We start from the raw sequence: 144,179 nt of genomic DNA on the forward strand, positions 1-144,179 counted from the left end.
GACCCCAAAGGTTAGCGTTTTGAAACTGCAATGCACACTACCTGTCTCCAAAGCTGGAAAGACCTCAGGCTTCCACAGAAGTTCTAATTATGTGCCAGTTTCTTACAAGTCAAGGATTCAAGAGTTTTAGCCTATATATTCCAATAGCAAAAATTTTCTTAGAAGATTTTATTTTATTTTTTTAATTTGAGAGAGAGAAAGAGAGAGAGAGAGAGGGAGAGAATATTAAGCAGGCTCCACTCAGTATAAAGCCTAACATGGGGCTCAATCCCACGACCCTGGGATCAGGACCTGAGCCAAAATCGAGTCAGGTGTGCAACCCACTGAGCCATCCAGGTGTCGCTAAAAAACTTTATTTTTAAGTAATCTCTACACCCAATGTGGGGCTTGAACTCACAACCCCACGATCAAGAGTTGCATGGTCTACCAACTGAGCCAGCTAGGCACCCCCCAATAGCAAATTTAAGTCAAATAAGAAGGAATAGATTTTAAAACAAACCTATGAAATGACTTTGCTTCAAAAAAGACAACCTACAACCTCCCAGTCATCTGGAGCCAGGGAGATCTCAAGAAGTAGCCTCCATCAAATTCTTTGTCCTAACTCCGGAATGGAAGTCACTGTTAGATGGGAACAGCTAATATTTATTTGATTTGGACACCTGGTTATCAATTGAGTGATTGCAATGTTGTGGTTACATAAATAACTTTCACTTTTCTGAAATAGCTTTGAAAAAAAAAAGTTTATTTGTTTTTTGAGAGAAAGGAAGAGAGAGAGCATGCGCACGTGCACGCCTGTGCTTGTGGAGGAGGGGAGTGGGCAGAGAGAAAGGGAGACAGAGACTCCAAAGCAGGCTCTAGGCTTCGAACTGTCAGTGCAGAGCCCGACTTAGGGTTCAGACTCTTGAACCGTGAGTTCGTGACCTGAGCTGAAATCAAGAGTCCATTGCTTAACTGACCGAGCCATCCAGGAGTCCCGAAATAGCTTTTCTCAATATCGTTTCATTCGTAGGAGATTATACAACCTAACTTTTAGGTTCATTTTTGCTGACTTAGACTGGAAAAAAAAAAAAAAAAAAGGAAGTTCTAAGAGCTGCTTATGGTTATTTAACGAAATACTCCACCTATCATTTTACCTTAGAAAACACTGGACTAATACTTTCGCCCTCTTTGTGGGTGCATTTAAAAATAATAGAATGTTGGGGCGCCTGGGTGGCGCAGTCGGTTAAGCGTCCGACTTCAGCCAGGTCACGATCTCGCGGTCCGTGAGTTCGAGCCCCGCGTCGGGCTCTGGGCTGATGGCTCGGAGCCTGGAGCCTGTTTCCGATTCTGTGTCTCCCTCTCTCTCTGCCCCTCCCCCGCTCATGCTCTGTCTCTCTCTGTCCCAAAAATAAAAAAAAAAAAAAAAAAAAAAAAAAATAATAGAATGTTTGGGGATTACCAGAGATGAGAGGATACGAATGTAAAAAAAATTGGATCTCATTTTATTGTCTATCACTATCCTCTTCTCGCTGGGCTATCTTTCTGTTAGTGACCTCCAGGTCTTTGACTTCTTGCACATTTTTCTTTTCACCTTTTGTTCCCTCCCTAAAGAAAGAAAGGCATGTTATAATAGAAATGAATAATCTAATGGTATCCTGCTGTGGCTCCCTACTGTTTCTTGTCTCTCCTTCTTGCATATATGTGTTGTCACACGAGTATAATGTATACAGATCAGACATCTTACCAGACGCCTCCACCCAGGCTTCCCCTAATGTAGTTGCCTCACCCCCAGCCACCAGAGAACAGATTGCCCGTTACATCACTCAAGTGTATTGTTCTCATTTCTCCCTATGGCATATGTTCCTTCTAGATGCTTTTTAGCTCATGGTTAAGGAGAGGCAAAACATATTCTGCATTTTAAGATTAATATTATATATACTTGACTTTTACAAGGCTAGACACCCTGGGGACTGACGTTTAACAGATGTTAATGGAATTTAATTTTTACGCACCCTGTGCGAGAACATTTATCTTTGGGATAAAATGCTGTGAAACCTATGTGGCACCAAGAAAATTTCATAATAAATGATTTTTCACTCTATATCCTTAAATCAAGTTACAGAGTCTGAGCAAAGTGGAAAAGCTGTTTCCTGATATTTAGAATTTAAAACCTGAATATGATTATCATTAATTTATTACACTGAGAGTATCAATAGGCATTTTGCCAGAGTTATCACTAGTGCAAAACAATTCTAAAGTGGTGCCTATAAAGAAACTTTTTTCACAACCTATTTTTCCATTGATTTTCATTAGGTAAGAAGTTCTTTCTGAAAAAAAAAATATCTGGCCCCAAACATATTAAATAATAAACAGCATGATAAGTGTTCTGAAAATTTTCATGTAAAAAAAAAACTCTAATAAAGCAATACCACTCAGAAGTACTTGTAAAATTATAGGCACTTGACAATGTATGTTGAGTAAATTAATTTGCTCTTCTAAGGCTATGCCTAGGAACATAATAGCCACTTGTTTGTTTGTTTTTTTTTTAAGTACATTTTTGTGTGGATGTGAACTACAGTTTAATTTCAGATTTTGGCTAATGTTAAGATTCATAGAATTTGGATTATCAATTCAAGCTTTTAGAAAATAGAACTTTTGTAATCTTCCTAATTAATGAACTAATATATATTAAAAGAAACTTTCCATTTATTCTATACGTGTTAAAAATTCTGAGAGCTCTCCAGTTCCATTTAATGAAGAAAACTCTTCTCTTTTTAGTTCAGTGACTGGCACTGGGATGTCTACTTAATACACATTTGATGAGTAAATGAATGATTGCGACAGGAGCCAGGCACTTACAGAAAAATGAGGTCATGTGGCAATTGTGATGAGCTTTCGAGGAAACCAAGATGGTTGCTGCTCTGATCCTATCCTGAGCTAGCTGTGTGATCTCAGGTAAGTCCATTGTCCTTCCTGAGCCTTGACTTCCTCCATGCAAACGCGGATGTTTCAGACAATCTCAAATGGCCTCCTACCTCCCAAACCCTAGTTCTAAATCTTAATATTAACCAGTCATTCTTTCCAGTTTTGCTTTGGACGGTAGCCATGGGTAGAGACCCATTTAGGCTATAAACCCTCTGCCTTTGAAATTACATGTAGTGGCCTCTAGAACTAAATCTCTTTAGGCTTGTATGCTAAGGCAAGCAGTAGAAAGATAGAAGCCTTGAGGGTTCACACATAAAAGAGGTAAGCCAGTGGAGGAGACCAGAGAAGGAGAAGGATATCTAGAAAAAGCGCCCCTGTAGTTCAGTAGTCTCCAGACAGCAGGTTTTCTCTAGAGGTAACAGTAAGTTTTATTTATGACTGATTAACAACTGATTAATTTATAAAAGGCTTCCCTTCCAAAGGGAGCACCAGGATACTTTATTTCCTAATTGGATGGTGACTTTGCACATAAATAAAGGAGAATCACTGCTGCCTGTTGGGGTGACAGTTTGACAAGGCAGGTTTATTCTTGTCTCCCTCCTGATTTACTATATGACCTTGGGCCAGTCATTTATCTTCCCCCAAACCAGTTTCGCTAATTATAAAATGGAAATAAAAATACTTGCTGCCTTCACAGAGGATTAATGAGATAAGGTGAATGTCTTTAAGCTCCCGGAGGGGAAAAGGCTGTATACAAGTAAGCAAAGAACTAGTCAGAAGCTGCTGGACTTTTCGCACGACTTGGGAAAGAAAGCCCTAATGATAGAACCCCAGAGGTTTAAGTTTTCTAGTCCAAAAGAAAGGGGGGTGGTGTGGACTCCTATCTTACAACCAGCCCAAGTTTTCCTCCAGCATACATTGGAGACTGGAATGCATAGCAGCTGGCAGGCAAGCCTGAATTTATTCCTCCAGGGTTCTAGCTCTTTCTCCGTCTTGAACGGCGACATCTTGGGGAGGGTCAAATTAGTGTTCTGCTTCCTCAATTTCTTCTTCTGTAAGATGCTGAATGTAATACTACTTAGATACGTGGAGATACATGTATAGATTCCTGACATATAGTGAATTCCAAGTAAGTATCTTCTGTAAACTTATGTCTTTAGCAGCAAAATTCAAACTGCTGGAATGTTTTCCTCCTAAAGATCAAAGGTCCTTAGGAAAGAGCGTTTGGGGTACAATGGTAAACGTGATGTAAAAATTCTTCATTTAAAAGGTGGGGCAGGGAACTAATACAAAGATCGATTCGGCTCACTCTCTTACACTGAATAAAGCGTGTTTGGACAACGCCTTAAAATTCGCCTGCGCGACCGCAAGGGGGCACTGTGAGTCTGCTTTGGCGCGGGAGAGGCGACAGCAGCACGGGGCCGCGAGGACTGGATCCCAGCGTCCGGGAGAAACGCCCCGCCCCAGCTCGGGCAACGGAAGGAGTGGCCTTGATGACAGCAGGAGCGAGGGGCTACAGGTAGCCCGACAGTTCTTCGAGCTCGTTCTCCTCCCACCCTGCAACAGGTCCCTTCCTGGCAGGTTCTTCCTGGCGGCTCTTCATAACTTGGGATCCGCTCGCTAGTGCCTGAGCTCAGAAACCCGGACACCCTAGCCCCGGAACCCCACCCCCCCCCCCCGAACTGTAGGGAACATTTTGGGTGCGCCTGGGTGGGGTGCTTTTCCGGGCAAAAGGGTCAAAGCTGCCGTTTGCTTCTTTAAGGGGTCTGTGTCCCTTAAGGGGTTAAGCTTTTCTGATTTAGGGAAAGAGGACTCTCCCCTCCCCCACCCCCCAAAGCCAAATGCGCAATTCTGGAAACGACTCTGAAATCATCAGTAGTCTGTCTCCAAGGTCCAGGTTAGCGGATGGCACTCCCCACCGGGACTCCTCCGGGAACAGCGCCCAGTTTCGGTCCTCAAATATCTCAGGCGCGAAGTTGAATCGCCCTTCTGCGAAAAGAGAGGAGACCTGCCCCATCGAGTACCTCGACCAAAATTCTCTTAGCCCCAAGAAGAGGTCAGATAATTCAGGAAATGTAGTCGAGGCACTCGCTCTGTTCCACCTGCCGCTCGGGTCCCCACCTCCAGGCGTTTGCCCAGGCATTTGGGAAAAAGGGGGAAACTCGGCTGATTCTCTTCCCTGGAGAGAAAGTGCGGCGCGCCAAGGTGTCCCAGCGTCTCCTCTAAAGCCGGCTGGGTGGCGGTGTATCCGTGTCTTCGCGATCCCGGGCGGGAGGTGTGAGCTCTGCTCCCTGGGCTCCAGGACAGGTCGCCGGAAGCGTCCCTGGGGACAGAGCCACCCAGGAGATTCGGGCGGAATGCATGGTGGGCGGACCGGACTGAAAGCACACTGGAGACGAGGATGAAAGAACCTGGCAGAAAGTAGGGGGGGGGGGCGGGTGGAACGCGCCGGCCCAGGGGAAAGGTCCGACCCATCCCAAACTTTCGCAGACTCGGGGGCTTCGGAGGGGAGAGCCAGGCAGGAGCGCCAGCTTTTTCCGCCGCCCCGCGCGCCCCGCCGCAGCGAGGAGGGGCGGCACGCAGCGCCGGCTGGACTCGGGCGGTCCCCTCGTCGCGCCCACCCGCCGGGCTAAAGCGCCGCGGCTCGGGGCTCTGGGCGGGCGTCCACGGAAGAAGCCAGACCGCCTGGCTCCGGCCTGCGCGCCGGCTCCGAGGAAGGGGAGCTAACTCGGATTGGGCAAGGAGGAGGGCAACTTGGCCTCGCGGCCTCGCCCGGCCGGGTCAGGCAGCCGGACGTGCCCTTGGGCTGCCCGCGGGCGCGCCGGCCGAAGTCGGGGCGGCTCGCGACCAAGTGAGATTTCCACGAGCTAGAGAAATCGGATTAAAAAGAAATGCACAGAGCGATCCCAGGCAGCCACGGGAGCCGGGCAGCCTAGAAGCCGCCCCCTGCGCGCCGGGAGGACGGCGGTGACCCGCACTCGCGAAGACGAGGCGCTCCAGGGCGGCCGCGGGGCTGCGCGGAGGAGCCGCCTCCCCAGCGTGGGGCGCGCGTTCAGACGCCGCCACCGGCCGCCGGAAGGCGAGATGCGGCGCGCGGCTCCCGGCCGGTCCCGGCGGAGCAAACTCCGGGGCGGCACCGCGCGCCGCTGACCCGGCGCGAGTCCGAGGGCTGTGCCGGCCCCGCCCGCCTCCGCCCCCTCCCGCGCCCGCCGCGCGCCCCTCCCCGCGGCGGCGGCGCATCCAGGGGCGGCGCGGAGCCGAGCGGAGAGGCTCGCACAGCCGCCAGTGCCTGCGAGCTCCAGGCTGCTTGGGGAATTCACTTTGCCGCTTTTACGCTTCTCCCTCTTCGTGATTCTTCTGCTGGCTTTCTGGCTCCGGCCCTCTCCTTTCCTTTACACGGAGAACTTCGCGGCGGTTTCTCTTTCCCCTTGGTGGAGAGGATTAAAAGTTCCAAGAACTGGTGCCGCCCGTGCCGCTCGGGCGCTGGGACGGTGCTTGCCGGCGGGGTTCCAGTCCCACCATGTGCACCAACATAGTTTACGAGTGGCTGAAAGCGCTGCAGCTCCCGCAGTACGCGGAGTCCTTCGTGGATAACGGCTACGATGACCTGGAGGTGTGCAAACAGATCGGGGACCCGGACCTGGACGCCATCGGGGTGCTGGCGCCCGCGCACCGCCGCCGCATCCTGGAGGCCGTGCGCCGGCTGCGGGAGCAGGATGCCGCCGCCGCCGGCCTCTACTTCACGCTGGAGCCGCAGCCGCCGCCCGTGCCGCCCGCGGTGACCGTCCCCACCGGCCGCCGGGGGGAGCCGTGTGGCGGCCCGGCCTCGGGCACTCGCGGGGACCCCCGCAGCCAGACGACCGCCCCCCGCAGCAGGGAGCTGGTGAGCTACCCCAAGCTGAAGCTGAAGATCATGATCAGGGATAAGCTCGTCCGCGACGGCATCCACCTGAGCAAGCCCCCGTACTCCCGCAAGGTAAGGAGGCGCCGCCCGGACCGCGCGGGGCGCGCGGCGGGAGGGGACACGGCCCAGCGGCGGCAGCGCATGCCAGGTGACGACGGGGAGGCCAAGGATGCTTTGGGTAGTTGGGATGCTCTCGTCTGTTCTTTCCGTATTCGCTCTTGGGTCCTTCCTTCCCGGTGTCACCAGCGGTTGGTAAGGCAAGATCCCGCACCCAGGTGTCAGTTCTAAACGAGGACCAAGTCTCCGCTTAGTGTCTGGGGCTCACCTGCCAGGAACCGGAATGAGCGGCGCTTCTCCAGGAGCGAAGGGCAATTCCAGATACCCTCTGTGGTAGTGTTTAAGTCTGGCAGGTACCGGAACAGTGGCTAATACCTACCTTGGTGTCGATCTTTTTTTTTCTCATCCTTTTCCTTATCTTTTTGAGAAATTTCCAGAGGGAAATTGACGAACTCTTTAAAGGGTGGGAAGTCCAGCCCTGTGATTCCCAATTCCATAAAGTCAAATCTAAGCAGTGCTGCACGTTTGTAAAGTGAACCACTGACACGGACCGGGGGGGGGGGGGTGCGGGTAAAACAAATGTGTGGCCACTTGGGATGAGTTCCCTCACCTGGAGTACAGGGAGGTCATCTGTGCTAAAGACACTGAAGATAATGGGGCCGCGGAGGGTGTGCTGCCGGGGGTCTGTGCTGGGTCACCGATTTGGTTTACTGTTAATCCAGATGCCACAAAGTAGGAACCACTGTGAGTTCTAGAAAGTGTTGAGTGGACTCGCGGTTGGGAGGGGAGAGCACAGTCCAAGGAAGTGAGATTTTTCAGTGGCCAGTGAGGAATTCTGGGCCGGGGAGAGGGGTGGGGAAGGAACTGGGAGGTTATGGAAACTGCCCTGTGAGGAAGGCTCAAATACAGGTTTGGGCCTTGAATAATGAACAGGAAGTCTTATTTTCACACAGGAGCTCTCCCTCCAGCCGAGTCTGTTCCGTTTAGGTTCCTGAAGCCTTCCAAGTTGAGGGTCTTTGCCTTGAAAGGGAGAAGTAGACAGCACAGGTGATCCTCAAACTTGCTTGGATTTACCCAGGAAAGGGAGGAGTTCAGCTGGAAATCCTATAGAGAAGCTCAGGGGGGGAATGGTGGTAAAGGAGCTGCACCTGGGGGGTGAGGGGGGGTGGGGGGAACGTCTGTAAACACAGCACCCTAACAGGGGAACACGGATTATCTACATGTTCTGTGCTCATCTTGGTCACTTGCGTTGCATTATGTTCTTAAGTGAAGGTCATAACGTCCAGCCTTCAGGAAGGGCAAGTGAAAACTTGGTAAAAAGTGGATAGGGTAGATGGGAATAAAGCGTTTGATATTATCCACATGTTATCTTGCAAGAAAGGCAGTTTGGATAACTTGCTTGAGAGTAGACATTTGACTTATAAAAATATAGAGAGGGCAGGTCCGGAGGACAGTTTGCCTCAAATTAAACCTGTATTCCAGTCACCCACCCTGTGTTACCGATATAACCGATGTAGGCCCCAAACCAGGGAATAGAGAGGAAAGCACGCTTTTCCCAGGCAGGTAGAGTTAGTCCTGTCTGGTGTGGATAGAGGGACAGGACCATTAGTCTAAAAGGCTGGTTCCCGGAGACAGCAGATCAAAGGAGTTCAAGGTGTCAGACTCTTGTGATTTACATCCCAGGAAGTGAAGTGGGTGTGGGCTGAGAATATGTGAGCAGGTGGGCACATGGTGAGGACATAGGTCAAGGCCTGGCCAGAATGGGATACAGAGAATAAGGTGTATCACTGTGCCACTAGCTTATTCTTCGGGAACAGAGCTGAGTACGGGCAAGAGGGCAGAGGAGAGCGTGCGCTGGAGAGAGTGATGTGCAGGAAGTGTCCCATTTGGTCCTGAGACTTAAACATACAGGCATAGATATCAAACTTAGAAGTTGAGAAGGATTTTTGTTCCATTTAGAAGCGGTCGAGAATTCTATGGATGTGAAATGTCTGGGTGCAGACTTTGGACTGAATCCTGCCTAGATCATGGTGTCCATATGGTAGTTCATTTGAGCAAGTGCGATTTAGAGAAGAAGATTTCACCTCGTGTTGTAATACTATTTACTTTCCGTGTAAATGATGATTTTAGTCAACTTCCATATAAATCTGGTAACAATCCTTGATAAAAAAGATAACACCCTATTCACTTTCCATACACACTTAATTCTGGTTCTTAAACTGATGAAGGAATCAAATGGGGGCAGAAGTGTTTTTGGACCTCCACGGATGCTCCGACTGGGGACCAGAAACATAGAGATGACAAATTGAATTATAAAAAAAGTTCTGTTGCTGTAGTTTTATACATCTGTTATAAGAAAAACACATAATAGGAACTAAGGTGTAATTAACGTTGCATTGAACATACAAGTGAGCCACAGTGCCAAATCATGTTGCTTGTTCTGAATGTGTCACTTATGTGTACATTGCCTCTAAAGTTTTGGGTTTTAAATGATTTAAGAATTGTTTTCTGGGGCGCCTGGGTGGCTCAGTCGGTTAAGCGTCTGACTTTGGCTCAGGTCACGATCTCACGGTCCGTGAGTTCGAGCCCCGCGTCGGGCTCTGGGCTGATGGCTCAGAGCCTGGAGCCTGCTTCCAATTCTGTGTCTCCCTCTCTCTCTGCCCCTCCCCCGTTCATGCTCTGTCTCTCTCTGTCTCAAAAATAAATAAAACGTTAAAAAAAAAATTAAAAAAAAAAAAGAATTGTTTTCTGGCACAGCTTGTGTGTGGGCAGATAGTGCTAGGACTTTTCCTTCAGAATGTGAGCCACATTATAATAGCTCCAAGTTCCTTGGCTCGGTCATGGTCAGAACGTGTAGGTGGTTCATTATGTGCATTTGGGATTCTGCTTATTCAAGCAGGCCTTACATTTCCTTTATAGTCATTTGCATCGTTGATCCCTGTGATTATTTTTTTGCATTTTGGTAAGAATATTAGGTGGCTGGAAAGTGGGTCATACCATGAATGATCAAGGCAGGGATAGCAAATCTTTAGAGAGGAAAGTAAATTGAGGAGTTTTCCCAAGAATCACTTGAGAGGACGTTAGGATTGTAGGATTTGCCTCAGGAAACAGTTAATGTTGGGGTTAATGTTGGGGGTGCCGTGCATCTCACCAACTGTCGCCACTTTCCCCTCTTCGGTGAGTTAAAATGTAAGTAAAAAGTTAAGTTCCTCTTTGTTTTCCAAAGGCTGTAATTAAAATACAAGTTCAAAGTAAGTTTCCCTTTGGTTTTCCAAAGAAAGTAATTAAAATGTAAGTTCAAAGTAAGTTCCCCTTTGGTTCCCAAAGCAAGTCTGCAGCTTTGGAAAACCAGGAGCTTGCAAAGAACGAATGCTGCTTGAAATAAAAAAGCACTGGATGGGTCCCTTTTCTGTCCTGTACTTGGCTTCTGTGACTGCTGTGATTCCTGCCTCAGTGGAATGGGGTTATGTTTTCACAGGGTAAATATTAGGTCAAGCTTTACACATATTATCTCCATACTCACCAAGCTCCGAGCCCTGTGCCAAGCCTCTAGGCTCCCGGTCCCTGTGCTTGGCAGGATGCAGAAGCCTGCCCTCGAGGAGCTTGGTCTAGCAGGGAAGACATCAAATGGAATGAACAGTGATGCTAAAGGCACGATTGCTTTGGTGGGTAGCACATGATGCCATGGACAGGTGCGTCCGACTTCATTTGCAGGGAGGTGGGTCTGGGCAGGCTTTCCAGAACTGACATTGGGTCAGAGAGCTGAAGGTTGGGAAGGGTTTGGCCTGAAGGTTTGCTATGAGCAAGGATCCTAAGGGAACAGTGTTCTAGAGAGGGAGAACAGTATGTGCAAAGGCCAGAAAGGGAGGAGGTTGGGGTATGCAACCTGGCAACAGGAACTTAAGGGAATTCAGTCTGGACAGAGCCCAGAATGCATGGAGGAAACGGCAAGATACAAGAGACAGACAGTGGCTGGTCCTGGATGACCTCGAACTCATCTTTAGGAGTTCAGAGTATCTTAAGAGGGGAGCTCTCGATGGATCCTGCCCAGAAGGAGGGTAAACAGTTTAGGTTGTTGTAGGGTCAGGAGAGATTTGCTGGTGGCCTGGACTGGGTAGTGACAGTGGGGGAGGAGCAGTGGAGGGAATTGTGAGGTGGAATGGACGGAACACGGTGACCGTTTGGCTGACAGGGATGAGAGGGCTCTGAGAGGTTGGGAGGACCTGCGGATTTCAGGATTCGGATTCTGATGCTGTTCCCTGATGAGGTAGAGGACCTGACAGAAGAGCAAGTTTGGGAAGGAAGAGGCTGCCTTCAGGTGTAAACATACAGAGTGTCTCCAGTGTCTTCACTACCCTAAAAATCCTCTTGAGTTCCAACTCTTCCTCCTCCCTAAAACCCTGGCAACCCCTGATCTTTTTACTCTTTCCATAGTTTTGTCTTTTCTAGAACATTCCAGAACATTCTAGAACTGTGTGTTGAAAGCACACAGTATGTAGTTCTTTCAGATTAGCTTCTTTCACTTAGTAATGTGTGTTTAAGGCCCCTCCATGTCTCCTCATGGCCTGACAGCTCATTTCTCTTTAGCGCTGAACCATATTCCGTTGAACAGATGTAACACCGACATGATGAAGTTTGGCAGAGAAGACAGAACCAAGGCTACTGCTAGGGAAGAAGGTAGACTCCGTCATGGGAAGCATTTTGCGGGGTTGCGTTTTTGTTTGTTTGTTTAATTATTTTTAAGGATGAGAAGAACTCAAACCTGTCGAAGTGTTGGTGGTAGGGAGCCAGAGAAAGGGAGACACCCAGGAGGTCAAAGTCTTGGAGGAGGTGGGAGGGAATCGTGCCCAAAGCGTTGGAAGGAAAAGGTGGATTTGCTTCTAGTAGGAGAGGAGTTCCTCCTCCATAGTGGGAGGGAGCACAGGAAGGATGGGCAAGGAGACTGAGAACGTTGAGGGGGTGACATTGAGAAGTCCTCATTTCTCTGACCACCTGATGCCAGTGAGGGGGAAGTGGAGGGATTAGAGGTTTAGGGGAGAAGGTTGTGGTCATATACAAGTATTGGGTATTATGATCTGGTGCTATGGCTATACCTGAACATGACACAGTATTTATAGGATGTGCGTAACCACACGTGTATAGAAGGCACCCTCATCGTGCATATGTGTGGGGTGCAAATTGCAGGCTGTGCGTAAGTTTTATCGAGTTCTGTGGAGTTTGGCAGTGCTCTGGACTGTGGTGTGGTAGAGGGGAATGCTATGGGGCTATAAAGGTATCCTGTTTCCTAGCAGACTTGGAAAAGCAGAAAGCAGGATAGATAGCAGACGGGGTAGGCTTCTTGACTTTTTCATTTGAAAAACATCTCCTTTCCAGTTAAAGCTGTGAGTTAGGGGCCCCTGGGTGGCTCATATGGTTAAGTGTCTGACTCTTAGTTTCAGCTCAGGTCATGATCTCACAGTTTGTGGGTTCAAGCCCCACATTGGGCTGTGCACTGACAGTGTGGAGCCTGCTTGGGATTCTCTCTCTGCCCCTCCCCCGGTTGTGTGTGCTCGCTCTCTCTCTCTCTCAAAATAAATAAATAAACTTTAAGAAAATCCTGTGAGTTAGTATAACCTTATTTAATAATGCTGTCAGAGTGTTAGGTTTCTTTAATACCTCAGCGTGAATTTAATTATGTAACAAGACGCCTGTGGTAATAGACCTGTTAATGGATGTTTGGGAGAGATGGCCTGGGATGAAGGACAGGCGGCACGAGGGCTTCTGTGTCTGTGCCAGGGTGAGGATACGGAAGAAATAGTCAGAAAGGAAAGACAGAAGTTGGTGAAAATAACTTTAGAGTTCTGCCCTGGGTCCTGGCAGAGCTGAACTGACCATAAATATTCCTCCCGAAGAATCCTTCCACCTTCGTGAAGTTATCAGGGACAGATTGGAAGCTGGCAAAGTTCAGTTTTCCCAGCTCAAGTGGATGTCCTCAAGTATCTGCAGCCTCTGTGAATGAAGATCCATCTAGAAAGAAGGGGCTGGGAGTGAGACGACTTTCCTCATGCTCTTTATAGTTTACTTTCCGGAGAGTTTCCACGAACATGGACTCCTAGCCGGCCAGCCAGCTGTCTAGCTGTCCATCTGTCCATCCATCTACTTAAACATCCCCTCCAGAGTTCCTCAGGTGAAATTTGAAACTGGCCCCTGTCCACGGAGCGCAGAGAGAGACCAGAGAGAGAGGCAGACCAGTCCAGGTTGGTAGGTGGTAGGTCTGAAATAAGCAAGGGAACTGACAAGTGAGGCTTGTCTTGGGTGCTGTGTGGTGAGTAGCTCTCTGCACCCGCCTGCCAGAATCTTAAAAGTTTGTACAGAGGTCGTAATGGGGCATGGTCATACATATCATCCAGATGCTCTCAACAGCACATTACTATCTAAAGGCTGTGTTCTTGAAGTGGTTCCTGGTATGGGAACGTACCAGTGGGTATTCATTCCAAAGACAGGGGTGAGTCTGAGGAGCTTCCGCTTGCTGGGGTCCAGCTCTCAGGTCCACTGGTGGTCACCTTCTCTCGATGACCACCATCCAGTGGCCAGGCCCTAGGATTCTCGCAGTGAACCGGAAAGATATGGCTCCTGCTTACGATTGATGGATGTGTATGTTGGAGGGCCTTGCCCAGCGTCTGACATGCAAAAATGACACCTTGTAAAAGTTGAATGTAGGATGCGAAGGCTATCTGGCTGTGACATCTGTCACCCTGTTGATAGCCAGGGTTGATGGGGCTGATCTGGCTGGCTAGGCAGGTGTCCCCTTCCTCCCTCACCGCTCCATGTGCTTTCCTCCTCAAGGCGACACTGAGTCTAAGAGGATGACCTTCCCAGATAGGGGAGGGCTGCTCCTGGGTCAAGGGTCTATGAATAGCTGCACTGCCCTCCTAGAACCTCCAAACAAGCTCTCAAGGTCCATTTGTGGAACGTCGGGCAGTCAGGCTTCCAAGACTCTAGACACATCCCAGTGAGTCTCTGTGCATGGGGCAGTCTGCCTTTCCAAACAGACAAACAAAACAGTTCAACGTTGTCTCCACAAATGCCAAGAGTTGGTGAATTCTGCACTTAGGTTGGTTTCAAATGTTAAAAAAAAAAAAAAAAAAAAAAAGATCAACTTTGGTCAAAACTTGAATGCAGATTGTCAGTGAAGAAATTTAAAATCCAAGTATGCTTATTCGTTAAGTATCATCAAAGAAGAGCTGGGAATTAAAATGGCTGGTTGGACAGGTCATTTAAAAAACAGACCTCTGGGGTGCCTGGGTGGCTCAGTCAGTTCAGCACTGACGTTGGCTTAGGTCATGATCTCACGGTTCGTGGGTTCGAGCCCCGCGTCGGGCTCTATGCTGACGGCTTGGAGCCTGGAGCCTGCTTCGGATTCTGTGTCTCTCTCTCTCTCTCTCTCTGCCCTTCCCCTGCTTGTGCTTTGTCTCTCTCTCTTTCTCTCTCTCAAAAATAAATAAACATTCCAAAAAAAGTAAGAAGAATTTATAAAAAGCAGACCTGCAAAGCAGGGTCAGGACCAGGGTACAAAATTTAAGAAGGTGCTCATCCTTGAGGATGTGCACTCTAGGCCCTGACAGCGGGCTGGCCGCCATTAACGGGGGAGGTCAGTCGTCATGGAAGATCAGGTATCAATGGGCATGTTGGCCGCCCTCCAGTCACCTGCAAAGCCGTCACTTGCTCTTCCCATGCTTCAAACCTGTCCCGAGCGCCCACCCTGGACTGGCCTGCGTTCTGTGCGCGATGGCAGCTGGTGGAGCTCATCCAGATGGGAGAGAGCTCTGCGCATCCTCATTGGTCCTCGCTGCTCACACCGGGCTGCGGTGGGTGAGACCACCGGCTCAGAACCAGACCGTCCAGTCCAGACCCCAGCTGTGCTCCGTGCGGGGTCACCTCGGCCCCCCTGCGAAAAGTGGACAACACCAGTGATTAGGTCACAAGGTTCTTATGGAGGTGAGATACGCTAAGAACTTAGGAGGCTATAATTTGTATCCGTTTCCTGGGGCTGCCGTCGTAAAGTACCACAGACGGTGTCCATAAAACAACAGACATTTATTCTCTCATGGTTCTGGGGGCTGCAGGTCCCAGTTTAACGTGTCTGTGGGGTCTTGCTCGAAAATCCTAAGGGTCTGCACTATGGTTTACCTACAGGGGCCGCCCAAGCCTCCGGAGGGCATCCCTGTATGTGTCACCTGTCACGTCGGGCGCCGTTGGGTCTGCTGGAGCGCGTGGCCCGGGTGGCAGTGCCGCCCATGCAGAACCTTCTCTTGCTCTGGGCCGAACTCAGAACGAGCAGCTTGGTGAAAGGGCTGGGGCGGCATTTCCCAGTGAGGGAGAGGTTGCCTCTGAAGCCCCAAGGGGCCCATTTAGGCGCCGTGCCTCCCTTCTGGTTTTAGGAGGGGCCCGATGGCACAACTTCTCCTCCCTTATGAAAAGATGTCTCAAGATGCCCCGTACTCCAGGGCCCCTGAACAGCGGGCTGGCCGCCATTAACGGGGGAGGTCAGTCGTCATGGAAGATCAGGTATCAATGGGCATGTCGGCCGCCCTCAGTGTGTGTCAGATTTCTCACCTTCTGACGTGCAAATTTCGTACCACGAAGTCTAGGGGAGTTGCGACTCCTTGTCCGCTAGGTCCAGGCAGCACGGCATCACCGGCGGGAGGGACGTGTGATCGAGAACCCTGTGAACTAAATGATGACAGAGGTACTGGAGAGTTGCTATGGCCCCTGGGGGGTAGGTCACTGAAGATCTACTGCTGGCCTTGCCTGGTGGATTTTCTGGGCATTGAGAAAATTGCATTTGCCAGATGAGGAACCTTTGTTCAGGTTAAGTGTCCCCGTATTGCAGTCCCTGTTCCGCCACACATACCTCATCTTGCTCAGATGCTGCAGCCTCCGTCATAGTGGCCATCTGTCAGCTTTGTACAGAAAATCCCCTTGGCTCAGGTCCCCTTCCTGATTATCGGGGTGTTTGGTAATTAATGAGTGGCAGATTATTACTACAACCTATGTCCATTCATTTCTTGCCTGAAGATACAATAATGAAAATGATTTTTAGAAACATCAACATTTCAGGGGTGCTTGGGTGGCTCAGTTGGTTAAGCGTCCCACTCTTGATTTCGGCTTGGGTCATGATCGCATAGTTCGTAAGGTTGAGCCCCACGTCGAGCTCTGTGCTGCCAGTGCGGAGCCTGCCTGGGATTCTCTCTGCCTCTCTTGGAGCGCCCCCCGCCCCCCGCAGTAAATACACATTAAAAAAATAAAAATGTAAACATTTCAGCATTTAGACATTCAAAATTAGATCGTAATCTTTAAAACAGTCGCTTGATCCATCACAGCGTTTCCATTACTCAAAACATTTCTGAAGGTCTGGCATCTGCTGTACACTCTAGAACATCTTCAGTGGTGACAAGCCTTCGTTCTTCTAAGGTGGATCCGGTTTGGGGTAAATACCTAGAGTGATTTGGAATCAAATCTGACAATTATGAGTAATGACATTCGATACAAATAGGAAATGGAAGTCTGGCATCTGCAGAACACTCTAGAACATCTTCAGTGGTGACAAGCCTTCGTTCTTCTAAGGTGGATCCGGTTTGGGGTAAATACCTAGAGTGATTTGGAATCAAATCTGACAATTATGAGTAATGACATTCGATACAAATAGGAAATGGAAGACGGCATCTGACAACAGATGGAGTATTTTTTTTTTTCTTGGTATGACTTGTAAAGTAGTTTTACATTTTACGATATAATCCTTTTCCTACTTTTGCATCCTTAAAAATATGCTTTTATGGTGTACCCACGTTCTAAGGATGGAAACTCTTCAACAAAGCTGTGTAAAATACCAATGTCCATTCCCTGCGTATCTGCGAAGAGTAAGGCACTAGTCATGGGCTCTGCGAGGAGATAATTAGTGCCCGGGTGCTTGTGGCCCTAAAGGGGAGGAGTTTGGTAACTACGTAGATATTAGTAAGCCGCAGCACTCTATGGGCTAATCGGGGTGTGGGTAGTCTCCTGGGGGTGTGTGTGGCTTTTCCTTTGCCCATCCTGCTGTTCTTAGAAAGCTCTGCTCTCTGGCTGCTTTCACCAGGGTTACGGAAGTCAGAGTTCTCATTTTTCCCTCTCACTGTTGAGTGCAGAAAAGATGCTAAGGGCAGGCACGCCAGTGTTAAGAATGCCTTTGTGAACCTGGTGTGCTCTTAGGTAGTTGTCTGACGTTTACGGTGACAGATAAGAAAGAGACAACAGGTTTTGATATAAATGCAGTTATTTTTAGATTATGTCATTGCTCTGATCTCAGCTCACTGGAAGTATGTTCTGAAATGAATGTTCTTAAAAAGGAAGGTGGGTCAGATGCCACGGGCTTGACCAGGGCTGGTCCTCGAAACATACAAGGGTGCCCTGAGATATTTGGAGAAACAGTGCCCAGAGCGAGGGAAAGTTCGCCAGGAACCAAGATGGTCATGGCCTCTCAACGTCACAGCCTGTGCAGAGCTGGAAATGGCGTGGAGTCCTTGGCTTATTCTCGCTGCCACCCAAGCTTGAGTTGATAGGTTTTTAACAGCTATATTCTAAGTTTTATGAAAAAATGTTATTTCAGATCAGCTGCTGATTCGGACTTGAGAGGCCTGGGAGGGATCGGAAGGGAATTCTCGTTTTCAGTCAATATAAAAACTATTAAGGGTAAATAACTGTGGATCGTGCCAAGAGACATTAAGGATACAATCTGTCTTACATAGAGATTAAGTGACATCTAATAGTTTAAAGAGATTTCATTACTGCTTCTAATCGAAATAAATGGTCTGATGAGCTCTAAAAACCTTACTCTTAGGTTTCCATAAGGTTATAAATACAAACAGAATAAGACCTACTTTATTTGGAACACGTTCAAAACATAAGGAAAAGAATTGGTATGTATTTTTTGTTTACCCAAATCAGAAGGAACAGCTGTTCCAAATTTTAAGGCGTTTTCCCTAGAATCTGTCATAACTTTTATAATAAGACTAGAGGTATGTCTACTGTATTTAACCCCCAGGGTGTATAATTTTTTAACACCCCACTTCTGTTTGACAAAATTATCTTAAGTAATAGTCATGGGATAGTATATAGTAATGATTTTCTGGATTTCTTCTTTAGTTTTAAAGCAATTAACAATTAAAATAAGGAACACATTTTAATTTTAAAATATTCAAACTTGGGGTGCCCAGGTGGCTCAGTCGGTATAGCATCCAACTCTTGATTTTGACTCAGGTATTCATCTCACGTTTCGTGAGTTTAAATAAACTGAAAAAAAAAACCCACAAAGTATTCAAACTTAACAAACATTTTATCTATGAAATAAAACTTGCACTTAACCAGACTGAAGTGTTATGCTTTGCAATTTGTGCTGTCTCACTGTTTTGAATTTTCTTTTTAAAAAACAATTTTTTTAAATGTTGGTTTATTTCTGAGACGGAGATAGAGCATGAGTGGGGGAGGGGCAGAGAGAGAGAGGGAGACACAGAAGCTGAAGCAGGCTCCGGGCTCTGAGCTGTCAGCACGGAGTCCGATGTGGGGCTCGAACTCACAAGCCGTGAGATCATGACTTAACGCCAAAGTCAATCGCCCAACCGACTGAGCCACCCAGGCGCCCCTGTTTTGAATTTTCAACACAAGAACTCTAAGTGGTCACATAAGACAAATAGAATTGAAACAATTCAAGTTGTTTTTTTTATTTTTTATTTTGTTTTTATAAATCATGGTTCCTATCACTGTTTATTTCAAATATCCTGTTTAATTTAGGAATATATAATAGCATAAGAGACACGTGTCACCAACCCACAGACTTGTACTTATTCTAGAAAAGGACTCTTGTGAACCAAGTCTGTGGGTTGGTGCCAGCTGTATCACCGGGAGTTTTCAGAGTTAACTGTCATGTAGAACACGGTGCTCATTTAAAGGACAGGTCATAAAAAGATGCTAATTGGAAGTGAATACACATACCATTAAAACTGAACAGTAAGTAATTTAGACCAAAGACTTTTTCAGGGAGAAGTGTTAGACCACTAACATTGTTTAGAATTGTCTGTAGGGCATGTTTATAATTAAAAGGTTTATTTTGTTTTTAGGTACCTTTCTGTTGCCTACAACTGAGGTGAACCCTTTCCTCTGCCCTGCCTGGGAGACATTAAGCAATGTGATCATTTTAGTTTAAGAGAAGCTGTTTCTTCTGTAAAGTCGTGCTGGCACCTCTCACTGGGTTATAGTGTGAATGAAATGGGATAATATTTATGAAGTTGTTTTTTAAGTTCTAGGAGGACTTTACAGACTTAAGGTGTGTTTATTGGTAGTGGATAAGTCATTATGTTTTTCATAACATTTTGAAAGCATTTCTGATTGAAAATTAATCATCCTGAACCGAGAAAATTTGGAGAACACTGAAGCAGATCAGGAAGAAATTTAAAACAGTCTACATTGCAATTTCTAATGATACAGTGTATCTCTTTAAAAGTCATTTATATATAAGAATATTTGTTTTGTACATGTGCACAAATTTCATGTTACACTGTTAATGGATCAGGGTCAGGCTGTTCCTGTATCTCAGATATCATTTGAAAAATGATTTTTACACTAAGTAGTCTCTCTGAGTTTAATACCATAATTTATAATCATTTCTTATTGGGTTGAAACCTTACCCATATTATTATTGATTGTTACAACTTTTTGTCATTTGAAGATGGCATGTTTGAGAAAGAGTATTTCGTTGTTCTTTGAATTAGATTTCTTAGATTACCAGTTTACATAATTTTGTATTTATGGCTTTTAATATTTATAATTATGTACTGCCGGTTCATGGTGCTTGCCTGTTTTTCTCTTCCCCTGTGGTCTCAGACTACTCCCAGTTGCTTTGCAAGAACTTTTTATATATAAAGGAAAACAATCATATTGCATAGTGGTTTATAGAGCTATTTCCCAGAATGGTGGTTTACCTTAGAATTTTATGTTGTTTTTTTTTTTTTTCCGTATGCCACCAAAATTAAAACTCTTATGTATTCTAATTTGCCAATAATTTTAGTATTTGTTTTTCAGACTGGTGGAATATAGAAGGTACAAACTCAGATATAATTGAATTTGAATTATTTTTTTTTTACCATTTACTTCGACAAGTCATTTAATCTTTCTAAATCTGAGTTGTCTCATCTATAAAATAGGTATAATATTATCTACTTCTTAACCTTATGATTATGAAGCTATTCTCTGTATGAAGACCTTAAATAGTTCACATCCTTACCATTCTATTGAAACTAAGTATTCTTTTCATAATTTCAAAAAGCTCTTTAAATCATAGCAACATGTATAATATTTTTGCCTGCTATAACCATTGAGAATATTTTGCTGAATTGATCATTTGCTTTTTAGGTTTTCCTTTTTTTTTTTTTTTTTTAGGTAGAGAATATATATAGTTAATCTCTATCTTTGTGATCACTTTTACCCTTATAAACCCCTTCTCAAGTCCAAAATAAGTTCATATTTACTTACATCTCCCATTATTCCTTTTGTTTGTTCATTTAATTTCTACATTTCACTCTCTCATCCATCTGAAGTTTATTTTGGTGCATGATATAAAGTATAAATATGATAAGGTAAAGCTCTGATGTTATATGTAATCATACATACGTGACAATTTTATCGTGCACCTTATAGGAATTCTAGCTTTCATTTCTGTGTTCTTGTCTTGTTCCAAATTTTAATTGAAATGCTGCAGACATTTTGCAATTATTCTGCCACTGGTTCTCATTGTAAGATTCTCCTCATAATGTTAAAAATTATTTTCATTTTTCTAATTTGTGGGAATTTTTATTGGCAATGGATATTTGATTCTATTAAATATATTTTCAACAATTTAAAAATAATCGACAGTGCTTTTCTTACTGGGCTTAATGTTGTGATGTAGTATTACGTTAATAGATTTTTTCAATATTAAACCATGCTTACATCATTGAGGTGAAGTCAATAATGAAGCAATGTCTTCTGAAGCAACCTGAGCTTGGGAGGAGGAATTATGTTCTTACTCCCAGTTTGTGATGATATTTTTTTACATTGCATATCTTTTCTCTCATGAATAATGCTTGACATTTACCTTCAGTTTGCTAACCCCTTCGACAGTTACCGTCATGACATTATTACAGTTGACTTTGTGCCAATGGCTTTGTGGAAGTCACAGTGGTGAGACATGGGGCTAGGCCTGCAGCCTGTGGCTCAGAAGGCAACAGGTGCATAGTTGTGGGTAACTACTTATTTTTCTGGTTTGTGCAGACATTTTGTGTTTGAACCACAGAGCAGAAACTCTGAGGAGGGTAGGGAGTCGGGGTGAACTTGAATCCCTGTTGATTTTACTGTTTTCCGAGAATTCTCCCTCTTGTCCACCCACTGCACCCCCAACCCTCACAGGGCACCTGCTCTCTTCCTGCCCCACCCCCCCCAGGCCTTTTGGTGGAAAATACAAGGGGCTGCTTGCCAGATGCCGTGTTAAATTGAAAACCCTTATAAAGGAAATTGATGTGGCATTCGTTTTAATTTGGGTCTTTGATTTTGCATAGAAACAACAGCCCAATGTGTAACAAAGATACAACTGGAAGACGCAGTAAGAATAAGAAATATTGTACCGAGTCCTTGATTTACATCTCAACATTTCTTGACTGGTCAAATAGAGTGACTTCCTTAAAAGTTCGTTGAGGCAAGAATTAACAATGGAGTACACAAATGTTATGTTTCTGGAGAAAATACCTCTATCAGGTGCTGAATCCGGCGGGGTTTGCAGAAATCAGCTGGGTTTGCAGAGAAGGACGCACCCAGCTCTTCCCAAGCTAGCCATCAATCAGGCAATAAAGATATAACCACTTTCAAGTAACCATGTATCAACACAGAATGGAACGCTGCTGTGTTATGAAATGCTCCTCTGGGAAATTCTTGATTGACAAAAGTGGTGCTGCATTAAGCAGGGGCAATATTTTCATGGCCAGAAAGTAATAAAGCTCTAGATAATCTTTATGAAGAGAAAATATTTTACATAAGGAACCGCCACCCAGCCAGAAGACTTGCTTCCTACGGTAGATCCCGTTAAGGTGAAAAGGAGCTCTACCTAAATGTGAAAGAAAAAAACCTGGTAATTTGATAAGTTGTTAATTGCATCCAACATTGGTGCTCTAGTCACTGTCATTCATAAGTCATCTGAAGAAAAGGTGGTATATTAGTTGCTATCTGGGATCACCCAGATCCACCGTGTCTCTGGCTTCATTAGGTTTATACAGTAGGAGAAAATTCAAGATAGGCACATTGCATCCATTAGAGATTAAAGTTGTGCCAGAGGGTATGCAAAGTAATTTTACTCCTTTGAGATGTACTTCATTACCGAGAGGTGGTGGGGAGTTGGAGTTAGGTTGGTGGCATTAACTTTGAGTTTTATTGCGGTGTCATTTTTTAAATCAGAGTTTTTCCTGCCACGTCTTGGCACAGCAATTTGGGCCAGTGTATTTATCTCTGTTAACATGACCCCTTATATGGATATACTTACCTTGAAAATGGTGGCGAACTGAATCCTCTGATCGTTTTCTGATCGCTTATTAAAGCAGTGGGACAGTAATATGCTTCAACTGTTGAGCCATATCAATCTCGCTCTCTGACAGGAAGTATGACATTCTGTGTCACCCCCAATATTGCTATTTGGGGATGAACGTGCTCAATTATATTAAATGCGATTTGTGGGGAAAGAGGGAGAGTGATGTTGTTCTTCTGAAAGCAGGCAAATTGAAAAAGCAAGAGCCCCTAGGGTAGTGAACTCAACCCATATTCTAAAAACCTTTCCCCTGTGCTTTGATTTCATTAATTGTGAAAATTCGATTTATTCTTAATCCAACCATATGGCCATTAGTTACGGATATTTTGACTTTACTCTTCACATCTGGAGGGGACTTCTCTTCTTACTTGAACCTCCTCCCTTTTTCTCCCCGTGGAGTTTAGAAAGCTAAAATATCATTTTCCGTCCTACCTAGAGTTACTGTTTCAGTTAGACTCGCACAAATTAGGATAAGCTTCTTGCTCTTGGTAACTTTTTCAGATAGAACATAAGGAACCAGTTTTGACGTATGCAGAATAATAATAATATCTGATAATGGTCAATATATATTGTTTGTTGAGTGCTTTCCCATATTGTTTCATTCAATCCTCATAACAAGCCTCTGTGGTAATGTTTTTGTCATCTCTGTTTTATAGATGAAGGAAATGAGGCTCAAAGGGTTTACATAACTTGTCCAAAGTCACCCAGTTAGCAGATCTTCTTTGGAAACCAGGTGTACTCACCCCAGAGCCCATGATCATCTTTGCTGTGAAGTTCTGCCTCAAACTCTGCTTTTGGGATTTGTCAGCTGCCTTTCAGTTGGTGAAAAGCAGGTGTGAGGTAGGGACTGGGAATGTCTTGAGATTTTCACGTTTACTTAAAAAAATATAGGGCGCCTGGGTGGCTCAGTCGGGTTAAGCATCCGACTTCAGCTCAGGTCACGATCTCGCGGTCCGTGAGTTCAAGCCCCGCGTCGGGCTCTGGGCTGATGGCTCAGAGCCTGGAGCCTGCTTCCGATTCTGTGTCTCCCTCTCTCTCTGCTCCTCCCCTGTTCATGCTCTGTCTCTCTCTGTCTCAAAAATAAATGAACTTAAAAGAAAAAAAAATTTAAAAAAATGTTTTTAAAAATATAATAACGTGCTAATTAGTGTAGATTTCAAGGACGTTAATGGTAGAATGAGTCCATAATTTGTATTTGATTTAAGTCAAAGAGAATTCCTTCATTCTTTGAACATGTATTACAAATACTCATCAACAGAAGGAGACAAGAAAGTAAGTCATACGTAAATTAAATCGCACCAATTTGGTGGAAAAAAAAAAAATAGCTCCTGTTCAACTTGAGGATCTAATGTCTTGTCCCATAGTCTATCGTCTGACAAAGTGATTAGCAAACATTAACTGTGTTTGAATCCCAACTGTGTCCCAAAGTGCAAACAAATATTGGTTCTCTTTGGTTTAGCCCTTTAGGAACTTTCACCATGACAATGTCTTTGCTAGATCCATACCTTGCAATTTAGTTTATGGTATCTTCTTAAGATCAGAGGCATTCCTTCTTTTAGATAGAGGGGAGAATAATATGGGAACTGGGTGTTTATTTTATTGTACTTTATTTTATTTTTAAATACTTAAAGACTTTTTAAAAAATGTTCTTAATTTATTTTTAGAGAGAGGGAGAGAGGGAGAAGGAACGTGAGTGGAAGAGGGGCAGAGAGAGGGAGAGAGAGAGAACCTCAAGAAGGCTCCACACTGTCAGTGCAGAGCCCGACGTGGGGCTCAAACTCACGAACCGTTGAGATCATGACCTGAGCTGAAATCAAGAGTTAGATGCTTAACCGACTGAGCCGCCCAGACACCCCTGGGAACCAGACATTTAAGCAAATGATTCTTTCTTAGAATCCTTCTAGAAGTTAATTGGAGTTGCTTTTGTAGCCTCCAGCAGCTTTTAAATATCCGTAATGGCATTTTTGGTGTTTGAGGTAAGATTTGGTAACAGTTGAAAGTCATTTTGGTAAATGAGTTAGGTAGTATGTAGTCCTATTTTTAGTACCACATCCCAATCAAATAAAAAAAGAAAAGAAAAATGTGATTACAAAGCGATAAGGCTAGTTTTCTCAGAAATGGACACTTCCAAGGGGAAATGGTTCATTAATATCTTGATCATGTATGTGGTTCTGCTGTTATAATAATAATAATAATAATAATAATAGTCTCCTAACAAAAATTACTCTTTAAAAAATTTTTTTTAATGTTTATTTATTTTTGAGAGAGTGTGAGTGGGGAGGGATAGAGAGATGGAGACACAGAATCCAAAACAGGCTCCAGGCTCTGGGCTGTTAGCGCAGAGCCTGACATGGGGCTCGAGCCCATGAACTATGAGATCATGACCTGAGCCAAAGTTGGACGCTTAACCCACTGAGCCACCCAGGCGCCCCCCAACGAAAAGCGCTTTTAAAGATACTTTTTTAGCATTCAAGTTTTGATTTGTTTGCTTGAAAGATCTACTTACCCCTTTGTAATAAGTATCCCCTTTGAATGGTCTTATTTTGCTATCAAAATTAAGAATAAATATTAGAAATTCAGTGACTAACAAATATAAATCTGAGGAAACAGGCTCTCTCCCTAGACCTTAGTTGGGAAAGGGGAGTGAACCTGCTCTGAAGAATTAGTTGCCATACTGTAGAGTTCCAATAAGACTGAGACCCATGCTACATCGATGAACATCATGTGTGTTTAATGGAAATATGTCTAGGATATTTTCAGATCATCTGAGTGTGGACAAAAGAGTCACATCCTGATTAGTGACTTCATTGCATAGGAAGAGAGGAAAGGGGAGTTTCAAAATAACAAGAAAGTGTTTGGTTATACTATAATTTTCTATGGAACCAACACTTCCTGTAGGATTATCGTTTTACATGATATGGAACTCTATAAATCTCCTTTCACATAGGGTGTAGAAAGCCATAAGAAGACATTGCTCTTTAACTTTGAGAAAAGGATGAATAACCTGCAACATTATGCGCTTTTTCACTCCATCGGAGACCTGAGGTCTAAAGGCAACCACGTGATCTAAAGGAGAGAAGGGACAGAGCCTTCTGTCTTTGGCAGAGCCCAAGTGAGGGAGGGTTGGCAACCCTTAAAGAAAATATGAGGAAAACAACTAAAATTTTTGTGAATTTTTAAAGGCCAAGTGTGGGCTGGCATGACAATTTCAAATATTCAGGGACCCCAGACGCACAGAAGATCTGTATCCACTTGTCGGCTCTTTGCCCACAGGCCTCCATTAGATGCTCACGAGAAACATTAGAAACATTAGAACTGGAGCAGGAAGCCAGAGAGAGCCCCTCAGCGGCACAGGCTGGCGGAGAATGATCAGCTACCTTTGGGAGGTAGGCACAGAATCCACTAGTGTCCCAGGACTTCTATCAGAGGACATAGAGGCTGTCATAGAGGGAGGGCCGGAAACCTGCCCAAACACCTGGATCTGGGCAAAGATGGACAGTTGTTGGGATAGGAATAGAAAACATGCTCTTGCCCTCTGCGAGAGCTAGACACTGCAGTGACACTAGATAAATGTTATCTGTGCCAGGGGAGGGGTGGGAAATCCCTTGTGCCAGAACTGATACTACACAATGGTCCACCATAACTGGGTAGACCCAACAGCCACCAACGGTACCAGGTTGAGTTTGACTGTTATTCATGCTTGAAAGAAGTAGGAATGCTGAGAAAGCCATACAGCTAAAGCTTAGGTACACAAGGTCTATCAAAGACAGAGGCTGCAGCAGGAGATTAAAGAAAACTCCTTTTTTTTTTTTTTTTTAAATTTTTTTTTTTTCCAACGTTTTATTTATTTTTGGGACAGAGAGAGACAGAGCATGAATAGGGGAGGGGCAGAGAGAGAGGGAGACACAGAAGCGGAAACAGGCTCCAGGCTCCGAGCCATCGGCTCAGAGCCTGACGCGGGGCTCGAACTCACGGGCCGCGAGATCGTGACCTGGCTGAAGTCGGACGCTTAACCGACTGCGCCACCCAGGCGCCCCTAAAGAAAACTCCTTTGACTCCACTATGAGACTTCCGTGGAATAGCAAGTCTAAAGCTGGGGAAGGACGTGGGCACAGAGAGGCCCCCTCTGTGATGTAAGTGTGGAGGAGGAACGCTGGGAAAAATCCTCTGTCACTCCAGGCTTCACCCGAAATGCAAGGTGGCTGGAACACACTACTAGAGGAATTCACGGCCTTTGCTGAACTGAAGAGTACTATAGCAACCACCAAATACAAAGCTACCTCAACTACTCTTATTTTGACTTACCCGCTTCCGGAAATAGCTTCACAGCAGAAGAGATATGCCCATTCTAGAAGTAAACTCAGTTTCCTTCAGTCTTGGCTGTTCATTTACATACAATGTTATGCATTTAATAAAAAAAAAAAAAAAATTACAAGACCTGCAAATGAAAAAGGAAAAAAAAAAAAAAAATTGACCTACCGAGAGAAAAAGCAGTCAATAGAACTAGACCCAGAAATGGCTCGGATGTTGAAACTGCCAGGTAGAAACTTAAACGATGGCTCTGAATTATTAAAAATCTATCATACTAATGTAAGATGTCAATAATAAGGGAAGTTGAGGGAAGGATTATCAGGGAATCCTCTGTACTGTCTTCTCAGCTAACTCCAAAACTGTTTTTGAAAAATAAAGTTTATTAAAAATTACACTGTCAAGGGATACATTTAAAATGTATTGTTAAGGGAAGAAAAGGTCAAGACAATGACTGGGAGAAAGAATTTGCAAAGCACAAAACTGGTAAAGAACTGCAAACTAAAATCTATAAAGAACTCTTACAATTTACTAATAAGAAGAAAGCCAATTCACCAGGAAAATGGACATTTGGACCTTCATCAAAGAAGATCTATGGATTTTAGTTGTGCATATGACACTCAGCGTCATTAGTCATTAGAGAAAAGTAAATTAAAACCACAATAAGACATCATTAGAATGGATATTAGAATTAAAAAGCCTGTTAAAACCAAATATATAACAAAGACTTGCTGTGTAGATACGTAGCAGCTTTACTTAAAACAGCCCCAAACTGGAAACTACTCAAACCTCTTTACTTGTGAATGGAAAAAGATAGTCAAATATCCATACTATGAAATCCTATTGAACAAAAAAGGAACCAATCACTGATACTTACCTAATGTGGATAAACCTCAAAAGCATTATGCAAAAGGGAAGAAGCCAGACACAAAAGAATACATTGAGTTTGTCTCCACTTATATGATATTCTAGAAAAGACAAAACTATGGTGACCGTCGCAGACGATCAGTGATTGCTATGGATTAGGCTAGAGAGGGGACTGACTACAGACTGCCTATACAATCTTGATTATGGTTATGGTTATGTGACTATACATTTGCCAACTCTTTGAGCTGAATAGATAAAAATGGCAAATTGTGTTCAAATTATATCAACAAACCCATCCAAAAAAATGCTGTGAAATTCCAGAAGGCCATGTGGTAGGTTCTCAGAAAATGATTTAAAATGGGATTTTAAAAATGTGGGCAATGTCTGATAACGATGTGCTCTCTGAGTGGCCTTGAGTTAAGTACCTTCTTAATACCTAATTTTCCTTGTCTATGAAATGAGATACCAGTCCTACAGATCTTGGTTGATTTTTGTGTGTGTGTGTGTGTGTGAGCATTCATTAGATAGTACACATAAAGGGCTTAGAAAAATTCCCAGAACATAGTAAGTCCTCAAATAATGCTCTCCGTGAGGATGTTGAGGCTGCTTTAGCTTCTTTTTATTTATTTATTTATTTCAATTTTTAAATTTTATTTTATTTTATTTTATTTTTATTTTATTTTTTATTTTTTAAAATTTACATCCAAATTAGTTAGCATATAGTGCAACAATGATTTCAGGAGTATATTCCTTAATGCCCCTTACCCATTTAGCCCATCCCCCCTCCCACAACGCCTCCAGCAACCCTCTGTTTGTTCTCCATATTTATGAGTCTCTTCTGTTTTGTCCCCCTCCCTGTTTTTATATTATTTTTGTCTGCCTTCCCTTATGTTCCTCTGTTTTGTCTCTTAAAGTCCTCATATGAGTGAAGCCATATGATTTTTGTCTTTCTCTGACTAATTTCACTTAGCATAATACCCTCCGGTTCCATCCACGTGGTTGCAAATGGCAAGATTTCATTCTTTTTGATTTCCAAGTAATACTCCCGTGTGTGTGTGTGTGTGTGTGTGTGTACACACCACATTTTCTTTTTCCATTCATCCATCGATGGACATTTGGGCTCTTTCCATACTTTGGCTGGATGGTTATTGTGGATGGTGCTGCTATAAACATGGGGGTGCATGAGTCCCTTCGAAACAGCACACCTGTATCCCGTGAGTAAATGCCTAGTAGTGCAATTGCTGGGCTGTAGGGTAGTTCTGTTTTGAGTTTTTTTGAGGAACCTGCATACTGTTTTCCAGAGTAGCTGCACCAGCGTGCGTTCCCAAAGGCTCTTTTAGCTTCTATATGTGAAAGTGGTCGGAGCTCCACTTGTTGTTGACGGCCTGATCTAAGAACTTAGATGAATGTTGCTGTTTTACCATTGTATGGGATCATTTTTGTGTTCCTTCAGAGTTTTGTTTTGTTTTGTTTTGTTTTGTTGAGTACTTTCTGTATGTCAGACATTGGGTTGAGTGGTAGAATTATCTCGAAGAGTAAGGCTTGGTCTGTGCCCTCCAGGAACTTACTGTGAAAACAGACCAATCAGTAGGGGATTACAGTGCATTGACTGTGGTAAGTAGCATGAGTAGGCGTGGGAGCCTGTTATGGGAGTCTGTGGAATAGGTATCTAATCTGGAGGGGAGAAAGATTTTATGGGGGAGGTGATGATATGGCTGAACCCTAAGGAGTATGCGTTGGAGGCAAATTGGCCATCAGTTTGGCCTATTTGGGAGCGGGAGTACATTTTTTAAAGTCCCTGGAACACTAAAACAAAACAAAAAAGGCCCTCTAAATCTGTGTAAATAGTATTTGATCTTTCAATCAACTGATACACAAAGTACAGGTAGCTAGAGGTTCTAAGGAATAGGATTCCAACTTTTTCCCATTTGTGACTTAGCATTGTCGTTAGTCACAGTGGAAAGGTCAAACTTAAAACAAGGCCATCAACCTCCTAAAGACAGCCCTTAAGATTTTAATTGAGGTGTGAACCATGGTGGTTGGTTCTTATGAGGCAGAATCAGCCAATGCCTGTCTGTGTCACAGTCTGAGGAAGAGAGAAACGTCTGCCAGCCTAGGTTCGAGGGAAGCACTGGGAACCGTCAATGTCCCTGAATGTGCTACACAAATTCTGCTGCTTGGCAGAATCTGTCTGTTGATATGCTTGTCTACAGGTAGAAAAACACAACCCAGAAAGCCAGGGTGCCTTCTGGAAAGCTAGATGGTTTCATGATGACGATAAGACATCAGTCTCTAAACCAATATAAGTTCCCAACAAGCAGATACAGGTCCAACCTTCTGGCTGTTATCCTTGGATATACCACAGAGACTGCACCTGGCCACTTTTTGACATTTTCATTCATGTCACCTCGACACCACACTTTTCAAATGACCTGCTAGAAATGAATTCCTGGGGCAGAGTTCAAGCGTGATGATGCAGACTTGTTGCAATTCATCTGAAAAGCACGAACAGTTGTAGGGGGAATGAGGAGCAGTGTTTTGCAGAGAAAGCATTGGAAACCTAGAAATGTTTCGGCTTGGATTTGGTGAGTTTCATATTTTTGTTTAGTTCTGTGCCTTAGCAAATTACTGATTATTCTTCATTAATATTATTAATTACCTTCAGCATATATTTATTGGGCACAGAGGGTAGGTGTCATGTGGGGAATTCAGAGATAACTCAAGTATAATTATGTCCTTGTGGAATTTATAATCTGGAGGGAGATCTGTGTCAGTGTCAGTATCTGTTCTAGTCACGTGCACACACACGCACACACACACGCACACACGTATATATTCACAAATCCATACATAATAAATATATAATTAAGCACGTATATATAACATTTCAATATAATGTGAATGCCAGAGTGAAATATAAATAGAATTCTCTAGGAGCACCAAAGTGAGAACTGCTCCTATTGTTTGGGGGTTTGGAGGAACTTTGGAGAACAGCCGGGGTGGGAAGGATAGGTAGGATTTCACAAGGCAGAGCCAAGAGGTAGACTAGGAACCGGAAGTGGAGGGAACAAGATTGTTCTACAAGGATCTTACCTATCTTTATAAACTTTGGTATATTCAGCACCTGTTGCAAGTATTTGTTGAATGAACACAGGAGATGGCGTAAGCAAAGTCTCAGAGTAGAGAAAGTATATGATATGGATTGGTGAGTGGTCCGTCGTCGGTGCTGGCAGGTCGGGGGCCGGTTATATGGTGCCAGGTGAAGCATAGGGTTGGGCTGAGTTGTTGAGACACTCTTCTGTCATGCCAGGGGATTAGGATTTATTCCACTGACTGGAACCCGTCGGATATATTTGACCTGGAGAGTTACTTAAGCCTATTTATTTTACAAATCTCCTTTTGACTTAAACATCCCTTGATTTCTTCCCCATTCTCTCCTCAGGAGTTCTCAATCTCTTTCACAGACACCCCATTTATTGTGTCCCACTCTGCCCTCCATCTTCTGGCTTTGGCTTAAAAATCTTTGGTACAAAGGGGCACCTGGGTGGCTCAGTCGGTTGAGCGTCCGACTTCAGCTCAGGTCACGATCTCGCGGTCCGTGAGTTCGAGCCCCGCGTCAGGCTCTGGGCTGATGGCTCAGAGCCTGGAGCCTGCTTCCGATTCTGTGTCTTCCTCTCTCTCTGCCCCTCCCCCGTTCATGCTCTGTCTCACTCTGTCTCAAAAATAAAATAAAAAAAAATTAAAAAAAAAATCTTTGGTACAAGTGGCTCCAATGGCAGTTGAATTTCCTGCTCATATTGGTCAAAAGCATGTAACTCAGGAACAGGGACTCCCTGCAAGGGTTGGATGTGGATTTGATTGCTGACCGTATTAATTTGCTAGGGCTGCCATAACAAAATACCATAGCCTGGGTGGCTTAAGCAATAGAAATTTATTTTCTCACAGTTCTGGAGGCAGGAAATCTGAGATCAACGTGTCAGCAGACTTGGTTTCTTGACATTTCCCTCCTCAGTTATGGACGAGCATTTTCTCGCCGCGTGCTCACATGGGGGCCCCTTAGTCTGTGCAGTCTGTGTTCTAATCTCATTTCTTCTTCTAAGGATTCTGGATGTAGTGTATTAAGACCCACTCCTATGACCTCGTTTTACCCTAAGTATCTATTTAGAGACCGTATCTCCAATACAGCTTTAAACTGGGTGTTTAAAATAATCAAGTTAGGGGCACCTGTGTGGCTCAGTCAAGGTTAGGTGTCTGACTGTTGATTTCCGTTCAGGTCATGATCTCGCAGTTCATGAGATCGAGCCCCCCACCCCCACCCCCCACCCCCCGTCAGGCTCTATGCTGACAGCACAGAACCCGAGCAGGATTTTCTCTCCCTCTCTCTGTCTCTGCCCCTCCCCCTCGCATGCTTGTGCATGTATGCTCTCTCTCTCTCTCTCTCTCTCTCAAAATAAAAAAATAAACTTAAAAAATATAAAAGAATCAAGTTAGTAAGAAAATTTTATTAGAGATGGGTTGAGAGGACATTAAAAAATATATACAGTTGGGATATTTCAGTATTTTTTCTTCTTGTGGTTTTTCTTTTTTTCTTTAAAGTGGATTGGTCTTTACATATACGGGGAAGATATTTTTCTGATATTGAGGTTCTGTTAAAAAAAAAAACTGCAAACAGAACTGTCAAACGTAAGTTTTGCTGCAGGAAGGGAAATATTTGTTGTTTGTGTTTGAGAGTTCTCTTTAGTAAGAACCATAGAGTTTTAATTCTACGTAGCGGTGATATGGATAGGAACCACATTGATATTAGCGGAGGCATGTTTTTTGGCAACACAGTGACTTCCTCCCCTGCTGTGTGCACATGCACACGCATGCTCACATGCACACGCACACACACACACACACAATTGACTTGTTGGCCTTTCCCTGGGAGCAGAGCCTACACGCAGTGTGCGGGAGGCAGGTGCAGACAGCTTTCTGTAAGTCATAGGGCATGTCAAGGCTCAGTTCCTTTGCAGAGAAGTACAAAGCGAAGCCACCCACGGTGCCCTCTGGGGCCAACCGACTCCTTCCTTAGCTGACATCTTACCTGCCATATAGCTCCGGCCCCTGCCTCCTCAGCCACCACTGGCTTGTGGTTTTGTTTTTAAATCTTTCTGGTGGTTATTGAGGATTGTGTAATTAATTTAATAAAGCAGAACAACCAGTGAGATGCAAACCTTGCAGACAAAGGACTTGCTGTAAGTGCAGAGGATGACCAAGTGGGAGGGAGAGAGTAGGCGTGCAAAGTGTTTGGGTGGAGGTGAGGTCTTAGGGAGAATCAGGCCCGGTCAGTGGTTCCCAAACTCTGGGAGCAGCGTCGCGTTCTGGGTTCTGAGCCCTGGGCGTTTTGCCTAATCAGCCTTCTTTGCAATTTCTGCTGTTTGATGTCTTAATCTGTTATTCGGAGAACTACAAAGTCATGGTGCACAGATCCAAGTTAATCCAAGTTAACCTCCGAACTTGGCCTACTTTCATTTGGAATTAGTTTTATTTAAAATTGTAAACTGTCTTGACTACAGCACGTTAAATAGTGCTCTGTTTATAAAACATAGGCCTTTTTCTTTTCCTACTGTAGATCCTTTTTGGCTTGAGAAGTCTATACAAGAAAACCAGAATATATAGTTCAATTATCCCAGACATTTAAACTTTCAGGGATTTAAAAATAATAGTTTACTTTCTTTGTTTCTTTCCCTCCTTTTCTCTTTCTCTCTCTCTCTCTGTCTCTCTTTTCAATTTTAGAGATCAAAGAGATTCTTCAGAGTCTAAAATGCTCAATTCATTTTGTTCCATTGTCTTAGAAAAATACTTTAATCTTGTTTATGTGGATAAAGTTGAGTCCACATGCAAAAGCTACACCAAAGTCATAATAGTCGGTTACGCTTATGTAAATTGTAGATGTGAATTTGGCCAAACATTTAAAATATTTTGTCTGGGGGTGCCTGGGTGGCTCAGTCGGTTCAGCGGCCGACTTCGGCTCAGGTCATGATCTCGCGGTCCGTGAGTTCGAGCCCCGCGTCGGGCTCTGTGCTGACCGCTCAGAGCCTGGAGCCTGTTTCAGATTCTGTGTCTCCTTCTCTCTGACCCTCCCCCGTTCATGCTCTGTCTCTCTCTGTCTCAAAAATAAATGTTAAAAAATAAATAAATAAATAAATAAATAAACGTTAAAAAAATTTAAATAAAATATTTTGCCTGAAATTGCAGTAGGTGATTGTAATTTTAGATTATTGGCAAGATAATTGCTGTTTTAAGTCTCGTTAGTTCCTTAAGACGCGAAGACGGGCCCATGTCTCACTCATCCGTTTAGCCCCAAGGCCAGAGGATACCATGCCTGGTGCCTGGCAGGCTCCCAGTGAGTGTCACACTGAATGGAATGTGTACTAATAGGGCACTTTCCTTCATTTTCATCTTGCTCGTTAGCGTGAGCAAACATATCAACCAACATTCACGTCACAGATATACTCATTATTATCATATATGTTGGCTCCTAATGTAAGAGTTCAGCCCAGGGGCGCCTGGGTGGCTCAGTCGGTTAAGCCTCTGACTTTGGCTTAGGTCTGATCTCATGGCTCAGCTCAAGCGTTCAAGTCCCACATCGGGCTCTGTGTCGACAGCTCAGAGCCTGGAGCCTGCTTTGGACTCTGTGTCTCCCTCTCTCTCTCTGCTCCTGCCCCATTCACGCTCATACGTGTGGTGTCTCTCTCTCTCTCTCTCTCTCTCTCTCAAAAAAGAAAAAACAAAACAAAAAAAACATTAAGAAAAAATTATGAGTTCAGCCCAAACCATCAAAAGTATTCTGTGGGAATCAGGTGGAGATATAGAATTCACAATAAGGGGTATTATAAACTTTATTGTGCAATATACATCCTTTACATCAGTAAAATAATAAATGTATAAACATGTATATGTGCATATATCCCCCCCACCCCCTGCCCTCGGTCTCCCAGAAAGCCAGTTTCCAAATATTTAGCAGTGCCCCACTGAGGAGGCCTTATTATAGTTACATCTAAGACTTGGGATAGTAAACGTTAACTTCAGTTAATTATTAACTCCTGAACTGAGATTTGAAGGCACGGTCTTATTTTATTCTCCATGCTCAATGCACCTACAGTAAGAGTCTGCCCCCCCCCTCCATCCCCCCCGGAATGGTCAGGCCCTGGGCAGAGGAGGAGTCTAGCAGTGCTTCCAGAAGGTTGTGACATTCATAGCTCAGACTCCAATGTAGGAGCCCAGATCAGTCCACTGGAGCTGGGTTGTATGGAGGTGAAGCTTAGAAAATTGAGGGCATATGCAGTTAGGTAAAAGTCCTGGGAAAAGCCCCAGTAAGAAGCCCTGAGGCTTCCTGCCTTTGCTCAAGCAAACAAAGCATTTAAGAGATCAGGCAAGCTCTCAGATTGAGATGGGAAGATAGCAGGATTCTCAAGAACATCAGTGGTGGCAACAGCCTGTGAGGGAGTCACTGTGAATCCAGCAGAAGGAAGAGCCCTGTATTACAGAAACAGAAGCAACCGAGTGGGGGTGGGGTACGTGGAGAAAGAAAGAAAGAAAGAAAGAAAGAAAGAAAGAAAGAAAGAAAGAAAGAAAGAAAGAAAACAAGGAAAGAAAGAAAGAAAAGAAAGAAAGAAAGAAAGAAAGAAAGAAAGAAAGAAAGAAAGAAAGAAAGAAAGAAAGAAACAGAGGGATTGATTGATTTTAAGAAATTGGCTCCCACAGCTGTGGGGCTGGCAAGTCTGAAATCTGCAGAGCAGGCCAGCAGGCTGGAGGCCCAGGGAGGAGGTGATATTGTCGGTTTGACTGGGACTGGTGCCCAGAGGGACAATTCCTTCCTTCTTCCTTCTTTGCTCTTTAGCTCTTCAACTGATTAGATAAGGCCCACCCATATTGTGCAGGATAATCTGCTTTATTCACAATGTACTAATTTAAATGTCTAAAAAATATCTTCACGGCATCCTCGAGATTGTGTTTTCGTGTGTTTGTTTGTTTATGTTTGAGAGAGAGAGAGAGAGAGAAAGAGTGAGTGGGGTAAGGGCAGAGAGAAAGAGGGAGACCCGGAATCCAAAACAGGCTCCAGAATCTGAGCTGTCAGCACAGACCCTGACGTGGGGCTCAAACTCACGAACCTGAGCCGAAGTCGGATGCTTAACCGACTGAGCCACCCAGGTACGCCACCTCTAGATTGTGTTTGACCGAAGACTTGGGCACCATAGTCGAGGCAGGTTGACACATAGAATTACTCATCACAAGCCCCAGTGCAGCTTCTCTTGTGGCCTGGACCACGACAGAGGGCGAGGAGGGCAGCTCGCCTCCTCCCACACTGTGGAGACGGCCTTCTGCACCCAGAATGGAGGAGCAGAACCACAGGTGAAACGTGGCAGGGAGACCCCCGCTCGGCCACTGGCTGCTTTCATTTTCGGTCCTGCGGGAGAGGAGCCCTTTTACCTTTCCAGCCTGAGTTTTCTGCTCTATAAAATGGGAGTGTCTGCAGAGACGTGCATGTCAGAGGCGAAAAGACTGGAGGTTTCTGTCTTTTGTTTCCTGTAGAAACTTTTTTTGAGGCAGAATCTCTCAAGGAGTCTCAAACTTGAAAACAGAGCTAGAAGGAGTTTGAATGACGGGGCAGGACGAGGAACGGGACCCAGCCTCCCCGCCGCAGCGGGGGCCAGAATCACTAATCACTGCCGTTCTCACCGTACTCTCTAATCCCGGTTTTTTAAACCAATGAACCAGCGTCCCAAGATCACAGAAGGACAAGAGCAGATTTGAGGTTACATCCCCTCTGTCCGCAAAATCCTTTCTCTCCACCGAAAGGTGTAGCTTACTCTTGTTTGTGAGTTCAGGCCCCGGCATTGGCCTCTGTGCTGACAGCTCGGAGCCTGCAGCCTGCTTTGGATTCTGTGTCTCCCTTTCTCTCTGCTCCTTGCCCGTTCACACTCTGTCTCTGTCTCTCTCTCTCTCTCAAAAATAAACATTAAAAAAAAAAAAAAGAATCATGAACAGTTTTTTTGGATGCTTCAGCTCTAAGATAGGGTCTCTGTTGATGAACTTCGAGTTGATGAGAAAAACAAATTTGTGGACTATTAAATGCGTAAGTTCAAAGAGAGCTTAAGGCAGCAAAGATAGGAAATCAGGATGGTTGTTAAACGAAGACAGAATTTAGAATAAGGAGAGTGGGGGCACCTGGCTGGCTCAGTTCGTAGAGCATGTGACTCTTGATCTCGGGATCGTGAGTTTGAGCCCCCTTAAAAATAATCTTTAGAATGAGGAGGATGAATTCTTTCAGATGGGGTGCTCTGGGTATTTCCAACAGAAAGGATGGGACTTGAGTCGGATGCAGATATGGGGAGGAAGGAGCAGCCAAGGCAGTCCTGGAGAGCGTAAGATAGCAGGGTGATACAGAGTGGGATTGGAGTGTTCAAAGGAACGAAGTCCTCTCTTTTTTTTTTTTCTTTTTTTTAACGTTTATTTATTTTTGAGATAGAGAGAGACAGAGCATGAACAGGGGAGGGGCAAAGAGAGAGGGAGACACAGAATCGGAAGCAGGCTCCAGGCTCTGAGCCGTCAGCCCAGAGCCCGACGCGGGGCTCGAACTCACAGACCGCGAGATCGTGACCTGAGCCGAAGTCAGACGCTCAACCCACTGAGCCACCCAGGCGCCCCGAAGTCCTCTCTTTTTAAAGGTAGAAAAGGGATGTTTAAAATACAGATCCTTCAGGGAGATTACGGCCCTTAAGATGCCAGCGTACTGTGAATAGAAAATTAGGAGACATATAATTTATGAAAAGGCTCCCTATGGTGGCACAACCTGATTATAAGAAAATTGTTGGTTTTCCAGGGCGGTACCCTCCTTTGTGGACATCAGGCAAATTAGTAAAAGTCAACGGATAGAGAATTTGATTTTAATAGGATGATCCCACTACATGCTCAGCCACATGATGTAAAATAGTAAACATTCTGTTTACATACATACATTCATATGAAGGCCAGTATTTATGGAATACGTATGAGGCCGTTATTAAATCATTAGCCAATAAATTTACACAGGAAGTTATGTGCATAGTATTTTCACCGCTGCCCCCCCCCCCCCAACAGCTCGTGGTCCATCCTGTGATCATTTCTTATTATGCACACAAATAATGTTGCCATTATTACCCTTTTATGAATTTAGTGGCATCTCTTTATCATTTTTAGTAAGGAGGTTTTTTGCTGTTTGTTTTTTTAATGTTTATTTATTTATTTTTGAGAGAGAGAGATAGAGAGTGACCAGGGGAGGGACACAGAGAGAGGGAGACAGAGTCCCAAGCAGGCTCTGCACGGGCAGCGTGGAGCCTGGCACGGGGCTCGAACTCATGAACTGTATGATCGTGACCTGAGCTGAAACCGAGAGTCACATGCGTAACTGACTGAGCCACCCAGGCGCCTCTCATTTTTAGTAAGGAGATTAATGCTGATGCTGTGGAGGCTCACCCCTGTTGTACAGTGGGTGAGAGCTTCCTTAGGCATGGCAGTGATTCTGGAAGGGATGCACCAATTAATATTCTTTTTGTGGATGGTATATTCTATTTTATTTTTCTCTTCTTCTTTTTTTTTTTTTTTTTTTTTTTTTTTTTTTGCATATTCTGGCTTGCTTGAGAAAGGTGAAGTCCTGAATGAATAAGAAACCATCCACATAGTTTTGCTTTAGATCTGACTCTCCAAATTTGGCGGTATAAAATCTTCTTACTTATGGCTCCAGACAAAGCAAACGCTTTCAAAATTAATTCTGAATAGCTGAAATTCTTTGGCAACAAAATAATTCTGAATACTAGTAGGAAATTTATGGATTTCAATTAGAGTTTGTAGGGTATCATAATTCCAGTTTTATATTCCATGCAGTTCAGTGTTTTGGATTTTTAATGGGGCCAGTGCAGTAATAATAAAAGTGATTCAAAATGCACCCAGTAATTACCGAGATTTGCTGTTGCCTTTGCATTAAAAATGACGATGATTTATGCTCAGTGAAATTGCAGTCTGTGGTTCTATTTAGGGCATTCTTGCTATTAAGTTGCTTATTAGTTATGGTCAGTGATTTAAAGCTTAAGACCTATATTAGAGGGCTGTAAAATTATTTATTCTTTAATAGATAATAGTAAATTTGAAACAGACGTTAGGTTAATTATCATCTTGTACATTAAAGAATATGTATTAGCCCTTTGTCACTTCCTAGGCCCTTTGAAATTCATTTCAAGTAAGTGGGGTAATGGGTGATGGGGTTGGAAGAGACGGGTGCCTTCACTTCTGCTTCCTGGTTTATAAATGGTTAACACCTTTTCTGAGTGTTTGGGAAAGTGATTTTGACTTCTCATTGCCAGTCCTTCTCCCTGTTAAACAAATGCTAGTTTTTTTGTTTTAAACTTATTCTTGTTCTAGGTTGACATTGCTTAGATTGGTCTGGAAAGGATCAGAGAGGTAGGCCCTTCTCTTGATTTGGGGGTGGGGTTGTGGGAGACTGAGCGGTAGTTAAGGATGAGCACACTTTCTTTTTAAATTTTTTTTAATGTTTATTTGCTTTTGAGAGAGAGAGAGAGTGTGTGTGTTGGGGAGGGGCAGAGAGAGAGAGGGAGACACAGAATCCAAAGCAGGCTCCAGGCTGTGAGCTGTCAGCATAGATCCTGACGCAGGGCTCCAACTCACAAACTGTGAGATCATGACCTGAGCCAAAGTCGTCGCTTAACCGACTGAGCCACCCAGGTGCCCCTGGCTGAGCACACTTTCATTTGGCATCTCAAGGAGTTTGTCATGGTTTCTATTGTTATTCCATCATTCCTGTTATTAATAACTATTGTATATGTGTAAATGTACGTGTGTGTATACATATAGTATATTTACACATGTACACAAAAGATCAGGATTTATATGCTCCTCATTGTGGTTTTATGTAAGACAGAACTCACCCAGCGTAAATATCAGATGTGTCAGAATATGAATTTCTTGTTACAGTAATTAAATTTGATATTCAAATGCCTGTGCTAATGTTCTTGTGTAAATGCTTGGTTGTTGTACCAAATCAAGAAAAAGTCGAAGACAAAGAGACTCTGTCTAAACCTGTTAAATCGAATCCAATGAGAAAACGTGTGTGATTTATTCAGGGTGGGTTAAGACAGTAGTCTTCCCCTTAGCTGTGGTTTTGCCGTCTGCGGTTTGCATCACCTACGGTTAATCAGGGTCCGGAAGCGGGCGATCCTCTTTCTGAGGTAGCTTCACAAGGTCAGTAGCAACCTCGTGCTAGGTCACAGTGCCTACGTCGCTCACCTCGCTTCACCTCGTCACATAGGCAATTTATCATCTCACATCATCACAAGAAGAAGGGGGAGCTCGGTGGAATAAGGTGGTAAGAGAGAGGGAGCCCACATTCGTATCACAGATGGAGGGACTCCTGCATTAGGAAGCTATGCTGTAATAAGAAAATACCCCTCCCCCCCAACTCTCAAAACCTTAATGTAACAAATACTTGTTTCTGGCTCCTGCAAAGTCCAGTGTGTGTTGGTGGAGACTTTCTTCCATCTAGTGACTCAGAGACCCAGGCTCCCTCCATCCAGTGACCTATCATCTCAACACATGGCCTCTTCAGGGACAAGAGAACTAGATATGGACTCATGATATTTTTTAAAAAGCATGGCCTGGGAATGACTTCGGTTATTTCTGCTTCCATCCCGTTAGCCAGGATGCCATCAGATGTCTCCCACCTATTTGTAGAGGAGCCTGAGAACTGTAGCCTTCCTTTGTGCCAAGAAAAAGGGGGGAGAGGGGGGTACCAGGTGAATAAGCAGTGTCTCTGCTGCATTCTGTAAATGCTTTTGAACTCTTTGCATGCAAGCATGTGAATTTATAATTGGAGAAATGCCATAAAGGCATGACAAGGATAGCATGATCAACATGACATGACAACATCCTTCTCACTCCCACCCCATGTAGTAAGAATAGGAAAGAAAATCAGTTGGTTGTCTCCAAATCCCCATCACTTGTGGCTTGGAGCATTTCAGTTTATCGCAGTCCATCTATCTCTTTCCTTCCTTGAGAGTAGTTGGTGGTCCAGCCCAAGTGTAACATTGCAACTGGGCAGGTAAATGATACCGTGTTTCCCATTGGTCTGTCCCACCTTGGGTCCTGGTTTTCCATCACTGACCATCCTCCCCTTTCCCCCCAGAGAATTCCCTTCCTTTCATTAGAATTAGTGGTGCACATTTTGAAGGCGGGGAAGAGTCATTCAGCTGTTTAACAGAACACTTCCGTTGATAAATCTGGCTACATCTATTAGTTTTCTATTGCTGCATGACAAATTATCACAAGCTTAATGGCTAAAGATAACCCTCGTTTAGTATCTCAGAGTTCCGTAGGTCAACATTCTGGGCAAGCTGGACCGGGTCAGGGTCTTACAAGGCCAGTCAAGGGAGCAGCCAGCCTGAGCTCTTATCTGGAGGATTTGGGGGAGAATCTGTATCTAAGCTTAATTAAATTATTGAGAGAATCCAGTTCCTTGCAGCTGTACGTCCAGGGTCCCCAGGTTTTTGCTGTTAGACCGGGCCACTCTGCATTGAGATGCTAACTGCATTTCTTCTCAAGTATCCTCTCCATCTTCAAGCCAGTGGTGGCGGGTTGGGTCAGTCTCTCTGACTTCCTGTCTTCTAGTCAGAAAAACGGCATACTTTTAAAACACGAGGGTTAGATTAGGCACTGGAAGACACTGCAAGAATCTGCCTTTTGTCTGATAATGTAACCTAATCATAGGAACCTCTCACGCATTCACAGGTCCACCCATACTTGGAAGGGAGGGCGTTGGACAAAGGCATGGGTGTTGCCCAAGATAGTTTAGAAAGGAAGTTTTCATTTTTGCCCCAGACTACGGTTTTGAAAGGTAAGAGATCTTTCTACAACAAGAATTAGATGCCTGTAGGTTGGCTAGCGTTTGTGAGGAGAAAGGATGAATTTTCTTTCAAAGGCTTTGTGATATACAGAAAATACTTAAAAAGCAACTGAATTCAGGTAAGGGGCATATAAAAAGCTTCCTTGCTTGATTTTTAAATTAAGAACCATAATCACAAAACTGCATTTAATACATACAGCCAGAAGAACTATAGTAATGGCCAATTAAGGGAGAGATTTAGTGGGGAACGGGAGGTAGAGAGCACAGAAGGTAAAACTCATCCCAAGATCTTTAATAGAGGAACAAGAGCCCTTATGGGATAATGCTGCTAACTGCTGCTGAAAACCATGTCGTGATTTTATCAAAGCGGTTTTGTAATTTTCTTACCTATTGCCTGTTCAGGGAGAACATCACGTACGGCTTGGCACCCCACCTCTCACTTCCATGTCACTGTTTTTGCTAGATTTACAGACAGGTTGTAATTTGAAATGATCTTGGTTATCTGCACGTCTAATTGTTTCTCTTCTGCATTCTGTACCCCTTCCCTAAAGCGTGCACCCCACGATGGCGGGGACCTCGGCTGCCTCAGATTTTCACTGTAAGCCCTGTGGCTCGAACTGCCCTGTGCACGTGGTAGGGGCTCAGTGAATATTGATTGAATCAATAACCGAATGAAATGATTTGCCAGCCTTTCCCCAGTGGTCTGTGAAGCAGATGAAGTGAAGGAAGGGCCTGGAGGTTACGCTTGCTTTCCTCTAGAGGGAGGCCCCTCTGGCCTTTTCCCTCTTGGTCCTTTCGTCCGACAGAATTCTGATGCTAAAAGCTGTTTATACAAAGCACTTGACGTCTCTGGTCACGAGGCTGGTAGATAAGTGCCTTGACCGTAAAATGCTCACTCACAGGAATACCTACTAATCAATTAGGTTGGACTTTATCTTGTCAGTGTAGGGCTAACCTAGCTATTTAAAATTGTTTTATTGTTAGGCGAGGTTGTTAAATCTGAAAAGAATATATTTTCTGGAAAATATAGATACCTTTCAGGTAACTTGAATATAAAGTTATAAACCGCAATGTTTCCTTCAACTTTGCCCTGGAATGGGAATACAGAGAATTGGCTGACGCCTGGTCCCAGCTCTGTCACGAACTTGTGCACAAGTCACTTCATTTGTGATTTCTGAGAACTGACCCATCTCAACATCTATAAAATGAAGAAATTTATGGCATAAGAAGTAGATGATTTCTAATGCTTCCCCCTGAGGAATCACCCACCACCTTTTTTTTTTTTTTTTTCCTCTCTCATTGGGAAAAGATCTGCTTTCTTTGAATGGGACTCAATACTTCTTGTTTTTTTTTGTTTTTATTTTTAAAGCTTCTATTCTTTTTTTAAATGTTCTTTCACTTATTTTTAAGAGAGAGAGAGAGAACGGGAGGGCAGGGGAAGGGGAGAGAGGGAGACTCCCAAGCTCCATGCTGTATCAGCACAGAGCCTGACGCGGGGCTCAATCTCATGAACCATGAGATCGTGACCCGAGCTGAAATCATGAGTCAGATGCTTAACCGACTGAGCCACCCAAGTGCCCTGGGTCTTCACATTTCTAAATATTGGCTGGCCATGTGCCCACGGAAAAGCTGGTGCTATAAAAGAATTTCCACAGGATTCCCGGAAGTGATTTGTTCCTCCTACCCTTGGCTTTTCTTCCATGAAAGTGAAGGCATAGTGTGCTAGATTGTATTAATTACTCTACTCCACATCATCCTTCCTGTGTTGCCCGCCCCCATCACCCCACCGCCCCCCTCCCCCCCACCGCCCCCCTCCCCCGCCAGAGTATCATACATTCCAGCCCTGAACCGAGAATAGGTGTATGGCCTGTTTTGGTCAATGAAAGGTGAGTAGAAGGCGAATTTCTTGTAGGCAAAAGCTTGACAAAACTATGCATGGTTCATAAATTTAACCTTTTCTCTCAAGTCATATTGACTGGCAATGTTCCTGATGGAGACCATTTTGTCCCCTTTGGTCCTGGAGTGAAGAAAATGGCACAGAACCATAGCAGCCCCACCATGGACTTACAGCGTGACTGAAAAACAAACCTTTGTTGTTGTAAGCCATTGACACTGTGGGGGCATTTGTTCCTGCAGCGTAACTGGCCCATCCTGACTGCTGCACATGCCTTGATGCTTGTGTATGCCAGTTCAAATCATCTTGGCCTTGGTTCATATTCCAGGCACTGCTAAACAAGCGCCTGTACACAGGCCTTAGCTAGCAGCACATAGGTGCAGGCTGACAGCTCATTGGCATAAGCCCGTGCTTCTTGCTTCACGTCCAGGGGCTTCTCTGGCTTTGTCATGCATTCCTGTGGGAGCTAAGAACTCACATGTATAAACAGGAAGTGCAGGGAAATGAACACCCACGAGGCAAAACCTTGACAAATGGGCAAGAAACTTGGAGGGATAAATGTTTCCCTCTTTCTTCTCTTACCTGCACGGTTCTGAGATGCATTTCCCAAGGCTCCTCAGAAGGTCCTGCAGGATTGAACGAACACATCAAGTGGCCAACCCATCATGCATCCTCCTTTTGGCTTTCCTTCCTTTATTTCACTTTCCCTGGCCCTTACTTCTACTCTCCGGGATCGCGTTCCCAAATAAACTACACACACGCAAGCCTGTGTCTTAGGCTTTGTTTGGTGGGGGAGCAAGACTCCTCACCAGTCAGACCTTCATTTAGTGGAACCAGTCAGAACACTGGCTACCAGCAGGGTGAATTATTTAAGTAATTCAGCAGTGTAAAGGATTATACTGTGCATTGATACAAACTTGCAAAGCATGAACACTCTGTTACTCAGCCTGGAAGTTATTGTTAGATTTGCTGATCCAAAAACCAGACCATCACCACCCCCCACACCCCACCCCTCACCCCCCCCCCCCACCCCGATTAGTCCTCTTACTGTTATTAGTTCTCCTTCCGTCCTGGTGCCTTAACTCCCAGGGCCATGATTTTTGAGAGTCAGTGATTTGTTGAATAGCATATTGTGAGGCAAATGTTCAAATATTAAAGCAAAATTGAGGTTTTGGGGTCTCCGTTGTTCTATGATGCCTTGTTACCCATCAGCCCGGTTGCCAGTCCCCCGACAGTGAGGTGTGGGACATTTGTCTGGCATCATGGGAAACATCACCTTGTTTAGGAATTGAATTGGCCAGGTTCCCATAGCATCTTGGCTCTGTTTCCTCTTCGCCTCCTCATTAGTCTGTTCCTTAGAAATCTTAAAATCGCAGCATGATAGAACCAGAGGGTATCTTAAAATCACCTAACCAAATGCCTTATTTCATAGGTCAGAAAACAAGTCCACAGAGGTTAAAGATAATGATCCATTTGGGGGGGTTGGGGAGAAGTTGAGGGGGATGCAATCCTGCCTGTTAAGAAGATACCATTCTTTTTTTTTTTTTTTTTTTTGACATAATTAAATTCTTGATTGTGAAGCTCTTAAATGAACCATGAAAATCTAAGCACTTACAATGCAAGTGTGATTTTTAACTAAGGCTTTTCCTCCCCCCAATCTGAATGTTAAGGTGGTGGATGCATAACTAATCTTAGCTGAATCTATATTAGGAAATCAGCAAGGTGTCTGTATTTAACTTTCATGATCTGTGAATATAATGTAGTGTTAAGTGGCATGATTTTGCACATTATATCCTAAAATAAAAACAACTCCTTTAAAGTGGTAGTAAAATACAGCAATGTGAAAGGTTATTTTACATTTGGTTTCAAAGGGAATGAGAAACAGACAAGAAGTCATTCTTAAACATGATTTCAGCCGATGGATATATCTATTTTAAATACTATTTTACCGGGTGGACAAAAGTCAGTTCTTGGAATCGTGTTCCGGGTCACATAGGAGAGAAATTCCTATCAACGGAAGGGGTGGGGGAGTTCTAAAATCCCTTGTTATCCTGGTTTTGAATTTTCTGGAAAATATCCAATGCATTGAGCTTCTGTGTTTTTTGCTTGGGGAGGTTTCCATGGATCTGTATTAGTTCCATGAAATTTGGATCCATTCTATTATCTCTGGAAACAGGCTTGGTTCCTGCAGAAACTACGTGGGATTATCTGTTTCTCTGTTTAACGTCTTTGCTACGGTGGTTTGGATTCCTGAAGGAGTGAACAATGAAAAATTGTAAGGCCCAACTGTGGAAGATTGTAAGGCCCAACTGTGTGAAGAGCAAAGCAGGCTATTCTGAGTTAAGACATAAAAAATGTTGGCCTTTGGCTTCTTGAAATACTGCTCTAAAAAGTCTTGCCTGGCAAATGCTAACCAATGCAAGAATGTAGGGGCCACAAGGGTGACCCTGAGGTTGGGATTCTGGGGTTTGACTTTCATTTGGTTAACCCATCTTCATTTTAATACATTTGAATGTTCCCAAGAATGTGATTTTAGCTTCTGAGGATTCTGTCCCTCTGGCAAAGTTGCTCCTAATCCAAAGAAGACGGACCCTTGGGGAATAAGAGTCATAGAATCTGTTTGGGTACCAAACATTCTCAGTTGGATATCCACGTAAATAACCTGCTTTGCATACATTTATTTGAAGGGGTTCTTGGTCACTTTTAAAGCAGTATTTTTTTTTCTCAATCAAAGGGCAGGAGGAAAGTAAAAAAAGTATATATAACAGTAAAATTACTTTTTTATTCACATGCCCTGTGTGGGGGGGGGGGGCTGTGGTTCTATGTTGTACTATGTTTTTAAAATAATTAAAGAGGTCTTTGTGCTTGAACAAGCTGAGAACTATACTCCTATGGTAGTTATGTTCTATAGGGCATGCTTCACAAAGCTAAATGAAATATTTAAAAGTTAATGGCTAGATAGTGCTTAAAGCATACACATTACTCATGATTTATTCTAATAACATTTGTGGATGACTAACTTAATGCTGCCGCACATCCATTCTGTTTTTTTCCTGAAGATGTGCCTAAGTATCTGTGCCTCCTAAGGGGGGGGGGGGTTTATATCACTCAGTGACTGAACGAAGAAATAGAGTTCCGTGCCTTTTATGGGATAAGTGTTAGAAAAAAAACACCCAGACACTTATATGGGCTTACATTGTGCCCGATACTGTTCTAAATAGTCTAGAAATATTAGCCAGCTCGTTTAATGCTCCTAATAACACTCTGAGATGTAGGTACTACTGTTGTTCCCATTTTATAGATGAGAAACTGAGGCACAGAATGGTTAGATTAAGTGATTGCCCATGGCCACCCATCAGGAAGCAGTAAACCTAGGGTTTCATTTCAGATTGTGAGCCTGGATCTCTGGTCCTGCACTGCTTTCTGACCCCCCCCCCCCCCCCCCCCACCAACCCACAGAGGATTTCACTTCTTTCCTGGCAGAAAGGGATAGATGGCTCTTGAGGACTACCTGGAGGGTAGGCTGGTTTGATTTCAGGTAGTGTACCCCTATGTGTTCTCCATTCCCTATCCCTAACCCTCAACACCACACACACGCACACACACGCGCGCGCGCACACACACACACACACACACAGAGTCACCTGGGCTTACTCTGGACACAATGACATTAAGCTACCTTGTACTATAACTGTGGAGTCCTTTGATCTGGGCTCTGTTCCCAGACCTTCTGGAACTGTCACTTCCTAGCAGCAAGTATGTGTGGCAGAGGCGTCCGGTGTGTGATGCAACTCAGTCCTAGTCACATATTTTGCAGCTTCCGGTGACCCATTCACGTGTCTTCAGAGTTCATTTGGCCAAGGCCAGAATCTTGAGGATTCTTCGGATGCCTTTATAAACACTCTTCTTTTAAGACAATGAGCTAGGGGCGCCTGGGTGGCGCAGTCGGTTGGGCGTCCGACTTCAGCCAGGTCACGATCTCGCGGTCCGTGAGTTCGAGCCCCGCGTCAGGCTCTGGGCTGATGGCTCAGAGCCTGGAGCCTGTTTCCGATTCTGTGTCTCCCTCTCTCTCTGCCCCTCCCCCGTTCATGCTCTGTCTCTCTCTGTCCCAAAAATAAATAAACGTTGAAAAAAAAAAAAAATTAAAAAAAAAAAAAAAAAAAAAGACAATGAGCCAGTGGCCTCTGAGACTCTGAGTGACGGCATCAGAGAGTGTGGCCTTTGTGAGCCACTTGAAATTGTCCCTCTTTTCCCCTGCCAACACCAGAGAAGAGGTAGAGAGATAGCAAACCGCACAGATGCCCTGGACAGTCCTTCATTCTGGCTGCCACTAAACATGCAAATATGCTTTGCAAGGAATTGCTAAAGAGGATTATGACAGTTGCCTTGCTTCCCTGCCCATTCCAATTTGGCAGGTGAGGTCAAGGCCCCGTGGAGGCCACGCTTCAGTGTTCGGGAAGCCGGGATGGGATGCCAAGAGACCACGGTTATTTTGATGCGGCAGGCTGGCTGTGTTCAGAATTGCCCAAGTGACTTCAAAAGCTCCTGTTGTGAAAGCTGGCAGGCACAGTGCCTTAGAGACGCCCCCGACCCCCTCAGACCAGCTATCGCTGCGGTCTTTCTCACCAGACAGGAGAAGAAAGTCAACTGGCTTTCATGGCAGGAAGGCTCCAGACTTTCTAGTTTCTTGGGGCTGAGGCAAATAGGGAGCCAGGAGGGTAAACGCAGAGCAATTATTAGCAAGGAGCTTCTATTTCAAAGGGCAGAATTCTATTCCAGACTGAGGAGTTGGTCAGAGATTGGTGCTGATTTTGCGATATCAACTTGACCCTTGCGTCTAGAAGTGGTATAGAGCGGTGGTTCGCAAAGTGTGAGCCACAGACCTCAGGGGGTCTCTGAGACCCTTCTAGGTTCTGCAAGGTAAGAGTTACTTTATAGCAACCCTGTGACATTGTTCACCTTTTCGCCCCGTGGACATTTGCACCGGTGGCACAAAAGCAACAGGGAGCAAAAACGCAGGCATGTTGGTGCCGATCAAGGCAGTGACACCAGCTGTATTAGGGTTTATTGTATTCCTCACCTTTACATGCCCCAGAAAGTCATCTGCCTTAAAATGTCTTTGGTGAGTAGTGGAGATACGTATGGTTATTAAATCACAATCTCTGCGTACATTTCAAAAAAAAAAAACAAACAAAAAACACTCTATCTGACCAAGAGAAAACTGTTTCATGGGGGTTAGGGGCCGGGTTCCCCCAAATAATACCACTTTGGCATATTGATTACTTTGAATTAAAGTTCCATGAGAAACAGCTGATGCAGGAAGGATGCTCTGACTGTCCTTTGTCTCTCTGAGAGCAGAAAATAAATCTCCATGTGAATGGTGGCCCCTGCTCCAGGGGAAAGGAGTCATCCTTACCATCAGAGCTAGGGAGTTCAAGGCCAAGAGCCTTTGTAAACAAACCTTGATATTTCTTTACTAAGTTACTACCCTAAGCCTCAACTTCTTTGCCTTGTCAATTCTTTACACATTTATTGTTTCTTTGCTGAAAAGGTATAATAGCTGCCTGTTTTTGTCACTTCTTTGGGTCTCATATCTTTGGGGCCTTCATGCACACACTATTATTTTTATTTATTTTTTAATGTAACTTATTGTCAAATTGGCTCCTGTACGATATTAAATTTGTTTTTCTCTTTTTAGTCTCTCTTTTATTATGGGGTGGGGGGGTGAGTTCAGCCAAGAACCTAGAGGGTAGGGAGAAATTTATTTTCTTTCTCCTACGTACCCATAAAGACTTCCTTTGCAAATGGAAGTGTGTGTGAACCTTGACTCTGCAAACCAAGTCTCTTCTTGTTTGAGTTACCCGCTGAATTGGCTGCTTTATTCATGGAACATCACTTTCAGTTGAAAGAGTGACTGAGAAACAAACTGTGGTTATTTAGACTTGGGTGTTTAGCAGATAACTCTTTGGGTTTTTTTTGTTTTTTGTTTTTTGGTTTTTTTTTAGCAGATAACTTTTTGAACGTGAGTGACGGATATTTATGGTTAATGCTAAAATCTGAATATTCAAATAAAAGTACATTTTGGAAAACTTACATCTGTCACAGTGAGATTGACAATTTTCCCATGTCGAAGGCTTTTTTGATGAAATGGGCAGTGACATTGACAAATACATTACTTTTTTGATAGCGAATAATGATGTGTATTGTTTGGAAGAGCTGCATAACCCATGAATCCACCAGTTTCCAAATGACCAATGCATGATGTTACCAAGTCATATATGGAAAGAGGTCCATTAGTAGAAAACAGACCAGGGGTGTCTGGGTGGCTCAATCGGTTAAGCGTCCTACGTCAGCTCAGGTCATGATCTCACAGCCTGTGGGTTCGAGCCTCGCTTCAGGCTCTGTGCTGACTGCTCAGAGCCTGGAGCCTGCTTCAGATTGTGTCTTTCTCTCTCTCTGCCTCTCCCCTGCTCGCACTCTGTCTCTCTCTCTCAAAAGTAAATAAACATTAAATTTTTTGAAAATAAAAAATAAAACTATGAAAATAATTTTCCTTTTTATTTGTTTTTTTTTAGTCTTTTTCTAATGACGTATCTGTGTGAGGCTAGATTTTGTTTAGATACTTCACCTAAAATAACATATTGTCACAGATCAAATGTGGATGAGGTGAGAATCCAGTAGTCTGTCGAACCAGCCATTAAATAAATATCCAAAAATGAAAATTAATGCCATGCTTCTTAATTTGGGGGGAAAATGTATTTTTTCATAAAAATCTTACTTAGGTTAACATGTAATGCATTTACTATTTTTATTTTTAAATGAATTAAATATTTCAAACATTGCTCAGTTGTGATTTCAAATAGTGTAAATATATCAATAGTTATAACCCACATAAACAAAAGCTCTTTGGAATCCTCAATGTTTGGTTTTTTTTTTTGTTTTTTGTTTTTGTTTTTGTTTTTTTTAAATACAAATGGATCCTGGAACCAAATGTTTGGTGACTGCTAATAGAGAATTGCAGTGTTTTCCAGCTGGAGCCTTCTGAGCTGTCAGAGAAATCAAAAAAAGTTTTCCAGGTTGGGAATAGTGACTGTTTCATTATAGACCTTTAAATGTATTTTGTAATGAAAATACTGAAAATTATTTAAATATTGTCCTCTTTAAAATGAAAACCTCATAGAGCTCAAATATGCTTACCTTGCACATTAAACTCTCATTCATCAATAACTGATATTAAAACAGAAAACTATGGGCAATTATGTGCAATTTTAACTCATTGGAAATGAAAGTATCCACATACATCGTTTGTTATCTGTAGAGAAATGCTTGCAAATAGCCACTGAACCCTTCTCTTGTCCTGCAATTTAAAGCAAATCATAAATATCCAAACAAATAATAAACCAGTGGACATTAAGCAAAAGAAAAGCAGTAATTTCAAATTCTGATTATTTTCTATTTTTGATGCTGTAGCAAGTGGTTAAATCTCAGTCGGCTTTTTAATATACACGGAGTTCATGTATAAACACAGTGTATCGTCTTTAATGTATTTTTCATAAGTCGTATTTTTCTTATATAATTAATTTAAATAGTTTGCATCATTTATTTAATGTGAAGAAGCAAAATTTCCCTTATATATTATGAATGACATTGCATATAATATCTAAGTAAGCATGATGCTCAGCATTTAATATTCTGAATAAAAACACCTTTTGCCTAAAATCACATTTGCATGTACTTCCTAAAACAATGAAGTGATTAAAAATATTCCTAAGAGCATTTGAGAAATTATATCTTTCTGTAAGAGGGGTCTGTATTAGTTTCCGAGGCCTTCTGTGACAACGTGCCAAAACCTGAGTGGCTTAAACCAACGGAAATTTATTCTCTCATGGTTCTGGAATCCAGAAGTCCAACATCAGGTCTTGGGGGAGAGGGCGTGCTCCCCCCAAAGCCTCCAGGAGAGAATCCTTCCGCACTCCTTCCGGCGTCAGGCGACTCCTGGCATCACTTGGCTTATGGCTGCCTCTCTCTCTGTTCTCTGCCTCTGTCTTCACATGGGCTTCTCCTCTGTGTATGTCTCTCTGTGGACTGTTCTCCTCTTACAAGCACACCAGTGACTGGATTTAGGATTAGGGTGGGCCCTAAATCCAGGATGATTTTATCTTGAGATCCTGAACCTTCTGCAAAGGCCGTATTTCTAAGTTCACATTCTAAGTGATAGGCACTTTGGGGAACACCATTTATTATACATTCCCAATCACAAACGGTGGGGTGCAGACCTACTTAGGGCACCTGGGTGGCTCAGTCAGTTGAGCATCTGACTTTGGCTCAGGTCATGATTCTATGGTTCATGGCTTCGAGCCCTCCATCGGGCTCTGTGCTGACAGCTCAGAGCCTGGAGCCTGCTTTGGATTCTATGTCACCCTCTGTCTCTGCCTTTCCCCTGCTCACACCCTGTCTCTCTCCGTCTCACAAAAAATGAATAAAAATGTTAAAAAATTCAAAAAAATGATAGGGTGCTGACGTCCTTTTATAAGAGGAGGCTCTGCTGTTGGACAGACCCCCTCTGCCACTGATTAATACTTTAACCCAGCCAGGTTACCTACACTTCAAAGCCTCAGATTCCTCATCTATAAAACTGGGTCTGTGATAGGCATCACATTGGCTTCTGGTGACAAGTGATGGAGATTTCGCGTAAATACACGATGTTCTCAGCACAGTGCCTGGCACAGAGGAAGGTCACTTAATAAAGATTAGCAGTTGTTTACTGTTGCTAGGATAGGCAGGTAATAATAATTACAGTATTCTCTGTAAACATACCGTTAAGGGCAATCATATCGATGATAATCATAGTAAGAGTTAGCAGATTACTGCTAATGGTGTCTTCAGAGACCATTAGTACATAATAATGGATGATTTTACAGTGACTAGGTAGATGAGAGAGAGAGAGAGAGAGAGAGAGAGAGAGAGAGAGAGAGAGAGAGAGGGGAGAACCCTTCAGTGGGCAGCCTTGAGTCTGGTTAGAGACAAATATTCCTGCAGACTGAGTCTGTGTTCTCCAAGATTCGTAGGTTGAAACCTAATGCCTAGAATGGTATTTGGAGGTGGGGCCTTTGGGAGGTGATTGGGTCATGAGGATGAGGCACGGATGACGGGGTCAGCGCCTTTATAAAACGTCCCCCAGAAAGCTCCCTCACTCCTTCAGCGAGAAGATGGTGTCTGTGAACCAAGAAGAGAGCCTTCACCACCGAATCTGTAGGCACCTTGAGGTTGGCCTTCTCAGCCTTTGTTGTTTATAAACCACCCAGTCTCTGGTATTCTGTTGTATCAGAATATTTATTTTTGAGACAGAGAGAGACAGAGTCTGAGCAGGGGAGGGGCAGAGAGAGAGAGAGGGAGACACAGAATCCGAAGGAGGCTCCAGGCTCTGAGCTGTCAGCACAGAGCCCAATGTGGGGCTCAAACCCATGGATTGTGAGATGATGACCTGAGCCGAAGTCGGACGCCCAACTGACTGAGCCACCCAGGAGCCCCATTGGGTGTTTGTGTTTAAAGTCAAAAAAAGAAAATATACATAGGTCACTCCGAAGTCAGTTATTTTTTTTTTTAGTCTGTAGAATTCCCTGGGAAATCTAGCAGCGAAAGGACATGTATGCCAGCTAATTATGTGACCTTAAGTAGGCATCCTCCAGCTTCCTGGGGTCTGGGAGGCAGCCTTGGCCTTTCCTAGTGCAGCAGCCGAGGGGACCCAGGCCTTTCGAGGAGCGGAAAGGTGACCATCACGATATATACTGGTGGAGTGGACATATACTGAAAATGTTTTCTCTGTTGGAAATAGATACTCTCAGCTGACTGCCAGACTGATATTTTCCAGTAGGAACTTAGCTTACTGAGGAATGATACGTAAACGTTACCCTGTGGGGGATCCCATCGGTCAGCGATAGTCGTGTGTGTGACGTTATATGTATGTTTCCACTGGAGACATAAAGAGAATGAAATGTGGTTTCTGCCCTTGGAGAAGTTCACAATTGAAACGAAGCTGAAGGGGCTCCTGGGTGGCTCCGTCGGTTAAGCGTCTGACTTCGGTTCAGGTCTTGATCTCATGGTTCATGAGTTCGAGCCCCACATCGGGATCTCTGCTGACAGCTCGGAGCCCGGAGTCTGCTTTGGATTCCGTGTCTCCCTCTCTCTGTGCCCCTCCCCGCTCATATTCCCTCTTTCTCTCTCTCAAAACTAAATAAACATTAAAAAAAAATAATAAAAAAAGAAAAACAAGCTGTATTTAAGCCCCGTCTCTCTAAGCAAATTCCAACCATCCTCCGTTCCATAACGATAGGCATTGTGATGTGACTGAATGTTGGTAAACTTAGCTTGAGAAAGTCATGAGGTAAAAAAAGCTTTTATCTTGTCACCAGACCACCAGACCACATTCAGCTCTGTGCCCCTTGTGTCATCCAGAAGGAGAGAACGTGGCATTTGTACCATCAATCTTAACTTTTTCCTGAGAGTGTTTTCCCCACCCCCATTGTAAGGAAACTGCATGGGCTATTAATATTCACTCGCCAGTTTTATGTCTTTATCCCAGCACCCAAATGTGGATATTTTCTGCCTGTTGGCTCTATATCTGCAGTGGAGTTATAGCCTCTAGAATAATAACACAACAGAGAAATAACTTCTAAATCGGGCACCCTCCGTGTAACTCTGATTGCCTTTAATTAGGGGGGTAAATCACAAGCTAAAAAGAGTAACAGACTTGAAATCACTTAAAAATCAGAATAATCAACCGAGAAAAAATGTAGTCTCATAAATCTAATTTTTAACTACAGCACAATAGTTTCTTTATTCATTAAATAACTTTCGCCGCCCCTCCCTGTTTCTCGGATTGGAACTCTAACGTCGATTAGGAGAATTGCCAAATATCTGTGAAGTGAAAGACTTTCCCTCCGCCCCTCCCACTCCCCATAATAGCCTAGAACATATAAAACTGAAAAGTCACCGTTCAGCCCAAGAATTAGGTTTGTGTGGCCATAACTATTATTGAGAGTGGTTTCAAAGGCAGGTTAGGGGAGAATTAGGCCAGCTGGGGAAGAACCCTTTTTTTCTTTTCTTTTCTTTTCTTTTTTCTTTTCTTTTCTTTTCTTTTCTTTTCTCTTCTCTTCTCTTCTCTTCTCTTCTCTTCTCTTCTCTTCTCTTCTTTTCTAGCAGTGTTTCCCTAGAAATAGAGAGATATAATTTGGCACATTACAAACTACTGCATTCATTTTTCATAAACTCCACCTTTAAAAATAACAACACTTCAGGAGCATTGATAGCACCAAAAATATAGCCTGCTATTTATTGTTCCAAGGCTTGGCTTTTCATGGTTTTTGAGAAAGGACCAGATTTGAAGCAATGCCATGCATGATTTTTTTTGTCAACCTAATATCCAAAGAAGCCTATAAATACATATAAACAGATTATTATTTCTCTGGAGTGAAGAAAGAGCTTCTTTCTTGGTAGGCATCTGCCAGATAATTTAGGGGGGAAAGGAAATATGAAAAACGTGTGGCGGGGAGAGCAGCCGTGCGAAATAAGGCTGGACTGGCAGTGCCCAGAAGACTCCTTTCCAGCAGGTATCCCCTGCAAGCCGGGCAGAATTTTCAAAATCTGTTCGCTCCTATTCCATACGAAGAGTGGGCTCTATCAGGAGCCGGATCAGGGACGTCACGGTGCATGTCAGCTGCCAGAGCGTGAAGCCGCGTTTGTAACAGAGAAATTAGTGACGTTTCCTTGCAATCATGAACCAACATGTGCTGGGCTCATTACAGCTCTCTGGGACTGCTCACATCTTGAAACTCTCCATTGACCCAACTGCGGAAATCCTGTTTGTCTGCCTCCTGCTTTCTCCCCCAAAGAACAATAAATAAACAAGCAAGTAAGTAAGTAAATAAATAAATAAATAAAACAAAGCAAAATGGAAGGCTGGGCTTGTTTAATGAATGTGATTTGTTTTTGTTGAAGCAAAGGCACACACGAGGTTTCAGAGGCTGTCAGCTCGGTGCTGGGTTTGTGAATGATTTCACACCCCACGTCTTTAAGGGGTTTAATAATATGGAAGGTGTCTGCATTTGCTGGTGATAACCTGTCCAAAGGCATTTTCCTTACTTTCGTAGGTTCCTAGAATAAAAATGACCTTTCAAGGTAGGTGAGGCCATCTTTCTGACTTCAGATGGAACTATATCTAGCTTGGGCAGACATCAGAGACTCTTTCGTTGTAGGAAGAATGTCCTCACCATGGGCGTTGCCTTATCCCTCCCTTTGTGACTCTGCCCTGATCCTAGCTGGGGTCTTCCTGCCATCTGAGAAATGCCTGACGCCTAAAGCTGTAACCTGAAGCTCTTTCTTTTGCCTTTTCTGTTTGAAATGCAGTCTCTTGCACTGTATAGGCAAGATAGTTTTTGGTGGAATGCCTTTCCATTCATTCACCTATGACAACGTTACACCAAACAGTCTTGCCGTCTTTATATTAGGGTGACTTCCCTCCTCTACGGAACTTCCCCTCGTCCCCCCCCCCCCCCCACCGCCCTGCAAAAATAGTTTGTCAAGATAGCTTGAACATGATTTTTCCACAGTTCATAGCAGGAAGTGATCTTGATAGAGGCGTTGGCTTAGATGTGAATTTATTGGAGTGACTATTTGAATATGTAAATTAGTAGTATGATATTATTACTTAGTAATATAGAAAAAAAAAAGGGCCTGGAAAGAGCTTGATTCCCCGGAGAAAGAAACTTTCTGAGCATGGATAGTAATACTTTCTCTCCATTTAGATGCAGTTGGTGGATGATATTACCCACACTAATTAATAATGACATATTAGTTAACATATTGCCATCAGCAGGTGGCTATTTGAGCAGGGGTGAAAATGGCACATGCTAAAACAAATTGTTGTACCCTAGAGAAATGTGCAGAATTATTCTTTAAAAGAGTCTTTTAGTGATGTCTAGAATACTTTTTTTTTTGTTTTTTTTTGTTTTTTTTGGCACTTAACACAGCTCTTTTAAGAGCTAAAACGAGGGGTGAGGCTGGAGAGGTGGAGATAGAAAGGCAAAACAAAAGACAGCACAACTGATTCAACCTTTTTCAAAAGCTGTTCCAATTAGAAAACAAAATGAAACAAGTTAACAGTTGAATCCAAGCGGCACGGTCTGCCTGTCACATCAGACATCGCGTTGGAAGACTCACGTGTCCTCATTCTTCCCCTCTGCACTCTCTTTCTTCCTCCCCTGCATGTATTCTAGATCCATCAGGGGATTTGGGGCATGCAGCGACATATGGGCAGGAAGCCATAATCTGTTGCTGGCTTTCGGCTTCTGAGGACTCTCTGTGACAAAGAAGGGGTTAAAACTGTCAACGCCTATCACAGCTCGGTGATAATTAGTGTAATAGCAATCCCAGAACGTCGGCACAGATGACCGCAGGACAGCAGGCAATTTCTACGAGAGGGGGCTGCTTCCTAAGAAATCCTTCTCGATCTCTTTCCAGCTCGTGTACGACTACGCTTTTGAAATGCCTACGTGAAAAAGTGACTGTGTGTGCCTACAAACGATTCTAAGGATGACTGTGAATCTTTTTTCTATTTCAGAAGGTGCATTTTGAGTTAGCAGTTGCAGATACAAGTTGAATAGATATGTACCCTCTGAGCCCGAGATAGGTGGCCTTTAGAATGTCTCCAAGTGTGCTGTTACTTCTGCTACTGAGGACGCTCCCGCGTAGTAGGGAGCGAGGTGACGTCAGGAGACAAACTGTTGCAAGATATACTTTCATTTATTTTTTTTTTTTTTGCTTTACTTGCCTGTTCTTACAAGAAACATAAAAGGGGGGGAAAAAAAAGAACAACGTTTTTAAACAAGACAAATAAGACTTGGGCCTGAAAAAAATTACATTTTTCATTCAGTAGCTTCAAGGAGAAAATTGATAGGTAAAAAAAAAAAAAACAGAGACTTAAAACTGTTTTTTCAGGGGCACCTGGGTGGCTCAGTAAGTTAAGCGTCCAACTTCAGCTCAGGTCATGATCTCATGGTTCATGAGTTCGAGCCCTGCATCGGGCTTTGTGCTGACAGCTCAGAGCCTGGAGTCAGCTTCAGATTCTGTGTCTCCCTCTGTCTGCCCCTCCCCCACTTTCTCTCTCTCTCTCTCTCTCTCTCTCTCTCTCTCTCAAAAAGTAAACATTAAAAAAAAAAACAACTATTGTTTTAAAAGTCCATTTGATAACCAGAAAGGACAATTGTGACTTAAACATAGGAGCAGCAGTCGGTACAGCATGTGACTCTTGAGCTCAGGGTCGTGAGTTCGAGTCCCACACTGGGTGTGGAGTTTACTTAAAAGAAAACTAGGAGCAGAAATCCATGATGGACTAGGGGAAGAATGGGTAAAGGAGAACCTAAATAACCCCGATATGTTCAAATCCACAGGTCCCCATGGCCGGCATCCTAGAGTACTTAATGAATTGGCCGAAGTCATCACAGAACCGCTAGATATCATTTTTGAGAACTCGTGGAGGACTGATGAGGTGCCTGAAGACTGGAAAAGGGCATATTTAGAACCTTCTTTCAAAAAGGGACATGGATGATGACCCTGGAAATACTCATCAGCTTAACTTTTTGCTTGGAAAAATTCTGGAATAATCAACTTAGTATCCTGGGTAACTAACTTACAACAGCTAGAAGTGAGGCAGTGAAACATCACATAAAGAAGAACTGAGTTCAGTTTTGAGATAAGGTCTTGTGCATACTTTGGGAACTCTCCTGTCCATTCTCCGAATTCTTGGGGGGAAATAAATGAGGTTGGCTGAGGCATTTGGGTGATAACTGATTGTAAGTGTAATATAAGACACAGAGCAGGTTTCTGGCATTAGCTTGCCATTACATCGTTTCCACATTAGCCTTTAATTTTTTTTTTTTTTTTTTTCAACTTTTTAATTTATTTTTGGGACAGAGAGAGACATAGCATGAACGGGGAAGGGTCAGAGAGAGAGGGAGACACAGAATCGGAAACAGGCTCCAGGCTCCGAGCCATCAGCCCAGAGCCTGACGCGGGGCTCGAACTCACGGACCGCGAGATCGTGACCTGGCTGAAGTCGGACGCTTAACCGACTGCGCCACCCAGGCGCCCCCACATTAGCCTTTAACTTGAGAGTTAGGAGCTTTCATTTTATATTTTAACATACATCTTCTTCTCGCTTCATATAGGACCATGTTTTCGTGGGTTGAGATTTTTTTTTATAGAATTCAATATAGAATAGTTTGGTGATGGAATTCTTATTTTAAGGTGCTTTTTATAGTCATTTCATATATAGGTAGAATCATAAAGCTGATGAATTAAGGAACATCACCCAGGGAAGACCACTTTTTCTAACTTCTCGTTTTAAATTTAACCTGGCTGAAGTTTAGTGTTAGGACCAGTAACAGTGTCTTGCTCTCCCAGCAGCCCGGCTAGAGCCAGCTCTGTAACTTGATAGCTAGTTTCCCTCACTCCCTGGGGGCTGCCAAGGCCAGTGTTGTGTCCAATCCCACCTCACTCCCCAAGTTTCTGATGTCAGGCGTGTGGGGGGCAGGGTGGTAGACCTAACCACTGGTCGCATAACCACAGCCAGAAAGGAGAGTAGAAGGAAGTAGGGGAAGGAAATGAAGACAAATCTGGAATATTCCTGATTCTTACTTTTCTTGCCTTTGGATGTCAGTAGTTTTATTTTCTGCTTAGAAAACACAGCCATGTTGATGGGATCAAAAATAATTGAAAGGAAGTTATCAAAGAAGACACAGATACACAGCAGGCTCCCAGGGTAGGCAGCTTCTGAGAGCCCCTGAGCAGTCCTGCATTACAGAATCTTTCCCACACTACTTGGAAATAGACACGATATGTAAGTTTACATCAGCATTGTGATTCTTAAGAGTAGGAGGCTCTCAAAGGAAAAGCAATTAACATGCATTTTCTTCCTGGTGCATACTGGTCCCTAGGTGAGCAGTTAAGGTCTCCAAGGGCATTTTTATCACAGTACTGCTTTAAAAATCTAAGGTTTACATAGTTTATCTACTTCTAGAGATTAATTTAGACACTGTAAAATCAGTCTCAAATGCAACGCAAGGAGATCAAGCTCAAAAGCATGTATAAATTGTCCTTTAAACTCTATGTTGCTTGCAGATAAGTAAGGATCATACTCCAGTCAACCTTTTCGTCATTTTTTTCAAAGGGAACCAGAGTCTTTAAAATTTCCAAGCTAGATTTTGTTTTGTTTTGGTTTTTTAAGGAGTGGGAGGTCTGTATAGATTACAGATATAATTTATTGTGATAACAAATGGCTTCCTCTTCACGACCTCATCTCCAGGTGCAGCATTGGTGGTAGGTTTATTTCACAGATGTACATTTACATGCATTTTTTGAACTGTTGCTAGAAGGGACCCGATTTCTGAAAACTCTGCTCACCATGGGCATTATGATACAATCTATGGCAACCGGAAAAAAAAAAAAAAGGTGGGGGGGACTCTGGTCATTTAAAGTTTTATTTTCTATTTGTGTTATGTCTAACTTCAGTTATCTTGCTACATTGAAATCTCTTTGTGTCTGCTGTTGGAATCTGAAAGTAATGATTCTCTACCTAAATTAAGAGTCACAATCTAGAATGGTTAACTAGCCAATGGACTTGTAAGACTTCTTACCTAAAGCCAGAGGAAGAAAACTTTAAGTAGGGAAGTATTAAAGGCAGCTCATTAATTCTTTTGCATTAAATGAAGATCAGGTAAGAAATATAAGAGAAAAATATAAGAGAAAGGAAGGAGTCTTACCATGAATTATACCTGGAGATAATTACTCTTAAGGATGAGTAATTATTTCGTAGCATTTTCTCTTTTATCTAACATTTATGATATCTTTAATATTTTAAGATAAGGTAAGGGACAGATATGTTAACAGAACTAGAGGAGTACCTGGATTTGTATTTCCTAGAACATCAAAAGATATTAGTTAGAGACTTTTCTTTCATAATATTGAGGATATTATGAATTTGGAGGATTATAGCAAAATTCCTGTTCAGTTCATCTTACAACACAATTTTGTGGGGTGAGGAATCAGCCTTTTCTTGACTTAGGTAATGCATAATGTGAAGGGCTTCCTCCCACTACAGGAATTTAAGCAAATTAGAACAGCTGTATTCAAGCAGTTTCTTAGTCCAGAGAAGTTTACAGCATCTTGTGTTGTGAAATCAACAACAAAAACAGTAAGCCTTGAGTTTTTACTTTGGAGCTCCTTGGCTCTTAGTTCAAATTTTGGAATCATGCCGATTGCCTTTTCAGGTGGTGAATCAATTTAGAACATAAAGTATAGTGTAGCATGGGGAATGGTCTTGAACGATTATTGAACTAATCAACAGTTTTTTATCCTTGTCCATAAAATAGGAAAAATAAATACCTTCCATAATTCCTAAGAGGCTTATTAGCATTCTGCACCAAACATCCACAGAGTTCCTGGCCCAGTGCTTGACAAATAGGTACTGAGTGCCTTCCTCTCTTCCATTTTTTACTCTGTTATTTCCTCTTATATGAAAGAAATTACCTTAAAACTGACTAGAAAACTCCAGCATAAATTGACATGTCCTTATTACTGCCTTAGACCCACTGAACAAGGCCCCTTTGCTTTCTTTTAGAAAGGATAGAAAGGTTACAGTGGCCACTCACAGTAGGAATTCAGTAAATGTTTATTGATTGAATGAAAAGAATGTGATTTTTTATCCAACGTTTTTTTTTTTTTTTTTTTTTTTTTTTTTTTTTTTTTTTTTTTTATTTATTTTTGGGACAGAGAGAGACAGAGCATGAACGGGGGAGGGGCAGAGAGAGAGGGAGACACAGAATCGGAAACAGGCTCCAGGCTCCGAGCCATCAGCCCAGAGCCCGACGCGGGGCTCGAACTCACGGACCGCGAGATCGTGACCTGGCTGAAGTCGGACGCTTAACCGACTGCGCCACCCAGGCGCCCCAAGAATGTGATTTTTTAAAAACAGGGAGCAAATGTGTAAGGCCAGCACTTTTCAAGGCTGAGGAAATAGTCCCATAGACACATAGGAAGGTATTTCTCCAACTTTCTTCTTTTTTTACAGCTTTAGATTTATAAATTTGGTGTATAGGTTAGTGAGTAGTGTATCTGATTTTGTGACTGTGATTTACAAATTAGGAGTGCAAATGGGCATTTCCCCGTCGATTCTTCCGGGATAAATCCAGCAAGGTACCAGGCAGATGATGGCAGATCAACAAACTTTTCTATGTGAAGAGAAACCAGATGTACCAGTGACTAGGAAGCACCCGCCAGAAAACTGAGCTGAGCCTATCTGGATTATTCTCTGGAAAGAGTCTGACTGCTGTAAACAGGTTCCTTGCCTGGGCATTGAAGAATAACAAAAAGAGAGGTTAAAGAAAATTACATTTTTAGACAAAATATTTGGTTTATATAAGTTCTTACATGAAATATTAAATTAGGTATCAAAACATCAGGTTCAGGCAGGTAGAAGGTTTCTGAATTTCAAAGTAAAATAGGGAATAAACAATAGAATATTATATCCAGAGACATATACAGGAAATGAGCAAGAACCTGACCTTAAATTGCCAGTTCTCTGTTCAGACCAGGGGCCAAGTAATAGGCAATGCTTAGAAGTCAGTTGACAACTTGTGCTTTGACCAAAGCATCTTTAATAACAGATGCTGTATTAAACACAGTAAGTAGTACAACACAGAGCCAATCAAATCAGCTAGGTTTTCTCTTTCTGAAGTTTCTAGATTCTTCGCAATCTCAGTGGTCATCGGTTAGATATTCCTACATCAGATGTTTTACACTATCAGATTCTTTGATTAGAAAATTGTTGTTAACATCATATTATTAACCTCTAAGGATATAAAATCACATTTCTATTCCATGATCACTGTGACAGATATTTCCATGAAAGGTACACATAAAAAAACAAAACAAAACAAAATGGTAGTAGTCAGAAAAATGAATAATATAAATTTTTATTTTTAATTATCAACTTTGATGTTTTTCTTTCGATTTTTTAAATTCCTGGAAATGAAGTTTTTTTATTGTTGTTGTTAAAAGATAACTTTTAGACGAAGATGGGAGGTTAAATTCCACATTAGGAGCTGGTGGGGTTTTTTTTTTTTTTTTTTTTTTGACAGTTTGACCAAAATTTCTTTCACTGATACAAAAGGAAGGACATCAACTTGTCAACATTAAGATGAGAAGTGTCTTCTATAGATGTATTCTGTATCATGCCCTTTGTCAGATGAATTTCTCTTTATTATTCCAACAATAAAATGCTGACTTGAACATCTTCAGGGCAAAGTGGTGTATTAATTGGGGCAAATGGTAGAAATTCTATTGCAGTTGTTGCCCTGGTCTCTAAGACTGACAATATTCTGAGATACTTTTTGGGTTACTACAACCATTATTCATTGAGAAGTTCTGCCCATCCAGAAATGCGTGCATAGGTCCAAATAATCAACATGTGTACGTCTACATAGCTGAGCACAGATTCATTCTAAATAAAAGCTGCAGTTTGGTTTTTGCAAATGTAACTGCAACTGACACCTTCTTTCCCCTTTCATTAATTGTCTTTAAAACGGATTATATGAGAAGGCTCTATTAAAAGCTTAATTGGAACAGCATCATGAACCGTGGATTGTGTGCCCGTGCAGCGCTGTGATTTGCAAACATATGTCCGCTCTTCAATAAATGTTATGGCTTTCACAGCGGTTCCGCCTTGGCCTCTTTTGTAATCGTTTACATTTCGGTGAATGGCGTAGAGTATGTGTGTTGTTTAAATTGACGATATATAAATGTTTACAGTAATGTAGCATTATGGGTAGCATGGGAAATCAGAGTTCCAACTTGAAAGACAGGAGAAAGCCAGGCTCCCCACACACCATGCAAAATGCAAATAAATCGTTAACGATGTGTGCTTGGATGCATTTGTGTGATTGTTATAGACGTGTATGTCGTGCCTTTCTCCTCCCCCTCCTCCCCACTTCCAACTAAAAAAGTACTCCCGAGGGTGATAGCATGCGATTTTGTGCCAGTAATTGTGCTTCACCAGAGTAGGAGGTGGGGTGGTGGGATCTATTAGGTGGCAGGCTCCCACAGCCTTGAATATCCATCACCCACAGGTTGTGATGCATCCACAGACAAGCAGCATCTCAGGGATCATTAGATCTAGAGTCTACCAGACTCAGATCCTGGCCTCACTGCTTTCTGGCTTCAGGATCTTGAGCAAATGGAATAAATAAATATAGACCTTAGCACGATAATTAGCACATGATAAGCAGGCCCAAAACATCAATTACACACACACACACACACACACACACACACACACACACATATATATATATATATATATATATATATATATATATATATATAAGTCAGTAGTAGCATTGTGGGTTCTGTATAAATGGCACCACGTGTGATATGTTTGGTGATGATGAAGGACTGTTTTTATTCCCACTGAATTCAAGGTGAGCAGAATATAAATTTAAAGCAAGATGTAGGGTAACTATTAGGAAGAAATATGTAACAATTAGAATGTGAGAAGTGAAAAGCATCCTAGGATAACATAATCTGGTTCAGACACTGGCGAGCCCAGGGTTTGTGGCCTGACGTTTGTTCTCCCAGACCCTCTAAATCCTGGCTTTTTGTCTCAGAGTCTGGAAAGTCTACCTAAAGGGATCCGTGGCATCTTCAAAAGAGACCCATCTCTCTAGACTGGCCTTAATTTCAACTTAGCTCCATAGTTTTTGAGACCTAGCCTCAGAACACTTTTACTCATATCCTAAAAGTCCAAGCAGCCCCAGGGCTCTGCAGGGGCCAGCATCACATTATGAAAGCCTCATCGTTCAGCTCTAAAATCTTAGGCTTCAAGTCTTCCTTGGTCTATCAAGCATATTTAGAAAAGTCAATGATATTGGCAGCCAGCACTAGAATGTATTTTTTTTTAATGGGGAGTTGCATGCATGAAATAGAAATCCCAAGTAAGGAGTGTTTGGTAAAAAAACATGGGATGGTTTATATCATTAATAAAATCGCTTCACATAAGGCAGCTTTTAAACGTCTTTCATCTGAAACTGGAAAATGAATACCTTCTAGTCTCATTCCCGGCCATATGCTGCTCCACTGAGGATTTTTTAATTTAAAAGAGTACTCTTGAACAATTTTAAATGAAAAAGTTACCTTTTTTCCCCTCCTAGAGTTACCCCGAGGACAGAGTGTATTCGTGTAATTACGGACACTTTTTTGGCCAACTTCCTCCACTTTCAAATCTCTCCATGTACCAGTAACAGGATGTCTGTGGAATCTCATCTGTTTCTTGGTTGAATAATGAGCACCGATGGTGAACTGTAGATCTTCAGCATGCATTCTTTTACATCCGTTGAGCTCGATCAATTTAACGTCCACTTCATTTTGGAAATTAGTCTACGTAACCACATTTACAAAAATAGCCATTTCGGGTGAAGAATATACGTTTCATTTTTTCTAAATCCTGACCTATACATCGGAAGCCCTCAATGCAGCTTTGGTTTTCCTGGTGAGTAGCTGTCTAGTCCCGTGCTTTTTATATCTTCGCTGCTCTCTGGTCTGTAAATGTGTCCAGGGCCCGGCATCACGTAGACACAGCCACGGAGGGCTTAGGCGACAGTATCTGTACAACTTTACGTTCTTCAGCAGAAAAGTCACGGAGTGACACGGTCTGGTTTTTACCGTGGCTTGCACGAGGCTCTGCGCTCATTTGATTTGTCCCCACTAGTGTTCCCCATACTTCCGTAGTTCCTGTGTATTTTGGGGGACACTGCAGGTGCTCAGTGACATTGACATATGAGTGAAGGACTAAAGCCTAAGGAGACCGATCCCTGAAGTTGTGCCGGTTGGCTCTAGCAGGGCGTTTCCTGGTTTCTGAGAACAGGGAGGAAACCTGTGGCCTTTGTGTTTAGAGGAAAGCTTGCCTTTCACCTCAGAACCCTGGAAACCAAGCTTCTCTTTATCAGAAGTTCAGCTTGGGGTGGGATTTTGTTGTTCTTCAGGGCCTCTGACTTTCCTGTTGTCTTTTGGATAAAGCTATAAATGCAAATAATTTATAAAATAAAATTGTACAAGGGCACCTGGGTGGCTCAGTCGGTTGAGTGTCCGACTTCGGCTCAGGTCATGATCTCACTGCTTGTGGGTTCGAGCCCCGCATCGGGCTTTGTGTGTTCCTGGCTCGGAGCCAGGAGCCTGCTTCAGATTCTGTCTCCATCGCTCTCTGCCCCTCCCCTGCTCGTGTTCTTTCTCTCTCTCTCTAATATAAAATAAAACATTAAAAATAAAATTTTACATACTCATTTAGGTTTTCTTGTGCCAGCAGGTATTAAATATGGCAATTTGTGAAGGCACATGAAAATACTAAAATGACACGCTTATTTGAATTACAATTTTCTTTTGGCCCTATTTTTGTTTTAATCTGAATTGTGAGAGGGGTATCATCTATTCCTGCCATTAAAGCTAATAAAATAGCAATCAATTCCTGCGATTAAAAATAATCAAACTATGTTTAATGTATTCATGGCATCCATGCGAGCGTATGGTATGCTGCTAGACAAAATGCGTACATATCCTGATACCTTCCCTACATAAACATTAACTTCTCTCTTAGATTGCATTTTGGACACGCTCCCCTTCTAGATATATTTAACGTAAATATGTGAACGCATGATTCTGTCCCTGGAGATAGTTATTTCTTCTTAAAGGTTACTTCTCCTTTCTAACCCATACGAAGGCCAAAAAAAAAAAAAAAAAAAAAAAAGGTGAAGAAATTAAGAAGTGTCGGTCCAGGATGTTCGGATCTGGGTTTGAATCCCACAGAGCTGCTGAGTATTGTCATGACTGCTTACCATGTAAGCAGAAACCGGCAGGTATACAGCGGTCACATGCCTGTCTTTCTTTGGTCCCGTGGATGTGCATGCATCAGGTGGCAGGCTGGGAAGAGCATGAATGTTCTGGACTCACGAGACCCGGGATGCAAATCGCAACCCCTGGCACGTGGCTCAGTGACCTTAGGTTACTGAGTCCTTGCCAGTCCGTTGCACCACCAGAAAAGTGAGGTTGATAACACCCCCTCAAAGAGGTCCTGTGGAAGGTGAACACACGAACGAGGAAGAGAACCCACAGAGGGTCTGGTGTTGGAGAAGTAGGAGTCCTCCCCACAGTCAGCGAGGCAGTGTCTTTGGCAGGTGGGAAGGGGAGGCCTGGGCCAGAGGGGAGAGGTTCCCGACCCATGAGCTTGAATTGTTTTCAAGATAAGTCAGAAAAAGAGCTCGCATTCCAGAATTGATGACAAAACAACCACATTAAACAATACAATGGCGGGGACACCCGGGTGGCTCAGTGGGTTAAGCGTCCAGCTTCGGCTCAGGTCACAGGCTCATGGTTCTCGAGTTTGAGCTCTGCCTGGGGGGTCTCTGCTGTGAGCACGGAGCCCCCTGCGAATTCTCTGCCCCTTTCCCACTTGAATACGCGTGCACGCTCTCTTTCTCTCTCTCTCTCAAAAAAAAGTAGAACTGCCAACACTTAAAAGGACATTTAACGTGTGCCCAGGACAGTTCAAGGCACTTTACATGTATTTTCTCCTTTAACCTTTACAGTCACCCTGTGAGGTAGATGCCATCATTATTCCCATTCTACAGATAGGGGGGCTGAGGTAAAGACGGGTTCTGTTAATTAATGGCCACACAGCCATTAATTGGGAACACTGGAATTTGAATCTCAACAGTGTAAGTTTAAGCCTGTCCTCTTAACCTGTATTTATGTTTTATGGGGCCAAATTTAACATGAGACAAAACGTGAGGATGACGAATTAAGAAGTAGGAGAGGGCAGATTGACAAGAGCAGGGTTTGTCCTACAAGAGGGTGTTTGGGAGGTCAGCAGACTAGGTGAAGAAGGTAGGAAATACGTTGCATTTCGTCAAGTCTGAGAGACCCAAGAGGGCAAGACCACCAGCCACCAGCGTGTGCCCTTGAGGAAGAGGAAGTCCTCCAGCCCAGCTCTTACACAGCGTGGTTTTCAATTAGGATTTTGTTCTTCTTTCTTTTAAAAAATGTTTATTTATTTATTTTGAGAGGCAGACAGAGAGAGAGAGAGATCGCGAGCAGGGGAGGGGTAGAGAGAAAGGGAGAGCATCCCAAGCAGGATGCAGGCTGTCAGCGCACAGCCTGACTCAGGCTCCATCCCAAGAATCGTGAGGTCATGACCTGAGCTGAAGTCAAGAGTCGGACGGTCAACCGACTGAGCCACCCAGACGCCCCTCAATTAGGATTTTTGTTTTCAACTTCTCGAAAGAACTAGCTTAGATATATTTACACACAGATGTTTATGATTTATCACTCAGACATACATAAACATAAAAGATCACTAAGTAAATGTGAGGTAATCCTATGAGGTTTTTTTAAGACAATCTTCTGAATCACTTTCGACTCAGGTCCCTCCAGTCCCTGCTCCTGTTGTCCCCATGGTGTCACCATCTGGCCAGCAGGAGCCCTGTCGATGTAGCTGCCCCGAGCGCCTTGTCACTTCTGGATCTCATCCAAATCAGTCTATGAGTTTGGATGCGGGCACTTTTGTTGATCTTACCAGAAGTTGTCTGCAGGTTTTCAGACAGGAACTGATTCTTTCCTCAAATGGTTATGAAATGGTTCGTCAGCCGAAATGTTGTGGGCTTGTGGCTTGGCAGTCACGTCCCCAGGAATGGCAGCCACATTTGCACACGTGCATACATGGCCACGACCTCACTCGCTGCTGGTCAAAATCGACTGTAGTTCTCCACGTATTGTTCTCCACCCTGCTTTCATACGTGTTTGGGAAAACGTGTGCATTCAAGTCCATGAAATACGCTTGTCTCTCAAGTTACAAAGGGATTTTGCCCGCCCATCTCATTTTACCTTCTGCCCTCTTACTTTGTTGATAATTACGTAGCAGTAATTTTGTCTCAAACAAAATTTGAATGACTTGGACCCAGAATAAGAACGTCTTTTGTTTCTTTTTGTAGTCGAGCCCATGCTAGCGTCGTTCTCCAGTGCGTCTCTGACGTGCTTTATCCCACAGACACATATTACATATTGGTAATACTTGGCTTACTGAAGTCTGTGTTACACGGACATCGCTGGCTTGTGGGAAGTCTTTAAATAACGATTTAACAATTATTTCATAGAATTTAGCACCTTGCCCCAGGAAATGATAATAATTTATTTGGGTGTCTTAATTTAAAAAAAAAGTGTTATCTTTGAGTATAGTTGACCCATGATGTTACTATAGTTTCAGGGGGTTCAACGTAGTGATTCAGTTTCTCTTATGTGTGCCGCACTGGCCACCGAGTGTAGCTACTATCTGTCACCATACAATGGTATTATGGTATCATTGACTATATTCTTTTTTTTTTTTTTTTTTTTTGGGACAGAGAGAGACAGAGCATGAACGGGGGAGGGGCAGAGAGAGAGGGAGACACAGAATTGGAAACAGGCTCCAGGCTCCAAGCCATCAGCCCAGAGCCTGACGCGGGGCTCGAACTCACGGACCGCGAGATCGTGACCTGGCTGAAGTCGGACGCTTAACCGACTGCGCCACCCAGGCGCCCCTCATTGACTATATTCTTCATGCTGTGCCTTTATTCCTGTGACTTATTTGTTCCATCATTGGGAGCCTGTATCTCCCACTCTCCTCCAGCCATTTTGCCCATCCCTGTACCCCCTTCCCTCCGGCAATCATCGGTTTGTTCTCTGTATTTATAGGTCCGAGTCTGCCTTTTATCTGCTATTCATTTGTTTTGTTTTTTTAGATGCTACCTATGAGTGACATCATATGGTATTTGTCTTTCTCGGGATGACTTATTTCCTTTAGGATAACACCCTCTAGGTCTATCCCTATTGTGGCAAATGGCAAGATATCCTTTTTTCTGGCTGTGTAATATTCCGTGTGTGTGTGTGTGTGTGTGTGTGTGTGTGTGTGTGTGTGTGTTGGGTATTTCAATTTTTAATAATGATGGCTGATAATAGAGCACCAGTATACGTGCCTACTGCTGGAAGTAGGGCTTTGTTCTCACTCATGCTTTAGGGTAAGAGGAACTCTCTACTGTAATTAGAATTCCACGTGACAGCTAAAACTTTATTATTTGGCCTTTAAATATTGGAATCCTGTGAAAGTGTTTGGAGTTTCTAAATGTCTCCGGGAGTTTGGGCTCCCGTTTTTGTGCTCAGCATATGTGCGGTGTAGTGGAAAGAGGGCGGGGCCTTGAGACCAGGAGGAAAGAAACTCTAAACTCCCTACTAGGTGACCTTATGAAAACAACAAAACCAAACACCGACACACACAAACAAAAAAACCCACAAGTACACTCACAAGGCAGATCAAGTTCTCTACAAATTCCGTTGAAGCCTCATAATAACCCAATAAAGTCGTTACTGTTCCTGGTCCATTCTACAGGCCAGGAACTAAGGCTCAGAGCTAAATACCTTAGGAAGCTCACTTCACCTCTACTATCCTAGATGTCCTTAGAATTTGTGAGAGGAAGACTTCCAGTGGGCACCAGTCATATTCTGGATACAGCATATTGCATATTATCAGGTGCTTGAAATGGAAACTAATTTTTATCACACTCATTTAAATGGCCTTTTCTTCTCCCATTCCCTAAAGAGTGTGAAATTGCCGTTTGAAATCGCCTTATGGATTCTGAGAGGGAAATGAGATTTTGGAATTTTTAAAGTCCCCACCCCCCCACCTCCAATCCATTTCGGTTACACAGATTGATTCTCCCTGTTTTGTCTTAAGTGACAATGTTTAAAAGTTGTTGGGTTGTTTGTTGGTGGTGGTGTTGGTTTTTTTGTTTTTTTTTTTTTTTTTTTTGGCTTGTTTTTAATTAGAAAAATGAGTAAGCAGCTTTATACCAATGCTCGGTACTTTCTACTCCCTGGAAATATTCTCCATGATGACTAAACTGAAGGAATTTATTGGCCAGATATTTTTTTTAGTGGGCCTCTGGGTGAGACTACATAATATCTTCTGTATTTTAAAGAATCATAACTATCCAGTTGGATACATAACAAACCATAACTTCCAATAGTCTTAGCTGAATAAAATTCCAGTGTCTGCATGAGAAATACTCCCGTTGGAAAATTATTTCATTGCCTCCACCGAATACAAAATAGGGTAATATTTATATACATGTTAAGACAAGTTTCTGTAATAATTTGATGGATGTAATTGATTAAGGTATAGTTTTGAGAAACATTAGAATTGCTGCCTCAAATTATGGAACTCTTCCTTCCTTCCTTCCTTCCTTCCTTCCTTCCTTCCTTCCTTCCTTCCTTCCTTCCCCCCTCTTTCCTTCCCTCCCTCCTTCTTTTCTTTCTTCCTTTCTTCCTCCCTCCCTCTCTTCCTTCCCTCCTTTCTTCCTTCCATCCCTACTTCCCTACTACTGTCCCTCCCTCCCTCCCTCCCTCCTTCCTATTTTTCCTCTCTTTCTTGAACTTGACAACAAAATGAACTAAATATATCTCTTTTAGCCCACAAATCCTATTTATCTGCTTTTATTTTTCCATACTTTAATCTCCTTCCAAGTACATTCCAAGAATGAGTAAATATATTTTCTGAAAATCTTGGCAGTTTCCTACATTTGGGAGGTGTGAGGAAAGAATTGGCACAAAAGTGATTTTTGAATGAAAAATTAAATCTGTACTTACGCTTAAAATCCCCAGAGACAACATTGATATAAACCAAAGTAGCCATTTTCAGTAAAGAAAATAGCCAAGCTGTATGTAATTTTGATGAATGAGTTAACAAAACAAGCATGTAACGACCGAATATACATGTGTATATGTAAATCTCGTGTGTAGTGTTTTTGTATCATAAACTCTAGTGTAATTTCAACTGATAATTAGAAAAAAATAAGCCAATGAGGGATGTATCCTGGCATCGAGTGCCCTATTACAAAGGTCCAATCTACAAAGATAATAGGTCTGTTGAATGCAGTGTCAGGAAGGAGGCAGAGCCTCTGACTGTGTCTTACCACCGGGAGAAGTTGAAACACTTGTACAAAGCCTGCTTCGTGGAGTGAATTCATACACAACTGAGAGAGTAAGAAAGGCCAAGAAAGAACCACACATTTAGTTTATTGCCTGTCAGATGTTTATAACCCCACTGTTTTATAATTTTTTAAGAAGATTTTTTGTGGCGCCTGAGTGGCCCAGTTGGCTAAGCATCTGTCTTCAGCTCAGGTCATGAGATCATGGTGTGTGAGTTCGAGCCCCGCGTCGAGCTCTGTGCTATCGGTGCAGAGCCTGCTTCAGATCCTCTGTCTCCCTCTCTCTACCCCACGCCCCCTCATGCTTCTTTCTCTCCCTCTCTCTCTCATTCTCTCTCAAAAATAAATAAACGTTAAAAATTTATTAATTTAATTTAATTTAATTTAATTATATATCTATTTTTGAGAGAGCGAGCGCAAGCAGGGGAGGGGAGGAGAGAGACTGAGACACAGAATCCGAACCAGGCTCCAGTCTCAGAGTCTGATGCAGGCTGAAACCCACAAACGGTGAGATCATGACCTGAGCTGAAGTCGGACACTTAGCCGACCGAGCCACCCAGGCGCCCCTCCCCCAATTGTTTTATTTTTAAGTAATCTTTACACCCAACATGAAGCTCGAACTTAAAACCCCAAGATCGAGGGTCTCATGCTCTACTGACTGAGTCAGCCAGGAGCCCCAAGTTTTTTTAATCTTTCCTTTGGATCTTTTGACTCGAATTAATAGTTAGGTTCAATTATTAGGTTTAATTATTTTGATACTATGCTACTTAGTTGTGTTTTTAGTAGACTATTCTGTGTCTATTTATAATTTATGTGGCTTCGTAAATAGGAAATAATACTGAGCAACAAATGTAGTGTGTCCATTTCCACCTTGTTTCCCAAAGAATGCTCTTTAAGTTAGGAGGGTAACTTGCTCTGGGCAATTGGAGATCCTGAGGAAGCTTTGAAATCATATCAGTTCTAAAAATTTATATGAGAATAAATATATCTGTACAATAACGGGTGAGTTTATTCTTTGCAGAACCAGCAGCCATTCTTCTGAGTGCCTGACCCCAGCAGTGACACCCATTGTTCGGGCCTTGGGGGAGGGCAGTGAAGTTGAGGACGAACCAGTCGGTGGTAATATCCGGACTAGTCTCATTCAAGCTTTTCTGAACGCTGTCATTCTGTGCATCCATGGGCATTCCTTCCCTGGGCATCCCCCAAGACCTCCTCCTTGTGGTGAGCGCCTCTCCTGAGACCATAGAGGCCAAGGGTGCGGCTGTTTGCGAATCCACCACTGGCCTTCTCTTCTCATTATATCCTACCCCCCTTTACTTTAGGTAACATTCTTTATTTTTTCAAATTTTTTTTAATGTTGATTCATTTTTTGAGAGACAGAGACAGAGCGTGAATGGGGGAGGGGAAGAGAGAGGGGGAGACCCAGAATCGGAAGCAGGCTCCAGTCTCTGGACTGATAGCAGCACAGAGCCCGACGCGGGGCTCGAACCTCACGGACTGTGAGATCGTGACCTGAGCTGAAGTCGGACGCTTAACCGACTGAGCCACCCAGGCGCCCCTATGTAGCATTCTTATTTCTCTAATTATATTAGTCTAGACCAGTACCATCATGTAGCACTGTCTGCAGTGGTGGAAATGTTTTATTCTGCACTGCCCAATATAGTAGCCATTAGATATGTGACAACTGAGCATTTGGGATGTGGCTTGTGCAACTGAGGGATGCAATTTTATTTTATTAAAAATTTTTTTAATGTTTATTTTTTAGAGAGAAAGACAGACAGACAGAGTGTGAGTGAGGGAAGGGCAGAGAGTGAGGGAGACAGAATTCAAAGCAGACTCCAGGCTCTGTCAGAATAGAACCCGACGTGGGGCTCAAACCCACGAAGCATGAGATCATGACCTGAGCCGAAGTTGTATGCTTAACCAACCGAGTCCCCCAGGCACCCCAAGAAATGAATAAATCACATTTAATTAAATTAATTTTGATTTAAATAGATTGTTGTAGCTAGTGGTAATATATTAGTATAGGTCTGGATGTTCATAAAATTATCTAATTTTGTATTCTTTTTCTTTGACAATCATATATTGGGCAAATTCTTGCATTTTCTCTACCTTTTAAAGTACCTGGAATTATTTTTTTGCAGCAAACCTATGATTTTTTTTTCTTTTTTTAATACTCACCTAGATCTAGGAGCAGGAAAATGGCATACTGATCATGCCTGGTCTGCATATGGCTTTGTAGTCATAGGACAGGCAAGAAAGAGATGCCACCTCAGGGGTAAAGCTCCACTGTGGCTTTTTATTTTCATCTACCTCGTGCCATTCTCTAGTCAAGGAAAAGACCAGTTTCTTTTCCCTCTCTCTCCAAACAGGCTGCCTGAGGATAAGAATTGCAAGAGACAAGAAGTAGCTCTGTTTAGACAAAAGCGTACCCTGAAACATAATATGGGTCCCTGTCATGGACTCATTAATGGATGTGGGGGTGAAGGAGAGGGAGGGACCATGTATGACTTTGCAGACACCTCTACGAATGGTGCATTCATTCATGAACGGGACACCAGAGATGGAATCTGTTTGCAGGGCCAGAAAGGGGATGAACTCCATTTTGGACGCATTGAGTCTGAGGTCATTATGGTGAGATGGGTGGTTGGAAGTGGGCCATAAGTCTGCACCTTTGGTGAATGATGTGTTCTGGAGATAAATAGTTGGGGATAATTGTCATGTACTAACTAAAGCCACAGGGATGGATAAGATGGTCCAGGGATAGTGTGCAGAGGGAAAAGAGGAAAGGTTGAGTGACAGAACATAGCCGTTGCATCAACATTTGTGCAATGAGTGAGGAACGGGAGCTTGGAACCAGGTAAGAGGAAAAATCCAAGAGAAAACATTCACGAAAACCAAAAGAAGAGAAAATTCTATGAAAAAGAATATTCGACAGTGTCACACACTGCAGAAGGGTCAAGGTAAGAATGAAGAGTGTCCATTAGATTAAGCCTCATGACGTGGAAAGCACAGACTCTGGGAAGGAGAAGTGACATGGCTTTGAGGGCTGGGTGGGAGGTGAGGATAAGCGACAGCAAGTGTAGCCAACCTCTTGGAAAATGATGGCTGTGGAAGGGGGGAAGCGGGGGTGGCTAGAGCTAGAGAAGGTGAAGTGGAGAGGTTTGTGGATTTTATTTTGAAAGTAGGTCAGACTTTGTCTTAAAAACTTATTTATTGGGGCGCCTGGGTGGCTCAGTCGGTTAAGCGGCTGACTTCAACTCAGGTCACGATCTCGCGGTCCGTGAGTTCGAGCCCCGCGTCGGTCTCTGGGCTGATGGCTCAGAGCCTGGAGCCTGCTTCCGATTCTGTGTCTCCCTGTCTCTCTGCCCCTCCCCCGTTCATGCTCTGTCTCACTCTGTCTCAAAAATAAATTTAAAAAAAACGTTAAAAAAAATTAAAAAAAAACTTATTTATTTATTTTTGAGAGAGAGAGTGCAAGCAGAGGAGGGGCGTGGAGTCTGATATGGGGCTCGAACCCATGAACTGTGAGATCATGACCTGGGCCAAAATCGAGAGTCAGATGCTTAATCGACTGAGCCACCAGGCACCCCAGGTTAGATTTGGATCCAGCTGAGGAGTCCACGGAGAGTGGTTGAAGATCTGATGCAAGAAAGAGAGTGAGCAGATCCTCCAGAGATGGGGCTCCTGAGAAGGGGCGATTGGGGTCCAAGAACTAGTGGAGGGGAGACATCAACCCGAGTCAGAGGGAGGGACAACTTTCAGTTTAAGGTGGAAAGGACTAGTGTGCCCGCAGGTAAGTTCATGGGCTCAGCAGATGGTTTGAGACAGGTCCTTGGGGCTGGTTTTGCCAAAACTGGTTTTACGTCTCAAGTTCTATATTTTCCTACAGTGACCTTTATAGAGCTAATACAGCCAATACAAATATGCTCATAAGAAGAGTCCCAATCCAGATCAGCTGTGCTTGAGAAGTTGGTGTGCGGCTTTGGGACAGCTGCCTGGTCTGCTGTCACCTCACATGACAAGTCGTTTTGAAACTCTGGAATGGAGAGGAGCTTTAGGTATGCCTCTTGACTAAATTAAAAGCAGGAAGCAGCACGGTAATTGTTTTGGCTTTTGCTCTCTGTGGTCTGCGTTGCAAAAGCGCAGTTTTTAATTTTTAAAAAAATCTGTGAGAACACCTCCTTGAATTTCGAAGGTGCAGATGCCCTATGCTGAGAGTGAGGCTTCAGGTTGGATCAGTGCTATGTCCAGAGACACCTGGTTGTGTGCAAGGGGGTCCATGGAGCCTGCCTGCCTGTTCCGATGCGCAGCGGAAACGGTATCTTTGCAGGTCCTGGAAAACACACTGACCTCAAGCCTTCAGGGTGTGCTGGGATCTGGGTGGCATCGGCCTCTGAGCAAATCTTGTTATGCAAAGTGAAAATATGACTAAACGCTGAAACACTTAATGATTTCTTAAAGTAACATATTCGTTAAGTAGGAACAGGATGTATAAAATCCATATCTAGTTTTAAACATAAACATTTCATTACATGACTATTTCCCCGATATGAAACTGAACAGCTGTTTTTCCAGATGCCGTATCAGGGCTCTGAAGGGAATAGTTGCTAAATCCAATATGATAGTTAGCTAGATATTGAAGGGAACACTACAAGATGTCTCTGGTCTAATCAGCAATCCTCAGTGAACGAAAATTTAAACCCACAGCCTGGAATTAATGTGAGAATTCGGATTATAATCTAAACAACGGAAATGTAATTGCTGTGCTTTTGAGCTTACCATGTTCTAGTTTTTATTATTTAAAACTTCTTAAGGATCCCTGACAAGAAACTCTCTTTGTTTTTCATACAATCAGTTGTCATTGTGACAGCCAATTGTTTTGAGAGAGAAAGTACAACATTATTATTTATGAGAAAGAGCTGACACGCACAATCCATAGATTTAGCTGACTCTAATATGCCTGGGCCAGCATATTAAATCATATGCATAACTACTTGAAAGACAGATCCAGAAGGTTACAGGTAATTTTTATGCAGGAACCATCAGCTCTATACTGAAATGAAAAACTGCTTGTAAACTGGTTCGTAACCTACTGCCATTCTGTATCATTGAGCTGTACGATGAAGAGCAGGAGAAATTTATGGAAGGTTCTCTTGCTCTAGAATGAGTTACCTGATAATTATGTAAAAAAGTGGAACCAAAAAAGCATGAAAAAAAATCACCATTTACCTGGAAAAGGTGAAAAATTGGGGGAAAAAATTAGCTGATTCTTTTGATAAATGAAAGGCAAGTCTCCTGACTCTTCTTCCATTTCTAAAATATCTGCAAATAAAAAATGTTCCATTATGTTGCCAAATTAAAAAAATAGTCTTTAAAATACTCTAAAGTACGTGGCTCAGTCAGTTAAGCATCTGACTCCCGATTTCGGCTCGGATCACGATCAAATGGTTTGGGAGTTTGAGCCCCGAGTCGGGCTCTGAGCTGACAATGTGGACCCTGCTTGGGATTCTCCCTTTCCTTCTCTCTCTCTGCCCCTCCCCCGCTCATGCTGTCTCTCTCTCTCCCTCAAAAATAAATAAAACATTTAAAATAAAATAAAATAAATACTCTGAAGTACTTCAAAGAGTATATCACTTTAGTAAAAATATATATGCAGTCTATACATGTAGGAAAAATACTGAAAGTCATATGGCGGTATGTTACCATTTCTTTTCCCTGATTGGTATGATTGTAGGCATTTTTATTATTTTTCTTTTACTGATGAATCCTTGCACTGAACATGTACAGTTTCCGTGATTACTCAAGCACAAGCCACCAAAAAACTCCCTAAGTGTTTCGCACCATTTATGGAGGGTTCGTAACCATCATTCAGACATTCTTTTTTTTTTTCAGACATTCTTAACTAAGGATTTCCTTTTGTTTCTCAAAGAGCTGTCATGTGTCTTTACATTATATTATATTGATAAAGGAATTCTTTAGTCTCTGTAATTTGATCTACTGTTTCTTTCATTTTTTGCCACTCGTGTTCCTTGTCCTAGGGTGCCCAAGACTGTGGTGCTATTTCTGGACAGTGCTCACTTAGTCTTAAAATGTCCTGAGCCCATGGCCTCCACCTACTTTTCCAGTCCCCAGGGCTGGTCTGGCCTCACAGCTGTTGCTCTGGCCCGTTCCTGGCCTACATCCTTTCTCCTTATTATTGGATAATGAGGCACAAGGACCATGCCAGGCAGCGTGGGAACACGGCTTTGGTGGCTTTGCCCCCCTGATTCTACAGAACATCTTACCACCGATGAGTTAATATATACATTATAATTATATACACATTTTGTTAGTGTGATATATATCTCTTAGGACAAGTGAATGAGGACACATAATTTGCTTTAGTGTTTCATGCAGCTAATTAGATTAGCTCTGAGTGCCTAGTAAAATGTAACTTGTGTGTTTTCCTCGGCAGGTTTGATATCAGCTATAAAACCCTTATTAGAAAACGTGACAGAAAGAGGGAGCCTGAGAGAAAATCATTGTTGATTTCGCAAAAGTGGCTTTGGTAAAATTAGATATAACCAATCAATGGTGTTTAATATATCAAGGATACATGAATGTATGGCTTTATGAAAAGTCTTTGGGGGATTTAGGGGCTTCTAAAGATTGCACCCGTCCGTGTTCACTCTGTATTCTTTGGCCCCAACCTCTGGTGCCTCAGCCACTTGAATGAGCCACTCTTATTTATGGGAGGTGTATTGGTACAGACAAAGGTTGAGAGCCATTGGTATAAGAATCTGGAGAATGTCATGGCAACTAGACGGAAGATCTATTAATGGGGAGGAATGAAGGCCAGTAGAGGATTTTTAAACATTGACGGTTTCAAATGAAAAGCTATAGTGATAACTCCAAAAGCCGCAGTAAATATTATCAGAGGGAGTGGAGGTGAGGAGACATAAGACTGATGGAGTTATAGCATGAACTTTCTTCCAGTGGTTGTTAGGTCAGGAAACATGCCCCCAGAGTCAATAGTTAATCTCACCAAAGAGAATAAGATTTTGCTTTTAAGGGCTATGATGGGCTCACTGCTGCCTCTTAGAAACTTTAGGTAACAGGCAAGAACTACTAATGAGGAGGCAACAAGGTACTTCTGTTTAGTGGGTGTATTAAGTCTCTCAGGCCGCTGGGAATTCATTTAATAAATTACTACTCTAGCATAAGAAATCGCTCTCTAATGGCCCGAAAAAATTGTTCCAGAGGAGTAGCAAATTACTCCCGTCTTTGCAGGGAGAACCAGCCCCATATACAGAATTAAGAACTTTCCATTTCTTTGTCATTTAAAGGATTCTTATTTTTGGTCGTTGTGAATCTCCAAAGAACTTTGATTTTCTTAAATCCTAGTGCCATCTCAGGTTGAGAGAGAGAATATACATACGTATGTTCACACCATGAAGGCTAAAAACAGCTAGTGAAAAAGTAAAAATTCAGTGTTGACATAAATTCTCTTGGAAGGGCTGCAGACATACAAGGGTTGTAATTTAAACCAAATTTTCTTGGTGTCTCAGTTCAGAACGACATCGTCATGATAAAAAGAAATGGGTCACATCAAAGAATGGGGGGGGAGTGAATCTTAGGTCGGAGCTGAGATAGCGGCGGTCCTTAAGGATGGCCATCACATGGCGCCATGATTAATTAAGGTATCTGCCGGTCATATGGGCTTGAATCGTTGCTTCAGAAAGGGCAGAAAGCCTCTATATTTACATAGGGATCATCCGCTCATATTCAGAGCGCTGTCACTGCTTCTCTTGGCAGCCTCTGACTTGGCAAAATGTCTTCAGTTATGGGCAAACTGCCTAGTCTCATATCATCACAAACCGATTTGTCAGGATGTGTGTATTTGGAAAGCTTTGGAAACAGAAATATTTTACTTCTTTTAAAAGGGTGGGGGAAAAACCCTGCGTACATACATTCAAAAATATCAAATTTTATGATATTTCACTCAGGTATTTAATAAAAATGCATATGTCTTTTACAAGGGAAACAAAACGAGAGAAGAAATATCTGTGTTAATGTCGATGTTAAATAGCTCTGTGGGTGTTTATGGAGGGATTGCGGAATAGAGAGACTAAAATATTTCTGCCCGAAGTCCACATTTAAGATGATTAGCATGACCGTGGGCTTTCTTTAAGACATCCTCTTTGCCTAGGGTTTTTGCTTGTTTGTGTGTTTGTTTGTTTGATCATCATTTCCTCCCTACTTTGTGGTAATAATAGGTATTAAAGTATTAGTTATTCTAATTTCTATTACAATAATAGAAAGATATGAATGACATAAAGATAAATACAACCATACAGGGAGTGTGGACAAGAACCTACAGCAGCAAAAATAAAATAAAGGCCAATTAATGAAATAAAAGCCGGAGTGAAGAAATACATGAAACTTCTTCCACTTTTCTTGCTCCTTGCCTTTCTCCTTCCCTGATATACTGTCAGAAAAATCCTAGAATTGTGGGAACCAGGAAACAATTATTAGTACGTAAATTATGTTAACACTAATTCTAATTGTTGTGAACACCTATTCCATCTGTGGTTTTATATGTTATGTTAAGCTTTGAAGGAGATAGCTGTTTTCCTGTAAACTTGAATGTAAAGTGGATGCCAAGGAAACAAGTGTGATTTTCCCATTAGATTTGGTTATGGAGGGGCGCCTGGGTGGCGCAGTCGGTTAAGCGTCCGACTTCAGCCAGGTCACGATCTCGCGGTCCGTGAGTTCGAGCCCCGCGTCGGGCTCTGGGCTGATGGCTCGGAGCCTGGAGCCTGCTTCCGATTCTGTGTCTCCCTCTCTCTCTCTGCCCCTCCCCCGTTCATGCTCTGTCTCTCTCTGTCCCAAAAAAAAAAAAAAAAGATTTGGTTATGGAGTTCTAGGGTGTTTGTTTATTTGTATGTTTCCCTGTTAATCCTTGTCTTCCCTGCTAGATTGTAAGTTTCAAAAGGGTAACACCCGGGACTTCTTCACTGTTGTATTCCCAGCACTTGCCACAACAGTAAAATTCTTAAAATATCCTAAAAACATTTTTTCAATGACTCTTTAAGGCATGCTGTTCTGAAAAAGTATCCAATGTAAGAAATCTGACATCTTGCAAAATAAATAATTATTTATGGTTAAGAGAGCTATACTGATGTCATAATAAGTATACTCACATACCAACAGGGATACACCTACCAGTCACTGAATTTGTCGTAAACTTACTTTTCCTTGTGCGGCATTTCAGGAGTTGGTAGGATTTCTCCAGGTCTTCCATCATCTGGGCGAGTCTGCCCTTCCCCATATGCCGGAGCAATGACTTGTTGGGTTCGTTAAGATCCTAGAACTTACCCTGTCTCCTCCGTTTCATTTCTAACTTTTTAATGACAAATGGAGCCGAACTGTAAGGATCCACTTCCTTACAGGATGTTCTACAAACTGGAAACTTCTTACGTGTGAAGGTTTGCATTTTTCAAAATGAACATGGATCTGTGGTTTCTACTCTTTAAATTTAAAGCACCTGTAGAGACTTCTTACAATGAGAGATACTTACCCTTATACAGGTTTATAAAACTAAGCAAAGAAATTAAGATGAAACACGCAATCACGTGGGGCACTAGGGGCAGAAGGGGAAGGAATAAACACCAGGATAGAGTTGCTTTAAATTTCCCTCATTTTTCTTCTTAGGAGGAATCACTATATGCTAACTAACAAGTCTTGGTAGGAGCCTGAAACATAAATATGTCTCTAATTTGTTTTCAAGTATTTACTTTATTTTTAAAGGTTTATTTTATTCATTTTGAGATAGAGATTGTATGAGAGCAGGAGAGGGGCAGAAAGCAGAGAGAGAGGGAGAGAGAGAATCCTAAGCAGGCTGCACTCTGTCAGCGCAGAGCCTGATGCAGGGCTCGATCCCACGAACTGTGAGATCATGACCTGAGCTGAAATCAAGAAGCGATGCTTAACCAACTGAGCCACCCCTGTCTTCGAGTATTTTAGATAAATATACAATATGAATCATATTGCGTGGTTTCGCATAATCATTTCAGTTCCCTGAATAAAATGTGTTTTGGGGGGCACCTAGCTCAGTCAGTTGAGCGTCCGACTCTTGATTTCGGCTCGGTCATAATCTCACAGATTGCGGGATTGAGTCCTGCATCTGGCTCTGTGATGGCAGTGCAGAGCCTGCTTAGGATTTTCTCTCTCTGCCCCTCTCCTGCTTGTGCTCTCTAGCGCTCTCTCTCCCTCTTTCTCTCAAAATAAATAAATAAACTTAAAAAAAAAATGTGTTTCTTGCTCTGTGATAAGAATTTGAATAGATTTTGGAGGACTACTAGACCATCATTTGCTTATCAAGATAAATTATGCTTTTGTCACTTGTAAGGTTCATTTAACTTAGAGAAAATGGTGTATTTTTCCACCCAGGCACCTTTTTATTCATTTCGTCCATTAAGCCATTTCATAGAAATACGGGCATGATTTTCTCTATTGCGTGGCCATACCTCCTGCTTTGTGCCTGTTGTCCTGGCATTATAAACAGCACCCATTTCACTTATGAAAGTGTGTACGGTAACTTACACGGTCAGTTGATCCAGAAGGACTTTAAGAATACCCACCACATACTTTGAACATGTCCCACTTTTCTCCACCTCTGCTTCTCAAACACCAAACTTGGGTGTTTCTCATGTAGGCCACGATTGAGCGTGGCCATTACACCGTGACCCGTAAGGGATCGGATGCCGGAGCCACACGTCCTGGATCCAAATCCACTTTGGCCATTTGCTGGCCATGTGACCTTGAGCCAGCTAGTCAGCCTCTCCACCGACTACCTCAGTGTCCCCATCTGTACATGGGGTATCACGTACATCTTCTTAGAAAGGCAGTAAAGTGTAGCAGTTCCCAGTCTGGATTTTGGGGCCCAGCCGCCTGGGCGTGCAACCCGAGCTCCGCCACGATGTAGGGCTCTCGGAGCTTTAAAGGAGCTGACATGTGAAGAAGTTCTTAAAATAAAAGCCTGGCATCTGGAGAATCGGAAGGGATGTGATGGGGACGTTCTGAGGTGACGATCATGTATATCTTTTACAAAATGCTTATTATCGTATGTTGACGTTTCAGGTGCTCGACATAGTGATTCAGCAATTCCATACAGTAAATAAAAGCCTGGCACGGGGGAAGTGCTCAGTCAGTGTTAGTAACTGTTAGTGCTCCGAGAATTAAACACGGTATAAATGCAAGCGTCTAATCTAACGCACAGTCGGCAACTCGGTAAATGAGATCCAGTAATGTTATTTGCTACCGACCTGGCATGTCTCTGGTTTCTATTCCTGCCTAATCCCGGCACTAATATATGCGTCGTAGATACTCCAAATATGTGCATACATATGTATGTGTATACGGGCCCAGAATTAGACACTCTGAGCAGATACTTCTTTCTATCTCTAAATAGACGGTTCAGAGCTGCCAAACTGCAGTTAAAACATCCAGCAAAATGCCAGCACGTTTTGAATAAGATGCAAATATGAAATTCACTTGCTCTTAGATGGTGTGTAAAGGCTTTGCTAAATTAGAAATGCAGAGAAGGGAGGGTTTATTTATCCTGTTTATTTGAAGTCAGAGCCAGAATCACGATGGTTTAATGGCCCTAAATATTTCCTGGGTTTTTTCCAGGAGAGCGAGACTGTATTTATCTTTTAAACGGCCCACAGCCATTTCCACATATGAACTGGGAGAAATGTTATTTCTTTAACATTCCTCGAAGGCGGTGTTGACTCCAGGGGAATATGACCTCCTTCGGTGAATGAAGTGCCCGACTGTCCCGTGACCCTCACGAGCCTGGCGTGGGCCCTGCGTCTGTCAGCGCTCAGTGAGTGTCCGTTGCATTGCAGGGGGTCGCACCCCGCGGGAGGGGTCAGTCACTGCCGGATTTCAGTTTCCTTTCTTTCTTTCCACTTCTTGTTTACGAGGGACGAAGGGTAGTACTAAGTTTTCTTGACCTCGCTGAGTAAGTGACACGTTCAGCAAAGTCTTCAACTTTTCCTTGTGAACGGCTTATGCTTTATGGCTCGCGACATGAGGATCCGCATGTTAGCAAGCGTTCCCTTCATGTGCCTGGAGAACGGGCTGGTCAGTTTTCCTTGGAAAGGGGGATTTTTTTTTTTTTTATTATTATTAACTTAGAAGATTGTTACTAACTTGGCTTACTGTACTTAGAATCAGGCTATAAAGATCACTGTGACATTTTTGGAAAATGACAAGCTGTGACAAGCATGTAGTGCCCACATTTCTAGGTCCCTCTTCCTCCTGAGACAGCAAATGCTCCAGGCACAGGAAGCTCAGAATCTCTGAGCCACTTCTGGGGAGTGGTCCTCTGCCTAAAAGGCTTCTTTCTCCCTGCCTTATGGAGGTCAGCCGTAGGGCCACTGGGAAAAGCGGGTCAGAATTAGGACTGGGAAGTAATAGAGTCTTTCTTTCTCTTTAGATTCTTGGAGAGCCTCACCTGTTGCATTCAAGATGTCCAACACGTCTAGGTGTTTCCGAAACAAAGCCCAACCTTGGCTGGTATAAATGTGTCCTCTCCTCCCGGTGCTGTATTTAGTTCTTAAAGGGAAAATGCTTTCCTCCTTCCCATCCAAATGTAGAGGCGTCTATAATGGGGTAGGGTCAGTGATAGGAAGGAGTGGGCCCATGCTGCACAGGGATGCAGGAGAGGCACCTGACGTGGTCTCAGGTGTTCAGGGAAGGCTCCTGGAGGAGGCAGCATGCAGGTTAAATTGCCAGCACATCCAGAACCCGGAGATCGGTTCCTGATGATTTAAAAAATTAAGTCCAGATACTGAAAGCTCTACTCAATCCATTGCCCACCCATACTTCTAGGCCTTTTTCTGACTCTGCTCCTACCCAACCTTTCATGCCCATCATCATTCCCCTTGTTCTCCAAACACTCTGGGTCCCATCGATGTCTGCCTTCCTCTTCTCTGACTCCTAAAGTCCTTTCCGTCATTCAGGTCCAAGATTGCTGATCTACAAAGAGGAGAGCAATCACAAGTTTTGTCTTTAGTTCTCTTTTCTCAAATGGACTCTAAGCTCCCAGAAGACTAGATCCATGTGTTAATAACACCCAGCACTGTGGGTACAGAGTGATGCTGATGATCATGAACTTGAGTTAGCTGTGAAGCACTGGGCAAGATGCTCCACTTTGCTGCACATCAGGGTTCATTTGTAAAGCAGAGATAATAATGTCTATATTGAAAGGTTCCTTGCAAAGCAAGTGAGAGAATGTGTGGAAAGTACCTGGCCTGGTGTCAGGCACAGAGTGGGCATTCATGGATGGATGTAACCGCGGTTACCACCATTTCTTTTCTTTTTTTTATGTTTGTTTATTTATTTTGAGAGAGAGAGAGAGAGCGCGCGCACGAACAAGTGGGGAAGGGGCAGAGGGAGAGGGAGAGACAGAATCCCTAGCAGTCTCCACGCTGTCAGCACAGAGCCTGACGTGGGGCTCAAACTCACGAACTGTGAGGTCATGACCCGAGCCAAAATCAAGAGTCGGACACCCGACCAACTGAGCCACCCTCGTGCCCCACTACTATTTAGTTTTTGATGCCGTATTCAGGATCTGTAACGCCTAGCTGGTGTTGAGGTCTTGAACCTCCTTCAAGCAGAGGTAGAATCAAAGCCTCCTGAAGTCAGATAAGACCTTCAATATCATGTGGTCTGGAGGGTTGATTTTTTTTTTTTTTTTAATTTGTGTAGTAGAGTCCTGGGATTCTATCTATAGTGTTGAGGAAGGGTTTGTGGTGTTTTATGTTTGTGTCCATGTACCAGGGAAGAGAACCTGTGGTAGAGGAGAGTGGCTTTGCTAGGTCACGTCAGACGTAAGTGGCCAGGACTGAATTTAGCACTCATGCATTTTCCAATTCATTCATTCATTCATTCATTCATTCATATTATTGAATGTTGAGAGCCTACTTGGTATGATCCTGGAACATACCCAGATTTACAGTGGCAAACAAAACAGACCTGGCTTTCTACCCTACAGTCTTCTAGAGAGGCAGATGACATACAAATAAATATTCAAATAAATGCATGAGCCATATACTGAAGCAAAAGGACAAGAAGACTAAGGAGAAGGGGTGGGGAGCCTCCTTTAGATTGAAGGACCGAGGAAAGCCTTGTATACAAAAAAAAAAGATCAATTTAGGGGCACCTGGCTGGCTCAGTGGGTAGAGCATGTGACTCTTGATCTTGGGGTCATGGGTTCAAGCCCCATATTGGGCATAGAGCCTACTTTTAAAAAATTACCAATTTAGTGGAGCCTATGTTAGCACTATAAAATGTTTGGTCAATTCATGTGGTGTATTCTTCATAGTTAATGTGTTTGAAATTGTAGCTAATGTCCTGGGTTTGCATAGATGTGGGGGACCAGGCATTTGTTGTGGGTTGAAGGAACACTTTTCAGGCTGCCTGTAGCTGAAGGTTTAAAAAAAATTTTTTTTTAATGTTTATTTATTTTAGAGAGAGAGAGAGGGAGGGGCAGAGAAAGAGGGAGACGCAGAATCCAAAGCAGGCTCCAGGCTCTGAGTGGTCAGCACAGAGCTCGATGTAGGGCTCGAACCCACGAACCGTGAGATCATGACCTGAGCCAAAGTCAGACACTTAACTGACTGAGCCACCCAGGCGCCCCTGAAGGTTTATTACAGACAGCGACGGGCTTGGACATGGATTTCAAAAGAATTAAAACTGCAAAATCCTGCATAGTGTTGGATTCCATTGCGCTCTCTTCTCTGTAAGTGTCTCTTGCACTTACTTCCCTTCTCCTGGAGGAAAGCGTGCAGTCGGAAAGAACACGTCCATTGTAGGAGGTCTACATGGTCCTTATGCAAACTGGTTCCCAGGAAAGTGAAGCGAAAAGCACCAGGAGCAAAAGAGTAAAGTGCAACCGTGAGCGCTTCCATTTCCTATCCTTAATTAGTCTGTTTGTGCATTGTCTGAGCACTTTGATCTTTCTTTCTTCTCTCTCTTGCTCATTTTTGCTCATTTCTTTGCTTGTTAAGACTCCATCAGCGGTTAGGTATGAGCAGAAAGAGGAAAATGCAACAGTCCCTTTTCTTTTTTATTAACAGCTCCTGTAAAAGGTTTGGTGGCAGAGAAGATTGAAGGTGAAATGAGATTATAATGAAGTTTAGGGATAATGCCATTGACTTTAATTATGCCAAGTTCTGAGCAGCAGACATAATGAGGCTGAGTTTATTTTACAAGTTTTCCTCTAATCTAGTATTGTACAAAGGCGGATATTGATAAATAGGCGTTTCCACTTTATGGTACATAATTAAACAGATTTTGGAGCATCATTAGGATGGCCAGTTCTTTCTAATACTGAAAGGAGAAAGACACGAGGTGGGAGGACAGAGCAGGGGGAATTCAGAGCCCATCCAAACTACATACAGCCTTATCTCTGGACAGATAACTGTAAACACTGTCCCCTACTAATTGGTGAATCATAAGTTGTTATCACCTGATGTGTCTCCCAACTTGGGCCCTGCAAGGCAAACTGGGGTTCAGTCCAATGGTCTTCAGGTAATTCAAAAGCTTGGAACACCTTCTTAAGCCTCAGGAAAACAGAAGTATCCAGGTATGCTTTCCTTAGAAGTTGGTGACTGTGCACCTTAAATGTGACAGTTCTGTTTACCAGAATATTTATTCAATCCGCACATCCCTTCTCCACTCCCGACAGGGAAAGATAACTTATTCTGCTTGCCTAAAGCTGCAGAAGAAAAGCTTGGTGAAGCTATTAATTGTATACGGTAGAATAGTTTCCGTTGACTGCCTCGGAACTTGCTCTACCTGTTAAAACCACTGCATAATGTCATCTTGAGAGCTCGTCTAGTTGAGACTCCATCCATCCGAGCAGCCCCTTAAAATATTCCCCCAAATATATTTGGAAGGCTTACACACACCATGAAATCTGCTTTTTTGTGATAATGCCAATAATAAGCATTGCTGTTATTAGCACAGTGCAAAAAAGCTTTATATGCAGCCAATAACTTAATGCTTACATGAGGTAGGCACTATTATTTCCCCCATTTAATTGTTGGCCTCCCTTACAATAAATGCGCTCTAGGGGCGCCCGGGTGACTCAGTCGGTTATGCGTCCAACTTCGGCTCGGGTCATGATCTCACAGCTTGTGGGTTTGAGCCCCGCTTTGAGCTCTGTGCTGACCACTCAGAGCGTGGAGCCTGCTTCGGATTCTGTGTCTCTCTGTCTTTCTGCCCCTCCCCTGCTCACGCTCTCTCTCTCTCTCTCTCTCAAAAATAAATAAACATTAAAAAAATTAAAAAAAAAAATGAACTCTAACCTAGGTGCCCTCCACTTCCCGCCCATCCTTAGTAGTGGTAGGGGACTTCACTACTAAATCTTAATATGTAGGCAACTCATTCATCCTCTTCATGCCTCTGTTTTCTTACCTAGGAAGTAACAACTGCCCTCTATATGGCTCAGGATTATTCTTATCATTTTATCATCATGACACAGAATGAATGTGATACAGACTTAGACAAGTACAGCTTTTGCTGGCTAGGGAGATTGAAGGAAAACATACTCGGGATACATCCTGTTTACACTGTGTGTAACCCCTCCTACGTTTTCAAGATTTCCAGTTAAGATACTCAAGGCCATGTAAAGGTAACTAAAAGCTGCCTAAAGAACCAGATGATTATAGTATTTCTTTGATCTTCATTGACCTCTTCCTTCTTGCTGGGATGACGTATTTGTGTAATTTGTTTTTCTGTATACGGTTAAAGTGGCTCCTATGCTTTCTCTTTTTTTTTTAATATGAAATTTATTGTCAGATTGGTTTCCATACAACACCCAGTGCTCATCCCAACAGGTTCCTCTACTTTCTTAATCAGCGTGTCAGCGAGTAGTTGGGTTTTATTGGTTCATGACTGTGTCCTTATCGAAGTACGTTTAGTACTATCAACTTTCTTATAAAACATTTTCAAGTGTTTAAACTTAATAAAATTGATTCAAAGGCATATTTCTGATTGCACATTCTGATTGCATATTAAAAACTACTGGTATTTAATTGCGGCAATAATTGCTACACTGGCAAAACTCGGGTGTGTGTATGCAAATGATAATGAGAGACTAATGTCCGTTTTCTAAACATACATTTTCCAGAGAAATGGAATTATTATTTGCTGCTAAGAACGTCATTTAAAAGTTCGATTTGAATAATGAGTTCTCAAACACTCCAGTGTTTCTCTTTTCCCAATTATTAATGAGCTGCTACCCAAAACTCCTTAAAGTTACAAGAATGATTTATAAGCATCATTTAGATTTACTATGGTCACTTACATTTCATAAACTAACATTTCTCTACAGTTATAATTTTTTACTTACGTGTCAAAACATGCCATTTCCTAATGTTGGTACATCTCTGCTTTATCTGTTAGGTACCATAGGAGAAGGGTGTGTCTGCTTTGATTTCATTTTGAACAGTGTCATGCAGATCAGTCCTACCAGCGGGTGGTGATGTCTCTTTAAATTCATTTGGAGCCTTATTTCTAGGAAAGTACTTACTTTTTAGTGCCGCGTGCTTCAAGTTTGAAACAAATACCACCTGAAGACTTTCCCCTTTGTGCCTTAAGGGCTAGTGGGGCTAGGTTGTGATGCTAGCGGTGAGAGGGTGCGAGGGGTGACCCAAATGAAAAATCACCTGGATTCCTGATGTGACTCCGCGTCCTGGATGCCATTGTCTAGTTAGCTGGTAAGTTTCTGAGAAGGATATTTATCATACAGATGGGGCTTTACAAAATCAGCATTCTCTCAACTATAAGGTTGTTGATTTTTAGGATTAATTAGTAGGGTTATTAATCCAAACAATTAAATTCTCTCCTAAGTGTACAGCTGTCTGATTAATTAATCTATTAATTAATCAGTGGCTTCTCCAGATGTCTGTTGAGATACTGTCCCTTGAGCACTCCTGAGATATGTTTTCAGACCATGAATTAATCCCGTTGACTTATTCAACTTTACAGTAAAAGGGGGACTATTTATTAAGGGGCTTGTTGTGGGTTTGCCGTGAGCAAAAATCTATTTGTAATTATTTCAGGTTATCCTTCTCACTCACGTATGTGACACGCTTCTGTGTCGTGAATTGATAACGTTTGATAAAATCTTAATAGCTTTTCAGATGCATTTCCTCCCACCATTCTGGAAAGTGTACTTACAAAATTAAACATTTCAGCTCAAAAGAGAAGAGTCATCACATTCTAAAATATGATTTATTTGTTTCAATAAAGCAAGAAAATTATACCAATATTTCTAGTCATATAAATTTCATGACTGTTCCAGAGCCACTCTTTTCCAAGGCAAAACTTTGTGTGGCAAACTCTTTTTTTTTCCTGCGTCTTGCTTCAATTTCACCTGGGACTCCAGGTCCCTTGGACAAGTGCTTCTGTGGCAATATTTGGGAATCCCCAGGGAATCCTTGCCTAGTAGGTTAAGAAGTGACTTCTTCCTCCAGGCATGGCTGAACTGCTCTGGTCATCTGGTCATCTAACTGCTGCTGAGATAGAACTACCTTCTGTCTCCCCTGTGGGCCATCCAGCACCTCAGCCCTAGTTGGTTAGTCCTTCTTCTGTAACTACCTTCTTCCTGGAGCCATGTTACTTTGGCTGGATTATGCCAAACCCTTCAGCACGGCATCTACAAAATTAAAAAGAGGATAATGATGATGATACTGACTTCACAGCATAGCTCAGAGTACTGCATTTAAAAGACTGAACGTGGGGCAACTGGGTGGCTCAGTGTTCGACTTTGGCTCAGGTCATGATCTTGTGGTTCATGCGTTTGAGTCCCGGATCGGGCTCTGTGCTGACAGCTTGAAGCCTGGAGCCTGCTTCAGATTCTGTGTCTCCCTCTCTCTCTGTCCCTTCCCCACTCACACTCTGTCTCTCTCTCAAAAATAAATAAACATTAAAACAAATTAAAAGACTGAATGTAATCCAGCCTCCTTCAGGAACCCAGCCCTTGGATCTCCTAGCAAAGATAAGAACACTTCTGTACATCAGCCATATACATTCATTCATTCATTCACTCACTCATCAGTTGATACTTACTCTTCATTCATTATGTGTCCAACACTGAATTGACTTATGTCTTGGAGGTGTGTCCCAAGCACAGAGAATGGAGAAGAGGACGGGAGGGAAGAAAAAGCTCTGGGCAATAGTTGAGGCTGTGAACCCATTTGAACTCCCCAACATGGTTATGTACAAGTTAAAAAGACAAAAGCTGAGAGTGGACCTTTGGGGGAGCAGAGACTATGAAAGGGAGAGCAGGACAGTTGTCAGTACGGAACATGGAGGAGGTGTGATCTGTGGGGTAGGAGGAGAACCAAGAAAGGGAGGAGAGCCACAGTGGGTGTCATAGAAGACAGGGGAGGAGTTCCAAGGAGCAAGCAGGCAGTGTGACAAATGGGTCTAAGTATTTCTTGGCTTGGGCAAGGCCAAAACACTGGTGAGCTTGATGGGAGTCATGACAAAGAAGGCCAAGATGCCATGGGTTGAGAGCAGCCAGGGAGGAGAAAAATACAGATTTCTTAAAAGAAGCGTGGCTTTGAAGGGAAGAAGGCAATAGAGGAGGCAAGAAGGTCAAGATGGGTTTGTTTTTTAAGATAAAGGAGACTGAACATGTTGTGATATGTTCCAGGTAGTTTTGCTTGCCAAAGCAATTTAAGATTTGCAATGAAATAAGGTTTCAAAAACTATAAAAATGGAAGTTAATCTGTCACTTCAATTTTAATTATTATAGTAAGGTACAAATTCTACTCTAATGTAGCTCTAGTGTTCCTCAGAATTGGATGAGAAATGCATTATTTTAACTTTTCAATTCTCTTTTTCCAGATTGCAGTTGATATTTTGACTAGTGACATCATTTGGGGGGGGGAAAGAACCAATCCAAACACTTCCTTGTGAGCATCTTTGAGGCCTCAACATTGAATTCAGTTGTTTCCTTCCTGAGTTAGCGTTGGAAGCAATGAGAACCGGACCCATTGTCAGATCACATTTCAGTCAGTTTCTCGTCACAGGAAATTTGTAAAAATGAACACATCTTTGCCCGACTGCTGGGTGAAATTAAAACCCTCCACACACACATCAAGCTGGACCTGGGCTGTTCCTTTCAGTCATTTGCCTGAAGGTTTTACTTCCATGTATTTTACTGGACCAGCCCGACCTGTGAGGCAACAACAGATGCCAAATCCAGACGTTGGCTGAGGCTCAAGGAGACCCTTAGAGGACGCACAGGGACCTTCCCATGCTTCCCCCTGCCTGGGTTTCCCTGAAGTCTTCTCTTTGGGGGAGGGAGAGCTTATTAGCTTTTACCAGAGAGTGGGAGAAAAGTGACCAGTGGAAATTGACTCTCCCTCTTCACAGTGTGGTCAGAACTGGTGCCCAGGCCTGAGAGCCCAGGGGAAGGGCCCCTCTCGAACATGCCATCTAGCAGCGGACCATAATGCATTTTGCAGTGATTCTCCGTGATCCCTCTTTTCGAGCTCTGTGCTTTTGCTCCAACCCAGCTTCACCGAGTTCATCTACAAGTCAGCGTGTTCTTACACGGGAACGGAGCAAGAGTCTACAGTTTGACATGCCAGACTTTTCTTTCTTTCCTTTTGGCTTTTTCTTTGTCTTGGATTCACACAAATACCCTACTTCTTGATAAAAGAAGTAACTAAACAGAACTGAGAAGAGACTGCCCCCTCCCCCCATTTCCTTCCTTTTGGGGAGGTTCATTTTGAATCCCACCTCCCTGTCTCTTCCACCTCCTCCCCCCGCCACCACCACCCCCATCTAGCTCAACGTGCTCCCTGCCCTCAGGTTTGTCTTTCTCTTTAATTTCAAAATTAGATGAATAGACATATCTATTCTTGGAGTACATTACTTTTCCCCACTTTCCCTCTCCTCATTTAGAATCCTGTGTTTTGACATAATTTATCAGGGGTTGTCACCCTTGATGATTAAAAAAGGCACTAATGAGAGGAAGCTTGTCAAGACTTGATCACAGGGTCTCTACGTTCTGTTGGATGGTAATAGGACACCTTCAGGAGACTTGGAGAAAGCAGAAAGTGTGAGAACAAATGATGGATTCTCGTGGATGAGAGCAGAGGTGAGGCGAGGCTACCCCAGATCAGAATTCCTTCAGGAAATCAAATACTACCATCGCAGTTCTGTTCCCGGCTGTGCAAATAGGGCGCCCAACAAGAACGGTGAAACGGGAAGACTTAGAACATGTACGTATCCACGAGACCAGAATTTTCAAAGATAGATCTGGGCTTTTCTTGCTGTGCCTGGGACTGGACTGGGACGGTTGTTTGATTTGTGGGACAAACATAACGTGAAAGACCGACAGCTCGATTAGTTTTCCGTAGGTTTCACGTGGAAGGCACAAGGGGGCCCCAGGACCGATGAGGCTGAATTTACGTGCTCCTCCGACGGGATTTCTTGTTTGAGATTCAGCTCTTATTCTCCACCAGTGTGGTGTAGCCACCAAGTTGGCCGCAGGTCATTAGGAAATGAGTATCCAAAAATAAACATCGGGTTGAAATCACCATGTTTCTGCCATATGAGTTTACAGATTATAGATTTATAATATCAGACATACACTGAATGCTATAAATTGGAATTCTTCTGTTGGTATGCATGCAGCTATTTCAGTCAGATGTTCGGATAAGCAGGTTTATTTATTTATTTATTTTTGAGAGAGGGAGACAGAGCACGAGCGGGGGAGGGGCAGAGAGAGAGGGAGACACAGAATCCGAAGCAGGGTCCAGGCTTTGAGATGTCAGCACAGAGCCCGAAGCGGGGCTCGAAATCGTGAACCGTGACACCCTGACCTGAGCTGAAGTCGGACGCTTCACTGACTGAGCCCCGATCGGGTGCCCCGATCGGGTTATTTTTTATATCCAGAACCACTTCTCTCACTGAGGTAAGAACTTAGGTTAGTGTAAGATTTGGATTTAACCATAGCTTGTAATTTATCGTTTTTTAAAAAATACCATTGGACATGTGTCTGTTGACTACTGTTTCAGACTGTTAGAACTTCAGTACGTCCAAGGACACACTCCAAACGTTCACAACTGAACACATGTCCACAGTTTATCAACATAAACATACCTTCGATTATAATCCTCAAACCTTGTCATGAATCGGAAAACTCATTAGGGAGGTATAAATTTTTTTTTTTTTAATTAAATAACCAAGCTCAAGCATTATTTTTTTTGCCTGACCTCACCGTTATCCTTGTCTCAGATGGTACTAAAGGATTAATCACAGTCTGTTGCTGGTCGACCCGTAGATTTGACACAGCTAACTCCACCGTGAATACGATTATACATTTCAGAATTTTCATGGAGAAGCAGCTGCCAGAAGGAACATGTGCTAGGGAGTGTTCGTATCTTACGAAAACTATCTTGGTCCATCGCCTCCTTCCCTTGAATTAGCACTCAATTATCCTAAAGGAAGAGGCTGAAGATTCAGCCAAGCTGGAAGATAACCTCCAATCTCCTTAGCCCAGCAGCAGCTGCCTGAATTTGCTCGCCCCGAATTGCAGCACCTTGTTGCATTTCATTGGTGCTGTCTTACTCTGTAAAAGACACACATGTATCTTGCATTTTCAAAATGTCTTAGCACAGATTGAGAGCTACATAACAGCCTGAAAACTGGTAAAATCTCTCATTTATGAAATCTCTTTCATACTCATTTGACAGGCTAAGGGCTGCATGCTCGCTCGCTCTCTCTCTCTCTCTCTCTCTCTCTGTTTCCCTTAACTTCTGGACTGGAAAGGATGACAGGGCTGAGTCAGTACCATGGAGTCTGTAGCTTTTTTGTTTTCTTTTTTTAAATTATACTAACGTGTTTTTTAAAAATTATTTAGGGAGATAGTCGATTAGGTCATGTTTGGGAAGGGTGCCTTTCCTACGTTTGAAGGGGTTCCTGTGGAAACAAACATAATCACAATAAATTCTCACCGCATAGAAAAGAATAGTTCCAGAATAAGGTAAATAAACATAATCACGATAAATTCTCACCCCACAGAAAAGAATAGTTCCAGAATAAGGTAAATAAACATAATCACAATAAATTCTCACCCCATAGAAAAGAATAGTTACAGAATAAGATTAGTTGTGAGATAACTGAAAATAGAGAAAGGGGAGAGAGAAATATTCGGCCAAGAATGCTGAAATAAAAATGGTGTGGCTGAGGCTGTGGGGGACTCTGAAAGCATGTGATTCAGCAGAACTAGTGGAAAAGAGGCTACATTATTTGCAGCTGATAAGCATCAACCAGAATGCATGTCATGGAAATACATTTTCTAAGTATGAAACAAGTTACGGCGCTATAATTTTAAAGTCACACAAAGGTAAAGATGAAATTGAAAGATAAGAGTGCTTAAGTTCAAGATTCACATTCTTTGAAAAGGAAACTGATCTTATGTTTCTTCCCAGGGAATTACATCAGATATGTTAACTGAAGTGATTTCTAGGTGATTACAACAGAAATTAAATTGAGGGTTAGGGAGGAAAAGATCGCAGGTTATTAATAAAACAGAGCCTCCTATCGGCATAATTTTTGGCCCACTGATACGCGACCCAGGCAAGTGTAAATTTTTAGCGCTCTCTCCAACCATTTTGTGTGTGTGTGCATGGAGGTCTATAGATAGGTGTTAATATAAGTTTATACTGACAAACAAAGAGATATCGTTCATTAGATTTCTGGGTTGAGCCTGTCTTTCCTATTAGAGTCAATCAAGCGTTCCGTGAAGGCAATCCTGATTTTAAAACTCCAGGAATCCAAGTCAAGATCTTGAAGTGATAACTGCATTCCCATGTTTATTGCCACGTTATTCACCATAGCCAAGTTACAGAAACAACGTTAAGTGTCCCTCTGTCCATCGGATGGATGAATGGATAAACAAAATGTGGTCTATACATACAATGGAATATTCTTCAGCCCTAAAAAAGGGGACATCGTGTGGTTTATGACACAATGGATGAAGCCGAAGGACATTATGCTGGGGAACTAAATCGGTCCCAGAGGGACAAACACTGTTTGATTCCACGCATGTGTGGCACCTAAAATAGTCAAACTCACGGAAGCAGAGATTAGAGAGGTAATTGCTGGAGCTGGGGGGGGGGGGGGCGGCGGGGGGAGGATGGGGCAGTTGCTAATCAAGGGGTATGAAATTTCAGTTGTGCAAAAGGAAGTTCTAGAGATTCATTGCACAACATTGTAACTATAAGAATACTGCCTTGTATACTTACAACTTTGTTAAAAGGGTAGGGCTCACGTTGAATATCTTACTACAAAAAAAAGAAAAAACCCTACAGGAATCAATGTTTCAAATTTGCTCTACTCAGAAATTAACAGTAATATGTAGATTGAGTTGAGGGAGTAATGAACCTCTCCTTCCTCCCTCCTCCATCCCCCCCCCCGCCATGGCGGGGGTGGGGTGCCTCTGCTGCTGTCTGCTCCTTGGGGGCCCAGCAGGAGTGGGTGTCTGTGTGTGACACAGACTCACTGTGTCACAAAACTAATTATGTCGAAAGCCAGGTCCAAGATACAGGTTTCCCAAATCCCTGACCAAGATCTTCCCACTAAGCTGTTGCACCGAATTTCTGGTCAATTGACCTTTAGCACATTTATGAATGGAAAAGCCCATTTGATTCAAGAACCTACCTGGCTGAGAGGCGGAGGCTTAGATTTTCCCACGTTTATGCAAGAATTGAAAGCTGGGCAGTGTGGACTTAGTCTCTGTGTTTTTGTAGCTTTAGGTGATACTATTCTCTCCCAATTTTTCTAAAAGACATTCTGTATTAGCTTGTGATATGAGGCTGCATATATCTTGTTAGGCTTTAGTTTCCCATGGTGGTTGAGTTAAAATGCACAGTTTTAAATTTAATAACTCTGGTTTTTAATCTAGGGTCTAGACCTAATATTAGAAAATCATGTTTTGTTTCTAACACGGGGAAATTTTGGTGGTTTAACGAAACCTCCAAAGTCAGTTAGGCCAGACTGACAAAATTGCTGTTTTACATAATATGTACTTACTGTTTTTTGTTTTTGTTTTTGTTTTTTTTTTTCACTAAGTGATGCTTAAATATCAACATCTCAAACTTACGGCTTGCGTTAGTGCTCAGATCATTTTTAATACTACCCTTAATTTTTCCTACTAGAAAGGCCTGGCAGTTCTTGATGAATGTAGTTTAAAAAGAAAACAAAAGTGTTCTGCAGTTGGTATGAGATTGTGAGGAAATTATGCCCTTTTCCCCCTACCTCATAAATCTGAGCCAGGAGATAGTTTCCCTGTAAGGTTAAGTGCTGTGTAATTACAAAATTATTTTCAAGACAGGGGAGAAACAGTTGGCAGGTTTGGGGAGTTTTGAAACAAACGAGACTGTGCCAGCGGTGTTAGATGGGGATCCGATTTCAGTTCTGGTTTTTAAGAAGAGAACTAGTTTTGACTCATCTTTCCTTGAAGTGCCAAGGATCCTTTACTCAGCTTGGTTGGAAGAATTCTTTTGATCCTCTGACACATTGACTTAATTAAGCTTCAGCATCATGGAATTTGTGAACCCAGGTTGGCAAATTAACCGAATTAATTCACCTAGTACATGATTGCCTTAAGGATAGCTTCCCATGTAGGTCTAGAACGACTTTTGTCCGTGTGTGCTGATGTTAGGAAAACACCAGGCTGTACCTTATTGGAAAACTGGAGCGCGGAGACTGGGAGAGCTATTGAAACAAACAAACAGGCAAATACATAATGGGGAACTTGTTTGCCAGAACTTCTGAAGCTGTAAACTGTGGTCAATGATTTCTATCTTGTGTGGGATAAAATCAGGGCCTTGACTGCTAAAATATGGTCTGGTGGCATTTCTGCATTTAAGATTTCTCTGACACTAGTTTGTCATTTTCAGTGTTAGTCGATGCCCTGCTCTTATTGCTGGTTTTAGCAGCATTTTCAGTTTTGCAAAATATATCGGTAGGAATGGATGGTGAGGAATCTGTCGATAATATTTGTGCTTTTAATCCTATTAAGGAAACCAAAGAATCATGTAAGCTACTTGAAATAGAAATATTTATCAATTTTTTTTCCTTAATGAAGCAATTGATGGAAAGTGGGGTGGACAGAAGGGATGTTTTGAAAAATATTAACTCATTAAAAAAACTGTTACAATGGGTATTGAAGAGGGCATCTTTTGGGATGAGCACTGGGTGTTGTATGGAAACCAATTTGACAATAAATTTCATATATTAAAAAAAAAGATATACATAACAAAATTTCCCTTTCTAAAAAAAAAAAAACACTGTTACAATTCCACTTATATCAGCGATTTACCCCTTCACGTTTTCTTAAATTCAACAGAATTTATAATAATTAGATTGCCACGTTTTGCAAGTTTATCATGCAGTAATCTAAGATGGAGTGATGAGTTGAACCCAAAAGATAAAAAAAAAAACAAAAATTAACCATTAAGATTGTATCTGCTTCTGGGCAAACATACTTTAAAAGGAGAAAAATTCCTCTTTCGAACAGAGAGGTCAAAATGGTAAAGGAGAATAAAATTGTTTCCCATGAGAGATGTTTGAGGCCCAAGAATGTTTGTCATGGAGGAGACTCTAATTGGTCTAAGACTATGTTGGCCACATAGCACACACACAGCAAATATTTGTTGAATGTGTGAGTGAATCACGGGATTCAAATACTTGGGGGTATTGTCATATGAGAGAGGAATTAGATTCTATTTGGTCTTATGGATAGAATTATCGTCTACTTTGCTGAATATCAGGAAGAATTTTCTACCTCCCAACTGTTTAAAGGAGGATGGACATCCTCTAGGATGGGTTTGCTGCCCAGCGTGGACTGGATGAACCTTTGGTGTGGGTGCTTTGGAGAGGACTCAAGAAATGTACGGAAGGTTGGTACAATGCACAGTTGACTTTGCTGGTTCCCTTTGATTCTGACATGCTGTAAAGGGATCTTTTCTGTTTGTTTTTGATTCCTATTCAATTTCCTCACTCTGTTTGGCAAATGCTGAGGATTTAATAATGCCCTTGGACTTATTAAGCCAAGACAAAAAAGCCAGGAGTGAGATAAGGCACACCTGATAGCCCAAGGTGGGTCCCCCATCACAATACTCTGTACTTGTGGCACAAGGAGCATATGTTTCCACCGCATTTTAGTTTTTAGAATTGTTTTTATTAACTCTGATGGAATTTTGAAATTCCTTTTGACAACAGAAAGCAATTACATTTTTTTAAGTTTTTTTTTAACATTTATTTTTGAGAGACAGAGCATGAGCGGGAGTGGGGAGGGGGGTGCACAAAGAGAGAGGGAGACACGGAATCTGAAACAGGCTCCAGGCTCTGAGCTGTCAGCACAGAGTCTGATGTGGAGCTCGCACTCACGAACCATGAGATCATGACCTGAACTGAAGTCAGATGCTTAACCGACTGAGCCACCCAGGTGCCCCAGAAAGCAACTACTTTTTAAAGGAAGCTCATTTTTCTATATCAAATGGGTAAGAGCTACCTTTAAGAGCTATTATTTTTCAAATCCCTCATTGTGGGGTTCATATGCTGACGTCCTAATTCCCAGTACCTCTGCATGTGACCTTATTTGGAAGTGGGGGTTTACAGAGGTAATCAAATTAAATGGGGTCCTTTGGGTAGGCCCTAATCCAATATGACTGGTATTTCTATAAAAAGGGGAAATTTGGAGACAGACACACATACAAGGAGAATATCATATGAATGTGAAGATGGCCGCCTATACACCAAGGAGAGAGGCCAGAAACAGATCCCTCCCTCACAGCCTGCAGAAGGAACCAACTCTGTCAGCACCTTGATCTTGGCCTTCTAGCCTCGAGAACTGTGAGGCAATAAATCTGTGAAGCCACTCAGTTTGTCCACTTTGTTATGGAAGCCCCAGCAAACTGATACACTCTTTAAAAGACTTTACATATCTACTGGGCTGCTAAAAGGAGAATATATTTAGTAAGTCCGAGGAAAAAGTTGCCTCATATAAAACATTTATTTTCTTGGGTACACCTGGGTTTAATTTTCCTAACAGTCCAGTTCAAGTCAACCCAACTTGTGGCTTCTGTTGCTTTCATTAAACAGTTGGGAGACTAGCCCTCAACAAAGCATAAAGATTGCACATTATGTTGTATGCTGTGCTCTGTAAACGGTGAGCATAATTTTCTCACTTATGAGATACTTTCCATGCTGGGCACATACCTCTTGTTACACATTTTACATTGTGCGTGTTCAGGTTTCCATTTACATTTATATGTGAAAAATATTTGGGCTGGCTGATAAACACACAGGGAGAGGAAGGAAATGGATAATTTACCTGAAGCATTTAGTCCGTCACAACCTCTATTATTCCTAGCTACCCCATTGGAGTAGAAAGAGGAGGCAAATGTCCCCTTTAAAGAGACACTTTATTCAAGACATGACTGGCTTTGGTGCAGTGACTACACTCGCGGGAGCAATTGTCGTGCCGGGCGATGTTGTGTGTAGGCAGACCTCCAGGGATATGATTCTTAGCCGTCTCTCCCCGCCACCATCTGTCGCGCAATATATTTCCTACAAAATCGTATTCAAGCGTGGAATTGAAATTTGTATCGTTACCAGTAGTTTCCTACGAGTAAGATACTTGCTGGACATGTCAAAGAACATCAGAATATTTTTGAAATTCAAATCACCTACCAGTCCTTTTAATCAGACAGTCCCCCACCCTCTTAGGGCATCGTGAACAGCCTCCGTCTTAGGAGATGGACCAGCGTTATTGAGTCAGTCATTCTGGTGAGGGTTTGGCCTTCATTGCCCTCATAGTTGCAGAAGGCTTGACCGGGATTCTTGGTGTGGGATGGGTGTCCTCCTGGGGAGAGACTGAGTCAGGAGGAACCGGTGGAGGTCAGTAAGAGCCAGAATTCTTTGTGAAAAGGCCAGCCGGGCGCGGGGAGTGACCAGATACACACTCCTAGGTGGGAAGGGAGAGAAGAGACAGAGAGCCGATTAAAGTGGAAGCAGGTCAGAAACAACCAGGGAGGGTGAGGGACAACTTCTGTGACCCCCCCCCCCCCACCCGTGGTGTTTTCCATAGTGCAAAATGGGAAGGGTGGTTTGGACTCCTCCGAAGATTTGGAATTGAGCCAGATAGTCCTCAGCTTTTCTGCTGGTTGAAATCTTTAAGAGGAACGGAGACTCTCTGAAGTCATCTGAAGCAGTCAGGTCTGGTTATAAGGATCTATGGCCGGAATCTCACACAGGTCACCTAGAACTCCAGGAACAGTCACACATTTGAGCCCCATGGAGCTGAAAATGTCACTCGGGGGGGAAAAAAGATGCCTATCACTGGGGCTCTAAGACAGCTGGAGCTTCTATCTTCCCGCTGCCTCCGGGCATGAATGTAGTTCACTTCTCTCTCCGATTCAGTTTTCCTGTATCTACCTTTTGGCTTCTACTCTCACCACCAATTGCTTATCTGTCATTATTTGTCCCAAGTTCAAAGTCTCACCAAGCAAGGGTAGTGTTGGTTTAGTTGGTTGGTTTAGTTGGTTGGTGCTGTCCAGCAAGTAGGTGGACTGATCCTGGATCACGTGCCCAGCTCTGGCTATCGCGGGGAGGTCGCACGGTATCTGTGTGGTGACGGATGGGACCTGAGACCCATTCTGAGACCTGATGGACCCAAACACCACAGCCCAATAAGCCACGATATGTGTCACTGCCAGGTTAACCTATGGCCTCAAATGCTGTTTATACCTTATAATTTGTTGGATTTTCTTTCTAAACCCCCTTAATTTCATTACTGCTTCTCAAGGATCAAACTTCAACCTTATTCCTTGGCATGGAAATCCTTAGTAATCCGGCCTCAAACTACTTTCCTAACCTCCTCTTTCAAAAATGTTTTACTCCAACTTCTATTGTCTTGAATTACTCTCTATGAGTTTCTTTACCTGTCATATCCTGCTCCCGAACGTGTGTGTGTGTGTGTGTGTGTGTGTGTGTGTGTGTGTGATAGGAACAGTGCTAGATTTGGCCTTAATAAAACTGCTGGAGAGCAGAGGAGCCTGCTCTGTGATATTGGATGAATCACTGTTTCTCTCTGGGCCACTGTCTCATTTACAGAATACACTGAGTTACAGCATTTTATCTGGTTTTCTTCCTCTCATCCATGCCGTAGAGCTGAGCCAGTGACAGACTCAGTCCTCTTTCTTTTCTTTTTTTCTGAAGCCTTTGCATTTAAAGTCTCAGCTTTTCTTGAAAGTTCATTATGTCCTGTAATCCACTCCCCACCTTCCTGCATGCCCTAACGTGGCTGTGAAGTGCAGAGGCAGGGTGGCCAGTTAGTGGGTCCTGTCCTGTGAATCTACTACAGCTTTCCTTCCATATTGAGCTCCTGGTCCTCTAATATGCCTGCTTCTAAGGCATATATAAGGAGAGCAGTCTGAGCCCTGGTCAAACTCGTGAGCCCCCTTCCGGGTACCCGAGCTGTTTGGCACTTAGCTCGTTTCCCACCAAGAATCATTCTTGACTCCTATCATTGGACTGACACCCTTGAGTCACTGGTTTTGTCCTCCTGATCCTCCAGTTCAAGACCACCAGACACATCATCCATTGTCTTGGCAGAAGGCTAACAAAATTTATGGGAACTCAGTAGCCTGATCTTCCATCATGTTTTTCCCATGGATCAATTACATAAGAAAAGAAAAAATGAACATACAAGGTAAGGAAAGCAAGGAGAATGAGGTTAAGAGAAGCAGAGGGGGAGCTGGAAGGAATAAGAAAGAGATAAGGAAGGGGCGCCTGGGTGGCTCATTCAGTTAAGCATCCGACCTTGGCTCAGGTCATGATCTCCTGGTTTGTGAGTTCAAGCCCCACGTCAGGCTCTGTGCTGACACCTCAGAGCCTGGATCCTGGTTCAGATTCTGTGTCTCCCTCTCTTCCTGCCCCTCCCTGGCTCACTCTCTGTCTCTCTCTGTCTCTCTCTGTCTCTAAAATAAGTAAACATTAAAAAATAGTTTTTTTAAAGGAGGAGGGGAAGGGGGTGGAGACAGCAGAAGACAAAGCAGCAGAAGAGGAAGGAGGGTGGGAGCATCGTGAAAACGGGTTGTTGCCAAATGAGACATTTTTCTCAATCGGTCGTCCATGGCTGCCGCTGTTTACACTCATCCACTAAGTGACTATTCATCTGGGCTCCTTTCCTTCTCCTGCCAATCGCTTTGTGGAGTGGGGGCACCCCAGCACACGGAGCCGGTTGACACACGTTGGAAAGAAGCCACGAACAGAAGAGGAGAAGCTACTTTCGTCCGGGAGGAGCAAGAAACAGGTGATGGCGGAGGTGGCAGTGACCGAGCTCAGCAAGATGGGAGGATTCGTTAAGCAAATAGGTGGCCTCTGTGGCCGAGGAGACGGCCTGCAACGTGACGAGCTGATAAATCGAGGCAACAACGCGGAAGCATCTCAGGAACGCGGCGCTGAGCCACAAAAGCCAGACACAAGAAGCAGGAGACATGCTTGCGCCCCTGTTTCTGTGAAGATGAACAGGCAAAGAGTGTCTATGGTTTTCGAAGCTGAAAAGTGATTGCCTGGGATTACAGGGGAGTAGTGTGTGGGAAGGGGCACACGAGAACTTTCCGGGAGGTTGTAAGTTTGTCCTGTGCCAATTTGGAGAGTGAGTAAATGAGAGTATACGTATGTAAACGCTTGTCAAGGTGCATGCTTGTGACTTTTGCATTTTACCATATAAAAATATACTGCAATTAAAAAGAAAAAAAGCCAAGCAGCAGAAAGTACCCACGTAGAACAGTAAATTTAAAATACCAAGGGGCGCCTGGGTGGCGCAGTCGGTTAAGCGTCCGACTTCAGCTCAGGTCACCATCTCGCGGTCCGTGAGTTCGAGCCCCGCGTCAAGCTCTGGGCTGATGGCTCGGAGCCTGGAGCCTGCTTCCGATTCTGTGTCTCCCTCTCTCTCTGCCCCTCCCCTGTTCATGCTCTGTCTCTCTCTGTCTCAAAAATAAATAAACTTTAAAAAAATTAAAAAAAAATAAAATAAAATAAAATACCAATACAGGAGGGGCACCTGGGTGGCTCAGTCGGTTGAGCGTCCGACTTCAGCTCAGGTCACGATCTCGCGGCCCGTGAGTTCGAGCCCCGTGTCCGTGCTGACAGCTCAGAGCCTGGAGCCTGTTTCGGATTCTGTGTCTCCCTCTCTCTCTGACCCTCCCCCGTTCAGGCTCTGTCTCTCTCTGTCTCAAAAATAAATAAACGTTAAAAAAAATACCAATACAGGCAAACAAAGCTTATTAGACCATGGCCCTGATTTTACAATTTATATTACTGTTATTTAAAAGCTTGTTGAAATGCAAAATTAGGCTCTATTAACAACACGTGAATACATGGCAGGTCTGATTTTAAGATGAGATTTAATAAACGTGTACCTTTAAATATTTATTAACTTAAAAATAGGTTACAGGTAATGTTTGTCTCGTGCCTTCTTGGCATCTATTTTCTATGACTTTGGAAAAATTCAAAAATTCAAAAAATGATTTTTATTTATATAAAAAAATTAACAAAAATTGAGACTTTATTTGTTTGGGGGGGGGGGAAGTACCCACTATCTTATTCACGACTGTGAACTTGTTTCTAAGAGCCCTCCAGAAATAGCTGAAGAATTCGCTGTGCATGCCAAACTGGCAAAATAAATGTTTAGCTCCTTGAAATATGCACAAAGTGTGTGTTAGTATAAACTTACCTTCCTTGACTGAGTGATGTGAAAATATTGGCTGGAATGATTCATATTTTTTTGGTGAGCCAAAATGTATGCATGAGTATTATTTTAATAAGTAAATTATGTTAACTGTAGTTTGAAATATACCAAAGACATAAACAGTTTCTTTACTGTAACTCTTCTGGACCAGAGGTCGTGACTTTCATCTTGACTCTTATGTTGTTAAGAGAAAATGCTGCAGGGGATCCAGAAAGTTGGTCACAGGCAGAGTGAAATTTAGGGTCCACAACCTGGTAGGCTGTGTGACCTCATGCCTTTGCCTTAACCTTTCTTAGGCACAGTGTCGTCATCTGTAAAAGCCTAACTACCCGTATCTGCCTCGAGGTGCAGCCTGGTGAAGAGTGAATGATATTTCAAGCGGGAAGCGTAAGGTCTGGCGTATAATAGTTGCTCAATAAATGTTTCCCACCTACTTCCTTTCCTGGGGATTCTGTGGTCACTGCGATCCTTGCCTTAGGCTGTAACAGTGGCCACGCTGACTTTAATAGTTCTGTTCACTTGCTAGCTGGTCATTTCACAAGAAGTAAGGAGAGAGGGAGTGATAGTTGGTCAGACAATTGTCCTTGTCCTTGGTGTTAACAAATGCATTCTAGTTGGACAGAGCAGGTTGAAATGAGGGGGTAAAAGTGTCTTGTCTGAACTCGAACTATTGGGATTTGCCTGGTTGAGGTTCTCTGCTTGTGAATCTGTTACAGGACAGTTTTGTGGATAGTCTTTCTCCAGGTGAATCTTACACCTGGTACCAGAAGATGCTATGCTCTGGACGGGAGATTTGCACTGGCTTCTGGAAACTTGAAGGGACATTAAGAAAAATTAATAGTCTGCCTTGAAGAGCAAGTGAGAGACACTCAGGAGCTTCAGGAAAAGCAGGATCTCGTGGGTTGCTTGTGTGTTCCTCCATGGCTGCCATTCCACTGGGCCCCAAACGACTGCAGAGATGCCCGGGAAAAGCAACTTTTCTGTTTCATTGGCCTTTGGAATTGGTTTGTGACTTATAAACTCAACTTAGAGCGTAATTATGTCATTTTCATCTTCGCAAATGTGGCATGCTCTCGAATCTGAGCTGCAGGGATGGCTTTATGAAATGAAATTGCTCCATAGTTGCTTTAAGTGGAAATTGCCGCATCAGCTACACGGCAGTGTCTATTCTGGAAGCTAATTGAAATTGCTCTGGCAGATGCCGGAAACAAATGCTGGGTTACATTAGCTTATGGGGGTCACTTTCTCCACTGTGTCACATGTTAAACTTGTCCCACTGGCTTGGATTCTAAAAAAGAGCACAGGGCTGGGAGAAAGGGAATTTGGCCACTGCCTTCCATACAGTACATACTTCTGGTGGCATTCCAGTTCTGTCTGGGACAGATATGTGCCTTGTGCAATAGCAATCCCTTTACCCCTTAACCACCACACAGGTTTATTGACATAAATCCAATGTGAGAGTGTTTAAAAGACAAAACTTACTGGGCAAGCGAGCCGTTCAACTTTGAATATTGATTTTGTCATTATATCCGTATTTATTTCGTCTTTTATTCAACCAAACATTTATGGAGTGCCTAACAATGGCTACATTTTATTGAATGCTTAGAATAGGCCAGAACCCTCTTTTTACGTGTTAACCAATTTAATCCTCACCATAGCCCTATAATCTCTGTTTTGTAGCTAAAGAAACTGATATAACAGAGGCAAAGAGGTTAAGTGACGTGCTGGACGTTGGAGCGTTCTGAATACGCTGGGCACTGCTGGATGTTAGGAGCACACAGATCGATAAGTTCCAGCTGAAGTGCGATGCTATTAACATCTAGCTGAAGGGAGAACGAGAACAGAGAAACCTGGCCTCTGTTTAAGCCGAAAGATGGAGAAATGGCTGAGTGCTGGGGGAGCCCCGTGGAGGGACACCTGATAGCACTTCAGGCTCAATGGTGGGACGTGGGGCAGATTCCAAGAGGATCGGCGGGGCGGTGGGGCTAAATGGAGCCTGGGGCATAGACTGGGCAGCTGGTTTGGGAACCAGCTGCACCTACGAGAGTTTCGACATCAGTGGTGAAGATACCAGAAGCAAAACAAGCGATCAGGGACTGAACACACAGGGCAAGGTGAGGTCAGAGACTTGGGGAGATGGTCCACCCCCATCAGCCAGATGTGAGGAGACAAAGGGCACTGCTCATACTCAGTCCTTAGCAGGAGCCGGCTATCTAGTCAACCTGGAAAGCTTTAGTTTCTGCTGAATCCTGGAACCAGTTACCCACTTGGCCAGTGGGAGGCCTCCCCTCAGAGTACCTGGTCATGTTAGGAGTGCAGAAAGGATATTTATTTAAGTCTTGTTTTTTTTATTTGAGAGAGACAGAGGCAGCACAAGTTGGGGAGCGGCAGAGAGAGAGTAAGAGATAGGGGGAGGGAGAGAGAGAGAATCCCAAACAGGCTCTCCACCACCAGCACGTAGCCCGACTCAGTGCTCGAACTCATAAAACTGAGATCACGGCCTGACCCGAAACCAAGAGTCGGATGCTTCACCGACTGAGCTACCCAGGCACTTCCAGAAACGATATTGAAAGAAACCATCCAAGCTGGTTCTTAGGAGCATTGTGTTTCTCACTAAGTCATTTGAACAACACATGTCTACTTAGGGGATTCATCTGTTCATAATATTGTGTTCCTTTAGTACATTCCGATGGTTCACCAATGTTTTTAAGTTGCCTTATCTATTGAGGAGAATGTGTCTCTACCTAGGAAGTGGAAACTCTTAGTAAACAAACAAAACAGTAAAAGGAGATGCCTCCACACCGTTCATAAATGACACCCTCTCCATCCTTATTCAAAAGAAATAGGAAATAGGGAATCTAAAAGGAAAACAATAACAAAAAAGCACCATGTACTTGAAAGGAATGAAGTACTTAAGTGAACACTGAGTTTACATCTGAATTTCCTAGCAGCCACGCTAAAAAGGGAAATGCATTGGGTTATTTAGTTCTGATATCCTGACAGAAAAGAAGCACACACCTGGATCTGGAGAGAAGCTTTCCTGACCTGCATACGTGGTGGATGTGCTGCTCCTAAGCAAACAGTTAAGTCAAGATGCTCCTCGATGCTCCAAAAGTCACCAATTAGTACAAGAAGAGATTCTTGCTTTCTGCCTCCAAATAAATGAATTGGAGGGGGCGGGCTTGGACCGTTTCTGCTTAGCTGTGATTTCTGTGTGGGAAGAAATGCCCCTTCGGAAGTTCTTGAGAAACATGGCCAGCGGTCAGGAGAAACCTGCGAGGTGGTCCCAAGACTGTTCGGGCCATAGTCATTGTTAGCCAGTGGTCTAGGGAGGCCTTACACCGTGGCGCTAGGCTTCCGGACAAAGGCGCATGCCATCTAGTGGTGAGTACCCCTAAATGACTAGCACCCAGATCCTTCAGGGTCTCCAAGCCCCTGCAGATGCGCCTGAGAGATCTATTAGAGCAGGTCCGGTGGAGTCCCAGTCGACTGAGGGAAGCTTCAGCTGTGTTCTCTGCCCCTTAATGGTTTAGTGAAGATACATTATTACCATCTGAGTTGTTACGGATTCTGTATGAAGTAGAACACATTTAATCAAAATCAGTGGGATGTTGGTTTCATCCTTGGAGCCACCTATGACCCTTACTGGAAAGAGCAGGTGCACTGCTCTTCCTCTTTCCCGTGCAGCCCCACGAATCTCATTCCTTCCTTCCTCTACGTCAGCAACGTGGAGCTCTCTCCTGCCTAGTTCGCTTACCCTTTCCCTTCTCTGTGCCTTACTGCTGTTAGGACACCCGAGCCACCGCAGTGGACCGCTTTCCTGCTTTCGTTCGCTCTCGCAATGAAAACCACGGCACTTACGGCGCACCGATTATGGGCAAAGCCTGGGCCGGAGTTCTACCGGCAAGGAATTCACAGTGTGGGGGCAATGAGACACAGGCCTAACGAATTGAGCTTCAAGGCAGAAGTAGTAAATGCCCTAAGAGGCCTACGGTCCTTCCGGAAGGACCCAGAGGGGTTCCGTGAAGGAGGCTGTGTTCTAGAAGCCGGGCCCCCTTACCGGTGTGCTGGGCGTAGGGTGTCGCTGACCTAAGCCGCCTGCCGGAGGACGTGGCCAGCCAGAGATCGCCAGCGGCTCGGTTCACCTCGTGGGCTGGGAAAGTAGCGTCAGTTCCCACGCGCGTCCAGATGGAGAGACCGTGAGTATGCTCGCTCACCAACGGGTTAGGTTTGGACACTGGGGTTGCGTGTGTAAGGAGGAGTTTGAGGGGAGACAAAGATCGAAGAAGGAACCGGGTGCATTTGCGTGTTTGCGGGTGTTTGCGTGGAAGGGAGCAGTGGACCATAAGGCTGAAAAGATGGATCAGAACGTCGTCACGGAGGGTCTTGTGTGCCAGGCTGCTGAGTATGAATTGTATTCTGGAGTCTGGGTGGTCGGTGAAGGCTTATGTGATGCGGAGTGCTACGATCTGAGTGAGGCTTCTTGAGTATCTACCTGTACTTGTTGGGTTAAAAAGGAGAAAGAGGCTGGAGCTAAGAAGTCCCAGGGAAAGACTGTGAACATTTAGATCTGAGAAGTAAGGAAGGGTGAACTGTCAAAGGCACCAGGCATGGTTTTCTGTCTGTCATCCCTGTGGCCCAACTGCCTTTGTTCCCTTCATAGTCCGCATAGCAGAAGGTGACCCCACAACAGCCCTTGTTCAGGAGACCAACCCGAAACGCATTCGGTCGCTTGGTCACAATCTCGTATTCTCCAGCGGACGGTCTAGCCTGGTTTAATTAGCTGCCCTGGATTTATGGTTTATAAGCATGACCGCTCTGTGTGTGTGTGCACGTATGGGGTGGGGGGGGGCAATCAAGAGGGGTCTGTGTGAGCTGCACAGACCCCCCCAGAATTTGCCTACCTACTACTCTTAATGCTTATGTAGCTATTCTCCTCCAATGATTCCTCACGCACACACACACACACAGTAGGAATAATGAATCGTTAGCCACATAGGACAAATTATTTCAGTGTTAAAAATCATTCTAATACCAAAGGATTTTGACACAAAAATTGTACGTCTGTATTTGAGGACATCTGCTATGCTACCAAACTGTAGCGAATATTAAACTAGCGTCATAAGAGGTGTTCTGCTTTCTTCCCCACTGTAGCATATATGGGACGGAATAGGGGAGGTGGAATAATCTGATGTTACCTTTGCCATTTCCATGGTATATTTGCCTGTTAGAACATTTGCACTGAAGAAAATAATATACCTCCGCAGCTCCTTGCGAGAACTCTTCCTGAAAACAGAGGATGTTGGGGGGAAAGAAATAAGCTTTTGCTCACTGTAACTCTAACCTCATTATGCCTAGTGTATCCAAAAACTCAAGATCTCAAAGGGCCATTAAATTTAAGTAAGATTGAACACATTAGAGAAATGAAGAATTGGCAAATGGTAGATGCCAGTTAAGATGTTTCAGTTAGAAATTCAACCGAGGGCGCATACATTTGCTTTTTTTATTGTATTTATTTCCTGGGCACATTTGTGTCACGTTCCAAATTTTTGTAATTCTGAAATCAAAGGGAGAACATTGAAACCCTTCCAGCTAGGCTCGTAAGGAACCTAAAAAGTGGAACTTGGCCGGCAGGCCTAAGCAGTGGTCCTGGCTGGGCCATGCATACCTCCCCACCCCCCAGGGCGAGTGGAAATACTCCAGGAACACGGGCCACGGGAACCACGGCTCATCCTCCTGGAGCATCCGATTGGCTTGATGTGAAGTAATTAAAAACATTATTTTTATGTTAATGAAAAAGGGCAGATAATGAAAAAAAATTCAAGAACGTCCTTTCTTATTGTTTTATTATTATTATTTTTTTTAATTAAAACCTGCCTATTTAGGGCAGTTCTCTGGCTGGGCACCTAGTCATTGCAGGGAAGTGGAGGGAGTGATGTCGGAGGGCAGTTAGAATGAAGGTCAAGTACAAAGACCAAGAGAAATGGGTAACTTCTTTCCAGACCCGTTGTTCCATTGGTGAGCGTTTCAGGTGGGGGCTGGAGGGGCCGTGTGACTGTGGGTGACTATCCCTTGCCTTCCACGGGCTTGGGGTCTCTTGGGACCATAGGCTCAATCCGCTAAGGTTTTGTGGTTAACACGGATGTGGTGCTCCCACCATTTGGGCTTTTAGTCATTGTGATAAATGCTGTTGTTTCCCTTTTTTATGCTTTGCTTTCCTGATGTTCAAATCACTCAGTCTTAGGGCTGGAGGGGGCTTGTGGCCCATCAAGTCTAGCCTCCGCTTTGCAGGACCCAGTCTGGCTGAAAGAACTCAGTTTTTTTGGGGAGTTCTGAAACTACTTGCCTTACTTATTAAGTCACACATTTATTTGTCAAATTATTTGTTAGGCTAGGAATCTGGTTTTCCTAGCTCCCGGTCTTAATTCTTTTGAGAAAATCAAAGTATAGATCTAGGGAAATGTTAAGGCTCAGAAGCAGTCTTAGCTGATTAGAGTTCCTTCATATCTGGAGCTTTGTCCCGAACCTCTGGCAAACCACAGCCTTGCTCACAGCTGGTGCTTAGATAGCTCAGGACTTAAGAATTTTTTAAGGGTCGTTAAAAACAAGAATAAAGATGAACATGTGGCAAAGATTACATGTGGCTTCAAAATCTGAAATGTTTACTATTTGGGTCTTTACTCAAAAAGGTGGCAGGTCCCTAAGGCACGGTGGCCAGCTAATGTAACCCCAAATCCAGTCGCAGCCTTTCTCACAGAACTCCTCTTTAGTTCCAGGCAGGGGGGGCTCGGCCAGGTGATCACAAATGATTAAACTAGTCACAACAATCCTGTTTGTATCTCCTAACTGTTTTACAGTTAAAAGTAGCCATGAGACTTCGTTCTGACCTACAAGGCCTGGAAGTCTTCTGATGAGGTGAAAGGTAGCTGTTTGGGGAAAGCTTTTGCTTTTCTGACCTATGCATTTGACAGCACGTGTTTCACTTCTTGGACTGTGGTATGATGGCTGGAGTTGCAGCAGCTCTCTTGTTGCCATGAGGAGATAACCAAGAGGATTGCAGTGTCACTGGCCTTAGCATGATTGAACCAATTCCAGCAACCATCTACCTTAAGAGGTTTTGCTGTGTTGAAGAAAATTAAACTCATGTTTCCTGAAGCCACTGCAGCTGTTTTATTTGTTATATCTTCCTAGCGATGGAGGTGCCATCTAGCCTCGGAAATTTCAATTGCTTCCAGTTTTTATTCGAGGAAATGTTTTCTAGTCAACTTGAGTTACTTGTTGTTTTCTGATCTGTATTTTTATTCATAATTATCCCACTTCCTTATTACCTCCTCTGATAGAGATTTAGCTTTAGCAGTTAGTGTTGCTTTTATGCATTTTAGATAAGCCACATAACCTTGGAAAATTGCCCTTTTAGTTTCCGGAGTTTTAGGATGGGAATAGTAATACCTTACCTTATGAGGTAAGTACTTTGGGGGGGAAGAAAAGTAACGCATAGTAAAGCACTTAACAGAGGGTTTGGTGTGCATAATTTGCACTAACAACTGTGAGTTGTCGTCGTGTTTTGTTGTAATTCTGCTCATCTTCCTCGTCCTTCTTCTGGGTTTCTAATAAAGGAATAAGCATCTTGGGTTCTATATGGAACTCCGTCCCTTTAATAATGATACAAAGGCAGTGGCCTTGGAACTAGCGGGAAATATTTACCTCAGGAGAGGAGACTTTACCTTGAAATTCAGTGTTGGAAATAACCTGAGATTTCTCATCCCTGGATGCAACTTTAATTTGAATATCAACATTGGACAGGTTTGGAGTACAAAAGATAGCAGAAGCAGCATTCCTTTTTCTCTCCGCTTTCAAAAGTTACCCGGGTAAATGGGATAACAATATTTAGGAACGCACCTCACGACCGACGGAAGGCTCTTGCTTATGTTTAACCCAGTTTGATGATCTGAAAGGTGTAGGATGTCACCTGAGCAATCTATGTTTTATGTGGGAATTTTTTATCATACCAATTGAGATTGCTCGTAAAGAATCCTTGGGGTTTTTGACAGGGAAGAGAATCTATTTAGCAAAATTAGGGACGGGGGGAAAAAAGCGCCTCTTTTTAAAATGATGCTTCAAAAGGAGGAATATTTCTATTGCAATAAATTATTTTTTGATTGCCTCTATACCTCTTCCTGCTCCAAATCCCCATTCTGAATGTCATCATTAAACAGTGCCCGATGTGAATATTAATGTGAGTCAGGAGAAGGCTGCCAGCCACACACAATGCATTCAAATGTTGGCTTTACATAATTATCCTTCCTTTTTCCTGTGTTCTTTATGATGCCTGGTCTAGATTTTGCAGTGCTATCTAGTAAATCTGCGGGACAATTTCTTTGTGTTTGGATGGCAGCCTGAAGTATTGCCAGCCTTGTACCTAGATGAAATTTGGCTCAAATGAAAGCAAGCTATTGGCAAAAGTGAAATTTTATTAGAGTTTTAAAGACGCTATTTATATTTGACTGTTTCACTTCTTTTCTGTCCAGATGTTTCCCTGCCTCTAGGTCATTGTTCTACATCTTTGATAAGTGTGGAAGGGTTAATCATAGTGGCCACCGTATCTGAATGCCAAGGATTTGTTCAAAATACTTGCTGAATACTGAATGGAAAGCCTAGAAAAAATAATTTCTCATCGGTGAAAACATATAGTTCTTCGTGCAAGAAAATATTATTGAGGACCAGTAGATATTGCTGATAGATTTGTTTGTTGTTTCCTGAATATTGCTGAGGTTTCTTGAATCTGCTCACAAGCTTGAGGTGAGGGAGAAGGAGGTCCCAAATAGGAGTTGAGAGCTTTCGGCTCCTTTTTAAAGGACTCTAACCCCGTGGTAGGAATGAATTACACTCTGACATACAGAGCAAACTTGGAAATCCTATTGATAGATCATTATTGATCATCTCTAAGAATTTGTGGGGGAAAATGATCATTTCTACAGTTCTATGATTTGGCAAATGTGTCCCTAATTTTCAAAAATAATAAACTTAATGCTCATTCCAGCTCAGTATAAGTGTCTTAAACTGTATTTTGAGAATTAAGAAAAATGGAAGGAGAAACAGTGGATGATGAGGAGTCAGCATAGATTTGCGCTAAGATTATTTGCTTTAATGGTAGCATTACAGGAGTGTTAGTGAGGGAAGGTCGGTACAATCTATCTGAATTTCAAAAGACATTTGTCAAAGGATCTCAGATGTACTCAAGGCAAACAGAGACATTTGGTCTATATCACTGGTTTTCAATAATTCATTTGAATACGGGATTGTTCTCAAACAGAAGATCATGAGAAAACGCCATATGCAGAAAAAAAGAATGAAAGAAAAGGAAAGAAGAGAAAGCAAGGAAAGAAAAAGAAAAAGAGAAAGAGTTGGCTTAGGGAGAAGGGAGACCCCCCCCTCCCTTTGCTCCCTGTCCCCCTGCCGCCTATGGAACTCATAACTCTCTTTGGAGAATAGAAGGAAAACTACCCACTAACTTGATAGCATCTTTGATTGCGTTCGTTAACTGAATGACCCTACTCAACAGTGCTCATTATTCTATTGATGACATTCTAGAGTGCGTTCTCCAGTGGAAGGTCACAGAGCTTTCTCCTCTGTTTCTCATCACCCAAGAAACTTAGAAAATGAGCAAGATATTGGTGATGATCATATCCTGGATATGAAACTAGGGAAAATATTAATGTGATGGAAGGCAAAATCAGACTCTAATTGGGTCTCAAAGGGTTAGAATGATAAGGAAGTTCCAATAGGATGAAATTTAATGGGAATAGATGAAAAGCCTTGCATTTAGGTTATTAAAACCAGTCATATATGTACAAGACAGAGGATATAATTTAGCAGTGAGTGTGAGAAAGGTTTGAGGGTTTCAGTTGATCTGAAAGTGAATAGTAGTCAAGCATAGTAAAAGGATGATATGTAGGAGAGGGCAACATATGATCTCCTATTTTTTGATGGTCAGAGCCATGTGAACTATGGTGTTCACTATAGTAATAACAGTTGTTAAGCTCTTGCTCTGTGTCGTGGTGTTTTCTTCTTTAACCTTACATGGACTGTTATCTCTAGGTTTCTGACCACATGGTTTCTTCTCGTTGGGGTGTATGAAGAATCTCTTTCTGCCACTTCTCTTCCAACTTACCCATTGGCAGTGATGTGCTCTGAAATACCTAAGTCCCCCTCCCATCCTTGGAAGAGTTTTTAATGAGTTATGACCCTTGGATTTTCTGAAGACAAAATCGTCCTGGCTTTTCACCCATTCATTACAAAAGATGAATAAAGGGTTGGGATGATTCAGACTACAGGCTTGCTAAGTGTCCTGTGACAACAGACTGTCTTGGGCTATTTATTTCCAACCTAGTACCGAGTGCTAACATTCGAACATATGTGTAAATGGCTAATGTTCTTTTAAAAATAATAGACCACAACATGACATTCTTTCCAAATTGATGCTATGGTGGGTATTAGATCAGTTCCCGTATTTGTGCCTCCTGACTTAAAATTTAACAGGCTGTGGAATACTAACTGAAATGTCTTACAGTCAATACAAGTTCTTCCTTCCTCCCTGCTTTCTATGTTCTTTCTTTCCCACCGTCTTAACCTTCCTCCTCCTCCCTTCTTCAAGTACCTATTAATCACTTTCTATACCTTAGGTGTGGTGGGACAGAAAGAATCAAAGGCAGTTAAGTGCTAGATGCACCCCTTGGAGGAAAAGGGAAGTTGGATGAAATGACAGGACTACAGGCTTTTCTGGATTCGTGTTCTCTTTCAAAAGAGGCCATCTTTTTCAATGCCTAAGGCTTTGTGAAGTTTCTTCCAAAACATACCAAATATAGCATTTTTTGAGGCAAATCGCCCCGTTGCTCCCTTTAAAACTGTAGGAATTATTAGAGATAAACTTTCACCAGGGTTACAAGCCACTTGGTTTGAAAAGAGGAGAAATTCCAGCTGGCACTTACCGCTATCGCTTCTCTGCGAGGTTTCCTGACCCAAGGCCTACAGTTTCTTAATTCCCATCAGCAGGGGCAAAATAGCCAGCGACATGATTAGCTTCGCGGATCGCTGAATGGAGCGGGAGTGACTGGGGACACGGTACAATCTGGCATTTGGTGACGATAGCCTTAGGGAGGAAGCGTATACCCCCATAAGCTAACAACTGCTGTTTTTCCAAGGAAAGTATGGGTATTGGTGTGGAAATCCTTTCCTCTGGAGGCTAACGCACACCGCCTCTATGCAGAGCACTGAACGTCATCTGGCAATTTATATATAATTTAAACATTTCAGGTAATGATTTTTTTTTATAGCATCTCAGCAAGGTCTGCTTTTTCTTCTAATTCCTCCTCCTTTTCTTTCTTTCACGCTTTTTCTCGTGTGTGTGTGTGTGTGTGCGCGCATGCATGAAAAACTGTGTCTACTTCCCCCTTTTGGAAAATAGTTTTATTGAGTTGTAATCCATACCATACAACTCGCACATTTAAACTATATACCTCAGCGATTTTTAGTATATTCAGGGTTGTGTAACCATCACCACAATCACTTTCAGCATATTTTTATCACCTCATAAATAAACCCTGTATCCATTAGCAGTCACCCCCCATCGATCCCCAACTCCCATCCCTGCCAGTGCTCAGCAACTACTAATATTTCTCTCGATATAAGATTTGCCTCCTTTGAACATTTACTACAAAGGGAATCCTGGATATGGTCTTTCAGATCAATAGATGGTCTTTTACGATGGCCTTTCATTTGGCATAATGTTTTCAAGGGTCTACTCGCGTTGTAGCTTGAATCGGTATTTCACTCCTTTTTATGGCTGAGTAATATTCCATTGTGTGGACTATTTGCCTTCTTTCATTTTCTTGAGGCACTGAAGTCTTTGTAAATTTTTTCAGTGTTTATTTTTTTTGAGAGAGAGAAAAAACACCACATCTGCGTTCTTTCATTTTCTTGAGGCACTGAAGTCTTTGTAAATTTTTTCCGTGTTTATTTTTTTGAGAGAGAGAGAGGGCGCGGGCGGGGAAGGGAGGCATCGAAGTTTTATCTCACCCATTGGGTTGTGAGCATTTGGAGGAGATGGATTTCTTTCCTTACTAGACTTGTCTTCTGCAACATAATACAAGTTTGATAGTGAATGGACGCTAAATAGAAGTAAATGTAGGAAAAAGAAGTTTGGCATCTTTCAAGCTTTGCCAGAGTGCAGTCTACGTAGTGAAGATGTGAAAGGGAGACTGAGAGAAAGGGTTTGGTGTAATAAACTGAATGAGTATGAAATAACAAAGGATAAAATAAAGAAGAGGCGCTAAACCCCACAGTGGGACACCCAGGACCTTGGAAAGAAGGCGGCTAGGTGATAGAGTGGGAGTAGCCAACCGAAGACAGACAGAAATTTTACATACTCGCCACGCGTTACGTTGACAACCACGGATGTAGTTATGTTTGGTTTGTGTAGAAATCCTGAAATCGTTGCAGTTTTAAACGTAAAATGAGTTCGTTGATGAATAGCTGCAGTTGGTTGTGACTTGTCACCATCCTCCTTCTCATCAACCCCGTTGTCACCACCACCACCGTCATCATGTGAACACTTATCAAATGCATATTAAAAGGTACCCCAAATGGACATTTCTTGGTGTTCAGGACACTAGGCTGAAACATTTTACTAGTCTCCGTAACGATTTTATGACGTAGGATCGACTCATATCCTCAGCTTTACCCGTGAGAAAACTGAGGTGTGAGGTTGGAATTGGAACTAGGATTGACCTACTCTGATGTCCTTATATTCTTCTGAAGTAATTTCTAATTGGGGCTCCCAAACGTTTAGTCTCAATTCTGCTTCTGTCCATTCTGACTTTAAGTTAATTGGTATAGTTGTGGTGATTTGGATGATGGTTGGCAAATATACCCACTCCCCTCCCCCCACCCCAGCTGCTCTCCCTGTGGGCAGCATGTGCTTCCCACTCCATTAGTTTGGGCTTATGTGACTGGCTTTAGCCCATGGAATATTAAAAGACCTAACTTAAGTAGAGGCCTTAAACGTGCTTACGTTCTTTGACTTGCCTTTTATGCGCCAGTGATTAACCACAAAAAGAGGATGCCCGCGTAGCTACCGCCCCTTCAGTCTGGGCCCAAGAATGAATACATATGGAGCAGACCAGAGCCAACCTGCCTGGGGCCAAGCCCAGCTGACCTACACAACCTGAAGCCCGCTCAGATCTGCTCGGCTAGGCAAATCTATGCACGAGAATAAATCTTTGACCTTGCAAGCCACTGAGTCGGGGTCCTTTGTTACACAGATTTCTATCTGGCAATATTATTACGATAGAATCCATGAGTGCTTTTGTTTGTTTAGTAATTGGTTCAACCAAGATGAGTTCGATCGTCTAACCCGTACCTGCCGCTGTAGTAGGTGCTGGGCATACAAACATGCACAGAGGAACGTCTTTGTTGTCTTACGTTTGGTGTTTAGGCAGGAGAAATGATGTGTCCATACATTATTGGAAGACAGATGAAATCTGGCAAGGTGCCCAGCAGGTGGCTATATCTGTGCTCTGGGAGCTCTGAGGAGATGATAGCACAAATGACTGGAGAGACCTACAAAGGCTGAGGAGCTCTGAGAATGCAAGGAAATGTATGTAATAGGAGGACTTAAGTGCTCTGGACACCAAGAAATGTACATTTTCGGGAGGTTTTCCACCATGTTTTAGGCATTCAGAGATGACACCTTTATCAAGAGTTGAGAAATTAGACACCCATCATCAAAAACTTGAGAAATTTGGGGCGCCTGGGTGGCTCAGTTGGCTGAGCGTCCAACTTCGGCTCAGGTTGTGATCTCACGGTTCGTGTGTTCGAGCCCCGCATCGGGTTCTGTGCTGACAGCTCAGAGCCTAGAGCCTGTTTCAGATTCTGTGTCTCCCTCTCTCTGCCCCTCCCTTGCTCGCACGCTGTCTCTTTCTGTCTCAAAAATAAATAAACGTTAAAAAAAATTGAGAAATTAGAATATCTTCCAAGTAATTCATTGCTATGAGCATGTGGTCAAGATACTTGTGTGAAACTATAGGAATGAAATTATAAAGTCTCCTCATCTTCTTCTTATATCAGTTGGTCTGGATTATAAAAAATAAGGTAACTTGTCATTTTATTTCTGTATCTGTCATTTTTTTTTTTAAATCAATGTTATTTATTTTTGTGGCCAAGACCTGGCATGATGGCTGAGAGTAGTGTTGTCCAGTTAAGTGTTTGAGCTCTGGGGTCAGAGAGACCTGGGTGAAGGTCCAGCCTCTCAAGTTATTTAACTTTTCTCCACCTAATAATCCTCATAAACGGTCTGTCATGTGGCAGGCCACTACCAAATGTTAAATATTATTCACAGTATGATCTAAATTCTTGATGAGCAGCCCCTGGGACCCATGGTCCCCCTCTGCAACCGAATGTGATAACATGGGCAGCAGCCTAATTTCAAATATACTTTTACTTCAGACTAAACAGTGGACTTAGTGAAGAAAACAACAACAGCAATGTCTTGGGTAAATAGAGGAATATATCTTAGAATTACTCATTCCAGGTAGTAATGCTCCAGCCATGTGAAGACACTGAACAGAGAAGTGGTTGAGTAGTGGGTTGAAATCTGGGTGCTGGAAGCTCATGGAAAACTGTTCACCTGGCACAGAGCTGCCCAAGCACCGCACAGCCACCATTTTCTGGGGCCAGCCAAGACGCTCCAGGAAACAGGGCTCTATCTGCCGAGCCCTTCTCATTCTATGGAGGGGAAATCCCACAGCCACAACAGGGGGAGTCCAGGTAGGGTGAGGAGTGCCCCCATATATTCAGGTCAGCACGAAAGAGTCTGGGACATCCAAGTCTCTCCATAAACTTTACATGGCATGCAGTAAACTCATTTCAGCTCCAGATCTCTGGTGAACCTATATCATTACAGGCAGGTACATTTTATGTCTCAGAACCACAGCTTTCCTATCTGTACGGTGGAAGGGTTAATACCTACCTGTTGTCCTGGGGGTCATTTCAGGGGTGGAATGAAAACACTGCCTGCAAGCGTTCTTCAATCCCTGGTGTGCTTGTTAGATGCAAGGGATGAAGGACTAGAAAGTGGCCACCATCTTGAAACTCCCCAAACGGCCCAGGCATTAATGTCTTAGCAGAACTGGTTTCTTCATTGACTGCCTTCTCAAACAAAAATGCAGTCTAACTGAAGACTGTGAGATTTGTATACCTCTCATTTAGTAAAAACAAAGAGAAGCCCTTAATCTCGGCAACATTTTTAGCTCCCCTAACTCTACCCTGGGCAGAAAAAAAAAAAAAAAAAAAAAAAAAAAAAAGATGTTTATCATGATGGGGACATGAGGACTTTTTTGGTTTGTTATTGCTCTTGGCAAAGCAGCTGTCTCAGGAAAATGCATGGTGGCCAGTCATCAGAAGCCTTTCCTGTGGATGATTGAAGTGTCTTCCTTTTCATAGGCAGATTCTTTTTCTTTTCTTTTTTTTTTTTTTAATTTTAAGCCAGTTTAATACTTTTGTTCAGTACCAGCCATTATTAATTTCTCTCAAGCACATATTTTAAATTCCTCACATGACAGTTTTGAGAAACTAATGAAAATTAGAGTGTGTTAGCATATCACATTCCTACAGAGACCTGCTAATACATTCAATTACATTTAGTAATGGTAATGGGGACTATAGAGAAAAGCATTACCATTTATACCTGCTTGCTCATGTGCTGTCTCTGTCTCTCTCTGCACCAAATATTCAAAAAAATATATAGAGAGTGTAAAGCAAAGGAAAAATCACTTTTGATGCTACTTTAAAAAATGACTTTCTGAAAATGCTTTGCTTCTTGATAAGAAATAGGATGGTTATGGCACATGTAACTTACTTTTTTGTGTCAGTTAGGAACATTAGTCCATTTATCTCCACTCCTGAAATTTTTCCATTTGTTCACCAAAGGCTTCAAAGGAATTACATAAAGATATTTTTCTGCCTAGATACATACTTTGGCAATTTGATTTTGTTTTAAAGTAGCATGATTGCATTTTCTTCCTCCACTCTATGAATCACAGCCAAAGGGAATTCCTTTGAAAACTTGATTAGGAACGTGAGACATGAGTATCTGGTACATGATGGTGTTGATGTCCACCTGTCTCCCAAGCTTGGTTTAAAATTCAGCTCTGCCCAGCAGGGCTTACCTTAAGCTGTGTGGCATTATTTTGTGACTGCGGGTCCAAGTGACTATGTGTGCTGCGACCAGCAGGTTGGCCAAATCACGTTTGGGCTAATAAATATGGGGTGTCTCAGTCCTCGATGTGAGACGCTTTTATAGCCTATTATGGAATAAATTATGTGCACGTTTATTCTTCATGAGTCTATCGACTTCAGTCTGTTCTGTGTTAGATGGTGACCTTCTGGAATTCAGGGATCGTGCTGTTAAATTTATTTCGTGTTACTTGTATATGCATCTTGATGGGCGACAAATATATGAGTGAGTTTTTATCCGATGATTCGCTAGGCTAATGTTTTGAAATGTGTTTATTAATTTGTTTGTGTCAGAGCAAAGGCTGGCTGGTATTTCCCAGTAGGGAAGAGTAGTTAGTGCAAATATATAAACATCCGTTGACCTGGACAAGTTCTGTACAGGCAGGGTGCTCTGTATGCTGGTTCTAAAGATAGACGAGACAAAGTTAATTACTTAAGCTGTAAATTGCAAGTACTTGGCAAATGAGAGTTATTCAGCGTCAAACCTTTTTTTGCATTTTTGTAGTCTCGGAATTCATGCCAGGAAGCCAGAATTTCTAACTAGGAGGTAGTTACAATTCTAAGCATCATACTGTAGTTATAGGAATTATCCACGGAATACAAAAGCACAATTAATGAAGTTTCTCATTTAAAAAGTGCTGAGCATTATTGAGTACTTGGCCTGTGACTATATACATATTTTCGAGATAAGGATTATTAAATTTTATACGGCCCGGCCAATGTATATTTTCGTGAGTGTGAATGGTGTCTCCAGTAAGACCCGTTTCTCCCTAAGCTTCCTGCAGACCTTAAAGCTGTGTCCACACTGGTCAGGAAGAATGGAGCTTCTGTTCTGGAGACCCCGGAGGAGTTATTCGTGATCCCTTTTCATCTTACTGGGCTCCTTGAGCAAAGTGGGGGTGCTCCATCCTCTTCCAAAGTTCCGGCAGCCAGAGGCCTGCAGGGATAGCAGGGGAGGGGACAGCGTAAGGCTTACGCTGCCTCACAGCTGCCTCCTTTCCCACTAAAAAGGGTTGAAAAATGTGCTTGCAGGGGCGCCTGGGTGGCGCAGTCGGTTAAGCGTCCGACTTCAGCCAGGTCACCATCTCGCGGTCCGTGAGTTCGAGCCCCGCGTCGGGCTCTGGGCTGATGGCTCGGAGCCTGGAGCCTGTTTCCGATTCTGTATCTCCCTCTCTCTCTGCCCCTCCCCCGTTCATGCTCTGTCTCTCTCTGTCCCAAAAATAAATAAAAAACGTTGAAAAAAATTTTTTTAAAAAATAAAAAAAGAAAAATGTGCTTGCAGATGTTTTCTTTACATCTTTCTTTGGAAGGATTTTTACGTGTTCACTCTTAGAATATCACAAGGTAACAGTTATTCAGGTTTATCAATTTGAACATCCATTCTATTTTGCATGGCAGCCAGTACCCTAAAAAACTTAAGGAGAGGTAATCTTTTTTTTTTCAAACTATAAAAAGCAGATTTTGTGGCAAAGAAATTTGAACGACCAGTTTTTACATAATTGCGAAGGAATTATTATCACATAAACATCTTATCATAAAAATTCTTGTGATAAAAATTTTATCGAATAAAATGTTAGGTGAGTCTATAAGAGAATGTCCATATTTCTAATCAAGGCATGCTCAAAGTATATAGGGCTAAAAAAAATAACAATGTCAGGAGTTTGCTTTAAGATACTTCACGGGGAACAAACCATAAGCAACTCTGAACGATAGAGAACAAACTGAGGGTTGCTGGAGGGGAGGTGACGGGGAGGGGCGGGGTTAGATGGGTGATGGGCATTAATGAGGGCATTTGGGATGAGCACTGGGTGTCATATGTATGTGATGAGTCACTAAATCTATATCTGAAACCAATTCTACACTCTATGCTGTATGTTAAATAACGTGAATTTAAATAAAATCTTGGAAGGAAAAAAAAAGATACTTAAAGAGAGAAGAAATAGGTGAAGCGGGGCACCTGGGTGGCTCAGTCGGTGGAGCGTCTGACTTGGGCTTAGGTCATGATCTCACGGTTCGTGGGTTCCAGCCCCACTGCTATCAACCTGTCAGCACAGAGCTCGCTTGGGATCCCCTGTCCCTGTCTCTCTCTGCCCTTCCCCCGCTTATGCTCTAAAAGAAGGAAAAAAAAAAAAAAAGGTGAAGCATGTATGTTAAAATCTAGAAAGTTTTTGATTCTGGATGATAAGTATATAGTGTTCATTATCCCATTCTCTTTTGTGTATTTTTGAATATTTCATAATAAGAAATGCTTAAAAAGGCAAATGAGTATATCCTCATTCCCTTTTTATAAATGGAAGAAAGTGAAATGACCGGCCCGCAGTCATAAAGCTGGAAAGTGGTAGGACCAGACTTAAATCTCAGACTCCTCTCTCTCCTTCCATGTATTTTACATCTCCAGAACTGAAGGCACTTATTTATTTATACATTTATTTTCCAATCCCGGGTGCCCAGGGTTCCTTCTTGATGCACTCTCATTGTTTCATTCGTTGCTTTTTTTCTGTTTTATTATGATGACAGGTAATCTTTAATAGCCACTTAGAAACATGAACAACTTCTAATTGAGACAGTTATTTATTGATTTGCTTTAATTAGGAAAGGTTGCTGCTGGTGGTAAAGGACAAGAATATTGCGGGTTCTTTTGTAAGGGTAGAGATGCGGAAAAGAGCATGAAAGCTGAATTGTTCAGCGGAGACCACACAGGTTACAGCTAAAAAGGCTTACGGGTGGTAAGAGATGATAAACAAAAGAAACAGAGCTCTGCAAAATCTAACCACGTTTCAAGGAGGAACCCTAAAGTATGTTCAAAACGCTAAAACTTGTCTCACAAATTAAAGGAAAACATATTTTAACCTAAACATTTACCCAAATAAACCGGTATTACTGTGTTCTTCCCATTAAAAACGGGTCCAATGGGAAGTATCCTTATTAACAGAAATAAACTTTTAGGGAGGCTATTTCCTTGATACCAAAATGGAAGAACACCTAGAAAAGTTGCCAACCCAAATGGCCACCGGCTTTGTAAGATTTTGTGTCCAAGCCATGACCTGTAAAGTTAGACCTGGGGACTTTGTCTTTAAGAAGATCACTCAGATGCTTATCTTGTTGCCTAGCAGTTAAGTATTTTTTAATTTAGTGTTAGCTTCCCTTGTTCTGCCTCCTCAACTCCTCAAATATCCCTTTGAAGATTCATTGAACTCTTGTAGAAACTTAAAGATTGCCTAATAGTAAGTTTGGGTTCCTTAATCCTCTGTAAATCTCCTTTAACATCCAGTAGACATTAATAATAGCCGCACACTGATAGATGGGCATGGCTGGACACGGGATCTGAGAAGTCTGGACTTTTCACCGGAACCCTGGAGTTTTCTGCCTGGAACAGCCTAGCTCAATGCTCAGCTCTTTCAGCTAAGATATTGGGTTCGAAGTTGGAAGTCCAACATTGGGAGATTTCCCCCAAGAATTTCCCTTCCCACGTTTGTCCGTTGAAACGGGCATCGGTAGCACACAATGCCATCTCCTGCCCAGTTGCTGGCAAGTTCTGTGTAGGAGCTGCTGGACTCATTGGCCGCCATGGATGTGATCAGTGGGTGCAATCAAGAAAGTCACACCCATTTGGAAGGTGGACCTTCCAGATGTGGTAAAGTGCAGTGTTCAGGAGAGAGGCACCAGTCAGAGCGTATTTTAGGACTGCTGCGCGTCAGGCTGCCCCCAACTTGGTTATTGCCTTCTACAAACTCTCCGACACTCTCCCTCTCCCGGCCTTGAAAAAAATTTCTTTTGCTCAAAAATCTAATGGGTAGATGATTAGACGCTCATCATAAAATTTCAAAATGTCTATAAAGAGTGTGTGTGTGTTTTAAAATGATGATTCAGATCCTAAATTTTTAAGAGTTTTGTACATGATTAACATCCAGCTGTCTCAAAGCCCTGCTGGGAGCTTTCTTTGGTATTCGGCCCCGCGTGCCTTTGAGAGACTTCTGTGGTTACATGTGTGGTATTTGATCAAAAGCATGCAACACAGAATCTCTTCATCTTACCTATTGACTTTGAGTGAGTTTTAGAGTTTGGCGGTAAAATCCTTGTTTGTTTCGCTGGAATTTTGAATTTGTGATGTGTTTACTAAAGCTATTTTTCACTTAATTATAAATCGCCTCAAAGAAAATCACATTCTTAGGATACTTGCTTTTTTGTTGCAATAATGACAGACTGCCATGAAGACGTTTGGTTTATTTTCCTATTTTATTGTTCTGTTTTAATTCGTACAGATCCGGAAATAATGAATTATCCCTTTTGTTCAAACTTTCCTTTTCGTTTTCTGTAAAGTGAACAATGGGGTTATTGTACACACATCGCACGATGTTTTTTCCCTCTCTCTGCATGGGGAAAATAATGAGCTAGATTGCGGCCCACTGTTTGTGACATTCGTAATTGTTTCTTAGTTAAAAAGAAAATCCATTTGTTTTTAAACCTTCCCACTTGAAAGGGCTGATAAAAGTGTTTAGTTTCCAGCTTTTCCATTGCCTCTCATTGTCACGGTCAGTGCATTTAATTCTATATATGAGCTGTGAAAAAGGCCCTGAGTAAAGGTCCCTTGGGTAGAAATGTCATCTCTCTGGGCCTCAGACTCCTCAGCTGTAAAATGGGAGACTTACCCCGCAGGATTCCAAAAGGCTTTTAAAGTCCAATTTGGAAGACCCAGTGATCATGGCAATGTTCAAGGTTAATAAGTCCTTTATTTCAGTGGCTGAATTACCCTACTCATGTAATGCATTTTTAACATGTGACCTTTCCATTTGAGCTGCAACGTCCCGTTTTGCATGTTCCCTGAAAGACGTTCTTTCTGAGAGGCTCCTAGCGGCATGTAGTGCCACGGTCATGTAGCCCAACCCTTTCATTGTACAGATAAGGAAAACAAAGCTGTGTTTTAGTGAAACATCAATGTGAGAGCAAATAAACTGACTTCTTGTTTTCTTTCTAATAGCTATGCAACCCCGGTCTTACTATAAATAATTCCAAACCGAGGCTGCAAAATCTCAAAGCTAATTCCATAAAACATGCCTATGGAAGGTCAAAACCTGCCTGCTTCCTCCAAGGCCACCCCTCTCCCACGTTGGGTGTGTGGGAACTCAGTGCCAATGCGAACGGCATCCCGGGGGGCAGGGGGTAGCTGGTGGTCATCTACACCTTTGTCACCCCAGAATGAAGTCCCAGAAAAGGAACAGAAAGCCCGTGCCACTTAGGTGTGCCTAACTCTGTGAGGATAAGTATTACTTCCCCACATACAAGAAATTTAGCACATGAACTCATCTTGACGTAATAACCAATCTATTCATTATTCTGTGAGGAACACTTAGCTGTTTCCTATCTATTTAATGCTCTCTGCTTTGACATTCTATTTGATATTGCAGATCCTTGTGTCGATGGACACGTGAATAATTATTTATTCACCTTTTTTAAGAGATGGAGCTGTTTTAGGGCTGACATTTTGCACATGCAAGAGATTTATATTTTGAGCTGACCTTTTGCACGTGGTCTGTGCTTGTCCTCGGAGAAGCTCACGAATACACCGGAAGGAAAGAATTGCTTGGTGTAGAGAAATAAAGCGGTGAGCGGGGAGAGGTCTGGCCAGAGATCGGAGTGCAGGTGAGGGGTCAGATCTCTGTCACTCAACTTACTTTCCGAGACCTTTGCTTTTACACCAGTGGGTGTAACTCTGCCAGCTCATGAAACTGACTGTGGAAGCATGTTTTCTTTTTTAATCGTTAGCACTGTTTTTGCCTGTGGAGCAGACTTTTAGGACCTAGATCAGCAGGGAGGACCAGGAAGTGGGTTGAGCAAGTGGCAGACCTTTCCTCCTAAACCCAGAACTCCATCCTGACGGAAGTTTTATTCAGATTCCAGGGATGTTCCCCGTCTTCTAGATCCCTCCAGCTGGGATGGGGAAAAAAATTGTAAAATCTTCCCACCATCCTCACATTCCATTGTTCTCCAGTGTCCTATATATCCTTCCATTTTATTTGATGGGGCTCACCCAGAGCCTTTGCGGCCAAGTGCAACATTGCTGCTAAACAAACAGCAACCTGAAGTTGCTTACATGGTCTTTCGCGATGGGATCTGTGTGGGATTTCAGGATGACCTCGGACAGCACAACACCTATGATAACAAGGCTTGCCCCAAATGGAACGCGACATTTTGTTGTGTGTCCAGACTCCTCCTCTTGAGCAAAGGGTTTTCATAGATTCTCTAGTATCTGCTGTTTTTTTGAAAGCTGTTAGAAGGGAAACACAGGGTAGGTGGACTGAAGAAAAGACCTCAGGTTTCACGAGGGGACAAATGAAAGTATGTTGTTGCCGTCACAGAATTAGCTCTAGCAGATGGGTGGTCAACGGGCCAGGAGCCTGAGGGTGTGGGACCACAAACTTTGCCACCGCTGGTGCTGCGTGAGCCACAAGCAATGTGTGTGGTTTCTCATACAGACGCAGGACCAATGGAGAAGTCTACCCGTGAGCTAAAGCCTAAGAATGGGGAAAGAGAAGAACGTAATGACTCATGCAATGTTCTTGAGTAAATTGTACGCATGCAATAAAAATATCCGTATGCTTCTGTAGCAGAACATCACAGTTTCTGTTTTGACGGAGCAGCGCATGAGAAGATAATCCCACATGATTTAAATTGGACAGCAGGGGCTGGAGGGAGGATGCATAATCAAATTATCAGAAAGCATCTTTTGTAAAAAAAAAAAAAAGTGTTTATTCACTTTGAGAGAGAGCATGGGCAGGGGAGGGGGAGAGAGAGAGAAAGAGAGAGAGAGAGAAAGAAGGAAAAGAAAAGAAAGGAAGAAAATATATAGAAAGAAAGAAAGAAAGAAAGAAAGAAAGAAAGAAAGAAAGAAAGAAAGAAAGAAAAGGAAGAAAATATATCCCAAGCAGGCTCTATGCTGTCAACACAGAGCCCAACGCTGGGCTCAGGCCCATGAACCACGAGATCATGACCTGAGCCAAAATCAAGAGTTGGATGCTTAATCAACTAAGCCACCCAGCTTCTCCAGAAAACACCTTTATTAAAAGTATGAAATAGAGTACCTTTATGTGAAAGGTAGTCTGCAAAATGACTGAATCATATGATATAATTATACTTGAGTATAAACCATGAAGCTTGAGTAATAGTTTCAATTGTATTACACTGAGACCTCCTGAAAATTAAGTCAAAAAGACTACTTCATTCTATTTGTTAATGCTTCTTTTAAAAATTAAGAATGTATTTTTGTTTATAGTTAAATATAGTTAAACATATATTTATAGTTAAAGTACATAGTTAAATATGGTTATATTTGATAATTTATGTTCTATACTCTCCCTGTATACTGTATTTTTCCTCTATATTTGATATATTTTCCAGATATATTTTTATGGGCTTCAGCATCCCATCAGTTTTTTTAAAAGGAATTTAAATATTTGCTTAGTAATTAGATGAGTCTTTTACAGTCCTTTTAATTTTGTAGATAGCTTTTTTTCTTAATTATCTAAGGTAAGGGGGACAAGATCAACTAAAAAGCACAGTAAAGACGCTAATTTTATCCAAGCGTGTAGTAGTTTTCCAATCCTTCATTTCACTTTGATATAGTTTAAAAAAGACCACTTGTCTGATTTGAATTTTACTCCTTTTATCCTGGGGAAACATTTAGAGGGAAGAGAATAAAATCTCCAACTGGAAAATCATCCCAAATTGCTTAGACTTACCACTTCTCTACGAATGAGAAGCAATTTTAAGTTGAGTTTTTCTGCTTGGGTAAAGTGTATACTCCGAAGCATTTTGTGACACAGGATTTGGTATACTTTTTCAGAAGGCTTTGCTGAAAAGAAAGAAAGAAAAAAATTATGAGTGCCTGACATATTAGCAAGGGTTTGTTTGGGATCTTAACTTGCCTGGGGTTAACCAGTGTTGTAGGTCCAAAGTAGCTCAGTTTAAATGTCACATATAATGACAAGTAGGAAAATTGGGACATTATTTGCATGTGAATGGGGATAAAGGTGACTGGATGTTGATTCATTGCGTGATGAATGTTTGCCCTTGGTGAAATGTTTTACCTTCCGTGAAATTATAAACAATATTTCTTATTGACTGTAAAATGTAGACACCAAGCCCAGAAGTCCTTACTCCTGAAATGCTACTCCTATTAGAAAACTGAGGAGACAAGGAGACTTGGAATTCTGCCCTTTTGAAATTAGGACTTCCCTTAATGTGTCTTTATTTGGGAGGGACGAGGGAGGAATAGGGTACTATATTCCAAGAAGCATTAGAGATGAGTGGACAGAGACATTTTACTAGCATTCCTTAGAAAATATGGGGCGCCTGGGTGGCGCAGTCGGTTAAGCGTCCGACTTCAGCCAGGTCACCATCTCGCGGTCCGTGAGTTCGAGCCCCGCGTCAGGCTCTGGGCTGATGGCTCGGAGCCTGGAGCCTGTTTCCGATTCTGTGTCTCCCTGTCTCTCTGCCCCTCCCCCATTCATGCTCTGTCTCTCTCTGTCCCAAAAATAAATTAAAAAAAAAAAAAAAAAAGAAAATATTTTTGAAGTCTTCAGAATAAATTAGATTTATTCTTATTTTGTTATTAGTGTTTATTGATCTAAGGCGCTTTTTTATTTATAAAGTTAATGCTTTTGTGGAAATAAACACAACCTCAACTATGAGACTGAAGGAGCAATTTTTTTCTAGACAGTGTCAGTATCTCGTCAAGACTTAGAGAGTCTTAGAACTTGGTCAGAACCATAAATATGTTTCTTAATTTTTTTTTGTAGAAACGTTATCAAATATATCCATTGATTTTTTTTTTTTCAAAACTGGTATGCTTCCTAATCCTTTCATTCAACTAGATCATAGTTAAAGCATGATTTTATGGTGTAATTATAAACCCTCGGATGTGCACGTATTTGTACGTGGACCGTCTATCTGAACTCAGGAATTCTCCCAATCACCAAAGAGAAATGGGATTCATAGAAGGCCCTTGATTTGCTCTTGGTCAAATCATAAATTAGGATCAGAGTCAGAATTAGCATTGACCAGCAGCCCTGAAGTTTGAGCTTGTTACTGAAGCATGCTGGGTGTAGTTTGATCTGTAGAGAAACAGAGATCAGGCTGCTCACACAGGTTTCTGTACTCTGTGAAGAGAGACAACAAAACCAAACATCAGAGACCCCATGGGAAGCCCCCTTCATCGGGCATGGAACACCAGTGTCCCGGGACTTTAAGAAGGCGATGCCACAGTCAGAGGCTCTGTGGGATACCCCTCCCCGCCACCCTGCCCCACAGGATGCCTGGATGATTTGAAGAAATGCCACCGGCGGCTGATGGCGAGTGCGAGGAGAAGCGCTGATCTCCCCCTTGGGGCTCACAGGGCCTGACCTCTGTCTTTTAAGAAATTGAGCAAAGGCCAGCTCCCCTGGGCTATACAAGGTCAGCATTTCAGTCGGCACCACCTGTGGAAGCTGGTTCAGAAATTGTTTTCAAAGAAGCACTCTCCAGGTTCCTTTCTCTAAGTTCATCCAGTCTGCTTCTAAAACAAAAGGAATATTGTCCCTTCTTCTGCTTGAGGTGATGACGCTGACCCCCCAGGTCAGAATCCTAGAATTTTCCTGTAGCTGAATATATTTATAAATTTACTGCAGCTTAAACGTGCAGACCGTCTGGAGAAAGAGAGCCGGTGACGTTGAACTCTGATGTAGTAGGTGTCATCTTGTTCCTGTGTGCCGGTGTTTCATCTCAAAGGGCTTTCCATAGTTTTGCACAGCAAAGGCCTTAACACAGATGGGCTTAAGCTGAGAAGCAGGCCAGGGATAAGAGCATAAGGATTAGTGCGGCCTGTGGCAAACTGAACTTTGTGTTTTATTCGGGAAAGGGTGATGGGCTCTGGCTGAATGTCGCGTGAGAAATACAGATCCAGGGCTGTCAGCTCTTAAGACTTGTTTCATAATAAACTAAAACTAAATCTTTATATGAGACCATTAGAAAAACTTAAGTAGCAGTCTGAGCTTAATAAAATACGTGAACAGGCCAGAACCGACCCTTGGGTCATCAGGTTGCAGCACAATAGGATCATTATCAATGGCAAGCCCTGTGCCAAGTGTTCTGTGTATGTGAGCTTTTTAACTTTCGGCACAAGCTTGTGAGATAAGTATTGGTACCCTGTTTTACTAAAAGGATACTGGAGTTCAGTGTAGTTAAGTAACTTGCATAGGATTTAGCAGCGATGACGTAGGAGGAAAAGGAACCCACGCTCAGACTTTGAGTTAGCAAATATTTATTGAGCCCGTGATGGTTTCCAGGGACTTGCTAGGTGCTAGGGATCCAATAGGGAATGAGACAAATGCAGAAGTCATCTAGTCTATGTAAGTTAAAACATGGGAGATGAGGGCAAGGGTAAGATGCTTTTGGAGTCCACAAGAAGAGAAGGCTTTCAGGGGGTTACATGATCTGGGACCTGAGGGATGAGTAGGAGTTGGCCAAATGAAAGGGGTATTGATGGGAATTGTGGTTAGGAATACGTAGCAGGAATCCCAGAGGTGAGGGAGGACAGACAACCTAGGAAGTGATAGATGTTTGCTGTAACTGAAGATGGAACTCAGCATAGAGATGGGGAAGGACAAAAAGAGATAAAACTAGAGAGATGAGTCAAGGGACAGAGTTTTGTTTCTTTCCAGCTTTACTGAGGTTTGGTGGGCAAATAAAAATGATATATATTTAGGGGGTACAATGTGATTTTTAAAGGTGTACAACATGGTTTAATATATGTATACATTGTAAAATGATCATCATAATCAAGCTAATTAATATATCTATCACCTTGCAGAGTGACCCTTTGTATGCATGTGTGTATGTGATGAGAACACTTAAGATCTATTCTCAGAAAATTTCAAATCTACAATACAGTATTATTCACTTTAATTACTCTGCTATATATTAGATACAAGAATGTATTCATCTTATAACTAAAAGTTTGTATCCTTTGGCCAACATTTCCCCATCCCCCACCCCCCGCCCCCACCACCCATACCTACCCTTGGCAGGCACTGTCTTCTTTGGTTCTGTGAGTGACTTTTTTAGATTCCACATGTAAGTGAGATCATACAGCATTTATCTCTCGGTGCCTGGCTTATCTCCCTTAACATAATGTCCTCCAGGTTTATCCAGGTTGTTGCAAATAGGATTCCCTTCTTTTTCATAGCTGAATATTCCTCTGTGTGTGTGTATGTGTGTGTGTGTGTGTGTGTATGTGTGTATCATTTATTAATTACAGACATTTAGGTTGTCTTTTTATCTTGGCTGTTGTCAACAGTGCTTCAATGAACATAGGGGATACAGGTGCCCCTTCAAGATACTGATTCATTTCCTTTGGATATATACCTGGAAGTGGGATTGCTGGGTCATATAGTAGTTCTATTTTTAAGGTTTTGAGAACCTCCATACTGTTTTTCATAATGGCTGTACCAGTTTATATTCCTACCAGCAGGACACAAGGATTCCCTTTTCTCCATATCCTTGTTGATGTTTGTTCTCTCATGTCTTTTTGGTAGTAGCCATTCTAGCGATGTGAGGTGTGATATGAACCGTGGTTTTGATTTGCATTTCCTTCATGATTAGTGATGTCAAGCACTTTTTCATATACTGGTGGACCATTTGTATGTTTTCTTTGGAAAAATGCTTATTCTAGTCCTTTGCCCATTTTTTAAATTGGGTTATTTGAGGGGTGCCTGGATGGGCTCAGTTGGTTGAAAATCAGACTTTTGATTTTGGCTCAGGTCATGATCTCACGGTTCATGAGTTTAAGCCCCACGTAGGGTCCCTCTCTCTGCCCCTCCCCGCTTGTGCTCTCTCTCTCATAATAAACGTAAAAAAAATTCATTGGGTTATTATTTTTTTTTTACTATTGAGTTGTGTGAATTCCTTATATGTTTTGAATATTAACCCCCTTTCAAATATTTGGTTTGCAAATATTTTCTCCCACTCGGTAGGTTGCCTTTTCATTTTGTTGTTTCCTTTGCTGTGAAGAAGCTTTTCAGTTTGATGTAGTCCCACTTGTTTGTTTTTGCTTTTGTTTCCTGAGCTTTTGATACTGTGCCCCAAAAATCATTTCTGAGACCAATGACAAAGAAATTTTTCCCTGTGTTTTCTTCCAGGAGTTTTGGTTTCAGGTCTTATATTTAAGTCTTTAATCGCTTTCGAGTTCATTTTGCACACAAAGTTTTAAACGGGAACAACTTGATAATTTGAGTGTTAGTATGATCACGCTGGCAACAACATGGAGAGAGCAAATTTAGAAGGTCATTGATTATGGAGGTGATAATAGAAGGAAGGAGACCTTTATCCAGGAGAGGGGAAAGTGCCTTAAAACGGGGTAGTGACATGAAATTTTCATTAGGTGATGCAGGAAACATTTAAGGGGTAGAATAAACCCAAAACGGTGACTAAGTAGAGTCAAGGAGTGAGAGAGAGAGGATAATCAAAGGCGAGGTTAAGATTTTGCTAATTGTGTACATGGTGAAACCATTCAGAATTTGCAAAGAACTGGCTTTGAGGGGGGTTGCAGATTAAGCAACCTGATTTAGATGGATTGAGTCCAAGTATGATGTTCCAGTGGGATATGCAAGTGGAAATTCCCAGAAGTCAGTCAGTGATATTGATCTGACACTCTGGGGGCCACTCTGGGCTAGGCATATAGACTATAAGTGTGTCAAATGGGATGGAAAGTATTGAAGAAGGCATGTATTGAGAAGAAGCATAATCCCTCTCAGATACTAGTTCCAGACATTGCGATTCACTGAAGACAGCTCTCATTAGGGCTCCTGGAGCCCTGGCAGGATGTCACTCTGAGCAGGTGGAATATCACTGCCATCAAGTTGAATTCATCTCCCAGGAGGACTTAGGTGAAAGTGTATCCTTGGAGCTTATCTTAGATGTAATACTCTATAATTGAGGTGACAGAGACTGTTCATTTCACCCAAACCCAGAGTTCTGTAGGAACTCTTCAAGAGATTTAAGTCAGTTGATGAAGGTTATGTGACAGAATTTGAACACATATTCCTGGAACTTGATGTTACCACATCATCAGCTAGTTAGCTCGATTCTGGTTAGTAGGGGAGACTTCTGTGTCTGAGGCCAGCTTTCTAACTGTCTTGGAGAAGTAGATTGTGGAGAGCATTGCTACAATCCCCAGACCACTGCCAAGAAAGATCAAAGCCTCTGGCAGACCAGGATGTATCCCACCATCATCCCCCTTCCAGTTGATGTACAAGACCTACGAACCATTCCTCTGCTAGAAGTATTCAACTCTGGAAGAGATGTAAGCAACAGTTTCAAGTCTGGATCTACAAAGCTGAAGATAATTTCTTAAATATCTCTGTTTATTCAGCACAAATGGGCTTGTATTGTTCCCTTTTTTGTGCCTCCGCAAGTCAGCTAGAATAGAGAAGGTAACTAGAAATAATCGGTCTGGAACTTTTGGAATGGCAAATCAATCAAAAATTTAGTAACGTATTTAAGTACCAGTTAAAAGTTCTTGACCAATGACACTTCGCCATATACATTTAATGACTATAAAAACTTGATAGGAAACATTACTTTTCTTCCATATGAACATTCCATTAGGCTTTAGCTGTTTGAAATGGTGAAACCCATTGCCCTGCAAGATAGAATTGATCGTGGAAGCATATTCACACAAGAGGATGTTTTTTTAGATTACCTCTGTTGGATTCTGATTAGCAATGTTTATGTTCCATTTAATGTTTTCCATATGCTGGTTACTATTTGAAAGTTTGGTCTGTGCATTTATCCTCATCACCAGCTGTGGAAGTCGACCCTGTGCAGCAGCTTCAGACCCAATGTCTGGATATTCTGGCATCCTGACCACCAGAACTGTTGATTTTAGTCTCATTTCATTGTTCTTGGAATGCGGGTTTGGATGACCGATTTGTGAATATCATCACAAACTTCAAATGTCCTTCATCTTTATGATGGGACCATTTTGTCCCAGGCTTAGCTGACTTAAAATTTGAAGAATCTTGGCATTTTCCATAGCTGTAAAGATGAACCTGAATATTCTCAAAAAAAAAAAAAAAAAGCACATGAGATAAATTATATGGTGGCTTTTTAAAAGTAGCTTTAGTTTTGTAAACGTGATGCATATACGATGAATGAAAGGAAAGTCAACTAATCAAAGTACAAAAAGTAGGAAAAAAGTCACCTGAAATTTTACCACCTGGGCAAGAACATAGTTCAGTGTTCATCCTTCCCAGATTTCTCCAAGTCTTTTAAACGATATTGGTAATTAGTAAGACTAGAAGTGTCTTATTAATCTATCAGTGTCTTGACTGATAGTAAGTATATAATTTATCGTCCACACATGGATACTTCTGTGAGTGAATAATTAGGCGAGGACAACAAGTATGTACCTGGACTGTCCTCGGCACCTGGGACTGGGATTACCTAAGTCTTAGACCCATTGCCATGTACAAATTTGTTATTTCATTATAATTTATTGGACATTTATTCTATGCCAGGCATGAGTCGATAAAGTAAATAAAACACAGACTCTGCTCCTCTGGCCTCACAGTCCAACAGCAGTTAAATGCCATGCAGTGGGGACGGTGGTGGAAAGATGGCTCTCGTATTATGGGAAAATAAACGGTCAGTCCATGAAGGCTCAGAGTGAGCAGTAGAAAGGCTGACGCGAGTTTCAAAGGGTTGATGGGGTTAGCCTGGCAGAGAAGAGAGCAGAGGACATTCCCACTAAAAAGGGATGATACATACAAAGACTATGAAAAGGGAACAAGCATATGGGATATTGGGAACTTGCAAAGGCTCAGGAGGATGAGAACTTTCGGGGGGAAAGTCATCAGACTTGACTTTAGAATGCTGGCTCAAGATGCTACTCATGGGGAAGAATGGGATGTATCTGAGGCAATTTGGAGCCTGAATCATCAGTGTTTGGGGCAGTGGAGAGGAGAGTTTCCTGAAGCCCAACTCGGGCACTGGCCTGGACCGCGGGAACATTAGCAGAGACACGTAACGCTGAAGAGGGAGCTGGTTTGGGAGGGAAGGAAGCAGGTGATGGCTATGTTTGTGTAGTTCGAGGCTCCAGTAGGGCATCCAGGTGGAGATGTCTGTCCGTGTGACTTTGGTTGGAACTCAGTAGAGAGCTCTAGGCTGGGGAGAGAAATTGAGGAATTGGTGGTTTATAGGCAGTATTTGAAGCCATGGGAATTTGAGGCCAGTTTGATTTTTATTACTTATCATGAATTTCTATTAACTCTGGTTCAAGGTTATTGAATTTGTAATAGAGTAGAATAAATGGGAGCTTAAGTGATGACATTTTGAAATTCATTCATCCCCACCCATTTTCATGAAAGAAACATTTGTCTGGGAGATGTAAAATACCGCTATTCAGAATTTATTGTCCAAAGGAATTGGCAAAGAGACTTTCCGCCAAAAATCAGATTTAGAAAAGTCAACCTTCTTTCTATTTTATAATAAAGAGAGTAATTAAAGCTCTCTGGTTAAAATTCCAAATAATTACAGTCGAGCCTGTATCAGTCGTGGAGACTGGGAGCCTTTTGGATCCTTGAAATCCACAAACAGTCCTGATGTATTGTAGCCACAACTTTGTCTCTTGCTAATCTTGAGCATTTCTCCTCTGAGAGTTGCTTGGCTTTTGAGATTTCAACATACACAGGAAGAATAAAAATATAAGGGAGAATAATCGAAGAATAGGGGAGCTAGGAGAAACCTGAGAGATTCTTGATTCAGCTGTGTCAGTGTTTTCGAAGAGGAAGCTCAAGACAGGTCACAGGGCCCCAGGGTCCAGCAGGGGTCAAAGTGCTGTAGCTCAACCATTCCTAGCACCCCCGTGGCGATGAATGAGCGATCCCTTCGGTATTCAATAGAAACAATTTTGATTTTACTCTCTGCCATTTAGAAGCATTGCTATCTCAAACTACTGATAAATAAAAGCGTGTGATAACTACATCTTAATTGGCCAACATGTAGGAACAGAAAGTAAATAGAGACAAAGGAGCTTTCTTTATTCAGTTGCTTTGTATTTTTCTTGTAAATTGCAAATAGACAAAGTGTGTTATCTCTCTGGCTACATGTCCTTTAATTGCACTAAAGGCCATTTGGTTCATCATAAAGTCCAAGTATTGCCTCTGATTTAATAAGGCTTATTACTGTCTTATAAATATACCATTTTATAAGCATTTGATAACCATTGGCATTCTCCTCTGAATCTAGCAAAGGACAGCCAAGCAGAGAAACTGATGTTTTCTGTTATTTTCTCCCACTAATTTTCTTACTGGGTGAGAGGGGTCTAGGCATTGGAGACACTGTGGTGTAGTGGAAATAGAGAAGGCAGACGCTGTTCAGCCTGTGGCCCTCAGTGGCCACTTGTGGCTCCCATCCCGATTCACTCTTTCATATGGGAGTGTTGGGCCAGATTGTTTTTATGGCTCTTTGCAACTCTAACAGCCTATTATCCAACCGTCAAGGCATAAATTTTCATTTTCCCACAATTTTCAACTCACACTTTTCCTTATCTAACGTGTTGCTGAATCTTGTCACTTTATTGGGTCAACATTAATTTACTATTTAGTATTTATGTCCTTGGTGCAGCCAATGTCCTGGATGCCCCTTTTTTTTTTTTTTTTTTTTTGCCTGCCATCTCTTACATTCACTAGACCTGCCTCCTCTGAGAGCTGAGAACACCCAAATCTGTGACTTCCATTTCCTTGCCTCTTAGAGACTAAACATGCCTTCCAAGTTCACAGATGCCCGTCCTTAAATACACACTCTACCATATTCCTTTCTGCAGAGTATACCTTCGGAGTAGTCCAAGGTACTGCTGTTTTGTTGTCTCAATTTAAAATTAGAAAATGAGGAGCAAGTTGGACAAATTATGAAACCTCTTTAAAATCCACATATTTCCAGAAACATCCAATTTTGATCTAAATAGGAAATAAAGTAGTAGTCAGAAATAAATACTCCTAGGTGTAGTTAAGGTGACTTGCTTCATACTCAGAAATTCAAATAAGAATAATATGCAAAGCTTGCTTGCATTGCTTTTTAAAAACCCCATTTCTTTTGGTTGTTTCATTGACAAAATGGCAGCCAGAGACGTTTAGGACAGTGGAAATGTATGTCTCCGCTGCACATATTACAAATATAAAGTGTACATGTGAAGACGTCACACATCCATATGCATGTTATCTATTGCTCTGTCGAGCAGTCCTCTTAATTACGCTTTATATATGCTTTGTGCAGCCAGGCATTGATCTTTCAAGTACCGTTGTCTGGTTCAGAGACTTGTAATTAGGCAGAAAGATCTGGTAAAATGGATTCTGTGGAATTATTCAAATGTTCTGTGTGTATGAAATTGTTCAGCTAGGATTATTTATCTGGAAAAAGGCGCTTTTACATTTGCACCGAGCCTATTTCAAAATTTCGATTCCTCTCCATTATTTACCGATAGCTCATGAATTTCTTGGACAGTTGCAAATTGCAGGGCTTTTCTGTTTTGATATGAAACTGCTTTGTGCTTTCCTGTGGGCTTGTTAATTGGTGAGCTCTTTATCCAGGAGATCAAGAATCAGGGGCTTCTTTATTAACCCATTGTGAGCTCTGAAATAGTCCCCATGGGTGTGGAGAAGAGGAGTTGCCGTTGAGACTTCATGCTCTTCCTGTTCTTTTACGACACCGATCACAGCCTGGAAGATCCAGTCGAGAGTGACAAGGAGAATTTAATAAACAGCTTAGAATAGAATCTCCTGATACTGAGGGTTCTGTAACGAGCCTTTTTGTCTCCCCCCCTCCACCGCCCTTTTTTGGTTAGCATTTGCGATTCCTTTGACTTATGGCAACTTTCTCCTGCAGGATGAAACAATCCTGATAAGGATTTAAAAATATATATAATTGAATTTTGCGTTGCAGCCTGAAAACCATGAAAGGAACAATGTTTGTTTTTCCGGAAGGCATTGTCCTGCTCCGTAGGTGGTGATGTGAACATTCTTTGAATTTTCTCCCTTGAAAATAGACCGGGAGGTTCCTTGTTCCTCGCTCACGCACAAACACACCATCATCACACGCTTTCCCATAAATGTATGAATTTACCTTCTGAGTGACCTGAGAAATTATCTCTGTACAAAGAGCTCCCTGGGGATTGATAAGGTTTGGAACTGGGGGAGAGAGTGAAAGAAGCCCAACACAGTTTGAGTGACTCTTAGGGAGTTAAATTCTCCATCGCTACATGGTTTGTTTGTGTGTTTATTTATATTTTATTTGTCTGTTTGTTTGTTTGTTTTTGCCAAAACACACGACTCCCCTTTCTAGGACACTGCTATTGCTCTATGTTTGCACTGTAGGGTATGGTTTTTCTTCCTTCTGATTAGCCTCTGCTTTTTTCTCCTGCTGCTGGCCGCCATCCCGATAGAAGTGCACGTGAGTAAGCAGTAAGCTCCAGCTTGCAGGGGGGGATTTTTTTTCTTCATGACTCTTAACGGCTTTTTACCTCATAATGATTTTGTCTGGGTGGCTTGACTAGTTTTTTTCTTAAGCGCACACACACACACACACGCACGCACGCACGCACGCTTGTTGCTAGGTTGCCATCCATCCTCCCACCCAACTCACTAGAATCTTCTTGGTCGGCCTGGAAATTGGTGGCAGTCACATGGGGGTCCTTTAGATTGACAAGAAGGACAAGCCCAAGCTATGGGGACCATGAGAACCCACGCATGCATTACATACCTGTTCAGTCATCATCATAAAGGCAACCAGTGACTACTTTCACGTGCTGAAATCCCCATTCCCTCTGTATTTTCCTTGCCCTTCCTACGTTTCTTTCCCAAAGAGGACGTTGGTGAATGTTTCATTTCTCATATAAATGGCCCGCGAAGAAAGGGTAAAAATACACACGTCGTGTGTCACGTAGGCTTGTTGGGGCACGAAAATTTTTCTGTTGACCAAAGTATTTGTAGAGTGAACTAGGCACTCTGAGGTGCACAAAAATAGACTTCATACGTAAGCATCAAAAGAGCACTTGACTAATTGTTAAGCAGCCTGCGTGATGGGAGTGATGTTGTGCTAACTAGCTGTGTGACTAGGCAAGTCATTTCACCTTGCTGGGCCTCATTTTTGTCATATGTAGTCTCTTTCAAACTGCCACATGCAATTACTTTTATATAAAATGTCCCTTATGAAACAATAAGGAAGCATACCTATCCACTTTGTTCCAATTTTCTTATAAGACCTTCAAGCTTCTCAAAACTTGAATAATACTAAATGAACAGAAAAACATATTTCTAGACAAGACATTCAAAGTGACTCTATTAATCGGGATTTGTGTAACAAAATCAACTCTTGCCATGCGTAATTATAACCAGCACGAAAATGCAAGAGAACATTTATGCAATTTATTAAATACAATAGCTCCTTAATTCTCTAGCTTACCATGCCATGTACACAGAAGAGGTTGCAAACTCTCCCCACATCACACATCCAATTACTTACTTGTCATTGTACTTTTCTAGTACAAAGCTGTGCTAATGATCAAAAAAAAAAATGTGTTGATCATACTGTACAATGAATGTGACATTTACAATCACATAAGTGCAAGTCTCTCTTATAGGTTTTCAGAAAAAGTGAACTTCAAGCTACAAAACATTAAATAAGACAAAGACAAAACACTTTATAACACGAGAAGCCATATTCTACGACAGTTATAACAATTATCAATATCCCTGCACCAAAAAACACAGAATCCGTCTATAAAACAGAAGCCAGTAGAACAGAATACAATGCCAGGATAACCTGGCATTGTAACCTCCATGATTTAGTGTCTTAAATCATGGAGATGAGAGGTCTTCCTATAATAAAAGGTGTGGAGACAACTGAATAGCCATTTTGAAAAAGGTAAAATTAGATCTTTTCCTCAGACCATGTACAAAAATATACTCGAAAGGCTTCAGAGCTCTAAAAGTGAAAAAAATAGGGGCCCCTGGGTGGCGCAGTCAGTTAAGCATCTGCCTTCAGTTCCAGTCATGGTCTCATGGTTCATGAGTTCAAGCCCCACGTTGGGCTCTCTGCTGTCTGCACAGAACCTGCTTCAGATCCTCTGTCCCCCCACCCCACCTCTCCCCCACTTACACACTGCTCTCTCTCTCTCTCGCTCGCTCTCTCTCTTTCAAAAATAAAATAAAATAAAAGTATATGTATACCAGAAGAAAACATGACCGAATCCCTTTAAAACTTGGGTATAGGGAAAGGTTTTTGAGCAATGATTATAAAAATTCTAATGCAGCAAAACAAAAGATAAATTTGGCTGCATAAAAAATAAAAGCTTTTCAGGTCAAAAAGCAAACAAAACACTCAAAGAGGGAAACACTGTAAACAAAGAAGTTAAAAGACAAGTGGCCATGGGGCGAAAATATTTTCGGCTTTTATCACAGATAAAATTAGTAAACAACTTTTAAAAATGAAGGTGGAACGAATACAAATCCTGTAGAAAAACTGGCAAATGACACAAACAATTCACAAAAGGAGAACATCTGACAAAATGCTCAAGTTCACTCATAATAAGACATATAAATAAATGGAAACAACACTGGTAATATTTCTCATCCATCAGACTGGCAAATTTGAGAACTTGATAATTCGTTCTTTGGGCAAGGCTGTATGGAAACCCGTGCTCTCATACATTGCTTATTGAAATAGAAAATGGTACAATTTTTGCAGAGGAGGATTTGGTAATATGTGTGTTTGCTTTTTGACCTGGCAATCCCACTTCTAAGAATTTACCCTGAAGATAAACTTCCAACAATACAAAAATATATACAATACAAAAAAAAAATTGAAGCATTTGTTGTGATTGCAAAATATTGGGAACTCAAGTGTCCAAGCATAGAGATTGGTTGCATGAACTAGAATATATACACACACTGCACCATGATGCAGAGGTAAAGAAAAAAAAAAAAGAGAGAGAGAGAGAAAACCTCCATAATAGAATGATTTCCAGGGTATATACTTAAATGAAAAAAGGTGTGCACAAAATATATTAATAGACTTCTTATGTATGAAAGAAGGGAAAATTAGCATATATACTTCTGCTTGTTTACTAAGAGCTGCATAGGAGGAATAAACCAGAAAACGATAAAGTTGTTTATCTATGAGGGGTGAATAGAGAATACAGTGGGAGGGATATGGAAAGGAAGAACACTTCTTTGAGTATATCTTTTTATATATCTTAACTTTTGAAAGCATGTTAACACATTCAAATTCAGAAAATAAAATTAGTAAGAATTGGAAGCAAGTTGAAATAAATGAAGTATTTCATAATGAATATTTTAATGCCACTGAAGAGAGAAGGAAGGAATGATCCATGTACCTTAGAAAAGCAAAATAAGTTCATCAGAGAAAGACCAATATTGTATGATTTCACTCGTAAGTGGAATTTGAGAAACACAACAGGTAACATAGGGGAAGGGAAAGAAAAACAAAAACAGAGAGGGAGGCAAACTATAAGAGACTCTTAAATACAGAGAACAAACTGAGGGTTGCTGGAGGGGAGTTGGGTGGGGCGGATGGGCTAAATGGGTGATGGGCATTAGGAGGGCACTTATTGGGATGAGCACTGGGTGTCATACGTAAGAGATGAATCACTGGGTTCTACTCCCGAAGCCAAGATTACACTGTATGTTAACGACATTGAATTTAAATAGACTTTTAAAAAAGAAGCACAGAATTTGGTTTGAAATCCTCCGTCTTGGTAAGGGGGGAGTGGCAGGTGCAATCAAATCCTCACCACTATTTACTAAGTTTGTTTTTGGATTGAGCAAAGCAATTTTCGAGCTATCTTAGATATGTTATTCGTATGAGCAAATAAATGTGTTGATGTTGTTGGGATCTCACTGTGGAACAAACACACAAATAAGAAATGGGAGAGGACAAGCCCTCCCATGGGGATACACAAAAACTGGCCGTACTTGGGTGAATTCATGATTGACAAAATATGCAGTTTTTGTAGTTATGTGTATATAACTATATTTATAGTTGTATGCAATCGTATCTGTATGTATGTATCTGCACCTATTTCTAAGCTCTGTGTGCTGAACATGTCAAGAAGGAAAAACCTCAGTAGCAATGACCCTTCCTAGTTCCTTATCTGTTTCCCACTTTAAGGAATCAGAGATCCATGAAGAAATGGCCGATTGCAGGACAGGGATGGGTAGAAGGAACTGAATCTTCTTGTTCTACCACAAAAGAAGAAGGTACTAAGAAAAGGTGGGGGAACGCTGCAAGGACTTCTCCTGCCAAATCTTAGACAATGTGAGCATCCACATAATTAAGGACAATAATGAATTATAAACTATTAAACATAATAGGAATTCATTGGTCCTGCAAGTAACCGAAAGGCAAACACAATAATTAATGGGGAGAAAGGAGGGTCTGCTTCTAGGAGAATGCTGAGGGCTGCGTGGTGAATGAGGAGGGCTGGAAGGTGTGTGGGAGCTGGAAAAGTCATGGGTAAAGATTGGGTCGAGCAAGAGTTATCCATTGATACTAAATTTAGGGAGAAATTTTGATGAGGAGGAAATGGGTATTTGTATGGGCTTGGTGTCTTCTCACATACTGCTTATTAGTGGTGAGGGGGAAGATCTGTAGAGTGGTATGGTCCAGAAACTGGGCAGCGCCTTGACCAGATGATCAGAATTGACATCACCAATGAGACATTATGCACCATAAGCCGTGATACCGAAGGACACATCACCTAAGCAGTGTTCTAGCCTAGAACGAGAGCTGAATCTAATCACAAGGACAAGTGGGCAAACTTATGTGAGGCATGTTCTATCCCAATAAATAATAAATGAGGGTGTAGGGAACTATATTCTTCAAAAAATGTCAGTTCTGTAAAAGATATTGAAAGTTATTATAAAAGACTGTTTAATGTTCCAGATTAAAGGCTATAGAGACATGGCTGGTAAAGGAAATAATCTGGACGTAGACCAGATCCGGTACTGGAGGGTATAAAAATGGGATAAAAGGCATATTTGAGACAACCGATAAAACTTGGAATACTAATTGTAGATTGGAGAGCAGTATTCATGTAAAACTTACTGAAGTCGGTAACTATACTGTCATCATGTAAGGGAGTATCCCTATTCTTGGATGATAAAACACTTGATATATGTACCTATTTTAGGGATAAAGAGGTCTGTAACCTTTAAAGAGTTCAGGGGAAAAAAGGAGAGAGAACAAATGATAAATAAGGTAAAGTTTTATAAAAAATGGTGAATCTGGTCAAAGGGTAGATGGCCATTCCTAGTTTTATGTTAATTTTTGCATTTCGGATTTTGAAATTACTTCTAAATTAAAAGTCTTTAGAAATGGGAGTGCCTGAGTGGCTCAG

At 42.6% G+C, this 144,179-nt stretch overlaps 1 protein-coding gene across 3 annotated transcripts; it reads left to right on the forward strand.

The window, feature by feature from the left end:
- Positions 1–6,095: 6,095 nt before the first annotated feature.
- SAMD5 (sterile alpha motif domain containing 5) lies at positions 6,096–58,317 on the forward strand. Of its 3 annotated transcripts, none has more exons than XM_058735576.1 (3): positions 6,096–6,880; positions 55,291–55,405; positions 57,934–58,317. In XM_058735576.1, exons 1-2 carry the CDS (start codon positions 6,425–6,427, stop codon positions 55,387–55,389), a joined length of 555 nt encoding a protein of 184 aa, XP_058591559.1. In that variant the 5' UTR covers positions 6,096–6,424; the 3' UTR covers positions 55,390–55,405; positions 57,934–58,317. The 3 variants fall into 3 exon arrangements, with proteins under 3 accessions (XP_058591559.1, XP_058591558.1, XP_058591560.1); XM_058735575.1 differs by having other exon boundaries at positions 6,099–6,880; positions 55,291–55,401; XM_058735577.1 differs by lacking the exon at positions 55,291–55,405 and having other exon boundaries at positions 6,119–6,880.
- Positions 58,318–144,179: the final 85,862 nt, after the last annotated feature.

The sequence above is a fragment of the Neofelis nebulosa genome, chromosome 6 (assembly GCF_028018385.1).
Source record: "Neofelis nebulosa isolate mNeoNeb1 chromosome 6, mNeoNeb1.pri, whole genome shotgun sequence".
Taxonomy (NCBI): Eukaryota; Metazoa; Chordata; class Mammalia; order Carnivora; family Felidae; genus Neofelis; species Neofelis nebulosa.

What these genes read in the sequence shown, in the direction of transcription:
- SAMD5 (XM_058735576.1), top strand. Translation starts at nt 6,425, where the DNA reads ATGTGCACCAACATAGTTTACGAGTGGCTGAAAGCGCTGCAGCTCCCG. An exon ending in AGCCCCCGTACTCCCGCAAG is followed by an intron (nt 6,881 to 55,290) that starts GTAAGGAGGCGC and finishes GGCTCATTACAG; the next exon opens with CTCTCTGGGACTGCTCACAT.